General features: G+C 40.8%; 2 protein-coding genes across 6 annotated transcripts; one reads left to right on the top strand and one right to left on the bottom strand.

The window, feature by feature from the left end:
* Positions 1–9,842: 9,842 nt before the first annotated feature.
* On the top strand, positions 9,843–80,247 carry ROS1 (ROS proto-oncogene 1, receptor tyrosine kinase). 2 transcript variants are annotated; one of them, XM_061366189.1, is made up of 44 exons: positions 9,843–10,141; positions 11,877–11,930; positions 13,579–13,638; positions 14,311–14,337; positions 16,878–16,938; positions 17,631–17,779; positions 18,938–19,076; positions 19,564–19,765; positions 20,409–20,485; positions 22,460–22,579; positions 23,569–23,753; positions 24,988–25,085; positions 25,619–26,130; positions 26,752–26,964; positions 28,057–28,167; positions 28,699–28,880; positions 29,847–30,038; positions 34,611–34,711; positions 36,234–36,448; positions 36,785–36,939; positions 37,570–37,732; positions 38,562–38,824; positions 39,758–39,821; positions 40,425–40,627; positions 41,332–41,543; positions 42,059–42,345; positions 43,244–43,420; positions 45,907–46,124; positions 46,787–46,928; positions 50,866–51,098; positions 51,316–51,492; positions 52,525–52,699; positions 53,174–53,291; positions 55,447–55,634; positions 56,268–56,360; positions 57,079–57,214; positions 57,627–57,789; positions 58,057–58,121; positions 60,663–60,792; positions 61,526–61,623; positions 62,251–62,454; positions 63,563–63,697; positions 70,054–70,217; positions 79,886–80,247. In XM_061366189.1, the coding sequence occupies exons 1-44, from the start codon at positions 10,019–10,021 to the stop codon at positions 80,029–80,031; spliced, it is 6,930 nt and encodes a 2,309-aa protein (XP_061222173.1). In that variant the 5' UTR covers positions 9,843–10,018; the 3' UTR covers positions 80,032–80,247. The 2 variants fall into 2 exon arrangements, with proteins under 2 accessions (XP_061222173.1, XP_061222174.1); XM_061366190.1 differs by having other exon boundaries at positions 70,054–70,221; positions 79,890–80,247.
* Positions 80,248–90,697: 10,450 nt separating this feature from the next.
* On the bottom strand, positions 90,698–97,172 carry VGLL2 (vestigial like family member 2). 4 transcript variants are annotated; one of them, XM_061366184.1, is made up of 4 exons: positions 96,961–97,172; positions 94,567–94,858; positions 92,313–92,831; positions 90,698–91,362 (listed from the first exon to the last, which is right to left on the bottom strand). In XM_061366184.1, the coding sequence occupies exons 1-4, from the start codon at positions 97,039–97,041 to the stop codon at positions 91,319–91,321; spliced, it is 936 nt and encodes a 311-aa protein (XP_061222168.1). In that variant the 5' UTR covers positions 97,042–97,172; the 3' UTR covers positions 90,698–91,318. The 4 variants fall into 4 exon arrangements, with proteins under 4 accessions (XP_061222168.1, XP_061222169.1, XP_061222170.1 ...); XM_061366185.1 differs by having other exon boundaries at positions 90,698–91,199; XM_061366186.1 differs by lacking the exon at positions 96,961–97,172 and adding an exon at positions 95,450–95,779.
* Between the last annotated feature and the right edge of the window lie 24,724 nt (positions 97,173–121,896).

Genomic DNA, 121,896 nt, shown 5'->3' with positions numbered 1-121,896 from the left:
TTTGGGCCCTATGGAAGTCTGCACTCCTTGTGAGCTTCACAGAAGTAAGCCAGTTATGCATAGTGGAAGCATGGCTCATAAATCTGCAATAATCATTATGTATAGAGAAAAAGCTTCTTGTGCAACTTTTCCACATAGCATCGGAGCATTGCACCAATGAACTACAAGGTCAAATTCCTGTAATTCATAACTGTCACAGCTGCGGATTACAACTGTATATATAGTTTAAGAGTTCACTGTCAATTGCTTTTAATAAGGCTAATTATTAAATGTAAAAAAACTGATCCAAAGTTATCTGTCTTTGTAAAGACCTTTGTCCGTTTTAATATTAATTTCAAAAAAAGTGCTTAAGTTTTAAAATTTTCTCATATTTTAATTACAGTATTCAATGTGGTATTGTGCTTGTTTATGAAATTAAGAAAAATTGTAGCTCGTCTTAGGTTACTTGTCAAAGATAACTGGGTAACAGAAAGCAAATGAGGCAGGTTGGTGCATACTAAAATCAGTTTTAAATATTCATTCCTCATAAAATCACAAATCATCAATAACTGAGATTTTTTTTTTTATCATGTGAAGTTAATGGACAGTGTAATTTCTCAAATATTCTTCCTGGAAGTAAGAACTTTTGGCGTCCTTCTGTCTACTTTTCTTCATTAAAGATATTGTATTCTTAGTTATGCTATACATGCATACTGACGGTTGGTTTTGGCCCCAGGGTTCACAAGTGGTCCTAAATGCCTTTTTTGAAATGTGATATATGTAGCTGAGACCTAGTTAAGTCTGCTTCCTAGACTTTAATTCAGCCTCTATTCTAGTCGTTTGCTCTATATCCAGTCCACCAAAATCAGATGTGATTTGCCCTTCTTCCCTTGAGCATGGTGGTGCTTATGTCAGGGTGGCAGGGTTGGGCTGACTGTTTATGTGGATTCAGTCCAGGAATTCATCTCCTGTGGGCTGCTCACCTGTGTTGATGGCAGATATTAGGGCCAGGGCCAGGCTCTCACTGGGTGAGGAGCAATTCTGCCTAATCTTCATTTCTAGTTCTTTGCTGCCTGGGCACGTTTAGTTACCACTCTAAAGGCTCTGCAGTAGGTGCGTTTTCTTACCTGTTTCATACACATTTGTCCATAGCAACTTAATAGGTTTGAGTGAACCCATCATCACTTCATCTGAAGACATTCCTTCAGTGGATGAACAGCACTGAGCCTCTAGGAACAAGAAAACCTTCAGCTGGCATGAGCAACCCTGGCAGAGAATACCTGCGTGTGGCCAAAGCCCTTGCAACAATCCCCACTACTTAGCCACAGTTCTTTACGTGCCCAGAGGCACCTTCTCAGAGATGTCATGGAGTGGCTTGACTTAGTGTGGCACAAAAGGATGCACATTGAGAATCCTAGACGGTGAGCACAGTGCTGGTGCAGTCAGCCACAGCTAAGTCTGTGCTAATGGCTGCTCAAACTAGGGCAAAACTAATCCTGGTAATAATTACCTGTTATAGTCCTGTAGTAGAAAAATATACCTTGTGTCTCTAGAGAGGACCTGAAACCCTTCAGCTTCCGAGTGTCTCATACAGCACCCTGCTCATCTGGGAATTATGATGTCTCAGAACCTTCTCAGGGGTTACCATAATCTTTTAGGCTCAGATTTCTGCTTTTTACTTTTTAACATTGCTCCATTTACGCATTTTTAGATACTTGACCTATTGTTTAAAAAAAAAAGATCAGTATACTGTATTAACCAGTCATCAGGATTCATGTTAGCACCACCGAACTGTTTTCTGGTTGACTTTGTAGCTTGAAGTTGGAAGAGAGAGATATTAAATGGATTTTGATTCATTCTCATGGTATTACCTGATCCCTCTCCCATACTCCTGCCAATGTGCCCTCATTACTAGGGATCTAGAGGGGCAAAACATATCTTCTAAACAAGAAGGAGGAGGAAGCCCAGCTGCTCTTCAGCCTCCTCTTAATTACAAACCACTGTTGGACCACATGCAGGTCATCCCACATTGGCTTCCACTGGTTACAGAGACTGGCTTTGGTGGATCAAGTAAGTGAACCTTTACTTACTTCCTTGTATTTTAAGACTAGTGTCTTTTTCTTGGTGTTGTTTATTCTATTTTAGTGTTCCAGGGATTTTTTTTTGTTGCTAGTTTGATCTGTATAATTGCATTAATGCAATAAAATAGCAAACACTGAAACAAAAGAACAAAACCAGCATGACAAAGACACCAATCACTAAATAGTGATAACATTCGCAGACAGCTGTTTTACCAAGTGAAGGCTAACTTGTTGCTACACAGAACAAATATTTGTAGCTATCTTGTTATGCTGGTCTTGTAGAAATACATATAGATAATTTCTCATATGTATTATCTTTATCTGAAAAACATGTGTGAAAAAGCAATACACTATTTTGATTGGCACCCTTTTTGGACCTGGAAACCAAAGGAAGCATTACTACTTAGTCCTGCTTGGGCAGAACCTCTGCCCTCAGCTTAGTGCTTGAGCCTAATCTGAAGAACCTTGAAGTTACTGGGAGCCTGTGTTGACAGCAGCACCAAACACTTTTTTGGGCTCATACTTTCCAGATTCTGGTGCTGTATTGTTTCAAGATATTGCTGTACCCATAGCTCTCCACTCTGCTCAACTTCTGCATCTTGCAGGGCAGTGGAAAAAAGCATGTGTCTGCACCTCAGCTGTTCAATATTCACTCAAATTGCTGTTGGGATGGGTATCCACCAGTACAGTGGACTGTGAACAGGGGCGCCTGAGGAGGTTGAAGTCTTTTCTACAATCTCTGCTGTGGATTACTGCAAAAGGGCACATTAGCTGTTTCCACAGAATAGTCTTTCTCTGGTTTGTAATTTAGTCCAGAAAAAAAACCAACCCACCACAGATGGATTTTCCCAGGAATAGATGTTGCAGTTATTGTTCTAGAATAAGTAATTGTGTTATATCTGTTTTGATCTGGAGAATTTTTCTTTCCAGTGCATTATTTTCTTCTTTGAGCTCCACTGAGTCCTTTTAGCATTAGAAGAAGCATGTGTGTGCTTGTGTTTGTGCGTGTAAGTAACACTAGAAAAATAACATACTTTTCATAATCCAATTTATATCTTCAATCTTGGAAGCATAAACATATGAACCAGTATGACATCCCTTGTTTAATGCTTCTCCTGTCTTAGCCTGCTTTATACTGAGGTAGTTTGTCATTACAGCGTAAGCATATCATTGTTTTGCAAATCTCTGGGGAGTCCAGATGTGTTCACAATTAAAGGCCAACTCTTATTATTTGTATTATCATAAGGCAGAGGGAGGTCACTGCTCCGTTGTGCAAGGTCACATTCAAAGACATTATGAGCAGCAGACCCTGATCCCCAAGCTTCTCTCTATTGAGGGACAATGGTGTATCCTCAGACCTAAATTTAGTTAACAATAGCAGCTGTTAGAGTGAGGGTTCAAACCAGCTGGGTCAAAGGGTCCGTTTCTTGGCCTTACTTCCCCTCTTCCTTATGCTCACCTGATGTTGTGTTGAGCTGATTCAAGTTGCTGAGCTAGCAGAACATTTTATTGACAACAAGGTGAAAGTCTTTCAGCTGTCTCAGGGATCTGAACTAGCTCAGTAGAGGATCAGAAAAGCACCAGAGCTGGTGCAAGGGAGACTGACTACACTGCTAGGGCAGCAGAAACTGAGATCTGGGAACATAGTGGGGTGTGAAATTGGGAGAAATGTCAGGGCTGCCGTCTTTCACAGAGCAGTAAATCCTCTTAGCTTCGATGTGCATCCTCACTGTTGGTGTTCAGGTGTAAGCATTCAGGTGTAGGTCAGTGTGCCTGTCCGCACCCCTTGCTCTGGCATCTGCCTGTCTTCTTGGTGAAAGAAACTTCCTCAGGAAGGAAAGTTCCTCAGCAAAAGAAAAGGCTTGTTCCACATGCAAACAACTGTTTTACTGAGGGTCTGACAGCATGCATTGTCAGCACACATGGCTGGGGCAGATAGATACTTGGGCTGTTTTAAAGCATTGTAATTAATTTAAAATCAATACATCTAAATTCAAGTGACTGCTATGGCATTCAATGGAGATGTCAGGCTTGGGTCAGTGGCCTTGGCTTATCCTTGTCCCCAGTGAGGTGCCTTATGGTGCTGCCGGCTGCCCTGCTCCTGACTGAGGCTAGGACAGGCTCTGTGAGTGGCTTCACTCATGCTTGTTTGGAGGAAGGGAGCTACTTGACCCTGTGGACCAGTGCCTGTACCCAGAGGCAGTGCTCAGCTAAGGAGAGGAGGACAGGAACTTTTGAGGGAGAGGCACTGTAGCTCTAGATATTTACTAAGAGGTTAGTGAGCACTGTATCTGAACAGCACCCTAGTAGCACACTTTTACAGGCAGGTAATTGAAATAGTCAAATCTACCCCCTGCTAAATCCTGTCTCCATGGATCTCCATGGATCTCCATGGGCACTGTAGCTTCTCCAGTTGTCAGAAAATCCATGCAGTTGGGCTCTCTTCTGGATTGCTGGATGAGCAATTTCTTTTTATGAAACTACTGGGACATGAAATGTTCAGGCATTTTGGAATACCATGGAAACCATGAGGTGTTAGAGGTAAAGCCTTTTATGAATCTATGCCTATTCAGGCTTAGCATCTGACTATTCTGAAGATCTCTTCTATGCTACTGCTTCTGCTCCTTTTGTATTTTTCTCCCAATCTTGGCTTTATATCTTCTTATACATTGATCTGCGTGCTCAGAGCAGTAAGTTACTCCCTGTGCAGTATGCAATCTTCTTTCCTTCTGTTCCTCTTTAAAAACCTTTGCACATTTTTTCCCATGAAGTCCCCTTCAGACATGCTACATCAGGCCATTTTACACTAAAACTGTTGCCCTGTTGAAATCCAGTTTTCTTCAGATTTCAGACTGCACGTTTGATTCATAACGATCAGAAGATACCTAATAGATAATACACTTGAACAAATCTCTGAAGAGCTTTGCAAATACCTTGCCAACCTATCCTCTTTAAAGCAATAAAAAAAGCAATGCAAGCTTTATCTACTTAACAGCAAGGTTTTTATTGTCACTTTGTACTAGCTTTCTTTCTCCCCTGATGTCATATAGGATAATTAAAGAAACACAGTTTAGTAAGCCCCTGAAGTGTTCTTTTTCTTTTATTTATTTTTAGATTTGAATTTTTTAGCGGCATATTTATAGATTCATGTCACCCTTTAGCATTCCTTACATTTTCTATCCTGGCCTAGCTTTCACATCTCTTGTTATCGTTAATCTCCACAGCTCAAATTTGCCTAGTCTGAAATCCATCATTGTACATCGTTTAATGAGACATTTCTCCAGTCATCATTACTGCATATCAATAGAAACAAATCCCTGTCTCCTCACTGGTTTAGCTAAGTATCTCATGCATGACTGTCTTTCCAATTTGATCCAGTTTAACAGTCTGTTTCTCCCCCATTCCCAGCCTGGCTTCTCTAATCTGTAGAGATAGATATAAATCTTGAGCCAGACTCCAGGGGGTTTCTCTTGTACAGTCTTCCCCCTGTTTGTGCAAAGCCCTCCTTGACTGACTGGCTACTGTTGCCAGACAAACAGCTGCTTTTAGCAGTTGCACTAACAAATAAAAGGGAGGTAGGCAGGGGCATTGGAGGGAAGCTTTTTGCCCTTAGGGTTCTTGTGCACTTACTGAGAAATTCAAAAGCTAATGGGGGTCCATTGCTGAAGGGAAAATGAGAATAATCTGTGATCTTTGGAAAAGAGTGAAAATCCATCACCACTAGTGAGAGTTTCACATCAGCATATCTTTTCAAGGCTACCTCCACGAGACAAAGGGGTTAGAAACTAATAAGTAAAAGCTGAGATTTTCCTTTTCATTGCTCTGCCCTGTAGGCTGGATGCTGGATTGACAAGTCTCTCTCACCTCTCCCAGTTTTCCCCACTATCAAGATAGGACTCATGAATGTGGTTCAAGGAATTTTTAGTGCTATGTAACTGAACACAAACAGTCCAGATTAGACAGACATCTGAGGGGTTTGGTTGTCCCACTCCTTGCCTCCTCAGCCATCCCCTTTGCTGTTTTTGCAGTCCTGATTGCTGCTCTGTGTGGTAGTTTTGTGAAACTACATACAGATGTATTTAAATGGCGGCAAGTGGTCAAGTGTTTCGTTGATGAGATTTTAGGTGCCTGGCTCGTGCACAGGAGCAGATTAAAAAGAAATTGTTGACATGGGTACTGCCTTGACCTGCTTGGCCTACCTTTTTGGTGGAGGCTGCTGCCACTGGTGCAGATATGATGGCATGGGTCCTGGACTGCGTCAGCTGGGAGCTGCCCTGAAATGTGAGAGCTTTTGCTCTGGCGTATTACAATAACCTGAAGCTGGCATCGATTCATGCTAATGTCTTGGGCTGTAACCTCTGGTAGGCCAGGACATGCTTCCCAACTGATCTCTCTGTCTGTAGGGGTCTGTGCCCTAGGGTGAATGGCAGAACAGGCTGCCAACCCACCTTGAGCTGACAATTTCAGTCTGCTGCAAGTGCAGTGGAACCCTAAAGCTCTATGTCTTAGATCATCAGTCTACTTATAACATTCATGTATAGGTATGCACAACCACATACATGTTTACATACAGGAAAGATTTGTTGTTATGGATCAGGTATAAAGAAGATAATAATTACTTGCTTTAGTGGCAGTAATAATGTGCATGTTTCTCCTTAAGATATGATAGCACATATACATTGCTATCAGGGCTGATCATTTGTCTGTATATATTTTTATTGCTCTCAGAGGAGTTTGAAAGATGAATCCATAGTTTGTGAGATGCTGTGATATATACTGCTGTTCAGGTAGGGAATTGTAATAGAGTTTGCTTTTCTCTGTCACTCACTACACTGCTATTTTAATCCTCATTCATGGTCTTCTCCCTTGCAGATCCTTTCCCTGCACTGGTTTGGGGATAAAGGAAATCATGTTCTGTACATAGATCTATAATATAAATGTCAAGGTTTATTAATGATATCTCAGAAAATTTGTATCCCTTATTCAGTGACAGGTTGCAGTTTTGTGAAAGCGATGCACCTAAAAATAACACTTAACGCTCCATCATTTACACATTTTACAAAACCTCCTTTTAAAATTCTATTTCTAAAGACCATAAATACTCTCTTCTGAAGCATTCCTGAAATTCAGGTGACAAATCCAAAGACTCAGGTGACTGCTAGTGCTTGTTCGGCCAATGTGTTAGAAGGAACATAAGAAAGGAGACATTTCAGTGCCTTCTCTCATTCGAAGGTCCTGGTTTATGACATGTTACAGTGACACCTGGTGGAAAACAGTGCTGGAAGTCTAAGACAAATTTCTGCCTCATGTAAAGAGTTGCTCATTTGAATAACGTCTTTAATGTTTCTGTTCTGTTAACTATCTATATTGCATTACTGGTTAGAGCCCATCTGGGCAAGGCATGCATGTACTACACATATATAAGTGTGCAAATGCTCACTGACAAGAATCATCAGCATCACTAATAGCAAATATTTCCACCTATAAAAGGTTAGTTATGTGTATTTGATAGTAAGCAAGTTTCCTCTCCCTAAGAGCCAAACGCCAACATTTTATATGGTTGCCAAGTTCTTTTTCAGGCTTTCAGATGCACCTTGATTCCGTTCCTAACCAGGTTCTTAACTCAATCCCTTCTCCCATCCCACTGCTCCTCCCTATATACCCCCAAACAAGACCCAAGATGTCCTAATAATCAATTAGTTCCTAAAAAAACCCCTCCAAACCAAAACAAAAAAAAACCCTATTAAATAATTAAATGCAATTAAAAGATTTTTTTTTTTTTTTTTTTAAGATTGAACTTAGACATATTTGTTTATCTGGACTACAGCTAAGCTAGTAATGTAAATCCATGCCAGCCAGCATTCCTAGTCTTGAGTGACCACATAGATCAGCTGTTAAACTGTTGTCCCTGACTGGTTTTGGTCCACATCAACACTAGCCCAAATAATATCCAGGAACAGTTTGTAACAGTAATAAAACCTGAGAGCCATTTCTCGTATGTATTTCAGTTGTGGCTATCTTCTCTTGGAGTGTGAGTGGTTTTGTGATGCGGGTTACCCCATGCCACCTGCTTAGGTACATATTAGGTATGTGGGTACATTTAAATTACTGGTGTAGACCTACTAGCCCTAGAGACAATATGCTGGGGGTCTTAAATTTCCTAAAGATCTACCCAAAGCACAAAGTGCTCTGTCTCAAGAAGAAATTGCAGCCTACATCTGCCTGTCACCAGTTTCCTCTTCAGTTTTTCTGCTCATGTGAGCTCTGACAAAGCTTCTTCAGCCAAGATGAGCTGGATTAGCAAAGAGCTACGATTTAAGCAGTCAGACTAAACTGGCTTATTTTGGCTGCAGCTAAGGAGTTTCCTCCTGAGCAGCTTTGCTGGTGGGCTGGATTGGGGGCAGCATCCTTCTGGAGTGGAGAACAGACAAGAAAACGGGGCAGTAACTCCCCCTCATCTGTGTAGCTGAAAGCCCTTGGCCAAAAGCTAAGTTCATCTTAGACAATTCTTACTCTTATCTAGGAGTTCTCTTGAATCACGGTGAGGAGGCTGAGATAATGCACAAGGAAACCCCCAAATGCTTCCCAGCACAACTGGAATAAAACAAATGAGCCTGCTTCTTCCTCTGTCCACCTTTGACCTATGTGCTTGGCAATATCCATTGACTCTCTATAGCCTGGCTTATCCTTTTCTTGTGCCTTGGTGCTTTTAGCTCCTTTCACCTACTATGCGCGGGCACAGCAGCACATGGGGCTGTGCTGCAGTCTGAATCAGAGAGAACACTATCAGGTTAATGCCAAGCAATCCACTTCAGTTGTTGCTGGGTTAGTGTTAACCAGATTCTTAGCCTGGTTTATTGCATGACTGCAGGAATGTTTGCTTGGCAAGTGAGTGGGGCTTGGAAAGGTGTGATAGAAAAGCAGGTCCCCTTCTTAAGCAGCAACAAGAGGGTGTGTCAGTTCAAACTGATCTTCAGAATGCTATACTATTTATAAAATAGCACATTTTATTTATAATGCATAATACATGCACAAATATGACATAGAAATTGTTTATATATACATATATAAATGTAAGCTAGATCAACTTCCTACTGCAGTTCACAGAATGGCTCTGGATAGCTCTGTCAGTACAAGAGAGATGTGCCAAAGACTGGGAGCTGGATGTATCTTAAGCTTGAATTTCCACTGACCTCTTCAATGTGAGTGTCCAACTTAATGTAGGACTATTCACCTATCTTTAAATCAGATGCATGATTTATCCATCAGCTTCAATTTTATTCCATGATACGGGCACAAACTTTCTAGTACTAGTGCCTACTCACATAGAATCCCTAGCAGACTGGCTCTGGTTAGTTTGTGTCTGTGTTGTATCTGAAGGCAGGCTGGCATCTGTTTTGAGTGGTATTTTTGTGTGGAAATGGAACATTTGGAAACAGTCATTAAAATAGAGAATTAATTAACATTTTTATACTGACTGATGTGAACTGCAGTGTTTTCTAACAAGGTTATTCATAATCACAAAGAAATTTTCTTAGCCGAATCCACTTGAAAATATTTAGAAATCGCCTAATTGCAGTAGAAATGAAGCTTAAGTCACTTTTCACTCACTCTTTCCTGTTCCCATGCTGCTCGGGGCACCTGATTTGAAGTATTGCAGTCAGTTTCCTCTTTGCGTTAATGGTATTTATGTAAGGAGATATGCTGACTTTCATTGGTTTACTCTTTTGTTTCAGTGGTTTAATAAGAAACTGAATAGATGTTGTGCAATTGCAAGACCAGTGCTCCAGGAAGCTGAAAAGCAGTTAAAGGAAAGGAGTGTGTAAAGAAGGCTTTAAAAATTATTTAATAAACCGGAAAGCAACTTTAGCAGTTGCATCTCCATCATCTAGACTGAAAGGAGTTCATATGGCCAAGTCAAGGAAAGAATCAGACTGACAGATGCAGTTGTTTAAGTTATGAGGAACACTTGCCTGTGGGGTCTCCCGCTAAACAGACTTGCTGTTTTTTCCTGTGTATGGATTTCTGCAGTGAACTGTACTTTCTCAAGAAACTGTCAAAACTTATGTACGAGTAACCTGGTAAGTTTTGAAAACTGTGCTTCATCTTTTGCAACATAGATGGTTGTTAGCACCGTAGGAACTTCCTACTATGTATGTTTTTTTAATTTATTTTAAATAGTGTGTCTGAGTAAAAGCAGAGTTTGAGAACTAATGTTTTGTGGAACCTGGTAAATAAGAAATCCCATTAACCAGATTGCATGGGTTTTCATCTTGTACTTTCTTTATACACTTATGTTCCAGCAGCTCCTGAAATTACTCTAAGTGCTAAAGACCCTGGAGGGTGGAAGAGAGAAACCTTTGTTCTTTCAGTTCATGCACTTATCAGTTTGTCTAGTCTATGACTTTTCTTATGCAAACTGAGGAAACGTGTAAATTTACAAGAAATTATCTGGTATCTTTGGTTTGCATTTATAATGAACTAGTTGCAACTTCTTTTTTAAGTCCTGTATCCTTTAAATTGTGGATAGAACTTTAAGTATTAAAGTAAGTGATTGGATGCTTAATCTTATGGTTTCTTAGTGTTCCTTTGAGTAGCTGAGTGGAATTTATTATTTTTCCTTCTACTGATGCACAATAGAGATAAGCAGAACCACTCAAATCCAAACAATAATTCTTCATGAGACTTTCAGGAGTTCCCTCCTTGTTTCTATTTGCCTGAAATGTTGATGTTATTTAGAAGGCCATGTACCTTTGCTCTGTAAAAGGACATTTTGTGCCTTGGGCTAACTAACTGTGGAAACTTACTGCAGAAGACTCACCTGCTCTGTTTTATGTCATACGTTTGTCTGACAGTTCCTTTCTAACTCTTGCACTAGTGAAAGAGTTAATTGCTTTTCCTGATAAAAGCCTATCATGCAATGATAACTTTAATGGGGATCCTTTGATTTAAGCTTAAATTAATTCAGAATAAGAAATAAATTGCTCTTCCTCTCAGCTTTGAAAGACAGGAAAATCACATTCATGTTCAGTGAATGTATTGTGTAAGGGATTCAGATGAGAAAAATACAATCTTGGAGTCTGAGAGCTGTACATCTTATTTTTTGCCTCCAGTCTACTTGCTGTGTTCCCATTTGCTTTGTGACACCTTTGACTGTCACTATTGTCATCATGTGCCCAGTCTGTTGAAAATATCTGCCTGAAAATTATTTTTTTAAGGGTGCTGTTACCTCTTTGCAGGGCAAAACTGAAGACCTAATATTCAGTTTCTTGAAGGTTGTCAGATACATCCTCAAATCATTCTCACTTCACAAGCAGTAACTGGTTTTGCACAATTTGAATGTTGTGGAAAACTAAGCACCTTAGCTGAAGAGCACTTTTGACAGAGGAGGAATGAATGGTGGTCACCATATGGCTGAGTAAAACCCCTTCAAAAGGAGACCAGACAGAAGGGATTTAGCTTCAAGGAAGGTTTTTCCTGTTCCCAAGAGGTCAAAGCCACTTGGCTTTCTCATTTATTCCCAACATATTTCTGAAGGATTTGTTACTGACTCAGTGAACCAGAAACATGAGATGAGAGCCAGGTTCTTACCTGAGATTAAATTAACAACAACTGGTTCTGCCAATGTCTTTCTGGTACCATGAAATTAGTCTCAAGTGAGAAGCTACTGGTGTGTCAACAATAAATTTCTTCAAATTAGGAAACATTAATCAAAGAAAATGTGTTTTACAAGAAACCAATGCATTAATATATTTTAATAAAATAATTTGGGGGAAACATTTTGACTCCATAAAAATACATGTATTTCTCTTGTAGGAAGGAGAACTTGGAATAACTAACCTTTGCAATGTTAGTGACATCACTGGAGCAGTGAGTAATGGTTTACTTTGTTAATTACTGACATTTTATGTTACTGCTATTTGAATAAAGTGGGTACAATGATCAATCATATTGTCAAAGACTTCACGCAAATGAGCACAGTTGCCTGTCTGACATAAGTCATTAGGTTGTGTGCTGAGATTTGGCTCAAATTATTAAAGACAAAGCTATCTTTTTTGCTTAAAGAAAATGTGTAAAAAGTGTGGTTCTCTGCTGTGAGTCACGTTCATATTTGTAATCTACGAAGTTCATAATCACTCAGTTTTGAGAAAATGAGTCAAAGATAGTATTCCCTCCAAAATGTAAATCTCCAAGGTTTTTATTCAACTACCTTTGTACAGTAAAGTAGTTTATTTTGTTTCCTAGTGATTTGATGGGAGAAATCTTAAAATGGCAATTGTTGAAAAATTAGAGTATTGTAGCACTTCAAATGGTTTTGTCTATTGGGGAGCCTCTTTAACTTGACATGAGTTTTCTGTGGCAGCATTTTTGCAAAAACTTCAGCTGATGTTCTTGTAGTGCATATTTCACATGCAATTCAAGCTGCTGGTTATACATACCACTTGAAGAGCAGTGAAGAATTCAGTCATCAATATTTTCCACAGAGATTAGTGGGAAGCAGACTCTCAACGGCTGGTATCTAGCAAGGCTGTGTCATTTATGATGCTGGGACCATAAAAGTCCGTGCTGTCATGATAATACATGGCAATGTTGACTTGCTTATTTAGGTTACTGTGTATCTTTGCTCAGTGTTATCAAGTATTACTACTTGTTTCATGAGGCTTCCAGCTTCCCTTTAAAATAAATAATAAATGTACATGACCATTAAGAAATGGATGGAACAGAATGAATAAGAAAGATCCAACAACAAATCTAAACCACATAACATTTATAACATCTTTGAAAACTCATAATTTAAAAGCTGATGCCTCCCCTGTTGGAGAGTGGGGGGCTTGTGTTGAACAGCTTTGCACTGTGCTTGGATGTGCTGCATACTGCTTATTTGTTACTTCTCTACAGAGGACAAGTGACAAAATACAGCTGGGAGAGAGGGAGCACTGGCCACACACATCATAGCTGACTGGGTGACTCATTCCCAGAGCAAGAGTGAACACGGATTGTCTTAGCCAGGGCTCCTTCTGTCTCTGTGCATCAGCCCTTTCCCACGGCCTGTGTAAAGCTGAGCACCCTCCTCAGCTGATATTCACATTCTGCAGTCCTTTTAGTGTTCTCAGTATATGCAAGAGTGTCCAAGTCTTTACGAAAGCTGAACAGGTAATCAAGCATCTACGGTTTTGCACAAACCAGTCTCAAAGAATGATTTATTTTGTCTTCAGCTCTATATTTGATTTTACATTGAGAGGGCACTATGCAATGTAAGTCCCTTACTGTACTATCAGAGTACCTATAAACTTTGGTATATTTACTGGTTTTGTTACAGAGTTTAAGTGCTATTTTATTTAAGCCTATTTTATTGCTAAGGAACCATAGCACGAAGGAGCTAAATGACTTGGTCATACAGGTTATTTTACTGCAGCTGGAAATGGATCTATTGCCCTCACTTTTAGAGCTGGAGCATCTTGTCTCTTTAAAAATGTGCTTTCCAAGTCCTTTTTAATGCCACCATCTGTCTTTGCAGTGCACACAGGGATGTCAGTTTTGGAACGCTACAGTGCAAATCAACTGCCCACTGAAATGTGTGAGTATTGCCTCAGCCTTGCCTCTACAGCACGTTTCTCCAGCCCATCAAGTATGGCAGATGTGGAAAACTTAACCAGAACAGTGTTTCTATGAAAAGATGTAATGTCTGTAATTTCTCTCAGTATGTTTATAAATTCTCTTTTATGAAGTTAATAATTCTTGCTATGGGAGTTATCTGTACTGTCAAAAGTTTTCATTGTATTTGCTAAAATGTGGGGACATTTGACCCTTCATTAAGCTCAACCACTCACCCAGATTTTCAGGCAGCGAGAAAGTAGAGCTTTTCAGGATTTTACTCTATTGAGGCCTACCTCAGAATTGTATGCAGGTGTAAATAAAGCACATGGTCTTTACTAGATTCATTTCTTGCTTTTACTAAACCAGAATTAACATTGGTCTGGGACAGCTGCCATTGTAGTTTTTAAACTGCCTTTTTTTTTTTTTTCTGGACCTCTTGAACACCTGAAGCTCATTAATCCTTGGCACCATTTTAATGTTGACTTTCTGTTTTTTCAAGTGTGGATTTCACTTCTTTCATTTTTCCCAGTGATAAGGTTTTGTAGTGTACTTTCACTGTAAGACACTTCTCATTAACCATTATTTTGTGTTTGAAATACTCTGTGATTGTATTTATAGTAATCCCACATTTTATTCATTTGTTTCTTGGCAGAACAAGACATACACCAGAGCATGTGAGGTAAGCTAAATGCTATCAGAGCAAATGAAAAAAAATAATCATTATTTCAGTGGTTAGTATGTCCACACAGTGCTAAGAAATACAGTGTAGATACATGAATCTTATCAATCCAGGTCTAATTGTTTTGTGCTCCCTAAAGCTAAAGAATGAGTTAAGTACCTGAATCCTGTCTTTCCAGCATGGTGGCTAAGGGCATGTTTGCATTAAAAACTGGTGTGTAGCAAAGAATATTGCTTTAAAGAAAGCAGACTAACCAGACTAATCAGACCAGTATGGAATGCAGTGCAGATGTATTTAAACTGTGTTCTAGGCTCTCACAGGAGTCTTGCTCTATCCAGTTTTTCATTAATGCTATGAAAGACAGAGAAACCAGCTTGACACCAGCTTGATGAGAACTGGAAACAAAGAGTGGGAGCTAGAAGACAAAACACACTCCTGACTGGGTCAACAGTCCAAATGAAGTAAAATGCTATTCAGTAAGGGGTAATGTGTTGTCCTTTAGAAAGACATCTCAAATGGGGAGTGCCTGGTCTGTGCTGCAGATGCACTGGTGTTTACAGTGATAAGTATGACACAATAAAATACTGCTAAAGACAATGCCTTTCTGAGGACCATTTAGCATGAACATAGAATGTAGGATGGGAATGAAATGTTTGCAGGATTGTGTTGGGGGCTCTTGAGACCCATTGGCAAGCCAGAAATTCCATTAAATGGGTTGGGTTTTTTAAAGTTTTTCTAATCTGTGAAACTGTGACCATGACAAAGATTTACAAATATGCTTAATGGTGAGTTTGGAGTGTAGTAACAGCCCAAGAAGTAACCAAATTTTTTTGTAGAAACAGAATTGGGGTGTGTGTGTGGGTTGTTGTTGTTGTGTTGGGTTGGTTTTTTTGCTTGTCTGGCCACACAATATGCACTAACTCTGCAAAGGCTTTTGTGGGATTATCTTTCCACTGAATCAGTGGGCTGACTTGACTCCCCACATGGTCAGGCGAGCACCAGGTCACTGCATGCAGAGGATCAGGTCATTGCTGTGTGCAGGGGAAAGGAGTGGGAGTAAGAGTGGGATTTCTTATTTTCAGGCAGAGCAGATGGCAAATTTCCCTCAAAATTTGTAAGGCTGGGAGCTTCAGTAATCCTCTTACCTCAAGCAAAAATTAGATCTATGGTTTGGACAAAAATCAGAAGAATGAAAAACACGACAAAAAACAAACGGCCAGAAATGTCTGTTAAATGAAGCAGAAGGCACAATGAATCAGCTTGTAATCTGGGGACACTATCCCCTGTGAACTAAACAAATCCTGGTTGTAAACAAAAGCTTCAGTAGGTAACTGATGTCTGCTAATATCCTGATCTTTGTCTGCTATCAGTAATGATAACTAACTTGGAAATATTTTATTTCTCGGAATAAAAAACATTGGAAAAAAACTTATTAAATGCTTGCACTTGGCACTGAATACTTCATGTGAGATAATGTATATAGGAATATACTGATGATCAAGATTTTAAATCTATTTCAGCTGCAACCGTGTTGTCTGAAATAAGTGGTGTGCCTTATCAGTTCCCATAGGTGTATCCTAGAATCACAGGAAAAGCAATAAAAAGAATTTGCTCACTTAACATAATGAATTGTTTCTGAATGATCTAAAGGTTAATTATCACTTGAAAGGTGGCTGCTGCATGAAGGAAAATTCAAGATTTTATAGGCCAAATGAATTTGTGGAATAAAATAAGCCCAAATAAAATAAGCCCAAATAAAATGCCTGTTTAGAAAAGCTCAGACCATCACCTCTGAAAAGTTTTAGCTTCCCAGGAGACTGCTTGCATTTAGTTTTAAAGCCACTGAGATCCAGCTGGAAAATGTTACTACCTCTCCTCAAGTTCTCAACCTACAAAGCAGGGTAACACTAAACTGAACTGAACACTAAACACCTAAACTGAAAACTGTGAGGATTTTTCTGTTCTTAGGATGTGAGCATGGAAAACTCACTGCCCTGGCATATTTGTTATGTTTGCAGCTTGTAGGCATGACTGTAACAGAAGGAGTAACTACTAACAAGGAAATGTGAATTAGGCATGGCTGTTCTTACAGATTACTCGTTTCAACTATTTTGAAAATTCACTGGAAATACATTTGTAAGACTGTGCCTTATTCATAGGAAATACAAGAAGGGGGAAAAGGTGAAATCCAACATGTGGAACACATCATTCACTGTTACTTCCAAACTCCATGGCTGTCAGTGAAGTCTGTTTCCAACTTTAATGTAGCCCCATCTTTGTTCATTCCATAAAGGGACAGTGCGTAAGGAGAAAAACCCTAATTCAGAGCCCAGTGAATTGTTGGAAAGGTTCTCGGGAAGCTCTTCAGAGTGAGTTTGTGGTATTGCTATTGTTTTAGAATGAATATAATGATTTCCACAGGGGTTTTATGCATTCAAGCTGTCCACAGGATTTATATGTGTTTAAAATGTGTTTGCATAATTCTAGGAGGAAGTTTGCCTTTACACAACACTAACCAGTGAGTTCTGTACCCTACACAGACAGTTTCCTGTAAGTTTGGCTGTAGCTGTGCAGAGGATGCATATGGAGTTGAAACATTGAGTAAGTCTGAAAAGAGTTCTGTCTCCAATTCACAGTTTGACATATTCAGTTTTAAGATTATAGTCTTGTTCTATTATCTGCATTTCTTTGAAAAATAAAATAGGAATGTCTTGAGTGTTTTTATTCATCAGGAAATTACCACTCTTTTATTTTAACAAATACAATGAAGTTAATTCTTATTTTATAGTAGAACTTTTTTCCCCTCCATATCATGAGGGCTATGAGACTTCTAGAATCCAGTCTCAGCTGTTCAAGATGATACTCTGTTGAGCACACATCTTTGACCTGTCTGCTATCTTGAAATCATTGCCAAAATCTCCTGTAACTGATATGGAAACAGGCCAATACAGTGCTATTGTAATTGGCCCCTCGAAAATTGCTTCAGATGTCTCCCATACCTTCTCTAGGTTTCTATTTAGCAAAATTTTACTAAGAACCTGTAACTAAAAGTGCATTTCATAAGCACAGGGTTGCAGTCACATTTGCTCACATTGAACTTGTCCCAGTCTAGGCTTACTTTTCAAGCTGACTTTAAAATGTCACATGATTTATTCAGCAACATTTTCAATATATTTTTTGTCTGTTCTTATTGGCTTCACAGCTTTTAGGTGTGTGGGGTAAGAGGCTTTTACCCTTACAAAGATTGCCATGAAAGATTTTTTTCTTACTGTGATACTGTATTTTCCCATCAGATTACTTGAATGAGCCTGGAGCACCATTTGCATCTACCATTGGAAGCCACAATGTCACATTAGGGTGGAAACCAGCTAACATTTCTGAGGTGAAATATATTATCCAGTGGAAGTTCAGTCAGCTCCCTGGAGACTGGAGGTACACAGAGGTAGAGGACACTTCCTTTTACTTTACAAGGAAATAGATTCTTCTTTGCTCTTCATTTTATTTTAGAAAATATTGGATAATGCTGGGCACACAACAGAGATTTGCAAAATCATGAGTAGCATGGAGAAGCTGCAAAGTGGACAATTATTCCATTTCCTCCATCATAAGAACTAGGGACCTTGGCGAAAACTAGCAGGTAGCAGGTTCAAAACTAGCAAATGAAGGTATTTCCTCTCAGAATATGTAGTTACAATTTTCAGATGCTTCTTGGCCCCTGTGGATGTTAAATTATTAAATTATTAAATTGAAACTCCTAAATATTAAAGTTGCTCAAATTATTAAATAAAGTCTGAAAAGTGACTGGTCAAGTTCATGGAAAAAAAAAAAAAGTTCTACTAAATGCAAACATTACCATTACTTCATGTTGAGCTGTGCTTACGAAATACCAAGACTGAAAATATTTGTGAGAGACATCACTGTAGGCTTTCGTTTTTTATATATACCTTTCCCCAGAGAAATTTTTTCAGTTCTTGTCAAAGACACAATAGTTGGCCAGGTAGACGTTTGTTCTGACTCAGTATGGTTATTCTCATGTTCCTTTGCGTCAACTATATACTTGTTATCTTGCCATCGTTTCTATTGGACCAAATTACAGAGCATGGCAAGCTAGTGCCCAAATCAAAGGTAAAGATAATTTGCTAAGCAGGAAGTTCTGAATTAATCATTGCTGAAATAATGGGGAACAATGACTTCAGATCGTAAATACTTTAGGGTAGCTAGGAGCCTTTGGATCTTAAACCAGTAGTGTATATATCAACAACTTCAAATACATTACCAACAATATGCTATTATTTTGGTGGGTTTTTTTACCTTATTCTTAAAATTTATTATTATATGGCATCCATCAGCTCATTGTTTAGATTTGGTGGTGTGATCTGAAGAAAAGAGAAGAAGAAAAAGTTCTGAAAGGACAAAAAATCAAAGTTATGCTGAAAATAAATCCCATAATTTCCTCTTATTTAAATTTAGGATGCTGCACTTTTGTATTTTAAAGTATGTATGTTGTTGCATGAGACCTCTTTTGCCCTGATAACACTGTATATGGTAGCTGCAGAAGGAGAAAAAGAATAAGAATGATCGTGTGTGTGCATTAACCTAGGTAGTATCTGAAGCTTCATACACAGTTAAAGATCTTCAAGCCTTCACAGAATATGTGTTTCGAGTAGTTTGGATCATTACATCCCAGCTGCAGCTCCATTCTCCATCTAGTCCCAGTTACCGGACACATGCTTTTGGAGGTAATGAATTGTATCATTAATTATTAATTATTAGTCTTTTGGGACCGTATCAGCAACATTTGGTTTCCTTGTTTCATTCACACAAAACACTGATGTTTAATCTCCAGAATGATGTGTGTGGTATCTGTTGGGTACCTGCAAAAAGCCTAAAATACTGCAGCCTCTTTTTGTTTGAACTAGATTATTTAGGGCTGCTTATTGTTTATATTTTATAAATGTACACAGAAAAGTACAAGATTAGAATAGTGAAGGCACACTGAATATTTTTGTGTATAATTATGCATATTAACTTTTTGACTGAAATATGCACACATTTTCCTGTGTTTAACCAAAAAAGTTAAACGTTGCTGAACTTTTATGCTGTCCCTAATTGTATTTATTAGTATAAATGAATTGACAGGTATGAAACCTAAAAATGTACCTAAAAAAGAAAAAAAATGAATGTTTTAAGTGCCATCCCAGAGTCAGTTATTTTTGTCTCTTGCAGCTCCTACAACAGCTCCTATCATTAAAAACATTCAGAGTTCAAGTCCAAACACAGTTGAAGTTAGCTGGTCTCCACCACTTTTTCCAAATGGATTGATTGTTGGATATAATTTGCTCCTGACCAGTGAGAAACACAAACTGTTGAGAGCCTCAAGAGGGCATAGCTTCCAGTTCTACTCCACCTTCCCAAACAACACTTACAGGTACAAAAAGAAAACATAACCAGCATGGTCAATTGCGCTGTAGCGCTTCTTGCCCAGGTAGTACATGGTAAGCCTAAACACCACTTCTCCAGTTATGCTGCTTACTTATGTTCTTGCCGAAAGCAAAAGTACCTTCTTTGAGATAACAGAGTTATTCAAGATAAGTTGGCTGCATATGTGGAAGTTGGGTTGGGAGCAATCTGATATAGGACCAACAGGCTGCATTTTCTTAACTGCTGTTTTCCAGGGTTTTTGTTAAGCTTTTATGGTATGTTTCCAGTGTATTCAGGGAATGTTAGAGCAGTCCTCTCTAGTCCTTCATTTTTATTAAACATGAAGGCCTGCATTCTGCTTGCATTGATAAATACAGATCTTTCTTTGAAATTAACTGAGTTGGTCTCCTAAGTCTGAAACCCCATTTTGAATTTTAATTTAGAAGATTCTGTTGTTGCCCCACCTTTGAGGAATTCAGATTCTGGTTGGTTTTATTTTCATTTGAAATTTCCCAAAACATTATATTTAAATGGGCATTTTCTGAATGTTAAGCAGTCCTGTAGCAGCTGTCCTACCTGGTAAAATGTTTCTTGTGCAATCTTTGAGATCAAACCTGCAAACCAAAACCTGTCTCTTTGGTTTATGGTAGGTTCAGTATTGTGGCAGTCAATGAGGTTGGTGCTGGACCCCCTGCTGAAGCCAACATCACAACTCCAGAATCCAGAGGTACAAAAGCAGCAGAGTCCTTATCACTGTCTGTTCCTGGGGACAAAGTCACTTTTGCTGGGCTGCTGTGTAACTAGTAAAAGAGAATAATATTTAGACTGTAAACACCGTATGAAAAGGAGTTGCACACTGAAGAGTCAATAGCATATCAGAGAGAGTCCTGCTCTTTAGCTGTAGATATTATTAGGCTACACAGTATGGTAATAATGAGATGCTGATAAGCCCAAACAGGTTTGGCCTGAGTTGTATTACAGATGAAAAACACCTCAGTGGTCTGAAGCAGCGACTGAGAGGACTTGCTTCCCTTTTCTACATGAGATTTTAGCAGCTGACAAGCAAATATATTTATACTAATAATACGAAATGCTTACGATGAAACTCTTTTCTCAAAACATTTTCAGTTATCTCATGCCAAATATGGGAAACCATATCAATTGTTGTTGCTTTTTCATGGCTGTATTTATTTTACTGTATTAACTAATTAATAATAATTAACTAATTGATAATACACTAAAGGTATCACTAAAATAATTGCAGAAATTTCATTAATTGCTAGAGAAAGGTGCATACTGAGGTACAGCACATGTGAGAATGAAATCAATGTTACTAAAATGTCTCTTTAGAAAACAAAACAAAAGACACTCCCCTTCCTGAAGAAATGCAGTTGTCAAACACCTGGAAACTCTTCAACCCTAGCAAACACTTTAAGTCTGTTTCTGAATCACCGGTGTTCTGCTATTGGTTAGAGAAACTGAACTTATAGTTTCTCTAGTGCTTTTGAAAATATGACATCTTTCCTTTGGTAGTAGCTCAGACACACTGAGATGTCCTTACCTGGAGACTTTCAGAGGTTTGCTGTAGGGTTGGCTGACCCTGACCCACAAAAATCTGTGTCATTTGTGAAATGTCCAGACTGGTGCAGCAAACTGTTCATCAAGCCAATTACCATTCAATTAACTTAAGGTAGAAGACAGCCAACCAACCCTACCCACCAGAAAAACATCCTGAGGGTGGGAAACTATCCTACCTCTCCTTACTAGTCACCACAGTTGATTCACCCTGAAATTGCACTGGCACATGCTTTCTTTCTGCTAATGCGAAGAGGAACAACCCTTCCTCATGTACCATGGTTCAGAAAGCTGCGTCAGGTAAAGCTGTGTAGACCTGAGCCCTGAGAAGAGCCAGGGAAAGAATCTGATCTCTGGGCCAGACTGCAAAAAAATGTCATTGGAAAAGACGTAAGGGAGTGGTGTTGGCTTTTTGTGATCTGCTATGGTGACATCATTGCTGAAATGACTTGCAGTCTGTGCATCATGTGAAAAATACATGCAGCCCAATCTATGTGGATTATCCAGGAATAAATTGGAACAGCATTCAATGACAGTCTCGTGATACCCATACGAGGAAATTGTAACTGATAACAGACAGCTGTTTAAACTGGGGGGGGGGAACCCTACATGTTCCTGGAAAAAAGATTACTGGTCAGCATAATGAAATACATGCAATAAACATATTCTTCCCCAGCTCTGTGGGATAATATTCTAATTTGACTAGGCTTTTCAAAGAAGCCCAAGGGGGATTAAGTATCCCAGTTCTGCTGGTTCTGAGTGTCACCTGGAGTCTTAGGGCCTTCGGTTCCCCAGCAGTCCACAGGGCTTCATTTGTTCCAGCTTACTTTGCCTCACTAGGGAGGGACTCACTACTGTTACAAGAAAGGATGGTGTGAAATTCCTGTGTTGCATTCTCAGCCTGGGTGAGGAGCCAGAAGGCACGGTAATGGTGAATAACTGCCCACTTTCAATACTTGAAGAGTTTAAATTTTAGCGTGTCATTGCTAGTGTAAGAATAGATTTATATATGTACACATATGTGTGCATGTGTGTATGCATGTCTATAAATGATGTATCTGAGTTAGGAACATTCTTCTTTCTGCTGCAGTCATCAATCTTAATTCTGAATTTCTCTCTCTGCTAGCTAAGGAAAAATCAACATGGCTTTTCTTATCCAGAAACCAGTCTTTAAGGAAGAGATATACAGAACATTTTCTTGAAGCCACCCAGTGTCTGCAAAATGGTATAAACCACAACATTACAGGTAAAATCAGACTGGGCTCTCTCCTTTTCTCTCAAGTTTGGCTTAGACCTCATACTAACCAAGAACAGAATGCACCTCAACTTGCCTGAGACACTATCTAGCCTCCATTTATAGTCAGTAGGGAGAAGTAGGAACTTTCAGGACATAGTTTGACCTATTTGAACTGACAGGCACTGGGAAGAGAATAATTGATCTCCCCAGTGCAACTTTTTTTTTTCACTGAATCTAGGCAGCTACTTCAGAGCTGGATTTTCACATTGTAGGTATCTAAACTGAGGTGAAATGAAGCCAAAGCAGATGTTTCCCTGTGATTAATGACTGTACTTTACATGAATATGGGGAAGTGTGTCAAAAATATTAAATAATACAAAGTGTCATATAGTGTGTTAGCTAGTCTGGGGCACAGAGCTCTGTAACAAAGCACTTAGTCACATAAGTCACCAGCCAGCCATGTTATTTCAAATTACTCACCACTCTAATGTTTCTTATCTACACCGGTGCTGTACTTGGTCCTTGGAGCCAGTGTGGAAATCTAAGTTTATCTACTGAAGGTCACAGAGCCTCAAAGATACTTGAGAACAAATGTTGCCCCTGACTATATATCCTTTGATAGTTCAGTGGTGGCGGTGGCACAGATAATGAATTCTAGGGCGAAAGGTGATTTGTGAGGAGATGCCAATTGCATCTGTTTGCCCGGGAGAGGGGCAATCAGTGTCACTTGGTTTGCAAGTGACATATCCTCTTTTTTGGCTGATTACCTTTCTGAAGATCAGTTGTCTGTAATAATGTCACTTACACAGCAAGTGGGAAAGTTTCCTTGTTAACTGAAGGAAGACTAGAAGTGGAGGAGAAAAAACAGCTAACTTTTCTCCAATGACGTTGGGCTGCAGATTGAAAAATACTTCTTTTTAAGGCAAGTAGAAAAAGTAACTGGAAAACTTAACCTTATTTCTTAGATTATCTGTGTGCACATATCTCTCTGTTTTTAGGAATTTCTGTGAATGTTTATCAGCAACTTGTCTATTTTTCTGAGGGGAATTCCATCTGGGTGAAAGGAGCTGCAAATATGTCTGATATATCCGACCTAATGCTCTTCTATGCTGGCTGGGGGAATATTACGTCCATCTCGGTAGACTGGCTTTACCAGAGGATATACTTTGTCATGAATGAAAAGGTAGTGCTCTAGGGCTTAATTAATTTCTTACTTAATTTGAACCATTACTGTGATTTAGTTTACATTAGAAAATCTGATTTATATATGGATATACATGCACAAAATATAATTACAGAAATAGATTCTTTGCTTTAATAATATTCACACACTTCAGAGTTTTGAAAAAGGAGAAAAGCTTGAGTATCAGGTAATATTTAAAGCAAAGAGGCTATATGGAACTCTGTGTCCTTGGTTGTTGTTTTGTTTTGTTTTGTTTTGTTTTCTTTTGTTTTTTCTCCTTAGGATGTGAAACAGTTTGGTTTTAGCTGCTTTAATTTTGAGACTGATTTCACACCCTCCTCATACCAAATATAAGTGACTTTGTTTCTGTTACTTGTTTCTCCATCTAGCCTGTTCAGTTACCATTCTGCTTCAGGAAGGTGGTCAGGTAACTAGTTGGTTATTATAGTGCCCTTTATAATTGGCAAAAGATGCTCAAGAGAGAAGGTGTTTCGTTCTTGTGATGACAGCTTAGATTACAACTGTTTCAACTTGACATCAAAATGAAGATGGCAACCCTGCACTTGATTCCCTACTCATAAAAGATCAATTATACAAACAATCAGGCTTTGCATGCACCTTTGTGTCCTGGGTTCAGCTGAACCCAGGACACTTTGTAGTCCTCCAGTGCACAAAGGACTAGAAAATTGCCCTAAATTGTTAGTGGGGGATTTTTTCTTTTCCAATCCTCTTGCCATGTCTGAGTTTTCAGTTATTGCTCAGAGAACAGGAAGTAGGAAAAGCAGCAGTGATAAAAAGATAAAAATGAGCTGCAGATGAAGAGGCTGATGGCAGGGATTTCTGAATCCACTACAGGTTAAAGAATTCCCAGGGTACTGTGCACAGGATAAGAAAAGCACTTCCTTCTCTCTTTTCCCTTCCCTGACAGATCATTTCAAAGTACAGTTTGCCTATACCCCTCCAAATTGCATTTTTCCCTCCAGCTTAGACGTAGGAAGTTGAGAGAAGGGTAGCTGACAGCTCTTTCAGGGTAAGCTGTCATGGATGCATTTGTACTTGTGTAGAAGTGTTATGCTTGTGTGACTGACAACTCAGGAGCCCAGAAGGACCTAGAACTGTGAGAGAGGTGTTTCATTGTCTGGTTGGGGATCTGTGAAGGGATCTCAGGTCAGTTTGTTTGCTCATTAGCAAACACCCTATGAATGCTTCACTAGCTTTGATTCTCGTTCCCCAGATACATGTCTGCCATTTAGAGAATTGCACGGCAGCTGAAGACATCACTCCTCTGTATGTGACATCCCCTAGGAAGGTTATAGCTGACCCCTATAATGGGTAAGTGTCCTCCTTTGAGCACGTGGTGTCAAAGGTGCTATAAAACTCTCTAATTTTCTTCACTTCACTAGTCATCTGGGTTCCTGGTTTTGACTTTTGCCTTAACAAAACAGTGCAATTGGCAACAAACAACAAACTGAGAAACAATTGGAAAATGAATGACAACATGCAACATTGTTTTCTTCATATTCTTCCCTATGGTGTTAGCAGAGGAGATAAAGTATTTCCAAAGCAGAAATTAGGTTTTCAGACGTTCAGGGCTTTTACGACTATGAAGATTTATGCATTTTAAATGTCCATGTTTAACACTTGAGGTATTATGGAAGAATATTCTCCAATAATCTGTCAGCCAAATCCCCAGAAGGTAAAATGAGATGTGCTTAATTCTCCCAGGATGTATATTAATAGTACCAAAACCATTTTCCTATTGTCTGCATAAAGACAGGCACATCTCTGAGCTGTTAAAATATTTGTGACTCATCTACAGGGTTCTTGCACTGTAGTTATTTGGGTCTATTTTGCTCTATGGCCAGCTATATTTTCTGTCTCCTGGAGGATGGCATATACAGAGCAAACCTTCAACTCTTTCCTGGCACTGCCTCCACAGCTTCACCAGTAGTGAAATACAGTGCTCTGAGAGACTTCGTGATCAACTTCCAATCTAAGAGACTTATTTTCTTCAACAAAACAGAACAGGCCTTTGTGTCAGGTTTTCTTGATGGTTCAGAATTTCACACGCTGCGATCACATGTGCCACTTCATGATGTGGAGAGCTTTGTTTATGAGGATAACACATTTACTGTCACAGATGGCTGGGCAGTTTTCCATGAAGAGGTCTCTCCACTGGGGAGTTCTAGCTTCAATGAGTACATTGTGGATTGCAATTTGGCATATCCAGAGTACTTTGGCTTTGGCAACTTGGTTTTCTATGGGGCATCAACTCAGCCTTTTCCATTACCAACTTCTCCTCGCCTTGTCACGGCACTATTTGGACTGCACCAAGCTGTGATCTGCTGGAAACCACCTGAACACACTATTGGAACCAGTAAGTTAGTTGTTTCTTCCTGAAAGTTCCCTGCTTTCCTTTTCAGAGGAATAACTTCCTGGCTTTTTTTTTCCTGATGCTGGGCTTTGGTGACTTCAATAGCTGATCCTGCTGGAAGATGTGGAATTACCTCAATATGAAATATTTAACCCCAAATTTGCCTGTAAAATAGCTAAATTGATTGGCTAAGTTAATACAAGTTTATATCAATAACTCATTTGTTATCTGCTAGATTAATTAAGCAAGACTCCATCTTTAGTATGGTATGGCGTAGCAGTAATGGTTGCTGACATCACACAGAAAATGCATGCCAGACAGGTAATGACTTCTGATCAGTGGCTGTGCTATGGTCTCTACCCTCTGTGCATGTGTCTTTAATCAGCAGAAAATGACCTGGTTGGGGAAAATGTTGGTTCTTCCAACTTCAGTCTTCATGGGGGATTGAGCCACAATTCTTGGTTTGTCCCAGAGCTAGAGGATGCAAATTTTCAGTTTAATTTCCTAATTACCCTGATGCTGGAACTTTTGAAATGAGCCTCCAATATACAGTTTTCTCAAATAACGTGTATGATCTGTTACAGCCATCTACTCTATAATAACATGATTGCTTGGATCTCACAGGTCTGTCTGCTTGGCAGAACTGGACCTATGATGTGAAAGTGTCATCTCAGCATCCATCTGAGAAGGAATGGGTTTTCTCAAACGTTAGAGACACCAGGTTTACAGTGAAGGAGCTGGCCAGCTTCACAGCATATGAAGTGTCAGTCAGAGCTGTATCTCCTGCTGGTAAAGGGCCATGGTCAGAGACTTTTAGAGGCACAACTTTAGAAGAAGGTGAGAATTGCTTTGCCAGCTAGGAGAAATATAGCTTTCCACTTGGTGAGGCCCCAACTTTGGGCAAAGACTGCAAAATGAAGGGCACAAAAAGAATTGTCATAGAAACATCAAAGAACACAGGATAAGTAAATTCTCTTTTAGTTAAAGTAGTAAGACTCTCAAACTATGTTAATGTTATTATATATTATGTATTTCTTATTACTACTTATTTACCTTTTTCTAATGCAAATATTCTATCAAACACATTATGTTGTACACTATCAAATGAGCAGGTATTAGAGGTGTTATTCCTTTCCTGTGCTCTGTAAAGCATTTTCTATGATGAAGTGGTTTGAGCAGTGCCATGAGGTTTAATAACAGTTTAAGGAAAAGTACAGGCTTACTAAAGGCTAAAAATCCTTGATTTGCACATAGATAACAGGGGAAATGGATGTGTGCACAATGTCTGAGATTTGTAGGTCTTTGGAATGTTTTTTGAAACCTAGTTTTCCCATAATAACCTCTGTCTGAGGGGAAAATAGATTTCAGTTTAAGGCACTGGTCTGGCACTTTAGATAGGTTGGATATAAGGATGAAATTCTTTCCTGTTAGGGTGGTGAGGCATGGGAATGGGTTGCCCAGGGAGGTTGTGAATGCTCCATCCCTGTCAATGTTCAAGGCCAGGTTGGACAAAGCCTTGCGTGGCATGCTTTAGTGTGAGGTGGGCAATGGGGTTGGAACTATATGATCTTGAGTTCCTTTTCAACCATAACTGTTCAATGATTCTACAATTCTATGATTCTATGATTAGGAGGGTGACTCTTGCCTGACTTCAGTAAGGCCAGGTCAAAACCCACAGTGGTTTTTTAACATCTAACAAGGTTCCAAATTGCTTTATTGTTCTGAACCTAAAATCTCCCTGAATCTCTGGTTTTCTCAAATTTAGATATTTTCATGCCTTTCTTCTTTATCCATTATTCCTTAGGGTAGGTACAGTTTTAGCTATGCTTCTGCAGCTTTCGAGAAACAGAAACATCTGCTATTGACATACAAATATTACGTAACCATTGCTTGTTGGTGTGCACAACTGCAGTTTTCTTTCTTTATCAGCTGAAGAAGAGCCATATATGTTGACAGTGGGGGCTGAAGGGCTCTGGAAGCAGCGGTTGGATAGCTATGGGCCAGGAGAACTCCTCTATCCTCATATAAGAAATATTTCAGGTAAATACTAAACAACCAGCATTCTGCTGCTAAAAACTTGTTGACATTTATTAGCTCTCCATACATTTCATCAGCAGGACTGAAAAACAGGAGCTTTCATTGCAGCACTCTAGACTTGAACGCAGTGCAATAAAGCAGCTTCACTGAGCCATCCTTTTTTCTACTTTATGGATCAAATTAATTCTTAATGAATGCCTACTGACATCACCACAGTTACAGTAGAGCTAAAATCAACTCTTTGAACTAAACATTTCCACCTCCAGCATTCTAATATATGTCATAAATTTATAATCATCAGGGCTACATATGTACTATGTATGTTTATATAATAAACATTCTATTCCTATAATTCCATAATACATTGTATTCCTATAAGGAAGTATCTATCTGCATGTTAAGTGAGTCTAACTGTTCGTTTGTATTTATTTAAAAAAAAAAATGAAGCGCCTGGCTACTTTTTTTTTTTTTTATAATATGAGTTTTTATTTATGTGTTTGTGAAATGCTTAATATCTTCCCTTTCTTCTTCAAGACCTCGACTGGTATAATGACACTCTTTATTGGATTAATTCCATGGGGGAAGTTCAGACCTGGTCACTGAACAAAAGGGAGGCTACCACTAGGAATACTTACGTATCTGACATCAGAAATGCCAGGATACTGGCCTTTGATTGGTTAGGTCAATGCTTGTACTGGGCTGGCAAAGCAAATACGGTAGGTATAATTGCACTTCAGAAAAGGGAAAAAAATATAATGTCAACAAGAAAGACTGTAAATCAGTATTTGGGAAGATAATACCTACTTCTTACAACTTGAGATGCATTTGGACCTTTTGCTATTGTAATGTAGAGAACAAGGAGATCTTTCTTCCCTTGAGTGAATTTCCCAGACTTGCACAAAAGTTTGGGGTAAAATGTTCGCTAATATTTACTAAAGCGGGATACTGAATTCCAGGTGTAAAACAGGCAAATCAAACATGCTATTAACAGCTTTGTTGGGTTCAGCATTGTAAAAATATGTGAAGATGGTGAAGATGGAGGCTGCCAAGTTGATCTGAGCTAAGAAGTAGATGGACTTTATTTTAATCAAATTTGACACAATTTGTTTACACAGAGATTTTCAAGATTGACCTCTGTACTGTAATATTTTGCAGATCGCTGCAGATAAAAAAAATAATTACAATTGCACTTTGTACACTTTCATATCAGGAACACTGACGTGAATTATTTAAAAGGTATCTGACTTCAAAATTGCAGTGCTAATTTATGCAGTGCTGTCAAATTATGCCTTTCATTTCTTGTAAGTGCAAAGTCAGAAGCTGTTTTAAAAACTGGAGCAAGGAGGCCAGATTTCACCCTGCCTTGCACCCTCATTTACACTTGTGAATAGTGAATATAAAGTGGGTGAGAAACTCTTGTCAGACAGAAGGCTGCCAAAACTGGGAAAGCCAAGAGGAAGAGATATTTCAGCTGTTTCTTTTGTTACTTTCTGGCAAACATTAACTAATAATTTTGCCTTATTCTTCATACTTATACTCTGAATGCAAAAGGTTTAGGCTTTTAAAGGCTAAGGCTTGCATAAGCTTCTGATAAACCGCTGTGGAAAAGTCATGTATGTATACTCAGTTGATCATGACTGATAATTTAGGTGTGATGTTAAAAGCAATTTGTTTCTCCCTAGATCTACAGAAAATCACTGCTCAGAGACCATATGGATATTGTGGCTCATGTTGTGTTTCTAGTGAAGGATCTAGCAGTGGATTCAGTAAATGGCTATCTGTACTGGGCCACATCGTATTCAGTGGAGAGCGCAAGACTGAATGGAGAGGAGTATCTTGTGTTACAAGAGCAGCCACAGTTTTCTGGTAAACAGGTGACTAATTTTTTTTTTTTTATTTATTTTTTTGGGGGGGTGCAGGGGGGGTACAGGACAGGGGTGTGTTTTAGTGGTTTGATCTCTTGAATATCGCCCGTGTTCACCTTGTCAAAATCAGTGTGCTATGACCCGAAGAAGAATATGCCTTTCTTGCAATAGTGTTATATCATTTTGAGAACAGTGTGAGAATTAAATCATGTAATAGCTGTACTAAAAATTTCTAAATTCTAAAGTCAGACCCTTGCAACAGAACGTGACATTAAATATGTCCTTATTGTTGTAAGGTTGCTCCTTCCCATATGTGAAAAGTACTTTCTCTTCCCAAATGACTTAAGTCTAATGGTCAGTTCTGGCTTTTCCATCTGAATATGGAGCCAGAGTTCCATAGCATCCTGCCTCCTTTCATAAGTTTCCCAGCTTGTAGGTCCTGGCAGGGTCAGTTTTGAGGCTAGACACATGCCAGGAACACTGGAGTTGCACTTCAGGCTGTAGAGGTGCTGCTGCAGAGGCAGACTTTGCCTGTGCAGACGAGAGAAGGGGGGCAGCAGCTTGTGCCATACTTGTGCTCAGTGCATCTGGCCCTGCCATAGTCTGTCACAACTTGTTAGCACTGGTGGGGATGTCAAATCTGCCAATGACAGTCCCTATTCTGCCTGATCCTGTCCACCGTGCAGTGGCAACAGCAGTGCTTTGGGGTTTTTGAGACTCTCCATCCCCAACTCACTCTTAACCTTTTCTTCCCCATCTTCTCTACTTCTCTTGCCCAAGTTAGAAACAGGCCTGGCCCCAGCTTGGGCTGTTTTTCTTTGCTCTGTGCTGCTGGGGAGTTCCAGGAGGCTGAGAAGAGTCTGGTGTAAAGCAGAACAGCTCCTCAGGGAGAAGGGAAGGGGGCTTCTTGCAGAAGCAAGTAAAGAGTGGGAATGGTATAGGGGGAGCAAAGCTATGGGAGGTGGTTGTTTTAGCTGTATTAAGGTAGATAATGGGTCCCATGCAGAGATAAGCTGTAGAGGAGAAATAGAGATGCCATGCCTAGCTATAGCTCACCAAAGCCAAAGCAATATGTGGAAGCCCATTAACTCTTCCCTACTTGGAGAGTTTTTGATGTGCTCTGAGGTCCTCACAGATAGGCTCTGAGTCTCTGCTGACCTCTCCCATGACTTTATTCTGCATTCCCTCCTCTCTGATGTCCTATGAAGCTCTTAAGGCCTTGGTTTACTGCTGGGTCTTCATGGATCATTGTTGCCTTCCCCAGTCCTGTCCTGCCTTGGCCACTACATGGAATTTGCCATGCTAAGGATTTGTGCTCATTCTTGCTAGGTGAGACTCAGTGTGACCTGTGCAGTGAAGGAACTTGAGACTGGATATTCGCTTCATGAAAAGAATTGCCAGGGTCTCAGCAGCCACATATGTGTCCTTCCTTTCTTTCCTTTCCCTTTTTTCCTGTCCTTCCTTTTCTTCCTTTCCTTCTCTTCCTTCCCTACTTGCCTCCCTCCTCTCTCACTCTCCTCCTTGTGTACCTGGGAGAAAAATGATGGATGACCCAATTCCCTGGCAAGAGAACTCCTTACTAACACAGCAGGGACTGAAGGACTCTGGGAGTCAGTGTGGTTGGGACTGCAGACCCAGTGAACCTTTGAACCTTTTCCAGGCTGTGCTCTGAACAGGTCATGCTGAGGGACCGTGACATCTATTGCACTGCTTTAACTTCTTGGAGTCTCTCTCAAAGAAGAGCTGAATGCTCCTCAGCTCAAACCACAGTCTGTGTGGGGTTTTGCCCTCTCTTCCATTCATTGGAGCAAGGCATAGGTTGACTGCCACAGAAAAGTTCAACTCAGATATATTATCTGTTGCACCAGATTTCTTTAAAACACAGCTCTTGATAAAGAAGCCTTTGTTTTTATTCAATCTGTTGTACAATTTATGCTTCCATCTTACCTGAAGCCTGGCTCTTTAAAGTTTAAAAATGGCTTTTACTAAAGTTCTGTTTCTTGTCTACCTTTGCATCGTTCCCAAGAATATTTCAATCTCCTTTTCCAAAGGAAAAGAGGCTGATGTTTCTCTGATTATAAAAAGAGCCAAGCCTGCTTTAGTCTCTGGAGGGCAGTTAACATTTGGAAAGGTCAGCTTGTATTACAGGTCTCTGTTACATTCATGAGGGTTTGGGAAGGAGAGGGAAAGCTGGTTCTGGTGTAGCACCAGCTATACTTGCAGACCTAAATGCAAAAGAACTGAAGAACATTTGTCACATGTAGAGAGAAAAGTATGTGCTGCAAAGGGTCACTGTATCTTCCAGTACAAGCCTCACGTCTTTCTTCAGGAGCTGGCTGGTGTGGATTGTCTTCATGGGAAGATAGATGCTGTCCAAGCTCAACGGCACATTTACACTTATCATGTATCTTCTGGGTGATCTGTTGCAAAGGAATGACAATTTGAGGTTTATTCTAAGCAGCAAATGTCACCTTCCTTGCCCTTCTCTTTTGATTCTCTACTTGTTTCTCTGAATCGCCTCATGCTAACCTCAGATTTCTTGTTCTTATTCCCAAGAACCTTGGCAGCAATAAAACTGCTTGTCTGCTCCTGTCATTTTCTTTTTTTTTTCTGCACCTTTCTCTATGTCAGTGATACCAGCCTTCAACCATCCACTTATTCACACCTCCTACAAGCAAACATCTCCTGCTTCTCTGATGCCCCTAATCTATGCACTGACTTCCTGAACTCAGCCTCCTGCTGTGAAGCATACAGGAAAAAAACCAAGTAAAAAAGTCTTGATTGAGAAGTGACCAGTTATAGCAGGCAGGTGTTTGTTTATTAAAATAAAATACAAAATAAACCCATAAGAAAAAAAGGGCAGTTTAACATTCTCTTATGGTAGAATTATCAAACTGGTCATTATTGTCCCATATAAAGATGCAAATATATGTTTGTACAAGTACTAACATGTATCTTCCTTGCTCAGTGGAGTCCTTTATCCCTAAAAGAGTACCTATTACTTCAATATTAAATCACAGATGTAATAGTTAATTGTTATTATCCAACACTTAGAACATGTTCTATACATAACTGGTTCTTACTGGTATTTTCTAGCTGTCTTTCTATTAAGGAATTGCTGTTCAGCTGGTCAGTACAGGATCTTCTGCAGTATATAGTTGTATCTCCTTTTAGCTTGAAATACGAGTGATAACAACCAAAAAGACTACTATAGGAGATAACAGGTTTACTAAAAAAATAAAATACATAAAGGCAGAGCTTTGAAAGTCTCATTTCTTTGTCAGGAACTAGATCCTTTTATGTCAACTATTTTATTTTCCAATCAGTATTTTAGCTTTGCTGGTGCATATTGGAATGGCTTGATTGCTTTTGGCAGAGCTACTCTGAATTTTTTCAGCTTCGGATGTGTCACAGGATTTCCAAAGCAGTTAGTAAGTCAGTTACACTATGCAATAAGAGTGGGACAAAAGTAATTTATAGGGGAGCAGCAAAGTGGGTTATTTGCAGGAGGGGCCATGGTCCTCTAGGTATTGTCTCTTAATACTTCTTGTCAAGGAGTATTTCAAGTAGTTAAATTTATGTTGCATCCTATGATATTAAGATACATTGCATGATCACAACTACATATCATGTCCAGAGGCTAATACTTCAGGAAATGGAAAATGTTTGTCAATTTTTTAAGCATTACAGAAGGGAGGTGTTAAATTGCTGTCTAACTCCTGAAAATGAATAGTACAAATATTTCTTTGCCTTTTATTAATGGTGATACAGGGATCAGGAGAAAATGTAATAGTTGCAGGAAAAAAAAAAGTGGAGCAAGGAAAGAAGACCTAAACTTTTAAAAAAGCAAGGTAGATTCAGGAAGATGTAATTTGGTGTTGGGAGGGAAAATAGGTAAATGGGATAAAAAATAACATGGTTGACTAAATATGCACACAGGCACATGCATACTGTGAGATATTTTTAACAGTAAAACCTACAGGAGCAATCATTTAAACCTTGATTTTCTGACATATAATGTCAACAGGAATATGCCGAGAATGTGATTACATAAGGACCAACAGACAACTAAGTGATATGGCATTTGCTTTCCTGTCATCATCTTCTGCAGTTCATTAATGAAGAGCTAAAAGAAAAAAAAAGGCTGCTCCACTTACATCCATAATGGAAATTTAAGCTTATAATAGAATAGCCACAACTAGTGCTTGAATAAGAGGTTTGAGACCTGCTGGAAACCATGTTCAAGGAAACCCCTAACAACTTGTAAGCTGTGCTAATGACATGACATAGACTGCACTTGCTAACATTTAGGACACTAATTGATGGAAGCAAATTCTTTGTTATTCACAGAACAGAGTATTAGATATTGATTCCTGTTATTGCTGCATATGGTAGTGAATCTGTTGTTTACTGCAAAAGCAAGAAAACCCTATTCTGGACATTAGATCCTGTTAAAAATAAACAGAAAGCCTTTGTACCATGCTACTCATGATGCCATCTAGACAACAGTTATGCCTAAGGGCTTTTGTCTCAAAACTGAAGATGTGTTCAAGTTGCCATTTGGCCTTTCTGTTTTCTTAGGTGGTTGGTTTAACTTTGGATCTCACCTATGATTTTCTTTACTGGCTTGTGCAAGATAGCCTATGCCTAAACCTATACAGAGTTTCTCTTTGCAAAGAAGGGTAAGTGAATGCATAGTGTGTGTTGGTATTTTCTAGGTTTTGTGATACTCTAAAAACAAATTTTGCCCAGTGCTGGGTACACTAGTTACTAATTTAACAATTTAATTTAACAGCTAACTGATGGCAAACTACACGTTGCGATGGTTATTGACACAGTTTTACAGTGAAAGAAGCATAGTATGGAAACTCAACTGAACTGAGGTCATGCTCATGAATTTTTAGACTTAGCTTTAGGAAATAATCACCATTTACTGTCTATTTTGTCTTAGCATTACAACTCCTGACAGTTTTCAAGTGCCTAGAGCTGCAACTTGTTCATCTTGCAAAGAGCTTAGGACTTGAATTGACACCACTTTCTCACCTGAGCAATCAGCGCTCAGCAGGCTTTCCTTTTGATCACCCTGAGCATGAAATGGCTGCTTTATTCCTGAAAGACAAAGTTTAAAAAACAAAACAGAGCCAAACAATGTTTATGGGTCAGCTTGAATATATATTAAAACCTTGAGGAAAATAGTGAATTTGTTCTCTAAGTGCCAAGTGCATGATGATCTCATGAAACTGTATTTTTATTCCTTTTCATTTGGAGTTGTTTTTTTTTTTTTTTAAGCATCAGATTAAACTCCTTAAACTTAATTGAACAGCATCTGTATTTATTTGTGCTCATAATGTTGCAGGCTGGCTTTGTGCGAAATCAGATGAATTTTGTGACTGATTTTAGACTTGCTATGATTAATGGTAAACATTTAAAGAATCAAAATATGTTGATTAGTCTTAGCCAGAACATGCAGCTCCATTGTGAACCAATTGGCAGCCATAAATCATTGTCCCTGGCAAGCCAGAATAGAGACACTAGAAGTAATCCATCCTAATTGACCCGATTGTGTGTAAAAGCTTTTCTGAATTTGTTTGGATAGCATGTGTCTAAGCTGAAACATGTTTCTGAGATGGCAAAATAATGCCTCTTACAATGTATTTAGTTGCTCAGCAAGAGAATAAACTGGGACAAAGAAGAGGTCTGTAAATTTTGATGTAGAAGTAACAAGACAGAATAAATCACCACTGATCACCACAATGGAGGAAAATGTTAAGAATTTAATAAATAGTGGAATTTCACTGAGGAAACTAGCAAGGTCAAATTAATCTGGGGACCTGCTTTAATGAAGTAAAATGAACCTCATGCTGTGAAGTAGACTGCACTGTTTCAGAGAAATTACTGAGAGAAGGTGGGTTGATTTTTCAAAATACTCAAATTTTACAACCATGCGTCAGAATACTAAGCCATTTCATAACTGCTTTCTAACGAAATCAACGGATGAAGGCTTTTTGCAGGTGTTCCTGCCATGTGCCATTCTGAAAAGTGTTCTTTAGAGAACTTAAAGAAAACTTTTTGAATTGTTTTTCTGCCTCCTACGTGACAAGAATTTTAATGATGAGAAATGTACTGATGTGTCAAACATTGCATAAATCTTGTTCTCTCTACATGTGTGTTTTCAGTTTGCTAGTTTCATACATGTTTTCACAGTTGTGGTAATGCCATCATCACAGAATTTGCAGCATGGAGTACTTCAGACATATCTCAGGGTGCACTGGAATACTACAGTGGTCGTCTGTTCTGGATTAATACTCTTCATTTCATTACAACTCAGGAAGTCAATCAGAGCCTTAGCATTCCCTTCTCACAACCAGCAGAGTTTGCTGACTTTACCCTTGTTCACACGTCACTTAAACCCTTGCCAGGTATGTTATTTTCTTTATCTAAACCCCTCAATAAAAATATTCACTGTCAGCCCGTGATTCTTCATTCTTGAAATTCTTCAGTAATTTGACAAAAGGTAAGAACAACAGCAACTTATTAATAAATATATCAGGCTATACTTGGATAATGTGCAATTATAAAAGTTCATGGGTATGGCTAAAAAGAATACATGGTGTTGTTATTCATGGTTTCTATCTAATGAATGATAGCTTACAGGATTTTCCATGGTACCTTAAAGCTTTAAGTCTGGTTTGAAAAGTTTACCTATTGCTCACATTATTTAGATTATTATTATATCTTCCTCTCTTCATGGACAGGAAGTTTTTCTTTTACACCAAAAGTGATTCCAGATTCAGTGCCAGAGTCTTCATTCATGATTAAAGGAAATTCTTCAAGTTTCCACATAATTTGGAGTCCCACAAATGTAGAATGGGGAACTGTCTTTTACTGCGTGGGATCAAAAGCTCTACAAGTAAGGCTATTCATACTATGCATTATTAATAATGAGGGATTCCGCCTTATTTTCTACACGTATTACTGCATCTACTTGCTGATGTATCTATTTTTAAACAGAAATAATTTGTTTCCTCTCCAACATTTGCAAATTGGTCAAACAACCAAACTAAACTGCAAGTATAAAGCAAGCTGTCCTGTTTCTCTGTCACTAAGGCCAGAACAGGAGAAACACTGGCTTATCAGCAGCTCTGGGCAAGCTACTGGGGTGTGAAATGCCAGGCAAGGAGCTCCCAGTGCTCAAAGATGTGCGAGAAAGCCTTTCACAGTAACTCAGTGACAGAAGCGTCCTCAGAGCTGCCGGTGAGACAGCCTTTGCTGAATGTGAAATCTAGCCTTCATCCACACTTAATTTTAGCACATTTGGCAAGCTTTACTTTAAATTCAAAGGGCAGATTACTAGCAGATTGCTATGCATTGCTACAGTGCCACAGGAGTTGGTGAAACAACAGTCACTCACAGGAAGAGAAGCTCTATCTTGATTTAGTTGGCCAGCGTGGTGAGGGGAATTTTAGAAAACTTAAAGTTTTTCTGAGATGGGAAAAAAAAATTATTTGTTTTATTTTATGCTGCTTCATTTCATTCACAGTCTTTGGAGAATGAATGGTGCCTCCATCCCCATAACCTGACAGCGCCATCCTACCGAGTTGATTGGCTGGAACCATTTACACTCTTTGACTTTACCGTCACTCCATACACACACTGGGGCAAGGCATCAGCAACATCTGTATCCCTTCGAGCCCCTGAAGGAGGTACTAGAATTTTAAATCCCATTCCTCATTTGTTACGGGTACTGGGACCAGGTCTATGTCAGCAAATGGAAACTGGAGAGGAATGAACAGCTTTCAGGACTAGTCAGCTGCAGGCAAAGTTGCAAGGACATGTTCCTGAGTATCTTTGGTAATTATCTATTACACACATAAATGCACACAATTGCTGTAACAGAATTTGGAACAGAAAGCACATGACAATATATCTACCACGTGCCTATGACTATGAGCAAGAAAGAGAAATTAAGGTCCATTACAACGGCCATCAAAGGCTGCAAGTGCCTATTAAATTTTTAATAAATGTTATGCACTTTTAACTTCAGTAAATGAATAAAAAGTTCTCATGCAGGTCAAAGTTAAGTCAGCTAAAATGTAGTGTTGAGTGACTGGAGCACTGAGAAAGCTTATGAGCTGCAGTAGATTTTAAAGTCGATAGGGGGGATAGGGTATATGCTGTGAAAATTCTTGCAGCTCCATTGTTACTTACAGGACTTGGATAAACAGACATCTCCAATCTGAGTGCAGGAGTCCATTCGTCTCTGTTTATGCAGCTCTTTTTTTTTGCTAAGCAAGTTAAAGTCAGATGTCTACACACCAATGAAATCAGAAAGGAATTACCACGAAGTTTTAGATATTCTTCTATAATGTACACTTCAGTGATTGCTATCTTTCTCGGTCAGTTTTAAGGTTGCAAAGCTCAGGCTCAGAACTAAAAGAGCTCATTACAAGGTAGAGTTTGTGTTTTAATAGGAGTACTTTGCTCTATGTATTTTATCTTATTATTATTTTTTTTCTTTTTATTGTTGTATAGTTCCTTCAGCCCCTATAAACCCTAGGATATATGTGCTACAAAATAACCTACATGAAAGTGGTGACACAGTCCCTGTGGAGTTCAGGTGGGACAGACCTGAAAAGGAAAATGGAGTATTATTGCAGTTCAGGGTTTACTATCAACTCCTGAGTCAGAGTGACACTGCTAACACTTTCACAGAGTGGAACGTGGGCAACGTTAAGCCCACCCTGATGCTCTTTTCCCTTATGGATGTGCTTCCTGGCCTTACAGTAAGGTTTCAGGTATGAAGAATTACTCAGCTTACCTCATGCTAGATGGTAGATGTTATCAGTGCAGCCTGATGTGTTTGCCTAAGAGATGTCACTGGGCTTGGGGCAAGAACTTGTGGTTTCTGCTTGTGGAACTGCTGATTCACTGACTCACCCTTGGATACCCAGCTTAACCTTTCTCAGTATTGTATTATTCACTAAATAAGGTGGAAACCAATGCTCCAGCATTGTATAGGTTTGGTGAAGCCCAAAAGAAACTTTCCTAGGGGTCTCCTAGAGCCACTGCTAAAAGCTGCTAGTGAAACAAGATTTGACTGACCTGGTGGAGGGTGACACGCCATTAAAACAGAGCCACAGATCAAGAGAAGTTCCAGTGCTGGAAAAAGGCAAGGAGTCACAAGTCTTATATAAAAAGAGATTTCCATATGCTGGAAAAATGCAAGGACTCACAAGTCTTATATAAAAAGAGATTTCCATATTAAAATTTGTCAAGACAACATGTTTTTATTGTGACAACATGTTTGGAACACACAGAAAGTATGCTTGAAAAATAAGTTAAAAGCATGAAGGCATGTAATAGACCAGGTACTGATGGAGCAGAACACCATGTAGGTTGCAATATCAACCAACACTAGGAACTGCTGCAGCCTGGGGAAAGAGACAAGACTGTTGGGTGTCCTTCAAGCTCTAATTGATGACAGATGAATCATGGATTTTCACATTCTCAGCCACTGCTTAAAATTCTCTTCATAGCCATGTACCAGCCCTGAATGTGGCCTTTGAAATCATAAGCAAGGCCTTAGGTCAAATAGAGCACGTGCATATATGTCCCTAGCTGAGCAGCCAGGGGATCTGGTTCCATTTCTGTCATTGACTCTTCAGGCTCCTGAATGCAATCATTTAAGCTGCTACTTAACAGATGCGTAACAATTTTCTGTCTCACAGGTGCAAGCCTTCACCTCTGTGGGTCCAGGACCTATGTCTGATATAGCAGAGAGGAATTCATCAGGTATGGATGACTTGGATGCTATCTCATTGTGTAACTGCTGGGAAAATCAATGCTACAGGAGTCTGGTATATAACTAGCCTGACACTGTGTATAATATTTGTCCCACCACAGAGGGAATCGTTACAGCTTCTGACATGAAATGATTAACGCATTTGTTATCATCAGATTAAATTTCAAGCCTTTCCTCAAAACTATGCTAAATTGACTTATCTAGGCAACCCCAGGGTAGCATGGAACAGCAGGTTGCTAGAGATCATAGAATATTTCTAATTTGGCAGTGAAAGGTAACCAGGAGAGTTAGAGATCTACTAGGGGTCATAGGCTATTTCTAGTTACGCTGTTAAAGTAATCAGTTGAGCAGATCTGTCTTTACTAGGCTTAAATTTGTCAGGTAAGCATCCACAGTGCCACTAAAAAAATCTTAGGAGTTTGCATGTGATGACAAGAAGGCATCTAAATATTTTATTTTTTGCTGTGGCCTATGAGCAAATACAGTTTGTTCGGGGCCATAACTTATTTTTATCTTGTACTTGTTTTCCTTATGAATGACTGCTGTTGTCTAAAATGTTTTTTATAAATCCTGCTGTGCCCTTTTCATTTCAGATCTTTTCCCTGTCCCCACTCTTCTAACTGTTTCTGCCAACCAGTTGTATCTTACTGACATAGACAATAATCATACCATATGGGAACTTTCAGCAAAGATAAATGTAAAGGACATCTGTTACACTGCTAATGATGATAAAGCATACTATATCATAGGAGATTCTATTTTTCTTCTGAATATAGAGACTGCTTCAAAGTTTCAGGTATTCCTTCGTTCATTCCCTTTCTTGAGACAATCTCAGAAAATACGTGGCCATTATTGTCATTATTTTGGGGCTAATTATGTTTTTGAAGAAGTCACAGCTGCATATTTGAAACAGGAAAAAAGTAGCATGATAAAATAGGGTAGGGAAACAGAACTGCAAAGACATAATTTTCTTAACAGTTTGTATGAGGTGCAATATGAAAGAGATTAGCTGGATAATTTTTCTTTGTAGCAGTATAATAAAGATATGTATAACAAAATTTGGATTTTTTTATTTCACTTTTTTTTTCATCAGTAGCTATTAGAATAGGCTAGAGTATGCCATTGGTAATGTTGTCCTATTAAACATGCATGATTTTGCTGGCATCTGCTTTGTTCATAAGATATTTCAAAACACATTTAATTTAAGTTTCACACCATTAAATAAAAGCAGTTTTGTATAAAATGTAATTTAATTTAATTTTATTTTAATTTCAAGAATATAGAAAAATATGGAAACAACAATTGATATTTGTAAAATAATAGTTTTTATTTGTGTGAAAATACTGTAATTTCCATTCCGTGGCATCTCTTTATATTTTGACTTCTACTTGCCAAGCAGAAATCATTTGAGAAACAAATGTAATTTCACCCTGTCCCAGCATCAGGTGGGAAATTTGTGCTCTCAGACAGTTTTCGTAATGTTTTGGTTTTTTTCTGAAGTTTTTCAAAGATGCATACCTTCACAATGCCACAGCCATCACAGTTGACTGGATTGCAAGACATCTATTTGTTGCCCTGAAGACGCCGTGGAATGAAAATCAAATATTTGTTGTTGATCTTGAGCTGAAGATAAAATCTCTAAAAGCCTTGAACATACAGTTGGGTAGAAGTAATTCAACTGTATCATCTCTGTTGTCATATCCTTTCTTAAGGTAAGGCATATATCGCTAGTACCATTTTAAAACATGTTTTAAACATCATTTTCATGAAATCATTAACATTTAAGGATCAGAAAGGACTTTTTCTAGTATATCAGTCTTTTGCACTGTGTAAATCTCAGAAATCTGTGGATGCAATTCTACTTTTATACTGCTAGTTGAGCTTGGCCATACCTAATTTCAGAAAGAAGTGTATGTTTAAGTAAATATTCAAATTATATTTAAATACTGACAAGTTCTTCTATTTAAGTGACGCAAATGAAAGTCAGCACTAGACAAAATTTTTTACAGCAACCATTTTATCCAGAATAGTCAGTTACTGTTATTATGACCTTCCATTAAAAAAATATCCTTTAAACACCTGGACTCACTCTGCAAGTTTGCTGCTGTAGTTACCTTGTTTTAAACGTTTGGGAGGTTTGTGGCTGTAGTCTCTAACAGGACTGCATTTAGGGCAGATTGCTCAGATTGAAGTTTTTCTACTGTAAGCAATGCATTTTATTTGATAGCCGCTTGTACTGGATGGAGGAGCTTGATTATGGCAGCCGCATGTTTTATTATGATATTCTGAATAACACCGTGCACCACATTTTGGGACACATATCAGTGGACAAACAGATGAGGAACTACTGCACCTGTAATGTGGCAGAAGCAGAGCTAGGAAGACCTATGAGTATAGATGTGTCCGACTCCAAGAATCCCCAGCTGCTCTTTATCAGAAGAAGAGACGAAATATGGGCCTCAGATGTGGACGGTTACCACTGCTGGAGAATTACCAAAATACCAGATTTTCAAGGTTTGAGTGCTCTGTTATGTTTCTAGATTGTGATTCTTGCTGTCTCTTACATCAAACAATGTTCATTTCAGCAAAATAGCATTAACGAAGCACTTTTAAAATGAAATTTATAGGCAAGATGGACAAAATGTTTGTGTTCTGTGTTTCTAGTTGTACCCTGTTGATACAAACTAAGAGAAAGAGTAGTGTGAGGATATTTACTGATGCAAGTATGTATTCTCACAAGATGTAAATTAAATGGAGATGCTGCAGACTCAAGTGTTACTAGTCAAGAGATTTTGCTTATAGTATTAACACATTCTGCTAGAGTTTCATATTAGATACACCTATTACACTTTATTTAAATGAAAATATACTATACCATCATAAGTTATACCTGAAAGTGGTACTGCAGACTTCAGTAGGTGGGGAGGGTACTTCATGCAGTTAGTCTTGTATCACAGTTTATCTATGTTGTAATTCTTACAGTGATAATCTTGGTTGCTCAGTTTTCAGCTCAATTCAGGAGGATTGCCAATAAAGTTGTTCTGTTACCAGAGGAGATGTCTTAGCTGTTCCTGGGAGATGGCAGAGCATCATGGTTTTCGTCTTGGAAAAACGATTGAAGTTTCTATAGACAACTCTTGTGCTTGTTAACTGAATTGCAGTTCTCATATTTATGAATAATAAAAAGCCTTCAAATCTACACTTGTAAACTGAAATTATGAAGTGTCTCACCTTCATGAGACCTATTGGAAAATATCAGGAATCTGTTTTCCAGGGGAGGTCTTTGAAGATATGGTATGACCGAGACAGATACCCATATTGACTCAGTGCGAATATAAGCACCCAGCTGCTCTTGCAAAATTGCCTGCTCAAAGTTTATTCTAAAGCTTAATTATACAATGTTTTCCTACAGGTAAGAAAATTGGCAGCTTGACTGTAGATAAGAATTTTTTATACTGGAGCACTGAAACAAAGGAGTACACTGAAATTTGGCGAGCAAATAAAGAAAGAGCAGGACAGTTTCTTCAGAAGAGAGCAAATCAAGAGCTGAAAATCTTAGCCTACAGTTCAGCGGCGCAACTGTATCCAGGTAGAGGGGATTTGGGTTGTTTTGTAAATGTAATAAATTTATTTCAGAGCTTGTATTTGAGTTGCAGATCATGCTGTATGTGTTTATGTGAAGTAGGCTTTATGGATTCAACAACCTTCTAGAGGGAAACAGTTCACCATGTACATTTTTAGCAGGATTAATATAACAACCGGCCTTGTGTTGATTCACATGGGAGGGCATGATGATGAATATTTCCCATGTTTCAAGGGCTCATGGTGTTAACTCCAACCATGCCTATTTTCAAAGTTCTGTCAGACCTGAAGACTTAGAAAAGGTGCACATTACAGGACAGAAAAAGAGCGAATGTGTCCACAAAGTGCTGCAGCAAGAGTCTGATAATGATCACCGTTATGATACAGATTTCTGGTTTTGCTCACAAGTACGCAATGCTGCAAAAAAGTCTGCCCTTCCAAAGACAAAGAGATAAGAGCTCTGCTTATTGAAATGATTTGTAAAGAAATATCTGAGAGGCAATTACAGCTTACATCACAGTAGATCCAGTTTTCTCTTAGAACTAATATTTTAAACAAACAATCATAGAATGATAATGAAAGAAATTAGTTTTAGGAGGAAGTTAGGATTCATGGTACCTATACAGGTTATCTTTTTAAATGCAGAGGCTTAGAACATGCCAGCTACTAACATGATAAATCTATTCAAAATGATTCTTTAACTTCAGTTTGGCATAAAAATTAAAAAACATACAAAACAGTATTTTAACAGGATGGACATCTTTGGAATAAAAGAATTCCACTTTTCTGGGGGGCAGCCGATAGAATTACTCCTGCCTGCAGCTGCTCTGACCAGTGTCCAGACTATCCTTACCAGCACTTTGGGCAAGTTTGTTCTCATGAGGTCTGTGGGGGCTTGGCATTGGTACAGGAGCCTGGTTTGGACCTGGTACAGAATGTACCAATCCCTGTCCCTAGGGATAGGGTTTCCTGCAAGAGCCCCAGTCTTAGCTGGTACTGAAAGGGAAGAACTGGATTTCAAATCCAAAATAATCCAAGGGGATTATTTCTATCCAGAGACTTTCACAGAGCCCTTCTTATTTACACTGACTGATTCAAATATATTTGGAGGAATACACAGCCTTAACATTTGAGGGAGGAGGGCAATGCATAGAATTAATTACTCACGCAAGTTTAAGATAAAAATAAAGGAATGTACTAAAATAAGAAAAAAAATACTTTATTCTCGGTACTGAAAGCAAATGGCATATATGCGAAAAAGTGATGTTTGCAAAGACCGGTTGGGTTGACTGACATGCTTTTTATTGCTTTAGTGATGTGAGTAAGGAGTACTGCTAGAGTTCCCTTTCATTCTAACCAATTTAATTGCCATCCAGAGATGTGATGTCAGTTGATCATTTGACACATCAGAAGCACTCAGTGAAAATTATTGTCCTGTCACAGATTCTGTGAGAGAACGATTTCTCTTCAGGGTTAGGAGGACGGGGACTGAACTGAAGGATTGATGTGAAGGGAACTGAATTGCAGGGGACTGTAGTGAAGGATTTTCCTGTCAGGGTAAACACATTTCTATGGAACTGCCTGACAGAAACTTTAACCCTGAAAAATGACTCAATGCTTTATTTCATTTGGGACTTTCCCCATGGGAGTTTTACTACTCTAGGTAACTATAAAATTGACAAAGATTCAACCTGACATTTATTTCTGTTGAACAGACTTTGTTACTCTTCCCTCACATGCACAAGCCTGACTTAGGTAGGAACAGTGGGGTTGTTCATTTAGAGAGGAAAGATCTTGGCAATGAGGTCATTTGTTCTGGCCTAAGGGCAAATATTTGTCCTTGTACCATCTTCCCCATGCATGCCCCTTAATCTTTTCCTTCTCAGCAGCAACATCATTTAATATATATTTTTAATTTGTTTTTAAAAGTACATCAATTGAGGAGGGTTTTGCTTTTGTTACATTTTGTTTACTGTCAGAAAGTAGGTTTTGGTTGTTTTCTCTCTATAGACTTTACTCCTCCAGTTTCTTCTTCCTTTTCCCTGTAGACTCCTTTTCTTTTTCCTTTCCCCACTGTTGCTATGAACTTTACACATGAAAAGCTGTTTGGTAGAAAAGAGAGACAACATTTAATTAGTAGAGAAAGGTACTCTCTGTTCTTCATATCTGTCTTTCCTGTGACAAACAAGTTCAGACTCGTCACTGTGTACTGCCCTTGATAGCACAGCAATTAAAAAAGAACTAGAATTACTAAATTCTTTAATAAATCTGTATCTTATCAAAGACAAATGAGACTTACCACTATTTTTATGTCAATGAAAGTCAAATTAAGTGCACTGAGGTGGGATTTTGTTTTTCTGTTTGTTAAAGCAGAGAGAATAATTTGTGGTTATGTTTTCTAATAGGAGTGGTGGTAGAATCATGAAAGTTTGATTTGATCCAACAATAATTAATTTTCTTTTTTTTTTTTTTTTTTTTGGTTGTCTTTCCTAGATAAAAGATGCCTGATTCCATTCACATACACTGAGAAACCTACTATCCTTGATACAACGAACACCAGTTTTATGTTGAGTTTGCCATCTGTCACACCACAGCAGCTATGCCCTGGCATATTGCAGCCCACACCAACATACCTGGTCTTTCTTGGACAAATGGCTAATAGCCACAGAAACTCAAGCTACCGTTTGTCTGATCTACAGGAAAAAACATTGGTATGGCTATTTTGGAACAAAAATACACGTGGCATCATATATGTAGAGAAATGTAGTATTTTTTTCTAGTCATTTTATAAGCCATTCTGTAACATTCAAGCAGGAAATTTTTCCACTTCTATATCCCCAACAATAATTTCCCTTTCTGTTTGGTATTTGTTAAGTGGTAGATTCCTTAGCTTTTCTTTGTGCAAGTACTCTTCTACTTTTCAACTTTTTTTTTTGCTAAAATCCTGTTGAAACAGGTTTTCAGTTTCTACTTGTAAAAAGTGCAGTTGTGGTTGATATTAATCTGTTTAAATCACTCTTATGACTGTCCATCAACCAAATGGCTTGCCTTTATGTGTTTTGTGGTAGTTGTACTTGCCTTAGTAAGTTTTACTTCTCTTACATTTTTCTGACTTTGCATTTCCTATTTAAGTACCAGTTACTGAACGATGTGGTATTGTAGCCATGCTAATTACACCTCAGCTTGGTTTTGGTATGTGTTTTCTGCAGTGACCTATTCCTCAAACTATCATTTTAACTTTCTTTTTTAAACGCTAAAGTGTATTAGAATAAAAAAGCACTATTTTTGAACCCTTGCTCCATTGACAGATGATTAGTGTGACATATGAAACTCTTTTATATGAGTACATGTACTACCTGATTTTGAATTACAGGAATTTCAGGGTCCTGTAGCCATCATAGACAACCTACAGCCATTTTCAAGCTATGTCATACAAGTTGCAGTGAAAAACTACTATTCAGATGAGGAAATGCTGCCTATGGGAGAAGAGACAATTGGCACCACTCTGTATGGAGGTTTGTTTCACATTTTATTCTGATTTTGAACAGAATCCTCATCTCACTTAAAGGAAGGTGTGTGTAAGTTTGGGTTGTAAATCAGAAAGCAGAGAAAATTTCTGCTTGAAATGTAATCTGTGTAGATCTTTACAAGGTTTTGGCAACCAGACTTGATGAATCTGTAAGATTCATGGCATTCATGTATTCTTTAATGCTTTTGCTCATTGGCTTCCTGAGATAATATAAACTATGATTAAAAGTGGCTAAATGGTTGCAATTTCTGCCTTGGACTACATTTTTAATAAATTGTGTTTGAATGTGTATGTGGTTACATATGTTTAAATTTGTGTGTTATGTATTCATTCAGCATTAAGATTTTTCCACTTGACTTGACATTATTTTCATAATTACTGTTTCTTAGGGTGATTCAGATTTGTTTTATTGTGAACCAGATTGGAAAGGCAACTCTTCATTTTCTCTTCTTTTGGCCTGAGTGCCAATCTCACATTTTCAGTTGGTTTCAAGAATTTTGATGTGCCCTTCTCAGTCCCTTTCACACTAGAAAAAAGCTAGGAGTACTGCTTTGAACTTGAATGTTCATTGTGTCATTTAGGTCAGAGAGTGGACTGGTTAGGGATTACTTAATATATATAAGTACATCAGTAAACTTACCTAATTATGTAGGAAGGAAGCTGAGAAGATTCACTAGGAGTGAGTGGGTGAGAGAGGTATAAGTGAAGTTATGATGGCAAGTGTTGTGGGTTGGTCCTGGCTGGATGCTGGCTGCACATCATCCCCTCCTCACCTGGATAGGGAAGAGAAAATATGACTGAAGAGTCAAGGACAGGGAGAGATCACTCATCAGTTACTGTCATGGGCAAAACAGACTTGAATTTGGGAAAAATTAACCATCCCAGTTTCCCTGAATCTCTTGTCATCTCCCAGAAAATAAAAGAAGGATCATCTGAAGGCACATGCTATGCCATTGCATGTGTTTTGCCTTGTAACCTAACCCAACAGAAGTATCATGCTCAGCACTTTTTCTTGCTTTGGATGTGTATGTGTGCACGTGCACACTTATCTCCGTTTTCATGAGGAGTTGCCTTTGTGCTGCTCTTCAGACAATTTTCTCATTGTTGGACTGATGCTGCTGGACTCAGCTGATGGAAACACGGAAAGCTATAACAAGAGATAGCTATTTCCTGTAGTATTCATAGCAGCTCCTTGCTCTTCTGTTGTGCAGCTGTGCTCCATTTATTGTGCCTGGTGTTACCAGCTAGGGTCATCTTGATCCACACAAACTCATCAATTGCAAAGCCATCAGGCACCTCTGACAATGCCCAAGTCAGCAAAGCAGAATTATAGCCATGTCTACATGTCAGCCAGTTTGTGTTTTGCAGGAAAGACTGGGAAAATTGTACCTAGGCATGCTTGCTGTTGGTGTAGGAATGCTATATCCCCCACCTTCATTAGTTTTCCTCCCTGGCTCTTGTCTTACAGAGCTGGGACAGCTCTTCTCTGAGAGTGAGTGTGGAAGTGAATTTGAAAGGCCCAGTAGCATGTGGTCCTTGGACATTAGCTCACTTAACCCAGTTACAGCAGGACTGGCAATAGCTGACATGCAGCTGTGTGGATATTAGTGACATGCAGCTAGGGAACCACAGGAGGAGTCCTAAGGCTTTCCCTTCTCTCTTTACCTCTGCTTGGCTTTTGACTGCTCCAGAAGGTGCTAAAGTGATTGATACTTAAATAAACACAGCCATCACTGTTGTTTTTCTTACCTGTCTCAAATCATCTTTTTCTTCCTGATCAGTTGTGCCCAGGAAGCATTTTATCCAGAGTAGCTGGTAACAAGTACATGCCAGGGCTCCTGACTCCCTTTATTCTTCTCTTGGGGATGCATTCTGTGGTTTATTTAAAGGTCCATCCATAGAACAATAGCCTCATCTTTTACCACCATTGTCCACAGGAGAGCATTACCTGTGGATTGCCAGTGGCTCCTCTTGTGCACAGATCATTCCTTGGGCTTTTTGTCCTGGGTAGTCATGTTTTTCCACTTAAGAAAACCTTTGTTTAAGACAAACCTTTTTTGATCTTTCAGATGAAAGTGGAACAAGAGCTGCGAGCACACTGCCTCTGTATTTTAGGGATCCAGGCATGCTATACTTTGGGAGTTCTCTTCCAAACGTGCTATTTTTTTTTCTTTTAGTAGCCAGACCTCTACATCTGCAGCATTTAGGCTCTCATCCTATGTGGATCTCTGAATACTACGAGCATATTCCTGAGGAGTCTGTGGCGAAAAAAAATAGAAAAATCCGACCGATGATCAGTACATTTCAATGGTTTGCATGGAAATCCACAGCTGTTGTAAACTTTGACACACGGATTGAGTCAGAGTGAATACTATTGGGATGTGGCAAGAATTCACACCATTGCTTCTTCGTGTGGTGACCTGAGCCATTCTTCAGCAATGTACACTCTTTCAGTGGCAAAACATAAAAGAAGCAAATTAAATGGGAGCCTGGGTTGCTCCACAAAAATGGAATTTTTCAGTCTCAAGTTAAAATGAAACATGAAACTTGGAACTGGCTTCTCTAGTTGGGGAAAAACAAAATTTTGGGATCAAAATGAAGTCCTAGAAAAAAGAAATAACAACACCAAAACCAAACCAACAAACTAACAAAAAAAAAAAAAAAAAACACGAAAAAAAACCCAGAAACCACACCAGCCCCCGAATCCTGAGCATTTTTCATATGTATCTGCATCAACATTCAAAGCTTTATACAATTTGCTGAAAGATTTCCAACCAGATGTAAACAGAATGTGTATGTGTCCTGGCATTTATGTTCTCAATTTCATGAACATTACTGGTAGTTTAAATTATAAACAGACATTGCTAGAGCCTCTTGAACTCTGTGTGCTGTTTCACACCTCTGAAGTTGTGTGAATTCCCTGTTTCCCTCAATTCTGTAATGAAATGGAAGAAGCTTGGATTAATCTGTATTTTCCAGCAAATAACAAGATAGTAGGAACAAAAAAAAAAGGACAGCTTGGAAAAATTAATGCATTGCTCTTGCCACAGAGTGTCACTCTTACTCCACATGTGTTTTATATGAAATGAGAAATTGTCTTCTTTATTAGACCAGCTTCTGCACATTTCATTTAAATAATCTGCAGTCTTGCTACTAGGACATACGTTTCAGCATATGTATCCATCATTCTGACAAATTGGGAATATAGTGTAATGACTTGTTAACTTTTTATTATACGGACAGTTCAGTATGAAAAAAGAATTATTAACACAAGGCTGGGGCAAAGCATTTACCATTTCAAAGTCTGCAATCTCAAAGCTTCAAAGGAAGGGTTGATTTTTCCAGGACAATTAGTGGGTAACCAGCTGGCATGGACACCAGACCAGCAGCCCAGTTTGTTTCTTACACAACTCAGACAGACCATGAATTTCTCAGCAAAATTGTAACTGATGGCAAAAAATGCTTAGTCTTGAGTTTTCTTCCTTTATACATTTCTGCTCGAGAAAAGACTTCCCTATTGGAATAGGGCACGGATACTTTTTTTAGTGCATTTCCAATTAAGCATCATATTAAACTTTATTGAATGAGACCCTAATTAGGAATCTAAGAGAAAGCAGGAATTCAGTGATATGACTATACATATAGAGACAGAGGACAGCGGCTGGGTTTTTTTTTTGTCTGCTTGCATGGTAGAATAGCCAAAGAGATGCCCCAAAAGTTCCTCAAAATATTTTGAAGATTAGCTGACTGACTGTACAGGAATACGAGTTTTCATGTGTAAAGTGTCAGTCCTGCAGATGGATTATATTCATGAGTCTCCTTTCTTCAGTGACATTTCTTGACTTCTCTAAAAATAAAACAAACAAGCAAACCTCTAGTGAGATCTGGACCTCAAAGGAGATTAATTTTAATTTCTGTTTCAGTACCAGAGGCAGTTCATTCCATTAAGACAGCGGTTTTGTCTGACACCACCATCAGCATATCTTGGGATGAACCTCTGAAGCCAAATGGACCTCTAGAATCCATCCGCTATCAAATCTCTGTCAATTTGTTACCTTCTGTCCCAGCAACACCCTTGCGAAAAAGTGAATTTCCAAATGGGATACTTGCCTGGTCTGTCCACGGGCTCCAATCTGGAACAAAAAATTTATTCAAGGTACAGTTAAGAGCAGTTTTACCTGTTCACCAACCTGCAGCTCTTTAGACTGTCTTTCTGTAGTCTAGTGTTGTGAAAAAAACGAGTTCAAAGCTTGGCAGACTTCTCCCAGTCTTGTTTGAAAACAAATAGTCTTCCAAACACTCAGAGCTGCTAAAGCCACCTTTCCCACTGGTCTGGAACTGTACCTTTTCCTTACCATCCATTTGCTTACCAGGTTCTTGCTTTTCATCCGAATGAGAACTGGTTTTCTGAAAGTGTCCCTGTTATTGCAAAAACTTTTGAGACTCCACCTGCACCTTTCAACATAGTTCCCAGAAATACCAGTTTCCAGCTACAGTGGAGAGCTCCTCTGCACGTCAATGAAACCAGCTTCTGGTTTGAGCTGCGCAAGGTAAAAATATCTTTTTTCTTTCTTTTTTTTTTTTCCCAAATCAAAGCAAATTTAACCCACTATGTCCTGGTGATCAGGACAGGGTAGCAGGATGTCTTTGAAGAGTCTCTGTGGATAACTTGGGCATGGTGACGTCAGTCTTGGTATCTCAGAAGGGGCAGGATGGAGGCCGTGTATGCCAGGAACAAGAGGGAGTGCAGCTGTAGTATATAATACTCCATAGTGTCAAAAGGCATCCTGGATGACCCCACCAGAATTCTTCACAGGTCTCCTGTTTCAGTAGAGTCCCCTCGCTCTTTCCTCACTGCCCTCCCCCAGCCTGGCTTGTAGTGTGTCTGCTCTGTACAAGGAAGAGAAGAAATGGGGTTTCAGCATTAAATATTAGCTACAACCTAGTACCTGAATTTTACTTTCTTATGATAGAGGTTAGGGAAAAATGTCAGAGAGATAAAAAGGCCCATTAGTGCAGACAGTAGAAGTAAGCACTGCAAATGACAGCCGCATGGATGGAAGCTTCAGATTTGAATGTCTGGACCACTGGAGACAGAAAATGTTATTTGCTAAACTGGATCACAAAGAATCCTTGATACAGGTAATAGGATTCATTAGACCTACGCCAAATACTTCCCTGTCCTAAAACAAATGTCATAGCACCATTCCACTAAACCACCTCCTTTCAATTACATCATGGCAAACCGAACTCATGGGAACATCATGGTGATCCAGAAATACAAGCTGCACACAGACAGATAAGCTAGGAGAAGTCTCCTTTTGGCTGCGCAAAGGGGTCACTTAATCTGTTGTCATTTGTGGCTGCCAAGACTTGTAGGTCTCCAGAAAACTAATTAAAATCCTGGATTTTTTGTCCTTGATCTCTAAGAGGACGTAGTCCGATGATTGAAACATCACATGTGTAATCTCTCCCCTATGATAATAAAAGGTATCAAAGTAGTTAATCTACCCAGGAATAGAACTGTGACACACTTTCAGCAGAGCAACAAAGCCGACCATGATGATATTTTATTTTTCTAGTGGCAAACAAAAAGTGACTGGTTTTCTCCTGCAACAACTAAATGCACAGCAGATCTTGTTTACACATGCAATCTCACAGGAACTATTCCTTCAACCAACTACCTTGTAAGAGTAACAGTAGTTTATGATACAGGATTGAAAAGCACTTCCTCCTCAAAAAGCTTTAAAACTACAGGTAAGCACTTAATGTAAGGTAATGAGATTTTAAGACTAGTTTCAGGACATTAATATTCAAACACAGTATTTTATACGTTTTAGTAGGCAATGTTCTTATACTGAGCGCCAACAGTTGTGTGTTTTTAAAAAATAAACAACACAGTTTTGTATCTGCAAAAGTAATAGGGTAAAGAAATGAAGTTCACTTCCAAGTGGAACAGAGGCAAAGGGTGAGGAAAACTGAAATTAAATGTCTACATGCATGTGAACTCATAACTACTGATGAGAGGCTGCATATGAATGAAAAATATGAAATCTGTCTGATGAAAAGACCAAATATTCATTCTACCTTGGGGGTTACTCATGTATATCCTTCATCTTTTGTATGTCTAACATCCATCTGCACATCTAAATTTTCCTCTGCGCCCATTACCCCTTTGTCTTGCTATAAACAAATTTAAAGTGTTCTGTTTCTTCCCCCGTTTGGCCTAAGCTGGTGTTCCCAGTAAGCCAGGAGTTCCAAAAAGAGCAGAAGACATTAAAAACTCTGTACAGTGGGAAAAGGCTGATGACAATGGAAGCAATCTGACCTACTACATCTTAGAAAGCAGGTAAGCTATGCATGCAGGCACTCTTCCCCATTGGGAGCCACCTTCATGTGCAGGGGCTTTCAGTTCAGCTTTAATGGGAAGAGTGAAACATCTATGGTGCAAATGGCCCTTCTCATGGGATCTCTTAAGCTAAGTATTCACCATTTCCAGAAATTCCTTGAAAACTTGGAAGAAAATATACGCCAGCATTTCCAGACCAACCCTGAGTTACAGAGATATATTTGGGTATATGTTGGTGAATTAGAAGAAGATTTGGAGACATTCTGAAATCACATATTTCAAAGATATAGTGTGTATTTTTGTCTAAACGCATATAGAAATATCTTAGTGCTCAGAGGACTTATGAAAAGGCATTATAAAAAATCATAACATAAGCCCACCTGCTTGGGATGACCAGGTAATTTTTGAAGTGCTTTGATGTCAAATACAGATTGCCTGGACTATATATGTCACACTCATTAAGCAGCTCTAGAATGTTCACACTTATTCCTGCACTGGCATTGGAAGGGCTGAATGGATGGGTTAGAGTGTACTGCTGTGGGCAGTGACTTTGAAATTTCTCATTTTTTGATCATGAGTCTGGAGAGATCTGTTTAAGGCAGTCAGTGGAAGACTTAATTAATGCATTATGTAAGAATGAGGAGAGTCCATCTTCTGGGATATTCCTATGACATTGTTTGAAACTAGGATTGATGGAGGGAAGCAGTTTTTGAAAGGTAGCTTCTTCCTCAGTTAACTCTATGCTTATGAAAACTAGGGAGTGACAGCACTGTGGAGCTGGGCATGCTTTACCTATATAAGTTTTCACCCAGACATATTTTCCTGGTGTTGTAAGCTTCCTCTATACAGTTCTGTGAGTATACAGCAACACTGACCTGCATGCTATGAGACCACAATAATTTTTATGTGCCATCAGCCAGTCTGTACCTGGCTTGCTGTCCATGAATAAACAAAGGACAGTCCCTTGGCCTGTGTCAGGGGTGTGAGTTAGCCACTGTGTTCTCCAGGCTGCGGCTTGTTATTCATCTGTGGTATCATACTTCTTAGCTGAGGTGTGTGTGTGGGTTTGCTTCTGGGAGCTGTTTTTTTTTGGGGGGGGGTGGGGGTGGGGTGGTGGTGTTTTTTTCTGGGGTTTGTTGTTTTTTTGCTGTTTTTTGGTTTTTAATGAAATAAGCTTTCTTCCTGCAGTTTGAATGTGCTGATGGTTTCGACTGAATTTTGCTTCATGATCCTTTTAGACCAGGTAGAAAAATGTTAGGTCAGTTGCATAGCAATCTAGAAAATAGTTGCTTAGCCCTTTGAAACAACCCCTGTTTTTCATACAGGTCTGGTAGAGCAATGTACACACCAGGGACATGATCATACAGTTTCCAAACGCCTTTCTGTTTTAGAAGTGTTTGACCTTTTTTCTGCATTAAAGTATGTTGGGAGAATGATTGACGTGCTCACGAACGTCATTTTATACGAAATATTACAGTCTTGTATGACATGAAATGATATTTCAAATATGGCCTTTCCAGTTTAAATACATGGTCTTCTTTTGGGTGGTGAATAATCAGCTCTGAATTTATTGTGAGCAGTCAATCTCAGTCCAATAGGGAAAGGAAGAAATACACCCAGCAGTCAGCAGATACTATGGGAAACTGACTAGCTGAAGAATTGTGTCTTCACTGCCAATGACTTGCTTCCTGTTTAGCTTGTGAAACCTGATGCACAAGAGCCACCAAATTACTCTGGGCCCAAGAAAGCAAAAACCTCTAACAGAAAACTAAAATAAAAGTTGGGATTTTTCTGTTTCTTTTTCTTTTTTTTTTTTTTTTGTATTCTGAAAACTTAAAAAGAAGATTTTGAAATCTTGGCTGTGAGGTGTACACTGAAACAGGTGAAAGAGTGCTGGAGCATTTTATGTCTAAAACATTCTAGCATTTCATTTCCAATGCCAAGCTAAAGATGTGTGATTCCTGGTATTGCTAAAATGGCATGGTACAATGCTTTGCTCTGTAGCCAAAACCCCATGACCAGACTGAGCTTCCATGCAGGCAGAGAAGTTGTGAAGGCCAAAGAAGTGAAGCAAAGAATGGAGAGAGGGGGAAGTAGTAAACTACCCTCAGTCTGTTAACAACATACTTCTGTTCTTTTGCTGTGCCTGTTGCAGGAAGCAGTCTGACAACACCAGCAAAGTGAAGCTCTTGTGGAAGGTGGTTTACAATGGCTCCTGTACCAGTATTTGCATGTGGAAGGCGAAGAACTTAGACGGAACTTTCCAGTTCAGAGTGGCAGCTGCAAATGTGCTGGGACTTGGTGAATACAGTGACACAAGTGAGGATATAATTTTGGGTGAAGGTATGTACTGTACTTTCTTACTCTGTTAATCAAGTTTTTGTTCAGAATAATCATAGCTATTTATGAATTAAAACCTGCTATGTTAATAATGATGTTGCTGCACTGGTTAAGTAATGTGTCTGAGAGGTAATAAATGGTGACATTTATATGGTGACCCGAGCTGCTGGCACTCATCCATACCCTTTTTCACGGAACTGTGGGCCTGTAATTTGCTTCTGCTCATTTATACCTGTTTGTGTCTGTGGCCCTGTACTCAGCATTGTGGTGTGATTCTTGAAATAAATGCAATCTCCCTCGCTGGATAAGGATGTGAGGATTACTTTGTGCCTTCAGCCAGAATGTTAGACCTATGTTCTGTGAGTGTTTAAGAAAATCCCACTTTGAGCAGCCAGACCGTTCAGCATTTTCTCTTTCCACGTACAGAGTAGGTTGTCACCACAGGAATGGCCCAGAGCTGGGGGAGGAGGATTAGTCTGACCAAATGCATACATACAGCCTACAAAAAAGCCTTGTGCAGAGGAAGACATTTACACAATAGGCAGGTCAAGGGTTCTCTCAGGTCTGCTCAACTCCATAGGACTGACATAATTTTTATACTCAGTCAATAACCAATTTTGCCCTTCTATTTACCAGATACTATGATCTCTCCAGATGCTATCATTGCCATTGCTGTTGTGACTGGAGTTGTTATGCTGGGCTTGACTGTGGTCATGCTATTTGGTTTTGGTATGTGGCTGAGATTTTTGCATATCCTTGGTTTGCCAGGCCTCAGTAAAATGCAGTTCAGATGCATAGGAGGTGATTGGCTTCCAGATTTAGGGAAATACTGAACAGTCCCCAGGGTGGGAGATGACAGGAATTTGTATAATCTTATATTTTGAGACCCTAGAGATAGGTTGTTATGTTTTCAGTATCAAGCACAGTACACCAATTCACTCCATTTCAGGCATTTCTTGCTGTTGATTCCCTGCAGGGAGAGCACATGAATGCTGAAAGAACGCAAATGTTCCTTGTATCCTTATAAAAACTTGTACCTTACAATTCTCAAGTTGGCTACTGTAGTTATTCTCCAAAGGATCCCATATTTTTCTTCTTAAGTTTTGTCCTTAAAGAAAGGATGTAGAGATTACCCTGAGATGTAGATGTCCACATCTGATGGTCCTGCCCTCTCACTCCTCATCCTTCCCCTGGGATAAAGCATCATCCTTTCAGACTAGGATCTTACCACATACGGAAGTGGATGTTTGATTGATTTCTCAGGTCAGGGAGCAGTTGCCTGTGTTTTGTGGGAAAAAGGTGGTGGCCAGATGGAAATGTCTTGCTTACATAAACTTCTGAGTGGTCATGTTGAACATAAGAACAAAAGCCCTGTAGCCTTTCAGCCTGCTGACATGTTGGGATGCTCTCAGAGTAAAATATCTGATGGTCTGCTTTTCTGTTCCAGTATGGCACCAAAGATGGAAATCCAGAAAAAAGGCTTTGCCTGGCCAGATAGTGTTTATCAAAGAAGATAAAGAACTAGCTCAACTCAGGGGCATGATTGATACAGTGGGATTATCCAATGCCTGCTATGCTGTCAGGTATGTCCTTGGAGAAAATGTATTTTCAGGACAAAAAACATCTAAGATTGCTTCCATGGACTAGTTTTCACCATCCCTGACAACTCAAGGTGGAGTTAAGGGCTGCATCTGCACTGAAAGGCAGATCTACTCATAAGTAGGGTCTGCCATGCTGGTTCTCTGGCAGGCACCCTGGCCTGGATTGCCCCTAACCCACCCTGCGTGTTCATGTTGGCAAGAAATGCAGGTGAATGGGGAAGGAAGACCTGATGTTTTCCAATAACTTCCAAAATAGTTGACTTCACCTGAGCCCTCCTTAAATGTATCTGATGAGACAGCTAGTTCCAGATTCATGTAAGGAAGAATTTTACCCTTTAGTAACATTTCAAATGTTCTTTGGTATGAGCAAGTGACCACTATTGCTGTTTTGCAGCATTCTTCCTTCTCAAGCAGAGATTGAATCATTGCCAGCTTTCCCTCGTGACAAACTGAACTTACACAAATTGTTAGGAAGTGGAGCGTTTGGAGAGGTGTATGAAGGGACTGCAGTAGATATCCTGGCAGATGGAAGTGGAGAATCCAAAGTAGCAGTCAAGGTAATTGCAGCTTTGTATTTCTCTGGCAACAGAATGTGATGTGTGTGTGATGATTTGGATCAAAGGTTGTACCATAGAAACAGGTGTTGAGAGATTTGGGTGTTTCCTTTCAGTAAAGCTTAGAGCTGAGCCTAACTCCTTGTAACAAATGCTGGAAAATAACTTGTATTTAAGGCCATGCCTATGTCTGATTGCTTTACTTAAGTGCCTTATGATAATGATGGTGGTGACCTAAGTTTTATTACACTTTTGCTTTCTGTTGAGTAGACTTTGAAGAAGGGTGCAACAGACCATGAGAAGAGTGAATTCTTGAAGGAGGCACACTTAATGAGGTAGGGACAGCTTTGCTACTGGGTACCCTTTGAAGCCAGTATCATATAAGGCTGGTAGTCTTCAAGAAGAATGAAAGCAATGCTTTTCTCTAGCCAAATTACTGTGGCATTTTGGGGGTGTTTTTTTTCTTCTAAAACTTTAAGTCACTACTGATGAATCGTATGAAAATAAAGTTATAAATCTGATTAGCAAAATTTAAGATACAGACTGTAAATTCAGTATGCTCATACTGAGGTTTGGACTGATGTAACTCAGCATCTTTACTCCCCTAAAACTAAATTAGTCATTAAAAGAAATTGGGCAACATTTGGCTAATCTCATTTTACCAGAATAAACATATCAAAACAAGGTGATGCCTTGAAGCTTCATTTTACAGTGGAAATTGCTTTTTAAAAAATGCGCATACTTACCACTAGAGGCTGCCACACACCCCTTCTATTGAGACAGACTTAAAAAATAATGCATCTCTCACCAGGGCGAGAATTTCACATGTAAAAGTCTGTGTGTCAGCTGGAAATCTGGTTTTCCAGAGTATCCACAGAAACAGGTAGAAGTTCAGCTGAAGTTTTCATCTGGTAACATAAAACTGGGATTATGGTTTAGTTTTCAGATGCACCTCTGCACATCTCTGACACTTACTTCATAAATGCAGAATTAGAAGCATCTTTTGAAAAATGAATTATTTTATACCCTGTACATAGAAAACAGTGTTATTAAATTTGAAATTGGTTTTCACAGCATCCTTTCTTGTATTTGTATGTTTTTTTAAAAAATGACTTGCATTTTTTGTCTTTTACCACACACTGTACATTGAATGAGGTAAGAAGCTTATGAAAACCAAAATGGCACCTTGTCATTAAAGTGTAAATTAATGACAAAGAATAAGTATTGTTTGTAAACTTTCTGCAATCTATCTTCAGTATATCAGTTAAGTTCTTGTTTCTGTGTCGTGTTGAAATTATACGTATCCATTGTTAAAGTTTCTGACGCTTCCCAAGTTCTGCTTTCTTGTTGCAGCTAATAATCCAAAGCCAGAAATCCTGGAAAAATATATAATTGGAAATTATTACATTTAAATGTAAACACTGATTTGGGCCACTCTGTACACCAATATAATGAGACAGAAATGAAAAGAACAGGAAAAAAAGTTTAAATGTTTTATATTCCCAGTAATCATTAAACAATAATTTTAAAATGATAATTTTATATGTTTTAAATTTTTTCTTTTCTTTTTTTTTTTTTTACATGAAAAATGAATGATTTAATTCTCTTGTGGAGGGCTTAATGTTTTTTCTTGATATTCATCTGTAAGGTCTTATAAATGAAACCAAGGGCAGAAGGAAAAAAAATAAGCAGAACTGGTTGTTTACAAACCTTAATGTTAGATATTTAAATGCAACTTTTATTTTGCTTCCATTTTGATAATGGTTATTGGCAAGTCATTTGTGTACAAATATATGTAGCAATTTCTTCTGTGTATCCATCACTTGGGAAGTAAGGAATGATAGCTGAGAGGAGAAAAGTCTGTGCGAGTTGTAAGGAGACTGCCAGGTGCTCCTTCCCCTCTCTTTGTTCTCGAGAGTGCCAAAGTTTGTCTGATTGAGAAATATGTGCTCAGGGCCAGGATGGGAGGGGCGGAAGAGGGGGGAAAGTGTCAAATTCAAAATCAAGCTTTTTTGCTGAAGTCTTTGCCCACACCTAAGATTATGTGAATTGAAAGAGATTAGAAGGAGAATGTCCCTCTGTTTTATTTGTTTGTTTACACTGGTGTATTTGACAGCATTTTGGACACGATCAGTTGCCCGGAGTCAAGTTTCTCTGACTGCTGATCTAAGTTCTTTCACACAGCCATGCAAAAAGGAAACCATTTTCTAACACAAGAAATGTGATTGCAAAAATATGGGCACTGATAAGGGCAATAAATGTTCTTCATTCTTTGAGAAGTGCTACATCTGAGAGTGCTGATTGCTCTGTGGTAATCCTTATCTTTTTGGACACACACAGGCAATCACTAGCATGTCTGCAAGTATTCCTTCTGCATATTTTGTTTCCTTGAAAACGTACTGTGAGAAACAGTTCTCCTCTAAATTGTAAAATAATACGTAGCACCTTGTGCTTTTACCTTTCTTTGCATTTCTCTGAATCAGCAGTTCTACTGGGAATATAGTAGTAAAAGTACTCTACCAAAATAATACAGGTACCTTTAATAAACAGGTGGCAATTCATGTTATTCTTAGATAAGATTGCCATTTGCTCACCTTTTTTTGCTTCCTAGAAATATGAAGAAGTGTACTTTTAATATCCATGCATGCATTAAATTGCCCAACAACATACAGTATAAGCTTGTGTTTTGAAAGGATGTCTATGAACTCTTCTCATGATTGAGCAGATTTATTACTCTGAGTTACTAAATCATGTTGCTGGTAAAAGCAGGATTGTAAAGGCCAAACTGTTCATTGCTTGCAGCTATATGGACTTTATTAGTTATCAATCAGCTGTATTTCTCATATGTAATCTTACAGTTGTTTCCTTATCTTTAGTAAATTTGATCACCCTCACATTCTGAAGCTACTTGGTGTGTGCCTGTTAAATGAACCTCAGTACCTTATACTGGAGCTGATGGAAGGAGGGGATCTACTTAGCTATTTACGAGGAGCCAGAAAGCAAAAGGTACGGTAAAGGCCATGAGACACATGGTTTTAACCTGCAGCTACCCACAGATTTTCAGTTTTTCCCTTTCTCAAGAAGTGGACTGCATAGTCCAGCCATATAGAGGATACAGATGTACCTCTACCTGTATCCTGAAATTTTTTAGGAGGAAAGAGGAGAAAATAATAAAGAATAAACATCTTTAATTATTTTTTTTCAGTTTGCATTCAGATCAATAATTTGGATGGTAGAATTGTAGATCAGAAGTACTCAACACTGAAATTGTATAGCATCATAGCAGTTGTCAAGTTCATTTACATGATCAGATCAAATGTACAGTCAGTATTGAATTATACTGAAATGTATATACGTGTATTTTATTAGAATAATATATTATACTGAATAATACAGCAGCAAGAAAACCTGATCTGATAGTAGGAGGAAATGTTCAGGGTTCCATTTCTTCCACAGTAATGAAGAAACAATTCTTAAGGTCCCAGGATATTCCTAGCCCTAAATCAAGGAACAGGATGTGTTCACCTGTCTTGCAGTGCAGTGATTTGTCAGTTTACCCTGACAGCATCTAGCATGCACTTTATTGACTTACAGAGATCTTGCACCTGTGCTTTGCATGTTTTGGAAAGATCCCATACATTTCAAATGAAGAAACAATACCATCTTTGCAGAGGGAGGTAGCCATTCTGAGTTTGTAAAGCTGGACAACATGGCTAACTTCTATCTTTGTTTCTTGTAGCTTCAGAGTCCTTTACTGACAGTGACTGACCTCTTGGATATATGTTTGGATATTTGCAAAGGCTGTGTCTATTTAGAGAAAATGCACTTTATACACAGGTACAGAGCTTACTTCCTTAGTCTTCCAGGGTTTACCCACAATATACAGAATGATTGTCTAATCTTGGAAAAAAATGCCTAAAAATATATCACAATGTATCAGGCAAGGTGAGAGCACTGGAGTTAAAATTTAATATTATACTTTTCTGCTAAAAATTGCTTACAGTTCTGTCACAAAATAGTAAGATCTAAGATCTAAATCCAGGACTCATTGCACCCTAGGCAAGAATTATATCCTGTGCAAAAGAGAGGGACATACGGGGAGATCCATTTACTGTTTTCATCTGCCTAATGGGTAGCCAGGGAGGACACAGAGGCAGACTTTTCCCAGAGGTGCGCATAAAAAAGTTAAGAAGCAACAGGCACAAAAGTTAAAGCAAAGGATATTAGATAATATTGTTCACAATGTGCAGGATCAGTCACTGGAACAGGTTTTCCTGAGGAGTTGTGTCACCTCCAGTCTTGCAGATATGCAAAACTTAACTTGATGAGGCCTAAGCCACTTGATCTGACCCTGAAGGTGAAATTGCTCTGGAGGGTTGAACCAGATAATGTCCAGAAGTCTCTTCTGACCTGAAATTTTCTGCAATACTAACTCCATCCTCTCGTTTCTGCCTTGCAAATCAGGGACCTGGCTGCTCGCAACTGCCTTGTGTCTAAGAAGGAATACGAGAGCTCTTCCCGGATAGTAAAGATTGGTGATTTTGGACTTGCCAGAGACATCTATAAAAATGATTATTATAGGAAAAGAGGAGAAGGCTTACTCCCTGTGAGATGGATGGCTCCTGAAAGCCTCATTGATGGTGTCTTTACAAATCGTTCTGATGTCTGGTGAGTAAGCGCAGCCACACAGCTGTGTCTCACTAAATCCCACAGCAAGAAAATACTGGTTTACAGAAGGAATGATAAGGTTGAATGTTGACGTCTTTAACAATTTCTAGGCTAAGGCAGATTTCCTTCTAAGTGATATTTTAATGAGCTAATGAGGAGTTTGGCACAAGACAGTACCTATATGGATGTATTTGTTAATGCTTTGAGCTCTAGGTGTGGATTCTGGTTGGGAAGAACTAGTGTCACCCAATCAAACAATTTTGTACTAGGCCCACAGTGTGGTTTTTGCTTGATTAGTCTGTGAATTTACTACCTGCATGCTGATCCATTTTGTTCTCCATTAGTTTAATTGGTATTTCTTTTCTACAGTCAAATACTTTCCCCATACCATTTCAACCTTCTTCTGATGACTTCTTTATTTTGAAGTACAAATTTCTTTGCATCATCACAAGGGAAGGTCACAGTACTTCACTATGGAGGTTTACTTAAGATAAATTTAGGGTGGGTTTCAGTTTATGATGAAGAAGCAGAGATCTGGTCGGGAAGCATGAAAAAAAACCCCAACCCAAGTCAGATCCATTAAACCAGACATTCACACAAGTTTTGATTTCGGAAGCCATAGGTAGTTATGGTGGGTTACAGCTCACCAATCTTGTCCAAGTCCTCAGCCTTTCAGCCTATCCATTTGGCTGCCACACATTCATCTAAGCAAGATGTTTAGTGCTCTGTGCCAAAGGAAATGAGGTGCTGATTGCTTTATGAGTGGTGCTTAGGAGAACTTGTCTCTCTCCATTTTCTACAACACCTGTAGAGATTTCTAAACACTTGTTTAAGAGATGACATGCTCAACCAAAGAGTGTTGCCCAGGGAAGATGTGGGCACTCAGTGACTTCTAAGCTGCATCTTGGTCTGGAAAAGTGTGTTAGTTCTACACATTTATTTTAGCTATTTCAGAGGCTGGACATCTGAATTGTTTCACAACAAATTGAAACTTCTTACTCCTAATTTTTCTAACTGAGTCTTATTCTTAGGTTAGACGCATTTTAGCTGTTCACAGGGAGATTGTTCATAATGACTATGGTAACTATTTTTTGTTGTTGTTTCTTAGGTCTTTTGGAGTCTTAGTGTGGGAAACATTAACTTTGGGTCAACAACCATATCCAGGTTTCTCCAATACAGAGGTTTTACACCATGTACGGTCAGGAGGAACGCTGGAATTTCCAAACAATTGTCCTGATGACCTGTAAGTTAATTTTGTTCAAATGTTGTTGATAATATTCATAAGAAACAAGAGACTTACTGCCAGGTGACCATTATTTTGAATGTTACTTATACCCAAGCAGGGTTCAACATCCTCCATTTGTTTTTTCAGATAAAAGAGGTAGCACTTGTAGCTGCCAACCTGCTACTAATTCATTCAGTAGTGGAGCTTGTGAGTAAGAACTTAAGTGTTCAAGCTGAATGGTGGATATTGGTCTTTTAAATGGGATTTCAGAGACATTATAAAGTCAGTCTTGGGCATGAACCTGGTAATAATGTGATAACAGACTGAGAGTGCCTGTCTGGCTTAAAGTTAAGATCCCTTTAAGAAAGAAATTACCAGCTCCTGCACACCACGTACATGTGATAGCAGATATAACTGTCTTTCTCAATGGCAGCTGCAGGAATTTGGCTAATATTAGAGCATTTGTGGAAAATAAATTGTGCCCTCTTTGCAGATATAACGCTTACAAAAGCCAGTAAGAAAGGCTGAAGCAGTACAGCAAAAGAGAAGTCTGCACTTCTGGATAGTCTTTAGCTGAGCTAGATAAATAAAGCTTTCAATTTCCATTTGTCTCTTGAGCACAAAATCCAGGTTTAACTGCAAAATTCTTGCAATGAAAAAGTAAAATTAATACATATAGTGGATCAATCCCATACAAGGAGAGGTGTTCCCACATGACATCCTTGTCTTTAAATTGGAGAAACATCAGTTTTACACATGGACCACTCGGTGGATAAAGAACTGGCTGGATGGCCGCACACAAAGAGTTGTGGTCAACGGTTCAGTGTCCAGCTGGAGACCAGTAACAAGTGGTGTCCTTCAGGGATCGCTGTTGGGACCGGTCTTGTTCAACATCTTTGCTGGTGACATGGACAGTGGGATTCAGTGCACCCTCAGCAAGTCTACCAATGACACCAAGCTGTGTGGTTCGGTTGATACGCTGGAGGGAAGGAATGCCATCCAGAGGGACCTCAACACGCTTGTGAGGTGGGCTGATGCCAACCTCATGAATAACCATGACAAGTGCAAGGTCTTACACCTGGTTTGGAGCTATCCCAGGCACAGCTACAGGCTGGGCAGAGAAGAGATTCAGAGCAGCCCTGCGGAGAAGGACTTGAGGGTTTTGGTCAATGAGAAAATGAACATGAGCTGGCTTCAGTGTGCGCTCTTAGCCCAGAAAGCCAACCGTATCCTGGGCTGCATCAAAAGGAGTATGACCAGCAGGTCAAAGGAGGTGATCCAGCCCCTCTACTCTGCTCTCGTGAGACCTCACTTGGAGTATTGTGTGCAGATCTGGTGTCCTCAACAAAAAAAGGACATGGAACTGTTGGAACAAGTCCAGAGGAGGGCCACGAGGATCATCAGGGGGCTGGAGCACCTCCCATATGAAGATAGGCTGAAAAAGTTGGGGCTGTTCAGCCTGGAGAAGAGAAGACTGCGTGGAGACCTCATAGCAGCCTTCCAGTATCTGAAGTGGGCCTATAGGGATGCTGGGGATGGACTCTTCATTAGGGACTGTAGTGATAGGACAAAGGGTAACGGGTTCAAACCTAAACAGGTGAAGTTTAGATTGGATATAAGGAAGAAGTTCTTTACTGTAAGGGTGGTGAGGCACTGGAACGGGTTGCCCAGGGAAGCTGTGAATGCTCCATCCCTGGTGGCGTTCAAGGCCAGGTTGGACAGAGCCTTGGGTGAGGTGGTTTAGTGTGAGGTGCTGCTGTCCATGGCAGGGGGGCTGGAACTAGATGATCTTAAGGTCCTTTCCAAACCTAACTATTCTATAAAGGAGGAAGTTGAATCTCAGCCCAACAATCACTCAGTATTTTCATGTCTCAGTTCCTGTATCACCCACTCTGCATAAGCAGTCACAGCAACACACCTGGAAGTTGGCCCTACAAATAGGAAAGGCTACTTAAAGTGCACAATTCTTACCCCTGGTGCTGAGAAAGTGGCTTGAGAATTAGTCTGTGATTGGCAAGCCCAGAAATCTGTGTTAGGTTTCAGATCAATTATCATGCTCTGACTTCCAGAGAGAGTGATTATTTATCATTATGTAGGTATAGCTGAAACACCATAACAGCAGTAAACAAAAAAAACCCGCGTAAGCTTTAGCACTTGGAGGAACTGAAAAACTGAAGAGATTAAGATTTTTTTTAAGAACAGAGTGAAAACTAGAAGTCACAGAACAAACAAGAGCCCAAAACAATTCCAGCTCAATATTTTCTGCTGAAAAAGTTGTCCTCAAAACATTGTTGACAGCTGTCCTGTGAATAAAAAAGCATAGGAGGTAATGTATATCCATGTACTAGTTTGATATTCAAGATAACACTAAGTCTTGTGATTTACGTATGAAACAAGTGACCAGATTTTGTTAAGCATTAAGAAAACTGATTGACATAATTTTTAAGGTCCCAGATTTTAAATTTAGTATATAGCAGATAGGGCTTAACCAGTGGTCTGCCTGTTGTAACTTGTAGGATAAGGGCCTAATAGCAGTAACTTAGTTTTTGAAAGCCAAAGGGCTGAATGAGCTCTTAGACTCTTGTATCACCTTTTATCTCATTTGGTGAACACTCAGCACCTGCATACAGCTTCTGTCAGTAGCCTAAATAGCTTTTTGCTACTTTGCTAGGTCATTAATGGCATGCTGGGATTCTTGACATTCCTGTTTCCCTCCTGGTGGTTTTGAACCTGTATCAGGACATCAGCAATCAGTAATTGTCTCCTCAGCACTTTGGCTTGCTCATTGTCATTTGACAAAACAAACCATCACTGATAGGAAGAGAGTTCAAAGGCCAAACTACTTCATAAGAGAAGTGTTTAGGAATCTGTTGTGGGCTTACACTGCAAGGGCAAGTAGGGCTGACACAGAAACCTTGGGGTGTAAAAGCACTAAGGAAGTGGGATTGTTTTGTTTTGGGTTTGGTTTTTTTTTCCAACAGGGGTGGAGAATTTCCCCCCCACTTCCACACGATGTTACTCCAGCGACTGCTCGTCTGCTTTCCTCCAAAGAAGCGTGAATAGGTGAAGCATGTTAATAAATTGGAAAAGGGGCTTGGGGATCTATAAATGAGACACATTAATTGAAACATGAATTAGATATTCATGGCACTACTTTTACAGTCAGAGATCCACATCTAGCGCAGATACCCGGGTGTGTGGTTTGCATGCAAGAGCATGCCAAAATTTGGGCTGAACTGAGTTAATTTAACAGAGGTCCTGGAAGTCTGTGGATTACAGTCAGGAGAATTTGTACAAGCCGCTTGCTTGTGTGCCGCTTGCTGACTCAAAACTGCAGTCTCACCAAATCCTCACTCCCGTGCGAAGTTACATAACTGAGTTTGATAAAGAAACTTTAGGTTGCCAACTAAGAGCTTCTGCTCTTTGGTTCCCGGAGTACCCTCCTAGAGGGATCTGGAGAAGTTCAGAAGGATGGAAGAGGGAAGTTCAGAAAGCATCAGATGAAAGCATGGGCTCTTCATCCCAACAAATTTCCTCCTTTTATAGGAAAATACCCACATTTTATTTTTCATTTCATGTGAGAGAAAATCGGTAATGTCCTGTGGCTTTTGTGCATTAAAGCTCATTTCAGGTATTGTTAACTCTATGAAACACTACTGGACATGTGGTTACCAGTTGTCCCATCCAGATAAAATACAGTTGTGAAGTGTAGCTGTGTAGGGGTACATCTAAGTGTACAGGCTATTTCTTAAACCTAACATAAACCTTTAACTGCTGTTATGTTTGGATCTGTTATTTTTCATTCCTTCCTGGGAGGGTTTTCTCCATGAAGTAGGGGAATCCTCTGTGTCTATTCCTCATACTAGAGCAACGTACTACTTACTAGCCCATGTTTGGCTCCCCCCAAAATATAGGAATGTGCTCAAGCTGTCATTCGTGTACATCTCAGGATGTTAACCTGGCTTTCACCCTCTGACTGGACTCATGATGATGCATTTCTGAGCTAGTGAAAGTTCGTGCCATTGACTTAAAACCTTGGATGTCACGACATGCCTTGAAAGCTAACTATCATGCCACAAATAGCTGTCCATGCAAAATTTGCAGAGATATTATGAGACAGCATGAATGTTTTTGCCATTAGAAACCTAAATCCAATCTGAATGAAATACTTTGTGGACAATATCAGTTCTATCTGGTATTAATATGTTAAGCCACCAGGCAAGTAATTTGATTTAGGAACTAAGAATGCGGTTTGTCATTAAAATGAGAAAATTCCAGTTCTGAATGTCTTGGCAGCAGTGAATATACCCACTCAATAACAAATGGCTTTTGTTATTGTGTGGGGACAATGAGCTGAATGGTTTTATAAAGCAGATTGTCCAGTAAAATAATAGCTATTTAAGAAAGACAGAGATTGGTTTTAGGAATACAAAAATGTTCAGAATCCACGTTTGTCATGTTTATGTTTCCTAAATGAAAAGAATGTAGATTTAGGTTTTATATAAGGAAGAATTCTTTTTATGATGAGGCTGGTGAGGCACTGGCACAGGTTGCCCAGAGAAGCTGTGCCTGCCCCATCCCTGGCAGTGTTCAAGCCCAGGCTGGATGGGGCTTTGAGCAACCTGGTCTAGTGGAACGTGTCCCTGCCCATGGCAAGTCTTTAAGGTCCCTTCCAATCCAAACCATTCCATATGTCTATTACTTATGTATTATTTCCTGTTTCTTTCTCCCTCTGCTGGTCTGTAGCTATTTCTTACTTTCTGTTAGAGGAGCAGTGGATTCAGCCAGGTCTTTTACTTCATTGCTACACCTGGCACAAGGCTCTTCTCATGAGAGCCCAATTGCTAAGCTGGAGCAGAGCACCGGAACTTCTGTTTTCACTTGGATATCCTACTAACCAGGATGACCAGAAAGCAGATTGTTTGGTTTCCAGCATCCAAGGCTGGCTTTCAAATTCAGTGTGATCCAGACCCTTTACTGGCAGTAGAAGAAAAGCCAGAGTTATTTCACCTAATTTTGAGTCCTATTCAGTACTTTTCCATCTATATTTTCAGTGTTTTCAATAACCAGTGTGCCTGAAAGTAAGCTAATGAAGTGATTCAGAGCTTTTGTAAGTCACTACTGCTTTTTAGATTCTTAACATGGATTTTCAAGATTTCACTGGATCCTCTCAAAAAACAGAATCACTTTGTCCAGCTCTACAACCACAGTACAGGTCAATGAAAAGTGGTCCTGAAACAATTTTTCTACTCACATTTCTCACCCAACACCAATATTTTAGTGAAAAATATCACTGAAAAAAATCAGAAGTCAAGAGATTTTTCCCACCTGTCATGAAGTCTTTTGTAAAATACCCAATTGTGCTGAAGGACGGTAGTCTCCTTTTTAAGATGGAAAAGCAAGGATCTGAGCAAGCCAATTCATTTCACATAACGCCTGGTATCACATAGCAGCAGGTCTGGGAGGCTGTTTGTCAGGGGAGGATTTGAACTTAGGGCTTAGAGGTGAATACTCCACATTCCAGTAGCAGCTTCCTGAACCCGCCTTTCACTGGCTGCTAAACACTGCTCTCTGGCTTTGCGATTCTAAGACCTCCCTCTACTCACAACAATTAGCATGTCCAGATGCTGACTGTGTTTTGGTTTTCAGCCTGGCTCCCCTGACTTTTGTAGGATTTGGTTTTGTGTAGCCTGGACTCACCCTGAGAAAGCAATAATAAATTAGCCCTATCCTTTACACAAACAGGAGGGGCAGTTTTCCACTGAATAGTACAGACAATGTACGAGGTGGGCCAAGATCCCTGAACCCGGAGGAAAATCATATCATTTTTGCCTTTGATGAGAAAACTTGCTCCTATTTGTTTTGGTCTGGAGACAGAAGTCTAAATTAACCCTTTCTGTGCTGGAGGGTTCGCCTTGAACATATCAGAAATTTGAGGTGGCGTGAGTTGAAAAGGATTAAATAAACTGGTAGCTTCAGGTTCATTTCTGATTTTAGATAGCTTTTCTTTTTCCTGTGAGAGAATCAGCTCCTTGTCTGCTTTCTTAGAAGCCATTGGTGACTTCCTTGGTGCAGATATTAGCGAGTTTTCTTTTCTTTTGTTCTTTTTTTTTTTTTAAATATGTTATAGCTGCTTCCAATCTCAAAATATCTCTTTGGAAAATTAGAAGCATTCATGGGGAGTATTCCTAACAAATGATCTTTAACTGGCTTTTCCTTCAACAGCTGATGATAATGTTTGTACAACATATAAAATTTTCAGAAGTTGAAAATCTAGGCCAGACTTGCTTCTCAGATGATTTAATGGGGAGTGTTGCAGTGAATGATTCTATTACCTTTAATGTTTGCCTTTTTTAACAATTTTTTTCTTCCAGATGTGACTTAATGACAAGATGCTGGGCCCAAGAACCTCACAACAGACCTACTTTCTCTTATATTCAAGACAAACTGCAAGAGGTAAGACACTCTCCACTGTCCTTCATCCACTACCTAGAAGACAAAGAGGCAGCAACTGGAGTCATTAACCAAGCTTTTGAAGGTGAGTGTGGGTCAGCACTTGCTGTCACCATAACCTTTTCCTCATGAACAAAGTGGGATTCAGCAGTTCTTTTCATTGCATTTGTCACTGCCCCAAGTGCTCTACCTATGAAATGGGAACAGCAAAGATTTATCTGCTAACAAACTTGTAAAGATTCATCAGGTGCTGTTAAGTATGATGCATTAGGTAAAACTTATATAAGATTACCAAGCAAAAAGACCCCTGTGAGGTTGCAACTAGCCTGCCTCACAGAGACATTCAGCTTGCATTTAAATTTTTGATACTTCATGACCCTGTTCTGCTAAAGTAAACGCTTAAGTTTCTTGTACAGCCAGAAGAGCTTTAGAAGGCTTCTGGTTGAAAATCTGTTTCAATTTCAGAGGCATCTACTTCCTCTCCATCATCTAAACATGGCAGTTAGGTGTTTTCTGTAGGAATACTGAATTGGTAGTTGCCTGATAGTGAGGCATAAATTAGGTACCTAAGCAAGGCATCCTTTATTCTAGCCTGAACTATGATAGCTCTAGCCTGGAGACACATCGTGCCTGTGCTCTGCACACTGTGAATGAATGAAATTAGGTGATGTTAGGGAAGATAAACTTAAGACATGAGGCACAACAAATCCCAATTATATGAAAATGTTAAGATTGTGAAGACAGAAATTAAAAAAAAAAGGTGATGCTAAATTTGAAGTTGTCTGTGCAGCTGTGATTTAAATTATCTAAACATGGAAATAAGCATCCTGACTGGGCCAGAACAAGAACTTTTCACATATTGCAGTAATTCCTGACTGGCTAAATCTTGAGCACAAGTGAAGCCTTAGTAAAAAATGTAGTCTGAAAATCTGCAAAAAGGAAGTTTTTATCAGTTGAAATACTTCCCTTTTAGTTCACATGGTGTGGTTGTTTTTTTTTTGTTTTTTTTTTAATTTAATCCGTTTGAATTCTATGGTTTTCAAATAAAAAATATTTCTTGTTAAAAGAATTTTCATTCCAAAATACCCAAACCCTAATTGTTTTAAAATGTTTAAGGGCTTTATTTTGGTTTGGTTGTGTGGGGTTTTTATTTGTTTGCTTGTTTATTTGTTTTCTTTACAAAATGTCATTGAACTAGGAGCTCACCCAGCTTCATAAACAGATTTGGTACACCAATACTTTATGATTTCCTAAAAGTTTCCCAATCCATTACAGGAATGATGCAGTACTCAGTTCCACAACTGTATAGTAATATTTCTACAGGATTCTATATATATTCAATTCACTGGCATTGAATATTTGCTATTTTGGTAATGTTTATAATGTGCTTCACAAATCTTTATCATATAGCTTTACAAGTGTCTGTTCATCACCATTGTGATTTCTCTCTATGTCAGGTCCAGTCTATGCATGACATGTTTTTATGTCATTACAAGACTAAGGACTTCATACAGACATGGTAGGACCAAAGTAAGCCAGCACTGATAAAATATCATTTCTTTTTAATTTTTTTAAGAGCAGATTTTGCACCCTTATTCTATAATGAAAAGCTTTGGGTATTTGCATGTACTGTAATTTCCTGGTTTCTCCGAGTGCATCTTCGCTCTCAAGAGTGTAGTTCACTCAAGAGTGCAGAGATACTTAATCTGGCACAAATCTAAGCCTGCAATTATCTCAGGAAAGGAATACGGCCAATTAGTTAGTCACTGTGCCTGAGCTAATAGGTCTTACCTTTTGGATGGACTTTATCTCACCTAAAAGCAGCTGTCTAGAAGCTTGACGTCTCGTCTAAGATACTGTTCTAGATATCTCTGTAGTCAGGAGCAGAAACAGACATCTGCAGAGTCAGAACTCTGATGTTTAATTTTCAGATGGCCACAGGAACACAATATCCACTGGACACAGGGATGTACTGATTTGGCTATTTTGATGTACTCCCAAGCTAGTGTGGTTTCCTAACTTAGATGTCTTTTATCTGTGTTCCCTAACTCCACAGGCAACAGAGGCACAAAAACTGAGGGAGTTAAGAAACTCTTCTTTCTTATCACAAAACAATTACATCAGTATCTGTTAAATTGTTTTGCAGGAACGAAGCTAAAATATGAGCCTGTCCTGCTGCTTGCAGTTGGGGAAAGAGGCTCGAATATAGGTTGTCATCATTTTAGTGGGGCAGGCTTGGCACCGACATAACTTACAAGAACTTTCAGCTCCAGTGCAAGTATCTGCTTAGCATGGACCAGCCAAGCGTGATCTTTCCCCTGCTGTTAATTTCCTTAATGCAGGCAAACCATTACTGATTTAGTTGATATGACAAATACATATTCTTAACATAAAAAACATTATTTTGCCAAAATTTGAGGTTCTGCCACAAGGCAGAGGTTACACAAAAAAGCCATTGCTTATTTTTTTTTTACCAGAGACAAAAGTAGTGTTCTTAGAAATGGCCAAGTTATTGAAAAGGAAAATTTGGATTGACTCTTCCACGAGAAGTTTCAGTTTGAATGGTTAATATTTGGAAAAACAGTTTACTACAGAAAATGTGGTTATATAATGGGCTTTTAAGGCGGTCTTAATAATACTGGTACTCATAATGTATGTTTTATTCAGGGAATCTGTTGCCAGTGCTCACTTTTAAAATCAGATTCTGTTAAGCCTGTTTATAATAACGTAGTAGGTAAAATGTTGCCCACTGTGGTAAGCAGGGCGATTCAATGCAGGCAGAGCTTTGGCAGTAGCTGTCAGACCCAGCCTGTTTTGCTTGACACACTCTGTCCTTGAGCCTTACCCTTTTCCCCACCAGCTGCCCTGTTTCTTCTAGTGCCTTCCCCCTGTTACTCCCTTTTCATAGGCTTTTCCCAGCTGTTGTTGCCACAGATCCACTACTGGATCTTCACTGGGATGGGAAGACAAAGCAACTATTTCCACGCCTCCATTCAGTGTTTTCATGCTTCAGTTCATGAAACTCCTCCTTAACTTCCCTTCAGGCTGCTTTGGTGATTTTCACACAGGGAATGCCCATCAGACAACAGTATAGCTTACATTTTATTCACCTACTTACAATCTTTTCATTTAAATGTGTTTTAAAAGGCTAAACACTTGATAAGCTCTTTACATGTCTCTATAGTGCACATGATTTTTTCCCCATGTATTCATAGTTTGCCTGTAGGTTACCTCCCTCTTTCCCCAACTACAGTCTTTCTAAGCCTGTTAAAATGTCATGCTGGGTATTTGACTGAAGGGCTAGAGTTCTGGTGATGTCTTAATGTTGCTGGATTATCTGACCAGGGACGCATGCATGTCAGTTTTCCGTAGCTCTCCAGCTACTTACTAATTAGTGAGTTTATAAATTTGAATTTGTTTTTAGGTGGGACTAAGTGAAGTACGTGTTGGGTTTGTAGTAGTAGTAGAAGGATGACAGCCAAAGCAAGTGATCCAAAAGACTGTTCCATGATGGATTTTCCTGGACAACATTTTCCAAAACGGTTATGCGGTCATTGGCCTTTGTGTGTAATGAAACTCCTGTCGTGAGCCTCCTGCCAAGAAATGCTTGCTCTTACCAGGAGACTTGGTTCCAAAAGTAAGAGCCAAATGTCACACAAAGTGAAACGACAAGCCTTAAAATAACTATGATACTTAGCCCTACATGGATTCATACATCTTCCAAATTTTGTTGAGCCTTACCTTCTTGTAGGTAGCTACACTTTTAGCTGGTCTGTGCATGCTGTCAGTGCTATTTCATAGGTGGGAGAGCTGGAAAACCTTAGATTTTCTCAGTAACATTTATGAAGGTTCAGTATGCCATACAGATTGTTAGTGTGGGTGAACTAATACAGACAGTAAGTATGTTAGTGGTCTGGAGAGCACTCTAACAGGGTAGTGTGGGTATGGCAAAAGGCACAACAGATTTGTTATTGCAAAAGTTACTCTTCTAAAGGAGGCATCAAGTGGCAATAAATGTGCCTGAGCAATACCATCAGCTTCTGGCACTGCTGCTTCAGAAGGGAGGGAAGCAAACTCAGGACCAGGACCAGATCTACCAGGTAAGAGTTTTTCCTTCTTGCTATTAAGAGTCTTTCCCAGGACACTGATTGTGGGCATTAAGTAGAATTAACAAAATTTTTTTTGTATAAGTGAAGCACTATCCATCTGGAGGACTGAGACACCAGTGGGTTTTGAAACCAATGGGAATTGGTTGAGCAGAAGCCCCATCACCAGAGTCCCCTTTTGGTTCTGAAAGACAGGCTGTTTTTCCCAGTTTCAAGAAGTGCAAATGAAATGTCATGAATCAGCATGCTAACAGGATTGCCCCGCATTGCTGTAAAAATAACCATCTATTTTCAGACATAACTTTTTACATTTGCACATACAACACAGCGCTATATTTTTTCAGGTCCTAAGTGTGCCCCTTTACAGATGGAAGCACCTGTTTGTTTTGGCAAACGTCTTTGCCGACATCAGACAACTGGGCATTGAACAGCTGGAGCAGCTCCTTGTCTCTATGACCCAGGAGGACTATTCTTATCAGGGCTGCTCCCCACAGTCCCTTCTGGACCTATAAGGAAAAAACATCTAATTGCTCAGCAGCTATGTCAGAGCACCAAGCTTTTACTGTTAGAAGTGGCTCCTCTGGTGAGAGGAGATGCAGGGCAGTTGGAGGAAACGCAGGGTAAAAGTCTAAAGAGTAGAAGGAAACATATTTGGCCTCGAAACCATAATTTTAAAATCCCTAAGATGGAGAAGTTGGCTGAAAAATGTGAGAAGTTGAAACAGAATTTTGTAATGTTTCTTCCCCCCCCCCCTTTTCTTTCCAAAGCCAGTCACTCGGTACATTTACTTGTTTTGACAATTAAGGTACTTGCTAAAAATGTTGCTTGTTTAAGTCTCTGTGCAAAACTTTGCATTGAGGGGATTTAATATTAAAATCTGACATCAGTGATTTCACCATTAATTATATGTCTGTGCTCTGCTGGCTAAGTAGTACTGGTTTGGTGTTCCTGTGTGAGAATCATCAGTTTATTTTCCTAAAACCAGCTACATTGAAAAACTATTTTGCACACCTCTCTGAACCTAAAGCAGTCACTTGGACAAATGAAGCTCTTCTAAAGTAGATGTGTTGATAACAGACATTTTTTAAACCTTCTATCTAGTCTCCTTTGTATTTTGCTGAAATTCAGTAATCCTCTTCCCCACTTAGCTTAGTGAGTGCCTGACCCAAAGCCAGCAGAGGTCAGAGAAAAGGCTTCTTCCAAAAGAGTGAGTGGTTACAACACTGCAGGATAAGGGGAACTTTGTGCTGTGGTCATTTCTTATTTGTCCCCTACACAAATGCTGCTTGGTTCCAGAAAGCACACATGAACCATGTGATACTGCAAGGAAAGTCATGCTAATACTTGCTAATACTGGACTGAAGGAAAAAAATTCAGATGATATGACGTTATAAGAGCTGACATTTGTGTGGCATGGGTATGTATATATAAGCAACTAAAACTTCAGTATTGAGTTTACACAGGCTGTCTAGGCTGTTTGACATCACCAGAAAGCTGTAGCTGTAGTTCAAGGGATGCTCTTGTGTAAAGTGTGTGGAATGAGCATCTTCACAAAGCTACTCTTCCTGCTTTCTCTCTCCATTGATTGTAAAGGAAGCCTAGGCAAGGGGCTTAAACTGGACATGTAAGATCTGGGTGATTAAAACTTAGCAAAATGAATCTTGCTTTGTGAACTGGATAAGGGGGGTGCTTGCAGCAAATTATATTGCAGCAAATGTGGAACTGGCCTTCTTTGGGCTCTGATATTATAAACAAGAAGAAACAAGATAATAAACAGATTTATATCTGTATTTCCCAAAACAGCTTCTTGCATGCAGAGGTTTCAGTCCACAGATCTTTGAAAAATTTGTTAAAATAAAAAGACAGTCAATGCTTCGAGCAGTTTAGTGCAGTGGAAAAGCTGGATGAACACAATTCTCACTTTTAGCACCTTTAGTATCTAACGGAATAGCAAAGCTCAGTGAGTCACCCTCAAACCATGCAAGATCATATGCTTCATTAAACAGGAAACACAGATGTATCTCCACTGATATATAATACAGAGTGGAGTATTAAAACGGATATATATTCGTTCTATTTATATTCTTACTGGCAATGTGCAGAAACTGAAACATAGCACCTCCAGCTCCAGGTGGCCAGCAGGTATCAAGAAAATACTCCCTACACAGGAACTCTCTCCTTGAGCTAATCAAGATAGCTGAGGTGGAGAAGTCAGGGTTCAATAGCCACTTTTCTCACCCTTAACAAAAACATGTCATCAAGCATTTCTTTTGAATGTGTTCACTGGGGGGTACATCTTTCAGCCATGCCAGTAAGTTGGCCAGTCTCTTGTTTATTACCATGTACGTTGTGTGACAGAGACAAAGGGCACACAGCGTATGAGAAAAACAAGAGGATATTAATGGGAAAAAGCAAATGTGGCTGCACTTCTAAATACTTTACAATATTGAATGTGCTGACCATCGTATAGGATTATGTTACCTAGAATTAGTAATGTCTCAGGCTGGCTGGTGTAAATCACTAGCATCCCACTGGTTTCTATGGAGCTTTGTTAATTTGTGCTAGCTGAGGATCTAGCCCTGAAATAGCTGTAATAGAAGATCAGCATCTCTAGATCAGTTAGTTCAGTCTCTACCAATCAGCTTTTCTGCTGACATATTTTTTCGTCTTATATGTCGTCACCTTCTGAACTTAAACACCAAAAAAACCATCTGCTTATCAAGACATCACAAAAATTTACACCTTCCCATGCAGGACTTCAGAACATGTTGTGAGCCCACACCGTCTATTGAGCAGGCAAGGAAAGGAGGCAGAATACATGGCACAGCTCAGCACCACGGCTGCCCCGTGGCAGGAAACAGCTGACCGAGATGCTGAGACAGGGAAGGGGGAAGCACAGATTTTATCAGGTTAAGACCAGTCTCCTCAGAGGAGACTAAGCAAGCAAACTCCATCCCTCATTAATATGAGTCAGGTAATAGTAGTTTCTTGTGTCAATTAGTGCGGGACTCTCAGGAGTAAGATTCTGCCTATCCATGGAGAGATATGTCATAATTCATTTACCTGCAGTTTGGCTCTGAGGTTGTGTTTTAAGTGCACCACTACTAGGAAAATTGTCCAGCAAGGTCAAAGCTACGTGCATTTAGGACCTGACACAGGTATCTATGCATGTACAGTGCTGAGCTTTGAACATGCCATTTTAGTTGTTAGAAACAGTCTACTTGAGAGAGCACAAAGCTCAGCGGGAACCTGCTTCTCAGCAGAATACTTAGCCTGTACAAAGCTTTGGACAGCCAAAGCTAGCTTGCTTCATGTCCTGAGGTACATTGTTTAAAAAGAAGGTAGGTAACTCTACACTATGCAGCAGCCCAGAGTGTAGACAACCGCTCAGGATTTAGGCGCTTGGAGTTGACTCTCCAGCACGACTTCAGATTCCATTAAGGTGTTCCTTAGACGTCTCCTCTTGGGGTGTTTTGCTGGCTCAGCCAGGCTTCGCTTGTGAAACCTGAGGGGATCACATCACATGGTTTATCCTGCATTTACTCACGTATAACACAGCATGACTATACATCAATCAACTAATTTTAGCAATGTTAAAACTGAAGAAAAAAGAATGATATCTTATGAATATACTGACCTGTCTCCACATCTATCTGCCTTCAAATTCTTAACAGTTTTTGAAAGGTACATCCAGAGATTATTCACAATACTGTGCAATGGCCTATAGTTCCCAAGGCGTTGGTAATGTTTCCACAAAGTGTAATGATTTTTTTCATCAGTTGCTCATTTTCAGTATCTTCCGTCTCCATCGGTTATATAACTAAGTGAGCAAAAATCATTTGCTTGTTTCGCTAACTTACATGAGAGGCAAGAATTGTACTACATAACTTGACATCTGTGCGTAGAATTTTTTTGGCTTGTACAGCAAAATGACGCTAAGCTTTCATAGGTGCCGAACACTGCGCTAAGAGAAGACATAACAGTGAAGGGCACTGGTAGTCAAAAATCTTATTGTGAAAGTAGCAAATTTCACCTACATTGTGTCATAGGAGAAAACTCATCAATGTTATATTCTTATCTGTTATATTCTCTATCTTTTGATAGGATAAGAATATTCTGCAAAAATAGTCTTTCTTGCTTATTTTGTTCACAAAATAAAACCAAGGCAAGGTTTGATTTTTTTTAAGCTCTTCTCTATAATGAGAAACACAGTGGTGTGTAGGCTGAAAATGTTTATAGTATTCTATATATTTTGTAGTTTTTCAGACCTGTTGGGGAAAGAATTAGTAATGTATCTATATATCTGGTAAAAATATCTCAGTGACCTCATACTCACATTTGTGTAAACATCACCTCATCAGTTCCAGATACTTATACAGGAAACAAATCTGAATGCTCCTCTAGTGTTCTATACTTAGGCAGGTCAGCCGGCATATGTCTGGTCTGTAAATACCCAGTTTTACTTGGGTCCTTATTTTAAGGTTTCTCTCTTAAGAGTTGGCTGCAAACATGCCCTCAGCATTTGCCAGTGAGCCTTTTCCAAAGCAACTTGCCCCTGAGGGTTCCCATTAAAAGCACTATTATACAAAAACTAAATACAAAGAAGAGCTGTACTGGTTGGTAAAGGCTTAGTCAGGATTGAATTACTAAATATTGCCATAATAGTCCTGAACTGACAAAGTGAGTATCAAATGATTTTTCATAGCTGTCAGTCACTGTGTTATGTGACCACAGTTTGCTCCATGTCCCAATCCCCATCTTGCTAACAGCTTGCTAAAATCTAAATTCTCCTTCATGTTTTCATTATAATCTTTCCTAATGTTCTATAGCATGCAGGACAGACTTCTGACTTTATAACTTGAGGAGGCATGTGATTATAGTGACATAATAAATTGTATGTTGCCTGGTGCAACAGTGCAATGCTTGCAATTCTTTTGAATAGATAATCCTGAATGTCACATGCTTAATTTTCCAGTTGTGAAGTAAAATAAGGAGGGAGTGTAATAAAAGAAGGTACATGTTACAAAAATAAATGCAAAAAATAGCAACGATTATAACTTGAGCCTTTAGTTAATAATTTTTACTTTTATTTTTTTTTAATATATCCCTGCAATAGATTTTTGGCAGCCCTATGTGTGAACAGCATCAAATTAGAGAAAAAATATAGTTTTAGAAATGGGAAAAATGCAGGGGATTGCCAAGTTCAAATCTTGAAAAAAAACAGAATATTACAAATAGTCTAGAGAGAGACATATATAATGATTTAGTAGGTAGAAAACTGCATATGCTACAGGAACATTTAGCAGCATTATTAGCAGTGTAAACACAAAGGTAGTTTAAAATTACTTTGTCTTCAAGTTTTATGCAGGCTGTCTTTACCACCAAAAGAAGCAAGTCATTTATTCACAACCATATTGCTGCCCGTGGAGGCATGAATAGTGGTGACCACCCTTCCTGAAATGATTTGCTTAAAGCTATAATCCATACAGGCAATAGTAGAAAATACATTCTAATCACTGGTCACTCTTTATGCGGTCCTAAACCAACTTTCTTCAACAGCTGTTTGATTTTTTTTTTTTGCTTTCTAATAACTACATGTGTGTCACTGGGATGTTCTCTCTCTTTTTTTTCTCTTTTTCTAATACAGACAGTGATGTTCCATGTGCAGATTCGGACAGTATTCTTTCAGCCACACTAATGGAAACAAGGAATCAAGAGGGTTTAAATTATTTGGTATTTGTCAAAGAAGGTAACCGAGATCAAGGAAGCATCAATTCTGCTGAGCTCAGTTAAGTCTGGTTCCGTCTGCTTGAAAGACAGAGGGAAAGAAGAGAAAAAGCTCTACCAAAGAAGACATAAGCCAAGGGAAATATTCTGCACATCTTCATAATTACAGAGATGTCTTTAAAAACCCAGCAACTCTCTAAAACTCTAAACCTACTAGATAATATCATAAGGCACTGAATCATGCATAGCAGAATAAGACAATTACATATCTTTTGATTTTCTACATGTCGTTTGGGTGCTTCACAGGAGATAAGTTTAAGGGAATAGAAAAATGTAATCGGACAGCAAGTGGTGTTGTTGAGGTGTTGATTAAATTTATGCAATCACATATGCCTCGGACACAAACACTTGTTTCAAAGAGCGAGTACTGCTATGATGTTTCAAAGAAGAGACCAACTCGGTCATGAAAAGAAAAAGCAGTTGAAATATAGCTTCATTGTGCACAAACAAGATCTTATAAATTGAAAATCTAACATAAATTCTTGTTTGATGATCTCCAAATCAGTAAGCAGATGATGAAGAATGACTGGGTTGCCCATTGCTGGGAATGTTCTATTTCACTATTTAATCTGAACAAATGCTTGCGATCATCTTGAATGTTAAGCTGCACTGGGATGGTTCTGTGAATCTAGACAGTCCTGTTTTCTTATATTACTTTTCCTTTCTAATGTTCATCATCCTTGCTTATTTTATTTTTTTATCAGGCTGGTGATCTCAAAAGTGAGATACTTTTCCTTTGGAGTTCAGGTCAAAGTACGCAATAAAATGATAAATAAATAATTACTAAACAAAAGACAGCAATAAGCTTTTGGGAACATTTCATAATGAACAAGTTTGCAAATTATGCAGAGCTGTTCACTGACATCTGTCAGGAAGCAAGAAACGTGCTCTGATTTTATGCAAATATTTTATAATGGGGGACACTAAATAGCTGTAGAGGGACTATGTGGTGGCAGAATGTGTACATATTTTAGATGTAACTCCACTGAAATCAAGCTTCAAAAGTTTCTTAAATGGAGATCCAACACAGATGGACAAGAAATATGCATTTTGACCATTTTACTCAAACAAAATAGAAATTGAGAACTTTAGAATTAGGATTCTTCAAAGTCTTTGACAAAGCCTATTCAAGCAGTCTATAATTGCGTAAATATTTTTCCTTCATCTACAAATTAGTGTACAAGACAGATTTGCTAATAACAGTTGCAGTACTTTGCTATGTTCACCAGACCATGAGTGACAAACAAATTAATGCTGTATAATGTTTCCTTCCTCTTTGAGTGCTGCTTGATTGGTTATAGTGCCATTCCTTTCATTTCAATAACCTAAATATGAGTGATTACTAGCTAGCAGCATGTGGTAGCCAGAAACCAGGAAGATCCCAGTTTTTAGTCACTGTACCTGGATGACTTCATGTGTGTGAGTAATTCCACTTAACTTAGGAGGACTGCTCAGTCAGCAAGCCACAAACAAAGGTTTTGAAAACTGCAGGACTTCATTTATCTTTTTCTTCAGCAGGAGAAGCTTCCAATCCTGCCAAAACCTTTGTTTAGGCAATGCATTTCACATTGTGAATGCATCTGAGATGTGATAACCCACATCAATTCAGTTTTGGGGATGTCTGAGATGGAAAAGAATCATGCAAGAGGAAATCCAATGTCCACTGGCACAATGTCAGCTCTAAGCATTACTCCATTCTCCCTCGCTTGTTTCCCTGCCTTAGAGAAGTGAGAATGCCAGTGAAACTATTCCACTATGTTATGGTAAAACTGAATTTGATGGTGCAAACATCCATCACCTACATCCACCCGTGATGCCACCTGCAAGGTGTTTCTTAATCCCTCACATTTCTGTATCACACTTCTATTTGCACATCTTCCTGATTTCACCTTCCCTATCTCACTGACGTGGTGTTTCCTCTCTTTGTTCAAACTCTTCTTAATGATTCACTTTTTACTCATCAACTGTTATTCACTACCAGGAGGACACCTCTTGCTTTCAAGCAGCCAGCCCCTGATGGCAGTTTTCATAGCTGCTTTTGGAGCCAGCAAGAGAGAGACACATAACAGGCAACAAGAATGAAAGACTTTTCTAGTGCTTTGATGCTGTGCAAGCATTTTCAACAGTATCTAAAATGTTAGTGTGTTATCAGTATTGTTTTGATTGCAAGTATAAAAGGTAGCACAAGACGTACTGCTGTGAAAAAAGTAAACTTCAATCCAGAAGTGTCTAAACCTGCCCAAGAAGAGGGGACATGTGCCCCCAGCTGGTGATCAGGGGATGCCCTAGGTAAACCTCCGGGCTAGAGCTGCTTATTGTCTCATGCTCTTCCTTGTTCCTTGATGCCAGTGCAGACACTTGGCAAGATCACTGAGCACCAATGGTGAGCATGCTTCATGATGTGATACCACACACAACCAATTCACAAGTGCTGGGCTCTCAAATAGCAACAACTGAAGTCTGAGCTGTGCTTGGACAGGCATACCATGTAGCTTTAGATGTCTTATTTAATCTCTCAGCTGCAGACTTGACATCTATATGAATGGATGAAAAACTTTTACTGTTACCTATGAATGGTATTTACTTCAAAATAATATGAATGCTGTGGTTATTAATTAAAATTTGTAAATGCGAAGAGCCAGGGCAGATGTAACTTATTTACTAAGGCAGCATTTTCAGTGGCATCAATTCTAGATCTGCAGTCTTCAGTCCCCTTGGTGTACAGCAGTTGGTAACACCTGACTATCACTGCATTTCTATTTGTCAGGGTTGCTTGCAAAAACTTGTGAGTAGGTATACACACTAATGACCAGATCTGTCCAAAACCTGAGTACCTCTTACTTTCCATTTGGGACCATAATCAAGATCCAATAAAGGAAAAAACAATGCTTTATGACAAAAGTATTGTCCTTTCTGTGTGAAAGATAAAGTTATGGAAAGTCCATGCATGTAGCTGCTGTTGAGAGATATGCCAGCCTTCAGTGGGATCACTAGCTCATCCCTATGCACCACAGAGGAAGTGCTCAGCAGTTTGACATGAGGTATGGGAATGTGGCTGTCAAGAGCTCTGAAGAAAAGCTTATACAGCCTGAAAAGAGTATTTTTTGAGATATGAAAGGAAAAAGATATGACTGAAAAATATGATGGGACTGAAAAACAAAGGGTGTCAAGATGAAAGGCAAAAGGTTGTGCAGTTACACCGCTAACACAACGGTTTTCTATTAGTCTCTGTTATCTGCAAAAACTAGTAAGTGGCGGGAACAAGAAACTTAAGTTCACCACAGCCTTGCCTATCAGAGATGCACAAACAAGAGTCCAGGGCTGAGACTAAATTTGTTGTTCCTCAACTTTCCTGGTATCCTAGATAACAGACTAGTAACATCATCTAGATCACAGGGTTCCTCAAAATTTGTTCCTCCATCACTTGTATGGAAGGGCCCAAAGATCCTTAGAGCAAGGCCATTGCACTCTTGCTTCCTACAGCTGTTTCCAGCAGAGAAAGTTTTGCCATCTATTTGGATTAACTGATGTCTCCAGGTTTTGTCTTTTCTTCTTTTTCTTTGACATCTGTGGCATGCGGCCTATGAGGGTTTGGGTCCTCAAGTGTGGCTTTACTGAGCATAGCCAGGTGAAACTGATCCTCTGTGACTCAGTTTTAGGACTATGCAATTTAATAATAACTGTGAAAGAAAGCTTTTTTCTACACTCAAATTTGCCTCTTTCTACACAAGCTGACCTTAATTCAGTTACAGTTGACTGGAAAATAGTTGTTATGGAAAAAAATGTCTGTAAAATAGCCCTGACAGGTCTGTTAATGATTGAAAAATTCTAATTCACCTTCATTATTTTTAATTGATTATTGAAAGTTTTCCTTACACAAACACACTGGAGTGATTTGCAGGAGCTTGCATGCCAGGTGGATTTTTCAAGTGATCATGGCTCTATTTATAATGACACTTGGCACATCCAACTGACATTATGTTTTATCTTTAATAAATAACCAGAAACACAGCACATCAAAGCCAAGTGATGATGCCAAAATATTGTCATTATTGCCGGTGACATGACTGATGCTGCTGTATAAAATAACCTTTTTTATAATGTGTTAACTTCTTCAAATGACGTTCATTTGGAGGTCGTTCATCACTGCCTTCTATCTTTTATGGTAAGAATGGAGGTGTAAAGCAGCCACTCTATGTTTGGCTACCAATCCCTTTTGCAATGCTGTTGACATAGCTGGATCTTCTTTTTCCTGCCTTTGTTTTTTTTCCTCTCCTATCTTTCCTGACAGCACAAGTCACTTAGTGCTTCTTAGAGATGAGGCCACTGAAATGCCTTTGTTATCCTAAGCAGTATAGTAAGCAACTGCTGGATGAAGCCTCAATCCATCCTGTAGGAAACTCAGTGGAGTTTCAACATTGTTTGGTAGCATCAAAATGTCATGATTCTGACTGATCTGCTGGTGAATTTCTCTTCACATATCCAATTTTCACACCTTTCCAGGAAGGCTGACAATGTGTAAGTTCTCAGTAATTTCCAGTCACAAATATATACAGCTTTCCCTTATAGAGCAACAGGAGAGACAGAAGTTTGGGAATCACAGAATTAGCCTTTTATGACAATATTTTTCTCACATCTTCATATTTCTTCAATCTGACATCATCATATCCCCAAGGATGGAAACCTACTCACACAGTGCAGCTTTGTGTTTTCCAAGTAGAACCTGACCAGCTTTGTGCTTTCATCATTTGTCTGCTGGCACAGTCTTTGTTATCTTAACAGAGGTATCACTGCATAATTTTTGAGTCTGTTGCTTAAAGAACAAAGATTTATTACCTACCTAAATCTACTAAAACAAAAATTACTGGTCATGATAAGCCACAGTCAGTTGTCAAACACACCTTGCCTGCCCCACTCAGAGCTGGCTCTTGGCTTTAGTGGTAGCATCACCAGTTAGATGCTGTCATTTCTCTTCACAGAAGCAAGCTGGGAAGGAACTGTTGGTCCTACTTCTTGCCAGCATTCAAGGTTAGCATTAAATAATCGATACAGACATAAAAATGAAGGGAAAATGACACATTTAGAAATTTCTTTAAAAGTCTTTGTGCACATAATCATGTGGTCTTGCAGCAGTAAGTTTATGTGGTCACTAAGGGCAGGGTGATATCTTACCAGGGAAAGGGTTTGACCTTACTGTAGCTCAGTTGTCATGCCTGCATGCACTAGTCATACTGCCACTGAAATGAAGCTTTCCTACTCCTGACTTTTGGGTTGCTCTTTAATTTCTTCAGGTATTTTCTCCAGGGAATGCTTTCTGAAATACCTACCTGTCTCCATATAGAAATTAATTCTATTCTTTGGCTCATTTTTGTATTATTTGATGAGTAAAATATTTGATCTTGATAGAAGCAACCAAGGAAAGGTGGTGACGAAGTGTCTAGAGCTGCAAGTGCCCTATTGCTACCATGTTTGAACAGCTGTGTTTTGGCTCATATCATAGATTCCTGCAACTTCAAAGTAGTATATATGTTTCTGGGGCATGAGAAGCAAAAAAAAAATGTGAGCAATCAGATGGCTTTTAGAAGACAGGCCTGTATGTGGAGGTTGGATTGTGACTAAAAAGGTACGACTGTTATTCTAAGGACTATACAAATATAAAAATTGCAAATTCTGATTGGTTTACATGTTTTTTTCAAACTGCAAGAGTGGCAGGTGAAGTGGCAAAGCAAAACAATGATGTGCCTTGCAAAATACACTCCCAAAGTGAGTAAAGAAGACCAAATACAAGCCCCTTCTTAAACACAGGATTTGCATTTTCTTATCAGAATAAACTCTTTGCCTCCACTCTCTGTACTCTCACTGAAGTGGAGGTCATGGCTAGTGACAACTGGGAGCTGTTCCTGGAGACTTTCTTGCCTTTTTAGGTTATGAGGGTCTCTGTGTGTTTAGGATAATATGACTGACAGCTCCAGTCCGGCCCCAATTAGCACCCTATAATTTATTAGCTTCTGCTTTGAGATTATGCGTTAACTTCACAAATATTTCAACCACGGAAACAGCAGCTATCAAGTGTCTCTTTCCTGATCCAGCTCACTGGGACTGCAGTTAAATACAAGGAGGGAGCTGTGCAGGTCTGTCAAGAGTGAATAATCATTTGAGTCTGTATGCAACTGGGGCTGTAGCAACTCTTTAGGACTTGGCCTGTGGCAAAAAAGGGTTGTTCCATTGGATCGAGGATTAGGGCTTGGTTCCTACTGCAGGGGTAGGTGCAGGATTGAGGCCAATGGGCTGGGTCTTTTGGAGAGCGTCTGTGTTTGTCCAATTCCATTTATCATAAAAAAATCTGATGCTTCAACTTCATACAAACAGCACTGTATCCGTCCTAATGCTGCTCTTTGCTTCTCCCAGCTGCAATGTGGGGCCAGAGTAGTAAGTGTAGGAAGCGACTGGGTGAGGCAGGAGAACAGACTGGGGGTAAGATGCAGAGTCAGGGCTGAGGACAGATCCTGTTCAGTATTTACAGTGCCCTTACCATGAATGTAACTCAGCAACTGGCACATCCCTAAAGAAATGATCCAGTCCCTTGGTCAGCCTGTGGTTCTGTGGGCTGCAACCAAGCACGGCCAAGGGAGCTGCTTATGCATGAGTATGATGCCCAGAGGTGTGTGCCCTTGTGCCCTGCATCCCTGCACTGTGCCCAGGCTCTTCGAGTGTCTTTGTCTTGTCCCTCAGGACCTGGTGCAGGGGTGTCAGGGGTAGCAGGACAGGGACATGGCACCGCAAGGCCTCTCCATTACTCTCCATTTGCATGCAGAGTTTTGATTCACGATATTCACAGATTATGCCTGGTTAAGGAGGCAGTAGAAGGTGCACTGCAAAGGTAACTTCTTCTGTGTGATTGAAGATGGACACAAACAGGGGAACCTTGCTAGCATAAGCTGCTTGTTGGTGCAGTTAGTTTAAAGAACAGTCTTACCATGCTGGGAACGAAATTAACAATAGAGTTCCCACAGCTGTAGCCCCAAAGCTTGGGGATTGACTGAAGTAAAGCTTTTTTTATTTCTTTATTCTTTTACTTTTTCTTTTTCTTTTCTTTTTGTTATTTTCCTTTTTTTTTCCTTTTTTATTTTTCTGCTGCTAAGCAAAAAAAGTAGGATTTTGATCTCCTACTTGCATTTCTCTGTACAAATTTTCCTAGCCTACAAAATGAATACCTCACTCCTCCAAATAATCACAACTTAAGTTTCTCTCCTTCCCCTGCCGCAACTGCTCCTCTGGGTGGCAGGCCAGGGAAGCCAGCCAGGACACCACAATCCCTCAGAGGAGCTGGCTCACCCTTCGGTAATCAAAAGGGCACGTTAATTACAACCCTTGCCCAGAAAAAGGTGCATGAGAACTGCCAGTCAGAGTACCCTATTGCATTCAAAGCCATCAGCAGCATTTTCTTCCCTTCCAGGAAGCGACCAACCTTTAAGCCCTTGCTAGAGTTTGTCATGAACCTAAATAGGACTTCAAAGGGAAGGCGAGAAGGGACTGCAGTGCCTCCTGACCCAAGGAGGAGACAGGGCAGATACATTTCCCCAGAGATGGGCAGCACACAGTCTGGGGGAGGTGCCGGGGATTACTCAGGCTCTCTTTCACCCTCCCTGCCTCTTTTCCTCCTGTCCTTTGCTGGGGAATCCTACATAAAATGCATTGGAAAAGGAGGTGAGAAGTAAGCAATGTTGCCCTAAGGCTCTTCAACATTAGACTGTAACTGCAGGGGCACATATAACTACTTATCTAAGATCTCTCAGATGCATTCTTGTATCAGCAGCTATGCTGAAGCAAAACCCTCATTAAAATGAAGTGGAGCCTGAGATGACAAACATTATGTCTCATCCTCACTTCCATTCTTCCCTTGACAGATCACTGGTAACCTCAGAGTTCATTTAAATGGTATTCCTACATGCTTTGCTAATTTTCAGTTATTTTCAGAATGAGAAATAAGCATCTGCAGTGAACATGCCCAGAACTCACTTTGCGAACGCCTACAAACCTCCCTCACTTGGCAGCAGCGGATACTCTCACAATGCCCGCTACTACCATGCTCTGCAGATTACATCCCTCTGCTTTTTTTACCCCTGGACTCTGCATGAACAGGTTGAGGTTGTGTTTGCTCGTTTGCCCCAGATGGGCTGTATTTGTCAGTTGTAGTGAGCAGTTGGAGAGCACAAGCTGGTGCTAACCTCTGCACAACACTTGGAAAGAGGCAGCAGGAGGATCTGCTCCTCAAGCTGCAGGACTGGGGACTCACAGCTCTGCTCTTTCCCTGTGTGACAGACAAGACACACAGGCTTCTTTGTATATCCAGATTTCCTGCAAGCATTCATGATTAAGCAAGTAATAACCTATAATGCAAGGAGGAATAGAACAGACTTCCAAAATGGCACTGAGGTTATTTGCATTGTTACTGCCTCAGGAGCTGTGGCTCCAGTCTGCAAAGACTCATGGACAAGCCGTAATGGTAGGTGCTGTGAGTGAGTAGTCACCCTTGAGTCAGAATAACACAGGGTGAGCAAAACTCTGCAAGAATTAGCCAGAATAAGGTATATGTGTGTTCAGACTGTAAAACATCTGAATAAGGAGCATTTTAAAAAAGTCACTTGCACATCTAACAGCTTGAGCCATGATCTTGACTTTGGTGTTTGGGTGCTTTCACAATACAACAGCAAAAAAAGAGAACAAATGTCAAAACCAATATTCATGTATTCACTGCATAAATTCTCATGCTTGAAAACACAGCCAAAATGAATTGTAAAAACCAATGAAGTAAATGACTGGTTTGTGCTCACATTAATATTTCCAAACATATTTTGGCTGTATTGCCCAGCCCTCCTCATTATGAATTGCACAGGAGAGGTGGGGGAAAAAGGAAGAAAAAAAGAAACAATTGTGGGAAAGCACAATCAATGATAGAGCCAGATCAATGCTGCTTTTTTTTTTTTTTTTTTTTTTTAAGACACAAAAAAACTTTAAAAACAGCCTTAAAACCCCACAGGCAAATGCTCACAGAATGACCCTGTTATCTCCAAGCCTCTGCAGCAATAAAGTTAAATGCCATTTTTTAGTTACCTTCCTCCTGCAAAGTGTTGCTGTCTTCTTTCTTGATAGATGCCTCAGAACATTTTTGGTTTAACTGGTAATATAAATTCTGGAGTCCTTCCTTTGCCCTTTACAGATTGTGGGGGCTCTGGAGGCTGAGGGCAAAATGCTCAGGGGTATGTCTGGCTGGAGGAATCGTGGCAATTCACCTCCTGCCATTTGCTGAGTTCTGGCCGGGGATGCTCTGCACACATTGCTCCTTGCAAGCTTGTCACCATATTTACTCACACTTCTTCATTGTACTCTTACTATTAGGATTCCTATTTTTTTCTGGAAATAGAGTTATTGCTGAGTTGAAAACTAAGAGAAGCAAGTTTGAGTTATTCATAACTCCATTTCTGACACGTGGTGACCATTACGCCAGATTATGTGAGAGTGCCAGAAGGTAAAAATTCTCATCACAGCACAAAAGCCCATTTTCTACTGCTTCTCCTAGTGTCAGAGGGTAATGTTAGAACTCTCCTCTTACCTGCACTGAACTTTGTCAGCCTTTGAAGACATTACATTGAGAAAAAACAGATAAAACCCTCAAAAACACAGTAGTGTTGTGATCAGATGTTTTGCCTGTAAAAAAAGTCAGCTTTGAAGTGTAGGGGGAAATTGCCATTCTGCATTGTTTCATTAATTATACATCAGTGTGTAATAGCATCTTAATTTATCCATGCAATAGCAATGGTAAATGCTACATTTCCCTCTTCTACCAGTTTCATGAAGAAACATCTGTTATTATGGAACAGTCCCTTTTACTTCAACCCATCTTGGAGACACATCGTGCACTAAAATGTAGCACCAAACCAATCCTGTGGTTTCTTATGTTTTGTACTTATTGCTGTATTTTTTACTCACTAAGAAAATATTTTCAATTGCTAGTATTTCTATCTATCTTTAATGCAAAGTAGTAAAATAACTCACTTCATTCACAAGTCAGGTATATTTCCTATTTCATCCTGATGTTTCCAGTTTACTTCATTTCTCTTATTTAGCTTTAGTTCTTCATAAAAGCACACAGGGTGAAAGAAGGAGATACCTTTAATGTAGCTTTCCTACTGTTAAATATATATCTCATTCCCCTTTTCAAAAAAACAAAACAAAACAAAACAACTATTAAAGTGACAAAATGACAGCAACAAATAGACAAAGAGAAATATTAGAGGCAACTCAGACCTATTGTCCATCATGTGCCTTTCCTTCTGGTGTTGCCCTAAAAGGCTGTTGGGTTGAGGGACAGCTGTTCTTCACAGGTTGCCTTCCTTCCCTTTGCTTTAAGAGGGTTTTGCTTTCACCAGAAAATGTTTCTTGAAGAAAAGAAGAACACCAAAAAAACAAAACAGAAAAGCCTACAACCAAACAACTGTGATATATCCAGCGCAAGTGTTGTGCCGAGCTCTGAGAGGTGCCACCTTGCTTTTCATCTTTCTGGGGTTTGAGCAGTTGTGCATGGAACAGCTGCATCATTGCAAGCCCAGGGCAGGTGGCCCCAGCCAGACGCTTGCCATTCACAACCGCAAAGCTGAAAACTCTGACCAGTTCCTGATTGTCCGAAAATGTTTGTGAGTTCCAGTTTCTACTCATTTCACTTTCCTGTGATGGGAAGTAAAAACCCAGTTCAAAACTGCTGAGTGGCTTTTCCATGTCTGCATTCAAGAAATCATTTTCACTGCCATAAAAAAATATTCACACCACTAAAAAAAACCCCATGATTTCCTCTGCCCCCTGTATGAAGGCCAGTGGTTTTGCATCACCATCCATGACATCATTTGACTCTTTTAGAGTGTCTAACTGCAGTTCTGGGTGTGGGGTCTGCTTAAATAGAAGTTCAACGTCTTTGGCTCTCCTCTTGCAAGAGAAGGATTTTCCTCTCCGAAACAAGTCCAAAGTGCCGTCGTTGCAATGCCAGGTCCTTTTAAGTCCTGTTGTCTTTCCAATGGCTGCAGGGCCACGGTGGGCTTGGAAAAGGGCAAAGGGGATGTGAGAGTCTGTGTCAGCACATCAGCTCAGAAGGGATCCACCACAGAAGGAGTAACGGCGAGCTGCAAACCAAGATCAGAAGCTGTTACAAACTGACCCGATTTCAGCTGTGAATGCCACCATGTCTACACAGGCAGAGATCTACAGGGGAGAGCCAAGGGAAGAAGAGTGAAGGACAGCTCTAAAACCAGTATAGATCCTTGCTTTTATCCTGAGGCTGCAAACCTGAGAATGGAGAGAAGAAAAAAAGGAAGAGAAGAAAAATAGGTACAGGTGTTTAAGGATGGAGAAATACAAACCACATTTCTGCCAGCTGAGATCAGAGAATCTGCCTGAAGCCTGGGCTCCCCAGAGCTCTGGGAGGATGAGGGGCAAGAAGGAGAGCCTGAGCTAGACCGGAGACACACATATGTCCCTCCTGCTTGAAGTGAGGCCACCATAAGGAGCTGCTTGTGGCTGTGATAAACAAACTTCAGCATGGAGAGCTGTGATCAGAACGGATTTCCTTGCCTCTGCAGCCACAGACTTCAGACCTGCTGTGGCTAGCTATCACCACTGTGAGCACACAGCCTTACTTGAAGGCACCCCACGAGGCACACGGTACCATTACTAGGGGAAAACCATTGCCCTTTTTGCTCAGCAAAAGCAATTGTGCTTTTCTCCCAAAACCTGCAAGAACAAAATAAACAGGGTGAAGAGGCAGTTTATGAACCTTTGAGGGGTCTAGAAATAACGACAGCTCTGCTGTGGCTGCCCTCTCTCCTGCCTTCAGAGCAACCTATGGGGAAGCCAGGTGATGACCTTTAGGGTGGTTCAGTCTTGCTCCCAGCTCTCTCTGATCCAGGCAACAGCAGGGCCAGAACCAGGACAAGAGTACCTTAGAGCAATCTGTACCCCCAGGGCATGTTTTTGGGTGCCAGAAATTCAAAGGATATTGGGGAGGATGGGGTGATGTGTTACTCTGCCTGATCCTTCCTCTTCCCATCCTCACTTGCCTGGCCTTAGACTGTGCAGAGGTCATGTATCGCCCATGCGCTTTCCACCCTCAATTTATTCCCCCACAGCAGCACCCCAGCTGCCCCAGAACAGGAGGTCCTTCCCTACTACTATGGATGGTGTGGAGGCAGGGTGCAACTGAACCAGTGGACCCAAGGGGACAGAGAGCAGCTCTTTACCTGTGTCTACATTGAGGCTGAGGCTCTGTGCCATTTCCCCCGCTGCATTGGGGAAGGGTCCTGGTGTTGTCCAGGCTGCAGCAGCTCCCGCCTCGCTCTTGCCCAGTTCACAGGGGGGGCTGACCGGCGTGGGCACAGAGCCGGGGGTGAGGCGGTGGGGACGGACAGAGGCGGTGGGCACCAGGAGTGAGCCATAGCGGGGATCGAAGTGGGGCCCGTAGACCTCGTGCATGGTGGCAGGGCGGGGGTAGGCGGTGCTCTGTGTGCCGATGTAGGGGTGATGGTGGTGCTGGTGGTGGTGGTGATGGTGAGCGTGGTGCCAGGGCTCCGGGCCGCCCTGGTGCAGGTGGCCATGCAGGGAGGCGGGTGCGTAGGGGTCTGCAGCGGCAGTGAAGGGCAGCTCGCTGTGAGCAGCAGCAGCCAGGGGGCTGCTCAGGGTGGCTGGGACCGAGGAGGGCTGGTACGTGCTGTTCCAGAAGGATGGCGGGAAGATGCGCTGGCTCATTGGGAAGGAGCCATCTGGGTGAAGGGAGCAGGAGAGAAAGGCAGCAATGAGTACATGCAGCGAGCCCTGATTGTCTTTCTCTAGGGCTTTGCCCCTCTGTGATTCTCCCAAACCAGCCTTCATATCCCTTTTACCCTCCCCAAAACTGCCAAACACAAGAAATTCTCCCAACAGCTACAGGTTCCTCTCCAGCTAAGCATCCAACACACCTAGCCCAGGGTTTATCCATGAAACTGGAACCGTTTGTTCCAGGTTTCTCTTAGCATGTATTTGGGGAAAAGGCTGTTATCTAAGCTGAGGAAAACATCTTTTCCTCAGTAGTGGAAACTGAGTGAGAGCTATTACACACCACAGCAATGTCCAGGGTTGGACTTTTCTTGTTTGTTTTTGTAGTAATCTTATGCCCAGCCTGGCCCTGCCAAGGAAAGCGGCTGCTGTGGGCCAGAGCAGTGTGAGATGCGACTAAGGGCCAGCCTGAGTTTTCTAAATATCTAGGAGCAATTCCTCATCTATTACACCGGACTAACGCCTGTTTCTTGGGTATATCATTAACACCTTTTGAAAGCACTGCAGATCTTTGGAGACTAGCAGGGCAAAGGAGAAGGACCCTACATTTTCTTTGCAGGGTAAGCAACATGTGAGATAGACTAGTGATTATTAATAGCACAGATAGATGTTATGCATTATTAATTGGGAATGTGCACTATCCCTGAGACAGTGACAACTGTCCCTGAGACAAAAACACGCTCCTGATACATGTTTGCCAGGGAGATACACCAGCTCTTCCCCCTGGCAGGAGAAGGCAAAGTGTTTCATGACAATCAAAGAACTCTCTTCTCCTGCCATCAACTCCAGCACTGAATAACTTTCATCCATGAAATACTTAAACTACTGTTTCATTCTTAGAAACTACCGGCAGCAATTCATGAAGGGGCTGGGAAACCAGCCTTGGCCGAGCGGGTGGCCCTGAGAGGGAGGGTCACCAAAACTGCTCCAGAAGAAAAGTGCCTGTCCTAACTGTCTGATGGATGGATGGAGGGTGGGGAAGGTTATTCCCCTCTGCACTGGGTACCCCCACGGGCACATCCAGGGTGAATCGGGCATGGCTATGGAGAGCTGCACATCAGCTGCAGCCTTGTCTGCACAGGGCTGCTGCCATGCAGGTCTGAAAGCCCTCATTTTCAGAAATTTAGGGTCTTTATCTCAACTCCAGCAGCAACCAGGGTGGTGACACATGTAGGGTGAGATACAGGGACACACACAATCTGTTTTTTTAGGAGTGAGAAGCTGGTAAGATAGCTCCCACATTTGCTTTTTTTTTTTTTTTTTTGCCTTGTTCCCATTATCGATTATGGCTGAGCTAAACTTCAAGCTGCCCGGGTCAGCAGGTAAGCCGGTTGCTGCAGCCACGGTAGGGGGGTCCCTCCACCAGGTGAGTCACTGAGTGTGTCTTCAACACGCTGCGGTGTGAAGGCTATGCAGTTCCCCCCACCGCCTCCCAGGTTGCATTTCCCAGGATCACCGCAGCCTGCCGTGACCTGAAGAGGTTGATTCTATTCTTTTTCCCTCGAAAAGGGCCGTGGGGCTGCTCCCGGCCCGAGGGGCAGCCCGCTGGGGTCCCGCCGCCGGCGGAGGGAAGGAAGGAGAGAGAAGGGAGAGTGGATGCGCGGCGGGGGGAAGGAATCGGTGCTGGCCCGGAGGGGACCTCTCCGCCTCTCGGAGCCCCTCCGCGCCGTGCTGCGCCCTCACCCCGCCAGGAGCCGGCGTTCCGCGCTGCCTTTGCGCTGCCGAGCGAGAAGCTGCTGGGCTGGCTGAGCGCCCGGCTGAAGTGCTCGTCCACCACGGTGCTGATGTCCCCCTGGAAGTAGGTGAAGAGGACACAGCGGGAGTTGATGTACTCGGCCTCTGGGGGTCGCTCCTTCTCGGGGCTGCAGTCCTCCTCTTTGATGCTGGCCGCAGGGTGGCTGGAGAAGGAGCTGCTGGCGCTGGCGCTGCTGCCGGTCTCCGGGGCTTCTTGCATTTTGGAGTAAAAGGCGAGTTTCTGAGGGGGGGGGGGGGGGAGGAAGCAAGGAAAGAAAATAGAGCCGGTGAGGCAGCGCAGCGCAACAAGGTACGCTGGCCCTCCCTGTGCCAGCCGGGATGCAGCGCCCAGCCCGCTCCCGCGATCTTTCCAACAATATGCAGAAGCCTGGTCCTCGGCTGTCCGCCGTGCCCCACCAGCACCCCCTACACCTTGGCTGCCTTTTTGCCCTACCCTGAGGAGGCAGCGAAGGGGCTGCCAAAAGGGCTAAGGGCCCGAGCCCCAGAGGTGCCCACCAGGACGGAGCGGGACAGCAGGCGCGGGTCCCGAGAACGAAGTCCCGCACGAGAAGCACGGCAGAGATTCATGCAGGGCCGCCAAGAAGTCGAGGCAGGGAATGGGGAGGCGGCGGCCGTCCATCCACAGCCGTCCAGAGCTAGCAGCGGGAGTTATGAGGGGAGCTCGCAAAATCTGCCCCAAAGACTCCTGTGATACAAAGCGGCTAGTAGAAAGGGAGAGGAGAAAAAGAGCGGCAGCCTCAAAAACATTTCAGGGCAAAAAAAATCATTTCCGTGGCCAGCAAGAAGCTCCAGGTATTTCCTAGAAGATTACTCTGTTTTTACTGGATCTCTCTGGGTGGGAAAACAGCGACCGTTACGAAGTTTATTGGACGTTTCCCATCTTCTCTTTATCCACATTACAGTGTCTGCAGCTGCAGGGAGTTTCGTAGGAATAAGCGATGGGACGCGGAGCCTGGGCTTGGCCACCGCGGGCAGAGCCGCGGGGCGGGCGACGGGGGAAGCACCGGGGGGACCAGGCAGAGCCTCGGGCCAAGACACACGGGATATTCAATAATGTCACTCCTTCATGACGACCGCCTTTCCACTTGGCTCCCGGCTTGGCCATTGAGGTAATGATCATCCCCCTAAATAATGTCACGAAGCCGCGTGCCGGGGGGTGATGGGGGAAGAAGCCAAGGTAGGGGAAGACATCATTTGCTATTTGTAAAGGGTGTTCCGGCCCCTCTGCCAGGCGCTGGAGGTAGCACACAGGCCACTACGCCGCGGGCTGCGCGGAGCAGGACCTCTCTCGCCTGCCCCGGCCCTGCACGGTGGGGGCTGCCGCACACCCTGGGCCCTGCGTGCTGCTGCCTCTGTCCATCCCGTTTTTTCGTTTCGCTGGGGAGGAATGAGTTAATTTATGGAAGGAATAAAGGGGAATTGAAAAGGAAAAACTCAGAGGGCGAAAGGGAGAACGGTGTGCAACAGGTGCAACCGGGGAAACCAGCCCCGACCCACTCAGGAGCGAGCGCGTTCCAGGGAGATGAGTTCCCCGCACACGACATGACCGCTGAACCTTCCATTGCAGCTCGGGGCCGATCGCCTCCCTCACGGCCCGACGGAGCTGCCCGCAGAGCGGCGCTCAGACGCGGCTCCCGGCCACGAAGAGCCCCCGGGTCTCGCGGGCGGCCGCCACCGCCAGGAGCCTGGTGGGGTCAGGGGACTGGCCGGCGTCCTCCAGTCGCCGAGCGGGACCCTGGAGAGGGGAGCATCTCCTCGGCCTGACGCACCGCAGGCTTCCTCCCCCACTGCCCAGCCGGGAAAACCCCACCACAGCCCAGCCCATCACCCCCCCCGCCACTTCCAGAGGTAACTCCGGAGCCCCCCTTCAAGGTGGCCGGTAACATCGCTAGCGAAGTGGCTCCCGCCGCTGCTGCGGGGATGCGGCGCCCACGTGTGAGCGACGCCCCGGGCCGCCGCGCTCGGGTGGAGCCAGTCCCGGGAAAAGGCGGGGAGGGAAAGGGCAGTGGGGAAGAAAGTAAAAAAAAAAGAAAAAAAATTCCCTAAAAAGCCACAGCAGAGTTAAATCGCGCTCTCACTCCCGAGGCAGCCCGCAGCCCGTCAGTCGCCGCCGGGGTACGTACCCTGCCGAGCCCCGCGCCAAGGTGGGATGCGGTTCTGCTCCGCTCACCATCGCAGGCTCCCAGATCTTCCCCCCCCCCCTCCCCCTTTCCCCTCCCCTTCTCCTCTTCCCTTTTTCCTTTTGGTAAGGCCCCAAACGGCCATCCTCCAGAAGACACCCCTCCCACCCTCTGCCTCTTAACCGCTGTCCCCAGCGCATACCTGGGGATAGGCGCTATAGGCTGCTGCGAAGTAGGGCTGGGGAGGACCGTAGACCTGGTACATAACATCCAGACAGCTCATGGCTGGCCTCCGCCGAGAAGTGTTTTTTTCCTCATCAACTCCTGTTCTGCAGAGTTCTGCAGAGTGGAGCCGTGCTTCGCGGGAGGGAGGTTCCCGGGGGTTAAGAGGCACCACTCACTGGTGGGAGGAGTGAGGGGTGATGAGACCGCGCTGGGCTGGGATGACACCCCCCCCCCTCCCCCCGGCGCCCTCCTCCCCTGCCTGCCTCCCTTCCTCTGCCGCCGTTCCCTCCCGCAAATGCTGCGGGGCCGGAGGGACTCCGTGCCCTCCGGGGGAACGTCAGCCTCGGGCCCGGCGGGTGGCAGGGGTGGGGGGAGCCGGGGACAACCCCCTCGTGCAGCTGGGGCTGCCCGGGAGCAGCGGTACGGGAGGTGCGGGGGGAGCTTTTGTATCCGGGAGGGACCCACTGGCGGCGGAGAGCCGGAGGAGCCCGGGGAGGGTCGGCGGGGCAGCCCCTACCTCTGCTCTGCACTTCCTTTCCTTTCGTTTCATTTCATTTCATTACATTTTATTTCATTTCATTTCCTTTCCTTTCATTTCATTTCATTCCCACCACGTACGGTGCCGTTGCTGCCCCGCTGTCGGGATGCCCCAGCCGCCAGCCGCCTTGTGGGTCCCTGCTGCCGACCGCGAGGAAGTGGGGCTCTGGGAGAGGCAGGGGTCTCCCTAAATCCCACCGATTCCTGGGACCCGTGGGAAATGCCACCGCCAAGGCCTGATGAGCCGAAGAAGGAAAACTCAGTTGCTCCCGAGGAGGAATCTCCCCAGAAATTTTGAATCATTACAGATTCCGGGAACCGCGATGCTTTTGCATTTAGCAGAAAGTAAACCAACGCCGAGGGCAAAGGCACGTGAAAAGAACAAGTTATCGTGAAGGTAAACTGGATTTACTCACTAGCCTTCTGCCGAGTACGACACACAGGTTTAAACAGGTGAATGGTCTGAACGTTGATGGAGATGCACAGGAGGTAGATTGGTCCCTAGGAGAGGTGCGAGTTCTCATTTCAATATAAATTCTTTGAAGCGTTCAGCTTCATGGTACGGGTCACACCTACTGCGAGAAGAGACCCATTTTAAAGTGTGTTCTAAGCATTTGTAATAAAGCCAAAAAATGCAGACAGTATGAGAGAAAGAGTATTACTTGCTTTTCAAATGCTGGTTATTTACAAAACTATGGGGAATAAAACTGAAAAGACTGAACACTCTGAGTTATGCCCTGGAAAATCTTTACATGATTTTTAGCAGAGAATCCTTATAATTAAAATTTACTCTTTGACTCTATTTTGTTTCCCCCAAAATGTAATTTTTGCATTCCAAATTCTAGGAATTGTTCTGAATGCCTGTCCTTCACCAAAACCAGATTTCAGGGCCTAATAATCATGTTTAATTTTTTTCCGCACTAGGTGCAAGGTTTAAAATTCATATTTAAACATCAGATACACCACCCCCCAGCCCTGGCCCCTTCTTGTTGGGTAAATTTGCTTTTTCTGCTGCATTATGCCCTGGAATGCCATGGTTGTGGGGCTCAGCGCCAGTCCCTCTCCCCACCAGGGCAAATTTTGTCTGTGCTCAAGAAGAAAATAAGGGGATAGGGCAGGGTGGGGATGCACAGACACGGACGGATGGGACAGGAGGTGCTGGAGGAGGGGAAAGAGTTGTTGGTATTAGGCCTTAAAAAAAGAAATGTGCCTCATATTCTATCATTTGAGCTCTCCTGAGCAGTAAGTGGATAACCATGGTACAGAGGACTCACACTGTGGCTGGCATCCAAAATAAGGCAGTCAGCTGAAGAATACCTCTCCACTCCTTGCAGTGAGGGACGGAGGGACCTCACTTGGGACACTGGGACCTTGCTTGTCCTGCATGTCCCTGCTACTGAGAGGTAGGGAGCTTTCCCACCTCGCAGAAACCTGTGCTTCTGTCAAAGGTAACAGTACGCTGTGCAGTGTACCAAGAAAAAAAAAGCCCATTTCTCAGAAGGTAAGTCTATGAACACATACTCCAAAGACACAACGTACTTGCCCTCTCCAACCGGTGCAACAGCAAGGGCAGAATCTGACACTCACCAAGGCTGAATGTTTGCTTCTTGTGAAGAATGACATGAAGTGGAACAGCAACATGGGCAGCTAGGTGCTGTGATACAGCAAATTGTCTGACTTGTGTCCCCCTGAGAATCAGTCCGTGAGGGCTGAATTTAGGAGTCTTACAGACATTCAAGTATACATTAGGGGAATCAGGTCTGATGTGGCTCGGTATGAATTCAGTTTCTTTTATAAACAGATGCTTGACTATAAAACTGTCCAGCATAAGACACAAGCAAATTTCAGTGCCTGAATGCAGAGCAGTCAAACATTCATGCAAAAGCGTTGGTGTGGTTTTGCCTTCTCTGTGAAATCAGCCCTGGTATAGGAAATTATCCTGGAAACTAAGGTCTAGGAAATGGTCTTGGAAACTAAGGTCAGAAACTATATTCACTAATGATCTCACTGCATATTTACAATTATATATAAATAGTTTTTCTTGGTCCTAAGTAAAGAATTTTAGGTGGGTTGATTCACACAAAGAACTACAAAGGCTTGGGAAAAAAACCAGCTGAGATGTATCAGAGAGAAAATTATGACAGCAATGAAAGAAAGTACACTTTTAGAAAGGACACGTTAAGAATTGGCTGTGTACTATTAAAACACTGACATGGGCCTACTCCAGCAATCATACACTAGTAATGTTCACAGCAGAAATGCAGAAAGAAAATCTTGCTAGGAATAAAGAATGATGGATTGTGAATAAACAGTGAGATGCAGAAAGTTACAACTCGCCTCTCAAAATGTTCTTATAAAGCTAGTCAATGCTACCTCCTAACTAATCTGGAACCTTTCACAAAAGAAGAACTGGGTATTACCATGAATGGCTCTCTAGACAAGAAAACACGTCATCAAATAAAACACCCACATTCAGAAAGACTGGAACAAAAAAGTCATGGAAACATGATAGCACTGGCCATATTTGTTGCTCACCTTCCCTGGAAATCCTATATCCAGTGCCAGCCTTCCAGCACCCAGGGTACAAAAGCTTGAGCAGTGAACATCATATTCAATAAAAGTATTAAGCATTTTTTAGCCAGAAGGGACCTTTGTGGTGTTGATAATACACTTTTTTAGAAGCCCAGGGAGACTTGTGCTGTTTCCAGAAAGGTACACTTTCCCGACTGAAAGATACAAGGAGGTGGATGGAGAATCCAGCCCTTGCTGCAGACTTTCGCTGCTGTGCTCAGCTGCTTTCAGTTGTCCTCGCTTCCAGCTTGAGTTGGGCTGGCTTTGGCTTCCAGCTGTTAGTTCCTATAATGCCTTACTTCATTTAGCCAAACAGTCCTTTTGTATGTAATATTTTCTCCTATGAAACTTATTTTATTCCACATAATAATCTTTCTTTTTCTCTTTCAGCCAAGACAGATGCAGATCTTTGATTTTCTACAGCAACTTCTCCAGCCCTCATATAATTTTTGCACCTTTTTTCTTTGCACCCTGTGCAATTTTTCAACATTGTTTTAAAAATATTGATACAAGAACATGCTATTATTCCAAGATGTCTTTTGCTGAAGGTATACACAAGGTAAAATACCTTCTTAGCAACTGATGCTTACAGCTGTTGGATTTTTTTGCTACAACACAATTTTAAAGGTGCATCATGCTGACGTGCTTTCCCACTGTGATCTCTACAGGATTTGTAGGATCACTACTACAAACTGGTAGAAACCATGGACTGCTCAATGATGTGGAGCTGGTGGTACAGGCATGTTTCTGGCAGTTCTTGGCACTTGCATAGCTGACTTAGGTTGCAAGTAACCAGGATGAAAGCTTTGGTGATTCCATACAAGGTTATGACGTCTACTCATGACCCCTTGTAGAGTCATCCTTTCCAGGACCCTATCCATCACCTACGTTCCTTAGTCTTAGAAGTGTAATGTTGCAAACAGCTCCATTCATGTGCTGTTTGTTCTTGAGAGTGCCAAGAGACTTAGCAATAGACTCAGATCTTTCCATATTTCCTTTCCACCTCCTACCCTACTCACCATTGTTCTTGCCCCTATGTTACTTTTAAAATTTATTGGAGTGATTTTATATCAACTTTTAAGTTACCAATGAACATCTTGCACACTTCACAAACTAGCTAATATGAATACTCCTGTATAATGTTCATATACTATACTCCTATATAGCAGTATTTATACTCCTAAATGCTAAAGATTTGTGACTGACTCCAGTTTCTTGCAATCTTTGTCATTTGCTGTGTGCATCATTTACACTGTGCAGTGCCCCCTCTAGGAAACAATAACCAGTTTCAAGAGACTTCCTACTTCTGCTGTCTGTTTTATTCTCTAAAGCCTTAACTTGTCTGTAGAATTCAGCACATACTTAACTTCCAGATGAATGTACTACTTGTGGGTTTACTTGGATCAAATTTGGCTGAAATGAATTGAGATCAATATTGCTTTCCTTCTTTCTTATCTTGTCAGTCTTTGTGCTTTGTCTCTCTAAAAGCTTTTTGTTTTTTTTTAGGGCTTGGCAACTGTTTCCATGGTGTTCCCAGGGCTGGTTTTGAGGTGTAGCCCCTGGGTCTGAATTGATGCAGAAGACTTAAGGCTCAAGAGCTGCTGGCTTGGTAGTTTTCATGGACACTGTATTAACTGAAATTAAAGATAAAAATAGGTATGGTAAAATAGCATGAGACATATATCACTAACTTCGTTGTCTCCTGAGGAACCCAATTTTATTTTGTTTCTAATTTTCAACCTCAGAGATCTTGCACAGTTAATTGTAATCTTCCCTTTCCTCTTTTCCTTTTTTTTTGTCTTTTCCCTTTCCCCTTTTCCCTTTTCCTTTTTCCCATTTCATTTCATTTCATTTCATTTCATTTCCATTCCTGCCCTTCCTTTCCCTGCTCTTCCCTTCCCTTTCCTCCTCTTTTTCCCTGTCTCAAAGAATTAACTGGTAGTTGCTAATTAATCACATGTATAGACACTATTTGGTGTGCATTTGTACATGTGACAACATGTCTACTTCAGTGACACGCTCTGCAGCAGCTGGAATGTACGTGGTGAGTTTTACTCCATGATGTATTTCCAGGAGAGCCACAGCCCTGTGCAGCATCTGGCGTGTGTCACTCACCCGTCCTACCCAACCCTTATGGGCTGGGGGCATCACCTGTCTCTCCGCTACTGATTGCGGCAGATGAAGAGATCGCTATGCAAGGCTGGAAGGGAAACCTAGAGCTGTCATGAGGGAATATATTAACATGTATGAGAACACACTGAACACATTGAATACAGGGCTTGAGTTTTCAATATGAAAGCATATGGAAGTTTTTTCATGTATCGGCATAGGAACAGGCAGTTTTGCCCTCAGAGGTAGACCTAGCAGCTTGTTGTGGCACATTAGGTTTTGAGATTAATCACTCTGCACCTCTTTTCCCCCCTCAGCCCTGAAACACCAGAGTTCTGAGTTGGCTTGTTCTGAGGTTCATTCACCAAGACACTCTACAGAAATATTTGTGTTTGCATATAAGATATGTAATACATATTTCCTCTGTGCTCAGAACAGAGAGGTAATTTCAGACAAAATGCACTCTAACAATCATCCACAAGCACACGATTGTGGTTTTTTTTCTGTTTTACTGTACTTTATTTTATTATTATAATATAAAAATAGAAATAAGCCCTGTCTGAGCTCCACTGAACTTCCTTAAGCACCAGCCCTAACAATGTAGGCACTGCATTCTTGATAAAATTGCGATCTTCTGCAATATCCAGTCTCAGTGATTTTGATGGCACAGAGTCATAAATTTACATGGTTTGTTTGAAAAAAAAAGAAAGTGGTTTTATGTGAAGGCCTTAGTTACTGTAAATGATTTAATTTCAGAAGCATCTTTCTCCTTTTGTAGAAAGTATTCAGACAGGGAGGTAGGTGGCAGAGAAAGACTGCAGCTTGAGAGAGTAAGTGGCTTGATGCAAAGAAATGAGATGATCGGGTTTTTAACAGAGCACAGACAGGTAAGGTGCATGCTTTTCTGTCTGTACAGACTTCCATATAGTACCAGCAATATGAAGCTGAGGTAAGGAAGACTCTCATTGACTTCCATGATTAAATCTTCCTCGAGTAGAAACTTTTGTTGTTCAGATGGGCAATATTATATCACACTTCACACAGGACAGTTGTGCTTTTTAAAGAAGGATCTTTTCTCATGATGAGGTAGGAACTTTCCAGAGTTGCAGTGTTTTATATGTACATATAAATCAGTCAGTGAGCTGGCACAAGAGGTAAAAGCCATCGATTTAGAGAACATAAGCCATTGCATACTTCTCCCATTATTATGCTTTCTTCCTTAAAGAAGGCTTGCATGAATTAAAGAACTTCTGAGTTAAACTGAGTTAAACTGAGTTAAATTGTTGGAAATACTCTCAGCAAATCAAGTTATTGACATAAAGGTCCAGTTCATATATCAAGGTAAGAGAATGCAACTTTCGTTTCAGAAAGATACCCTAATTGAGGAAAACTTCAAAAAGTACTTTGATGTTTCTGTTGAGGTACTGTATTAGCTGGTAAGAGCAAAGCACGTGAGGTGACAAATACCTGGCATTGCTGCTTCACAAGAAATGAGTAGGCAGAGCCTGATTTAGGCTCAGAATTTGGCACAAGTGTTTTAATAACAGCTTTCAGAAACTGATTTTAACTCGGACAGTTTGCTGCTCAGATAGAGGATGGTTTATTGTAGAAGAGGGAATAAAACTAAGTGGAATGGGAAGCCAGCTCTAAGCTATTCCTTTGTCCCTGGCTGTTGAAATAATACAATAGCTACATTAAATAAACTGGATTGTCTGTCATTAAGGCATAAAATGTTGTTATACTGCTGGTCACAGGGACAATTGTATCAGTCTGTGTGACTCTTGTCCTGATCTACTCCTCTACTTCCAACCTGGGACTGGACTGGGCTTTACTGATTTTGCTGTGTGGGGATGCTCCTGCCTCTGGGAGCCCTCACGCACCTTCCTGGGGCAGGATGGTAGCTGTTTGCAAAGCAATTGAAAGTAATTTCCATCTGAGGGTGATTTCCAGGGGTATCAGAAACAAGCAAGAAAAGGCTGTTGGGAAAAGCCTGCCATCAGCTCTACACTCCAGAGGAAGAGCAGGAGCCTCAGGAATCCTTGACGGCTTCTTCCTCTCCTACACACCCTGTTCTGTGTCCCAGCCTTCGGCAATCCCAAGGACAGAAGCTTGTCTTTCAGTATGCTGTGTCTTTCCAGCCAGCACGTGCCAAGCCATATTTCAGTCTCTCGCCTTCCAGCACCAAGCAAACTCCACAGTCCTCGCATTCCCAAAGCACCCCGCTCCTGCTCCTTCCCATAATGGAGCTCAGGTTGCAGACATGGTCCAGGGAGACCACACGCAGATTAATGGGTGTTGTGCTCTTTGCCAGGTGAGCATCTTCTCCCAGGGGAGGGCAACTTTCATTATTCAGCAAAACACACTCAGGTGCCACCATCCACTGACCTGCAAGTGCTGTTACAAGCCAGTGTTTCAGAAGATGCCTTAGAACCTCTTTGCCCTTATGCTTTCCCTGGACAGGTAGTCTGCGTATCTTCTTCTGACAGCCAATCTGGGCTGTGTGTCCTGCTCTTCACTGGAACTTCAGTGTTTGGCTGCCAGTTCTTTTTTTGTGTTACTTTTGCACAATACCCTGGCACAGTCTCAGAAGTCAGTTGCCCCATAGAAGCAGGGTAGCATTTGGCACTTCAGTGTTATCCATTTGGCCCAGTCCAGAGATCAGTGAATTCCTGCAGCTCACTGGAAAAACACATATCCTTCCTTCAGTTCCAGCAGCATCCTAAAAACGACTGCCCCGTGGCACCCTTCTGTACACTTCTGTTATTTGAGAAAAGCAAGATGACTCCCACTCCATGAATTGTATCAGTGTTAATCTCCTAAATCAGTGATGCTGCCTCGCAGCTTTTACATAGATGAGAGAAAGCTGGCACAAGGGTAAAATGAACTTTCCAAAGGGTATTCAGGGCATCCCAAGACTGCATGTTTTCATCCAAGTAATTATATGTGCTTATTCAGAATCATGTTTTCTTCTGTATCTGGGAGAGCACATGCTGAAGAACCGGTTACATACTAGAAACACTAAATAGAAAAAAATACGCTATCATCCTTATTCACTTTGTAAAAAGTCAATTATATCTAAGTCAACACATCTTTTTTTCTCCAACTATGTTCCTCTACACTCACCGTTTACCTTAAAATGTAAGCCTGTACAAGTTTCTTTATTAACGCAGAGTCAAGCCTTTTGCTTTTCAGAAAGAATAAAAATTATTTAAAATGTATATGAAAACATGCACAAAACATATACAGTGGTTTTCACACTGAAGAGCCCCAAATGCTTTGGAAATTTTAGTTTACAACTACTAGACTGTTTCTAAAAATCTTATTTATCCATTTGTTATCTGTCTATCCATCCATCCATCCATCCATCCATCCATCCATCCATCCACCTACCTACCACCTACCTACCTACCTACCTACCTGTCTACCAAGCTACTAGCCTATTATACAAATTTCTCACAATAGTCAGACACCTTAGCAGAGGGGAAGAGATTTCATGCAAAAGGAAAGCTGAGCACTTAATATCTAGAAGCCAAGCCTTCAGGTCTAAAAGATATGGGGGAACTTCTAAACTGAGGTCTGGAAAGAGCACTTTAGTTTACTGGGGCTGAGCATCCTGAAAGCTAATACGCAGCAGATTCATAGAATCATTGAACAGTTAGGGTTGGAAAGGACCTTAAGATCATCTAGTTCCAACCCCCCTGCCATGGGCAGGGACACCTTACACTAAACCATGTCACCCAAGGCTCTGTCCAATGTGTTGGAAACAATTCGTCCCAGTACTGATTCGTGGGGTGCACCATTAGTCACTGTTTTCAGTCACTGCTGATAACAATCCTATGATCCTAGCAATTCAGTCCGTTTTCAGCCCACCTCACTGACCTTTTACCTAGCCTATATTTTACCATTTTTTCTATAGGGATGTTAATGGACACAGGGTCAAAAGCATTGCTAAAGTTGAGATAAACATCTTCCACTGTCCTCCCCTCCTCCACCAAGCCACTCATCACAGAAGTGTAACAGATCAGTCAGGCATGAATTCCCCTTCATAACTGTATGATGGCTAGTCCCCATTACTTTTCTGTCCCTCATGTTAGGAAATTATTTCCAGGAGGATTTATCTCTATTACCTTCCTTGTATTGAGGTAAGGCTGACAAGCTTTTGGTTCCCCAAATCCTCCTTCTTGCCCTTTCTAAATATAGGATTGTTCATGTAGCAATGTGTGCATATTCTCCCTACTCTTAGCTCTTTTTGTCTTCTGCATACCTAAAGTGCATGTAACTTCTAAATTGTTCTTAATTCAGACACTATAGCTATTATTTGTTTAGAACAACTTACAACAATGAAACTTGACTCGTTATACCAAGTTCTATTATTCAACCAGTCTCGGATACTTAGAATAAGATTCACCTCTGATCTCTTTTAGGTATCCATAGCACTTCCAGTTTGCTGTTGTCTTTTGTGGAAACACTTGGCCCAAAGCTAAACCATTAATTTTCCACAGCTTCACAGAGTTAATGTGTTTCTTTCCCCACCTGTCATGGTTTAAGCCCAGCCAATAACTCAGCACCACGCAGCCGCTCGCTCACTCCCCGCCTTGTTATTTCCCTTATCATTATTATTGGTGGTAGCAGCAGTAGTTTTGTGTTGTACATTAGTTACCGGACTGTTCCTGCTGAACCTAGGACACCACCCTACCTGCCCTGTTTTTTAAATCCATTTTCAAGAAGGACTGGAAATCTACCTGTATTGGGAACATTAATGTCTTTAAAAACCCAGCACTGGTTAATTAGCGTTTAGCTATAGAATAAGCACTACAGCTGATCAGCGTTTAATTCTGTTGTAGTTGATAGTTTTAAAAGGACTTCCCTCATGTTGTTTTTTAGTGCAGATCTCTCTGTCATGGGGAGGTAAACTTTCACCTTATGCCCCCCTTCCTCAGCACAGTCATCTTTTCCACCCTTTTTGTTGGAGTCAGCTGAAGTCTTAGCCCCTGGAGACCCCAGTGTGTGGTTCCTTCAGTTTTCATGGTGAGATCTTTCTGAGTGTGTGCCTTCAGCAGGTGCCCCTCACTTCTGTGGGCCTGATTTGGATTGGGATGTTTTCCTAGGAACTTGCACCCTCATCTCAGCCCTGCCAGTATAAGCAGCATTCCCGGCATGGATGGCCAGCTGGCTGTTACAACCGTTTCTGACACCATGCTATGTAAACCTACTCAAGGAAGGTCTTGTTGATGTGTGACATCAGCCTGCTCCCACCTGCACTGAGATTTTCAGCTTCACAGACTTGTTAACCCACAGTGAGAAACAGTTGGGAAAACAAGCAAATGGTTTGTTATAAACTTGGAAGGGAGAAGAAAAGAAGTGGAGGAATAGGTTTAGTTTTCAGAACAACAGAAGTTTTCATAAGCCCACTGAATGAAGATTGACACTGTGGGCCAACAGCAAGTGCAGTAAGAATGAGCCTGTGGAAACATTTGTTACATATACAGTTTTTCCAAAATTCTGTTTTACTGATTAATTGATTTATTGATTGCTTTCCACAAATCAGCTTACATATAATAGATGCACATTTGGCTTTTCTGTGTAAAAGGTGTTTGTGACTGCTCAGGATGCTATTCCAGTACTATACCGGCCACTTGGGATGTACTACCAGATAAATAATCTGACACACTGTCACAAATAGACAGTTTATTGTGAAGAAGACAGTAAAAGTGCTTAACAAGTGTATGCATATGTGTGTATACATGCACACACACATGTGGGCATTTGCATGTTACATATATACACACATATTCTTTTTCATTCTCTGGCAACCATAATGCAAGTCTGGAGATTAAAATTGTCATCAACCAGCAAATTGTTCACCAAAAACTGGGAAAATGGTGTTTTTCTTAAAGAATAGTAAAACCTAGTATTCAGTTGAAGAACTGCCTCAACATAAATGGTGTGGCTAGGCCAGTAGATGATGCTTCTCTAAAACCAAAAGATGCCAGAAGCAGGTCTTTCTTTCCCTCCTACAGGCCATGGAAAATAACCATTCCCAGAAAGCCCCCACAAGGGAACAGTTTCTCATACCCCTAGACTGCAACTGCTCCTGCACCATGTACCACCAGGTTACAGTGTTTGGAGACACTGGTCAAACCTATGGGACAAAAACCCAAAGCACTTTTCATGTTCATGTGGCAGTGTTGGTGGAAGTGTAACAACTGCTCATACTCTGGAGGAAAGCTAATCTCTCTCTGTTTTCTACAGATCAAATGTCCACAGTGCAAAAAGTGCACTCCCAAACCCACTGTTAGTTGCCTGTGCTATTTCGAAATCCATGGCAACTGGGGTTGGGAATATTTACAAACACCCAGGAATATTCTGGAATCTAAAATGTAATTAAATTGTCTTAATAAATTTTTGTTTCTTTTTCCCCAGGTTTTTGCTAGAGCAGGTTGGAATGCTCCAGTTTTTTCCTGGTCCCAACTTTTGAACAAATAGGAAAATACTGAGTAAATATGGAAGTATTTTGGAAATAATGTTCCATCTCCACCTTTGGAAAAAGCACTGGTCAATCTCACCTGTGCTAGAGGATTACAACTATTAGTGAGTGAAGTTCTTGGAAATAAATTCTCAATGCAACTGAGAATGGCACAATCTGAATCTAAGAAATGAGCTGTTAATTGAGGCAGGCACAGAGCAGGGCTAGGAAAAATTTGATTCATTAGGAAAGGGATAGTTTAGAATTAACACAGTAAAAGGTCATCTGGCTATAAAAACAGTTTTTAATCACTTCCCTTTTCTACACGTTTCTGGATCTACCTGTCTGCCTCTCATTGAGTGTTCTATAAACAGACACCCCCCCCCCAATACAAAACAGGTCAGCTAGGCAGCTGGGCATGGCAAGCCCAACTTAGGGAGCTCCTCAGTGAGCTCCTTAGGGAGCTGCTCGTCTAGCTAAACTTGATGGGGAGGATATGTTTGGAGCCTGTCATGGCTTTTGGTAACACTTTAGATTTGATCTCAAGTGCTTCTCATTCCAAAGAGTAATTGTGTCTTTGCAAACCTCCCAGGTCCAAAGGATGCTTTGGTTGGGTAAAGGATCTGTTCCAATCATCTAGCATGGCATCTTCAAACACTTGCATGTCAGCTGGGAGATGTTGATCATCTAATGGGCACAATCACATTGGATCTGGGTGTGCAATGGAGACAGACCTATCAAGGGTGGATAAGGACAATGGGCCATAATCAGGCTTTGTTATACGCTTTACAAAAACTAAGTATGAGAGGACTTCTGTTTTATTACTAGTCTAGGAGGTGTTGAGAATTAAAATGCTTTTGACTTTGCTCTGCTTTTGCTATTGTGGTAAAAATCTAGAACAAAGAACAAAAAATTGATCTAGAATTAATTTAATTGTAGACACCATCCAGTGGTTTATGAACTCCTAGTTCTAGCAACCTGAATGCAAAAACGAAGCAGAAGCCAATCCTGCAGCCCTGGACTTACCCCCAGTAAGCCAAGTCTTGTCCACTGACTCCCGAATGGCTATTTTAGAAAGAAATGCTTGAAGCAAGATCTAGAAATAGGGATCTCTGTAAAATGTACTTTTAAATACAGTCTTGTATACATTGGTTTCATGTTATATAATGGCATGTCAGACATGCTCTGCCCCCATCCAAAGATTGAGCCCTTCAAGCCCAGTGCGGTATGGAGCACGCACAGTCCTGGGCTGGTAACAACTCCATGCTTCACATGGATGACATATTTTGGAAGACATTGAGAGACTGGATTCAAAACAAATATAGAGAAAATAAGAAAGACGTAATGTGTAAAAGAGTATTTCACGCACGTCCAAATTATGCTCGGACAAAATATTCTTGTGAGAAAAATAGCACAGTACAGCAAGAAGAGAAAGTGCAGTTTAGTGGGGTGGACAAAGAGCTAGCTCAGGCGAGCCTGGCTGAACAGCAGTTACTAGCCTGTAAAAAATGAACATTGCAAATGTACTGCATTTGCTAAAGGCTCCATGAAACTCCAGGGAAAAGAGAACATTCACAGAGTGACTCCATCAACAGCAAGAAAGTTTCATTATTATTAGTCATATGCTGAGGATGTCAAGGAATTTTAAGGCCGCACTCTTTGCATTTTTAGAGGTTATTAATGAAATAGCACAGCAAGGTGAATTACATTAAAATATTTTTCTAACCATTCCAGAAATCTTGGTCCAAGTTGGCATAGGGGGGCTGGCAAGTGGTGAACTTTTGACCGAAGCTCGGATTGCCGGGAGACACATCCTCCTTGTTAGTTTCGGGTGACAGTTCACTGTACTGGAGGGATCCACTTGTGTGTAAAGAGGCGAGTGGGGGAGGAAGATTTAGCGCTGCATTTTCACAGGGGCAAGAAATTCCATCCAGCTCAAATGTGTTTTGGCCCACTGCCCAGCTCCTTGTCAAACACATGACCATCACTCGGCTTCCTATTTCTGGCCCGAATCTGGATCCTGGGGATAAGCGAGCCCCGTTAGTGGTTAAAATTAGGCAGCCAAGTTGTGACAACACATGCTGACTCTCCAACAGAGGGTAGACATATTTAAAAATCAAAAAAACCTAGATGCACCAAGATTTAATGTCAGCACCATGTGTAATTCATCTGTTTGGGCTGCTATGATTCAGAGAGCAGCTGATCTACTTGATGGAAAGGACTTATTAGGAATTTCTAGCTTCCTTCTGACCAAAGGCTTCTGATAATGATTGCTAAAGATAAGATCATGCCATTGCTTTTTTTCATGGTAGAAAGCTATCCCTGGCTTCTCACCCTGTCATGATCTAGTTGTATGATGGACCACTTCTCCAGACTTGAGAATGACAAACCAGGACATCTGGTTTCCACAGGGCTGTACTTTAACAGGGAAAGTTAATTTCCAATTGAAACAGCAGCAGACTACCTGGCTGATAAGTAGGCATTTTGGGTTGCTCAATAATCAGAAATTTTCATTTGCCCTAAAGCCAGTCAAGACATTTGTGCATGTATGAATGATCAGGGGACTGGAGCACCTCCCATATGAAGATAGGCTGAGCAAGTTGGGGCTGTTCAGCCTGGAGAAGAGAAGGCTGCGTGGAGACCTCTTAGCAGCTTTCCAGTATCTGAAGGGGGCCTACAGGGATGCTGGGGAAGGACTCTTCATTAGGGACTGTAGTGACAGGACAAGGGGTAATGGGTTAAAACAGGGGAAGTTTAGATTTGATATAAGAAAGAAGCTCTTTCCTGTAAGGGTGGTGAGGCACTGGATTAGGTTGCCCAGGGAGGTTGTGAATGCCCCATCCCTGGCGGTGCTCAAGGCTGGGTTGGATGGTCTTGGGTGAGATGGTTTAGTGTGAGGTGTCCCTGCCCACGGCAGGGGGGTTGGAACTTGATGATCTTAAGGTCCTTTCCAACCCTAACTATTCTATGATTCTATGGCCCTCTTGGATGCAGCATTGTCATAGCCATTACACTTATTTCTGCTCCTATCATGCCTACCTCAGTCTGCTTGGCCAGTGACTCTGGCCATGGCAGCCTGTCTGTCAAGATCCTATACTGCTCTTTGGGTTTTATTGTACTTCCCCATAGACTGAAATGCCGTCCTTGAATCCATTCATGAAAGACCATTATCTGTCCTTGAAATTGTACCAGAAGTAATCAATATTAAAAACAACTAACATTAATATTCCTGCAACCAGTTGCCTTAACCAGGAGAGATCAGGTAACCATGAAGGTAACTTCTTCAAACCTCAGGAGGTATCATTCTTGGCCATTTTATTAAATATTTTAGTTTGCTTCCAGATTTCCTCCAGATCTGTTTCAGGAACAGCAATTTTCATTGATTCTTGTTTCACTGGGATTATATCAATGGTTTTACTTTCTATTTCCTATGGTTGCTGCGATATTTATGATTGCCTTCTCTAATTCACTTATTCCCAAAGATGGAATTAGCCATCTCACAAAACTATGAAATGCAGTACTGTGTTCAGCAATAGGGTTAAACCCTCACTTAACCAATACCATCCTTTCCCTTCAGGAACAGGCCACCACTGAACCACAATACCACCAGGAAATCACCTAGGGAATGTGGGGCCAGGTCAGCAGGCTATTGTAGTGGTTGATGTTTAAACATTATAGAGTGCTTAAGAAGTGAATAAGCATTTCCACTGGTCACCACTGATATCTGTATTGCTCAATAACAACTCTGAACTGAGGAGTCTGATGGTGATGACTTGCAAACTTGTCCTTTCTGATGTGTAATGAGTTCTTGCATTGCACAATTCTCCTCTTTCCTCTCCTCTCCTCTCCTCTCCTCTCCTCTCCTCTCCTCTCCTCTCCTCTCCTCTCCTCTCCTCTCCTCTCCTCTCCTCTCCTCTCCTCTCCTCTCCTCTCCTCTCCTCTCCTCTCCTCTCCTCTCCTCTCCTCTCCTCTCCTCTCCTCTCCTCTCCTCTCCTCTCCTCTCCTCTCCTCTCCTCTCCTCTCCTCTCCTCTCCTCTCCTCTCCTGCTTTTTCTCTCTTCTCCTCCTCCTTTTCTCTACTTCCACTTCCACTTCTACTCTCCCTTCCTTTTTTTGCCTTTTGAATTACGTACCTTACACTTCCCAAGGCAGTCCTCCTTACTTCTACCTTCTTCCAGGCTCCTGAAAAGCCCTGATCTCTGCAATACCAGAAAGGCTCAATGGGAAGTAGAACTGAGATTCTTTACCCAAAGAAAATCCCAATGTTTACAGAATCATCTATGTTGCTCTGCTGAAGCACCCTCCCTAAGGAAAAAAACTACAAGCATGTGTAAAATTTCCAGCCTTATCACTCTCCTGGTGACCTGAGAGGTGCATAGTGTTATCTGCCAGTTGTGCTGCTGAGGAGGAATACACCTGCCTGGAAATGCCTTCCTGGACACTGACACCAGCACAGCTGCCTGGGTGTATGAAAAACCCCTCTGCAGGGACAGGCACACCCTCACAAAGCAAGAAGGCTCGGAGAGCTCTCCAACATAGTGGTGACACAGGGACAGGGAATGCCCCATCAGATCTCTGCTGACTTCATAGAGAAATAACTAACTTCTAAGGAAGCTAACCTCCAATCTTCTTAAGACTGCGTGTGTTAAAAATGAGGCTAAAGATTTACCCTGAAAAAAACACTATAGGTAATGCAGGCTGGAGTACCATGTTAATTGTAGAAAACCTTACTAAGGAGATAGCCTGAGACATGTTCTAACAGAAATCTCCAAGAGGTCTTTAGTTGCAGCACAAAGCAAGATACTTGAAGTTAATAAGAAATACACTTGCTAAAGTGCAGAGCACCAATAAATGCAACTGTTGTGCCTTTGCAAATGCCTGCTGCTATTAAGAGTCTGGTATTTTAAATGCTTCCAGTCTGGTGAAAGCTTTGAAGCCAAAGGAAATACATCTGATACTTGTGGACTGATTACTTGTTGTGGGTAAAAGCAGTGCTGCAGAGGCATAGAAACTTTAGGTGGCAACTCAGGTGTGACAACATGTGCTACCCTTTGGGAGGGAGGATGCTGAGGTGGATCAATGCCAGACACCTTGGCACAGTGCTCCCTGCCCTGTCTTGGGCACAGTGGTTCCAGGTCTGCACACAGCAGTTCCAGTGCCAACTAAGCCCAGGCAGAGCCAGGCTGGGAAACCTAGGAACTGAAACCCCAGTACCAACCCTAAGGTAGTCATTTAGACCTTTTGATTATCTGGGATATTCTTGTCTTCTGTTTCCTGGCACCATGGAGAGCAGTGCCTGTTGACACCTGAATCTAGCCATCACTGGGCATATGTGCACGTATGGGTGTTTTGCTACACTACCACTGCAGTCAGGTTGATCAATACGGTCCAAGAAGAAAATGGCACATAAGGTTGGTTACTGTTTGGACATAAACTAATTTAAATTTTTCAATCTTCAGGCCTAGTGCTACAACCTCCTCCCTTTTCTTTTTCTTTGCAGTGCTTTTCACCCTCAGTTAGCAGGGTCTCTGGCTTTTCTCCTGTACTCCAAGCGTCTGCTATGCCTGACCCACAATATGCCAGCAAATTCCCTGTGCTCACAGGGTGCCAGCAGCTGCCACTCAAGAGCAAAGATCAAGAAAATTCCAGGCAAGGCAGAGCCGACCTGCCCAACTGGCAAGGGGGGCTGTCGGCAAGGGGGGCTATCCCACAGGAGCAGCAGTCAGATCTGGTTCATGATTATTCTTACATCCTCATTACTGAGATGTTAACTATAAAGATTTTAATCTTCCACTTGATAGCCTTCAGTCAAGTAATATGAAATCTAGAGTTTCAAAAAGTGTGTAAAAATCCATCTTTAGCAGTAATATCTTTATTTAAAAGATGCAGGGTCTGCATCCTTGAGTCCATTAAAACACACATTATTACTTCTGTTCTCTTGACTCTGAATATTTGGTTTCCTTTGCAAAGGAAGTGATGTGTTTGGTCATTACTATAAATTTAAATGCTGACCTTCCAGGTGTCACTGGATGGCTTCTGATTATTTAGAATATTGCTATTACAAGAATTGCTACAGATTTCTCTCTCTTGGAAAAGTAGCTTAGGATTTTGAATTGTTTGTGAAATCATTGCTTCAACAGCTTTCTCAAAATTCCCTAGTTCTGTTTTTTATACAAAAACAAACTTTCTACTTGTTTCTTTCACTACTGTCATTCTACTCAATCAAAGAGGAAAGGTAGTATTCAAGAACTGGTTTGTATAGGCTCTTCTGTGAACAAGATGAAGGGGAGATAACGTTCATTTAGCTTAAGAATATGGAAAAGCAAGGACAGACAGATCATGAATGTCTGGGGAAGGCCAGAAGATTTATCCTCCTTAAACACTCAACGATTTACATTCCTTATTTGAGCTGAGCTGCTAAAGAATTTCAAATACATGAGGTTTCCTTGAATAGGAGGGCAATTTTGTTTTAATCTGTTCTTGCTCTCCACTCTCCCTGCTCCCTATTGCGAGTTGACCTGAGCAGTGATGGCCCCACTGCTGGTTTTCTGCCACCTCTGAGTTGCTTACTCCTTCCTTTTGACAATGCAATTCCTATAGCAAGAATTTAATGGAGACTGACTTTGCTGTCAGTGGATTAAGCAGCATACTGGTTGTGGCTTTCTGAAAAGTTTAAAAATGTGTATCAGTGTAAATTGCCAAATTGTCATTAGGGAGCCCTTATGCAGACATGAAGAGTCTGTGGTCTAAGCCTAGTCACACACAGCTATTCATCTCAGTCTCCACAGTAGTAACAAATGTCATCTATATACAGAAGCTACTCACATATCTCTTTTGGCTGACATTATTGATGCCTGTTTTTCTGGATACATATATTGACTAATTGCAACTGCCAATGTTTTAAGAGTCAGATCAAATAATAATTCTGATGGTGGCTAAGTTACACTCTGAACTTCCAGGGCCCTTGGAAATATTGAAGAATTATTTCCATTGGTTTCATAGAACAGTGTCTTAGACTTATCATGGAGACATTATTTAAAAAAAAATTGTGACCATTCTCTACATCTTTTCCTGTAAATGCGCCATTAACAACGCCTTTCCTTGAAAATAGCCCTTCCCTGCATCCTTCCTAACAAAAAGAGCTGGTGGAATGGGGAAATGAAAAGCAAGAGGCTTAATATGGCACCTTGCAGGCTACTATGAATTATTATCGCAGTTCAACTCATGCGAAAATCTTGTGCAGACTGGAGCTCCTTGATCCATCCTTGACCTTGGCAACTTGGTGAGGAACTGTTCCCAAGAGGTGGCAAGCTCAGGCTGATCAGAGGAGCTTCCTCTCCATGGTCAGAACTGTTGGAGAACCTTTCTGCTTCTTCTTGTGCTCTGATGCCCTGAAAGGTTAGCGTCACTTTTCTGATTCTTGTGCTCTTCCAAAACCAACTTCAGAGATAGATAGCAATAGGTATTTCCAATCTGATGAAAAAGCAGCCTCCCCCTTCAAAACATTCCTTTTGGAAAACAACAACCAACCTGTAGAGTGACAGGTGTGGGTTATCCATGAGCTCACCATGGTAATGCAGGCTCCTTGAAGGAATATTATAGCAATGCATCTTTGATACTAGAAAGCAGGCAAGGATGAATGAAGAAATGACAGGTTCCAAGTTCTATTGAGCAGGGAGTCTAGTCTGGAGATAATCAGACCTGACTGGTTGTGTTTTGTCTCATGGGAGACTTTGTTTCTTCACCCCTTTTCCCTTAGGCTACACACACATGCCTATATACCTATATATGCTACATTTTATGTAAGCTTTGCTTTTTGATTAATTTCCCTCTTTTATAGAAGCCATCCAAGTCAATATTCTGACCACATTACTTTTCTATTCTGCAATTTCAATAATAGTCTTCATAGTTTTCTTTGTTGCTCATTAGAACTAAATGGGTCTCACAAAAGCATTGTAGCCATCACATCATGCAAACCATGACCCTTGCCGTAAACTTACAGGTGACACAGGCATCTTGTTGAGCCTCATGTAACTGCTTTTCAAGAGCAACTGTAAGTGCTTACCCATTTTGCTGACACAAGCATAATTAATAAGTGTTCATCTGACCCAGCGTAGAACACACTTTCATTCACTTGACATTTAATAACTTGTTATCCAACACCTTGTTTGTGTCCTCCTAGGCATCCTGTTTATTCTAAGCATCCTCTATTACTAAGACCATGTGCATGTCACGTTTCATATAGTCCTGACTTCTAACATTTTCTCTGCCAGCCCCATAGAGCATCCCCATTCTTCCCCCCTTCTCTCTACTATGTGTTCACCCTGAATGTAACTTCTGAGTCAGTGCACATGACTTTCTTATTTCCAGCTCTGTGATGCAATACAGTGTATCTCATGGGATGTCTGGGAGGCAGTATTTTGAGTGGCCCCCGTCTTTCTGCATTCCCCAGACTACCATGAGTATGAACCACTTGTATGTGAGGTAGGCACTGAAATGGGTCCACTGTTACTGTGACATGACTGTCTTTACCTCCACATCACTTCTGATCCACAGGACTGTATTCGGTGCAGAGGCTTGGTCTCTGCTTATCAATGTTTTTTGTTAGTGTTAAAAAGGGGTGGTGTGATCTTTTTTTCTCTCCTAATAAGCTGCAGATAGTGGTAGCTCCGTATTGCTTGTAAATTTTGGAGTAGTACAGATGAAGAAACTTTATCCAGTTGTTAATCTCTCACTCCTTCTTTTCTTTTCTTTTCTTTTCTTTTCTTTTCTTTTCTTTTCTTTTCTTTTCTTTTCTTTTCTTTTCTTTTCTTTTCTTTTCTTTTCTTTTCTTTTCTTTTCTTTTCTTTTCTTTTCTTTTCTTTTCTTTTCCTTTTCTCTTTTCTTTTCTTTTCTTTTCTTTTCTTTTTTCTTTTCTTTTCTTTTCTTTTCTTTTCTTTTCTTTTCTTTTCTTTTCTTTTCTTTTCTTTTCTTTTCTTTTCTTTTCTTTTCTTTTCTTTTCTTTTCTTTTCTTTTCTTTTCTTTTCTTTTCTTTTCCTTTTCTTTTCTTTTCTTTTTCTTTTCTTTTCTTTTTCTTTTCTTTTCTTTTCTCTTTTCTTTTCTTTTCTTTTCTTTTCTTTTCTTTTCTTTTCTTTTCTTTTCTTTTCTTTTCTTTTCTTTTCTTTTCTTTTCTTTTCTTTTCTTTTCCTTTTCTTTTCCTTTTCTTTTCCTTTTCTTTTCTTTTCTTTTCTTTTTTTCCCACAACACTGGCGGCACTTGGATTGCTGCTCCAGGAGGTTGAGTGAGGCAGGAAATAGGAGAAAACAGGAGATACGGCTAATGGGGAGAGGCAATGTGTCTTCCCACAGCTGTTTCTGGAGCTCTTCTTGGTCTGTTGTGGCTGTACCTCCAGGTGGCACTCACCTTTCCAGCCTTCAGTCCAGGGAAACACAAACACTCTTGATCCTGTGCTTATCCTCCACACTTTGTCACCGAGGAGTTACCACCACCGTTCAGTCATGGGATATAGCCTCATCTTCAAATTCGAGGGTCTTTCTGAAAAAAAAAAGAAAAAAGTTATTTCCTCAACTATCAAATGAAATTATTAAAATCACAAGTTGTTGTTTTTTTTTTTTTTTTTATCCTGCTTTTACATGGGGCCTCAAGTAGGCTCTTCACCAGTAAGCACCAAGGCTTCCTGTCAAGGAGAAGAACTGCAGTCCAAGTTTGCGCACATAACCCCGGGCTTACTGTAACAACACCTTTGTTTTTCAAACATATACTCTAAGCTGGCAGATGTTATTTAGTTACTCTCCATCAAGCACCTGACTCAGGCTTGCAGCCTGGAAAAAGTAACCTCGTGTTAGGCTTTGTGGATTGCCTAAGAACCTGATATTCCTAAACTCCCTCTGCAACTGTCATAGTGAGATCTCATGGTTGTGACATATACATATTGCCATATAATGAGGGGACACAGAACAAGAATTGAACACGGCCAAGGTAGCTGTGTTTCTGGGGTGCAAAAGAAAAGTTCAGGAATGGCACAGTATGTGTCCTCCCATGTAGATTTCAGGGGACTCTTTCCTCCCGTTCATCATGACATAACTTTCTTGTGAGGATTACAGCATTTGTTGACAAGGAAATGTAATAGTAGGAAATTATCTGATGTGTTTTGATATGTCTAACTGATACCGAGCAGGTGGAAACCTGAACAAAAGCTTCCATCTGCAAAAACAGAAGTACCGTGCTTGCCTTCTATCAACAAAATTTTATTATTTATATTCTGCAAGGACAACAAGTAGGAATGTTCCATCTAGGCCAGGGCTCAGAAAACCAAGTCATCCAGTGGGCAAAGGACAGAATTCTTGACCAGACTGGAAGTAGGGGTAATGTGTTAGAGAATGTTTCAAGACGAAGGATAGGCAAGTATATCAGGAAAGGAAAGTATATATTTCTGGTTCATCCTGGAAGAGGCAAAGATGATGACCTTCAGTAAATTTATGGAGTGCAAAAGCTGCTGGTGTAATTAATATAAGACATGAAATTGCACCTATGAGTTGACTCAAAGTTCCTATACAAGGGACTGCAGCATAACGTCTCCCATACTCAGCATGTCCACTACCAAGAGTGAATATTGGACTGCAGTTATGTTTCACATCCTTCTCAGCAATCCTTTTGCTTTCAGCCTCTGATTAAAGTTAGGACAGGGTGCAGAATATACAAACAGATCTTTCAAGGCCTGGAAATGAATGGCTCTGGGACCTTGTTTTGGTTGAAACAGATTCAATAGTAGGCTTTGCAACTGAGCAGTGTGTTTATTGTTCATGGCATTGAGCACTGATGTGTCAGTGAAGTCCAGACAAGGTAAGGCTACCATTTTGTTAAGCAGATATGCTTGCATACAACAACCTTTCCCTGTTTAACCTTTTAAGTAACATTGTCACTTCATACCTTCTTGCTTTGTAGATCCCAAAGATAAAGTTCACTCCCATTCTAATCTCTCTGACCATAAAGCGGAAGTGAGGTCTGATGGAAATGGCATACCTGAGCTACAAACTTCTTGCTCAAAGAAACAGGAAGAATATAGACTGATTTATGTAAATCTAGAAAACTTTTAAATGACTGCTTTATGATAGGAGGAGTGTCTTATCCTGGATACTCCCGAAGTCCTGCTGCTACATAGTTTGCTTAGCTTCTGTTTTCATAAATCCAGAGTTCATCCCTGTTGCAGATTACCGTAAAGTGGTCTTCTTTGATATGTGGATTAATGTCACAAAGCTGGGTTCTGGCAAGCTCAGTATTATACCACAGCAAGCTCAGGCATTTCAGGTCCATTTCCAGCCACATGATGTAAATTCTTTTAATACATTATATTCAGGCATAGTTGTAACTTATCACTACAGAATGAGCATTTTCTTTGCCAAGATTGGAGCACCACTTTACCTTAAAACGTTAACATTGTAACTTTTCATTGAATCAGGATTGAACATGAGTTTGATTAGGAAAACACAATTAAGCTGGCTGAGCATGTAGAATAGCAGGCTTCTCCATAAGGAATGACATCACCTACTTGGTAATACAGTGCTATAATGCTATGATGACAAAAAAAACAGTCCTGCTTCACAGCAACAGAAAAAGCTCTTTACACTTCAGAAGGTGGGGTGTCAAATGTCTTCCTTCAAGCAATCTCTAGCTATGTTTCCAGCACACTATTTTCCAGTACTCAGTAGTGCTGGTGTACAATGCAAAATCATCATGGGAAAACCTGACATCAGGCAGGAGCTAGACCTGGTAGGAGGGAAACATCCTGTACCTCTCCTGTGGAATGAAATACAGGAATGGTAAGAATCCCCCAAGGCTGATGGTCTGTTTACTTGTGTCTCAGAATTCCCATTAATGTCCCTGGGAACATGCAAGATCTCAGATATTTCTTCACATCAAATGGCCACAGTTGAATGCTGTCTGTAGATTTGGGACAGTGAGACATTCGCACATGGAGACAAATGGTTCCACTCCGAATTACACCAGAGCACTAGCTCATCTGGTTAGCAGTCTGGTTCTCCATTTTTTTAAATTTGCCCAGTTCTGGAAATGTTCTCCTGCAACATAAAAAGTGACAGAAATTAAAAACATTTAATCTTGAATCTAATTGACAAAATATTTACAAACCTACCAGTCTTTGCAAGCAAATAGGCCTGACATGAACAGTTCTTTCATAACAGCAAACTAGGATGTGTGCAATGTAGAACTTCTCCTATAATTACAATCATATAGGCTGAGACTACATAACTGGAGATTATAGCCCTGCTTCTTCAGAAGACAGGGTATTAGCTTTCTCTCTGCAGTCTTTGACTGCACAGCCTGGTGTCAAATCACAATTTATTCACCCTATTGAAGCTCATCGTGCTTTAAACGCATAAAATCCTCGTCATATCTTACACAAGTATGTGCATAAACCAAACCGCAGTCTGTCTGGCACTGCTCACAAAAGGAGATGCATCTCTTCATGCTTCCAATGTGCACCCAATATACTACGGGTGTATGTTTCACTGTGAAAGTGAAACTAGACAGAATGCCATTTAAAGAATAAAATGAGGTGACATCACTCCGTTCACCTACTAAATTAGAAGTTTACTCATTGCCTCTTCGGGTCTCAGCTGACCCAATTTGGATTTTAACCAGCAAGTAAACAAGCCCTATTAACAACACTGTTCAACACCACTTCTAGCAAGATGCCAATATGCTTATAGTTAAACAGTATTACAGACCATCAGCACCCAGTCACTAATTTAAAAACTGACCTTTTGCAGTTGCTGTGTGGATGAGCCCAGAAAGTCAAAGGACAAGAAAAATCTTGCAAAAAAGAAGAAAGACAGCTGCCAAGGGTGCGATCAGATCAGCTTCAGAGTAAATCTGCGGAACAGAGTGGCATTTGCAAAGGCACTGACGCTCTCTCATGGCATCAGGCTGGTGGTGGTGACAGAGCCATCTGTCCTGTCTTTTTTGCCCTTTCCTGTCTGCCATTAATTTCCCACAAAGGCTCCAAGCGACAGTCCCGCCATAGTGACCATACTTGGAAACAAGGTGTATGACAGGCAGGGGGAGAATGGCAATAATCTCTAAGAGCCCCCATATTATGGCCTGGGAAAAAATAGCTGAGAGTTTGCAAAGTAGTAAAGAAGAAGTGAAAACTGAGAAGATCTGCTGACAGGAGGATTCAGCAGGCACGCAGCCCCTCGTTACATGCGCCTTT

The sequence above is a fragment of the Neopsephotus bourkii genome, unplaced genomic scaffold (genome assembly GCF_033783945.1).
Source record: "Neopsephotus bourkii isolate Nb327-2 ecotype Australia unplaced genomic scaffold, CSIRO-AGI_Nbou_v1 NB_1314, whole genome shotgun sequence".
In the NCBI taxonomy this organism is placed as follows: Eukaryota; Metazoa; Chordata; class Aves; order Psittaciformes; family Psittacidae; genus Neopsephotus; species Neopsephotus bourkii.
The sequence above is the reverse complement of the archived record's forward strand: the minus strand, read 5'-3'. Positions and strand labels throughout refer to the sequence as shown.

Excerpts from the sequence above, each read along its gene's own strand:
- VGLL2 (XM_061366184.1), bottom strand. The coding sequence starts at position 97,041 with ATGAGCTGTCTGGATGTTATGTACCAGGTCTACGGTCCTCCCCAGCCC. Across the intron at positions 92,832-94,566 it reads GAACGCCGGCTCCTGGCGGG|ATGGCTCCTTCCCAATGAGC; the intron begins GTGAGGGCGCAG and ends CCCTTCACCCAG. Across the intron at positions 91,363-92,312 it reads CAGCCTCAATGTAGACACAG|GTTTGCAGCCTCAGGATAAA; the intron begins GTAAAGAGCTGC and ends CTCCATTCTCAG.
- ROS1 (XM_061366189.1), top strand. The coding sequence starts at position 10,019 with ATGAGGAACACTTGCCTGTGGGGTCTCCCGCTAAACAGACTTGCTGTT. Across the intron at positions 28,881-29,846 it reads GGGCTGGCAAAGCAAATACG|ATCTACAGAAAATCACTGCT; the intron begins GTAGGTATAATT and ends GTTTCTCCCTAG. Across the intron at positions 51,099-51,315 it reads GAACAAAAAATTTATTCAAG|GTTCTTGCTTTTCATCCGAA; the intron begins GTACAGTTAAGA and ends TTTGCTTACCAG.